Source organism: Pseudopipra pipra, chromosome Z, assembly GCF_036250125.1.
Source record: "Pseudopipra pipra isolate bDixPip1 chromosome Z, bDixPip1.hap1, whole genome shotgun sequence".
In the NCBI taxonomy this organism is placed as follows: Eukaryota; Metazoa; Chordata; class Aves; order Passeriformes; family Pipridae; genus Pseudopipra; species Pseudopipra pipra.
The window spans coordinates 66,772,865-66,917,043 of record NC_087581.1 but is presented as its reverse complement, the minus strand read 5'-3'; the positions used below and the strand labels follow the sequence as shown (position 1 = coordinate 66,917,043).

General features: G+C 41.3%; 3 protein-coding genes across 5 annotated transcripts in view; 1 reads left to right on the top strand and 2 right to left on the bottom strand.

Moving 5' to 3' along the window:
- NANS (N-acetylneuraminate synthase) overlaps positions 1-4,138 on the top strand; it is a 9,808-nt gene extending 5,670 nt beyond the window's left edge. The window contains exons 4-6 of the mRNA XM_064642748.1: positions 1-53; positions 1,085-1,351; positions 2,414-4,138. The exon at positions 1-53 is cut by the window's left edge and continues 102 nt beyond it. Of these exons, the coding sequence (XP_064498818.1) occupies positions 1-53; positions 1,085-1,351; positions 2,414-2,623 (530 nt within the window). The 3' untranslated portion in view covers positions 2,624-4,138. The remainder of the gene's footprint in view (positions 54-1,084; positions 1,352-2,413) is intronic.
- A 1,023-nt stretch (positions 4,139-5,161) lies between these two features.
- Positions 5,162-14,492, bottom strand: TRIM14 (tripartite motif containing 14). The gene is made up of 6 exons (XM_064642749.1): positions 14,172-14,492; positions 9,850-9,945; positions 8,744-8,977; positions 8,004-8,166; positions 6,941-7,033; positions 5,162-5,782 (listed from the first exon to the last, which is right to left on the bottom strand). Exons 1-6 carry the CDS (start codon positions 14,352-14,354, stop codon positions 5,247-5,249), a joined length of 1,305 nt encoding a protein of 434 aa, XP_064498819.1. The 5' UTR covers positions 14,355-14,492; the 3' UTR covers positions 5,162-5,246.
- A 15,501-nt stretch (positions 14,493-29,993) lies between these two features.
- On the bottom strand, positions 29,994-135,856 carry RNF38 (ring finger protein 38). Of its 3 annotated transcripts, none has more exons than XM_064642130.1 (13): positions 135,170-135,272; positions 120,895-120,979; positions 81,486-81,556; positions 60,096-60,289; positions 54,921-55,134; positions 51,854-52,021; positions 47,448-47,618; positions 45,652-45,813; positions 42,711-42,817; positions 41,077-41,161; positions 39,473-39,594; positions 38,483-38,582; positions 29,994-33,428 (listed from the first exon to the last, which is right to left on the bottom strand). In XM_064642130.1, exons 2-13 carry the CDS (start codon positions 120,941-120,943, stop codon positions 33,366-33,368), a joined length of 1,506 nt encoding a protein of 501 aa, XP_064498200.1. In that variant the 5' UTR covers positions 120,944-120,979; positions 135,170-135,272; the 3' UTR covers positions 29,994-33,365. The 3 variants fall into 3 exon arrangements, with proteins under 3 accessions (XP_064498200.1, XP_064498199.1, XP_064498198.1); XM_064642129.1 differs by lacking the exon at positions 135,170-135,272 and adding an exon at positions 122,632-122,705; XM_064642128.1 differs by lacking the exon at positions 120,895-120,979 and having other exon boundaries at positions 135,170-135,856.
- Positions 135,857-144,179: the final 8,323 nt, after the last annotated feature.

Below are 144,179 nucleotides of genomic sequence, written 5' to 3'. Positions count from 1 at the left end.
GCACCAGTGCTTACCCACTTCAGCCAGAGGATGTCAATCTCCGTGTTATATCGGTCAGTGAGTAACCCATGCGTAGGGTAGCAGAGAAGGGCCGTGCACTTCTGCTGAGATACATTTCCAGATCTTTGGCATGCTGGAATTTGCTTCTGAGAAGTCAGAAGATGTATCGTGTTCCTCTATTTCATGCAAGTGCTGAACTAAAAACACCCAAAAGATCCTTTTTTTAGCAAAACTCGTCTTTGAGGAATATGATAAAGGGTATTACTGGAGTATTCACAGCTCAAGAGAGGAAAATACGACATTTGGTTAACAGGTTAACCCTGTGCTTTATAATGCAAAGAAAAATTATGTACCGTTAAGAAAGTGCATGGAAGTGAGAACGTAACTCTACATAGGGAGCTAGACCAGCAACTTTTGGTCAAAAAGCTTCATGTGAGTATCAGAGTAGAGAAGAAAATCGATTAGACCCTGGTATAGTTCCCTTCACTGGAAATATTACTTGGATATACCTAATAATGGTATAAGGAAGTTTTCCCAAATTGGCCAGTGTTCAAGCACCAGCTTAGATTTATGCACATGTAGTATGTTATTTTTAGCAGAATGCGACATGGCTGCATTTCATTGCCTTTAGGATTGGGTGACTGTCCCCTGTGTATGGATTAAAATATTGCTTCAGAATTGAAATACAGAGTTGAAGAAATCTGGATGTAGGTTAAGTTTTACCAGTCCACTGGGTTCTTGTGTGAAGACAGAATGCTACTCTATCACTGTTACTTACAGTGATGTAGGCTTTGAAGACCTGGAATAGTAGAACTGAATTAAAAGGAAAAACATTAAGTGGTAGAAAAGAACATACCTGCTTTCTCTTGTTAGTATTGATAATGTTAGTGAAATTGGGAACGTGGCAATTGGTAATGCAGTGTGACTTGCTGAATGTAAAAAAATGCATTCTCAGAATAACCAACTGCTTGTTTTGTGCCACAATAATTGCCCTTGGGTTTTTATTGCAGTTATCACTGTTAAGTTTGCTTTGTCTTTGAAATTGCTGCCTTGGTAATTAAGACCAACTCTGTCGTGATTCAAGGCGTATCAGTCAGCTTTTCCTGATATCCCCATTGGCTATTCGGGACATGAAACTGGCATAGCCATTTCAGTGGCAGCTGTTGCTATGGGTGCTAAAGTAGTGGAACGCCACGTGACCCTTGACAAAACATGGAAAGGAAGCGACCACCAGGCATCTCTGGAGCCAGACGAACTGGCGGAGCTGGTGAAAGCCATCCGTACTGTGGAAAAAGCAATGGGTTCTCCAGTCAAACAACTCTTGCCCTGTGAAATGGCTTGCAATGAAAAGGTAACTTTTGCTTTTGATTCATGTAAACCTGCAGCTCATTTAGACCTACAGCTGATAATCTGTATTCAGAAAAATAGCTTGCTGTTTGTTTATTGCAGTAGCGTTCCTGCCTCTGCACTCAAAAAATTTCTCACTGCATTACGTTGGCAGTTTTGAGTATAATGGAGTTCTATGTTTATCATCCAGTAGTTAAATAAGTTGAGTAGAAAAATGGAATGATTTAGGTTGGAAAAGACAGTTAAGATCATCGAGTCCAACTGCTAACCTAACGCTGCCAAATCCACCACTAAACCATGGTTCCTGAGTGCCACATATGTTTTAAATAACTCCAGGGATGTTGACTCAACCACTTCCCTGTTTCAGCACTTGATAACCCTTTTGGTGAAGGAATTTTTCTTAATATCCAATCTAAACTTCCCCTGGCATAGCTTGAGGCCATTTCCTCTTGTCCTGTCTCTAATTGCCTCGTAGAAGAGACTGACCCCCACCTGGCTACAACCTGCCCTTCAGGCAGTTGTAGAGAGCAGGAAGGTCCCCCTGAGCCTCCTTTTCTCCAGACTGAACAACCCCAGCTCCCTCAGCTGCTCTTCATAAATCTTTAGATGCTTCACCAGCTTCGTTGCCCTTTTGTGGACTCAACTCCAACACCTCAATGTTTCTCTTGTAGTGAGGGGCCCAAAACTGGACACAGTATTCAAGTGCGGCCTCACGTGTGCCAAGTACTCAGTAACAGTAATGGGAATAATATGTCTCTATGATTGTATATGAGCTGCTTTTACATTAAGCTAAAATACCAGTCCTTCTAATCAGATTCCCTCCATTGTGATTTTGGAACATTCCACTAAGCCACCATCCAGTTTCAGAAAGGATCTGGATGTTCCCGGCAGCCCGGTTACAGCGAAGATTTCCATGGCTAACTCAGCCTTCATTTGGAATAAGCAATGCAGAGGGCACAACCTGTTCCCAAATAACTGCAGAATATTTTTTATCCTTTTTTTCGTATACTAAGCCTAGCAATGTGTTTGACTTAAAAAACTTTTTTTCCCCACCCCTCTCCTGTAGCTGGGGAAGTCTGTTGTGGCGAAAGTGGCAATTCCTGAAGGTGCCGTCCTGACACTTGACATGCTGACCGTGAAGGTGGGAGAGCCGAAGGGATTTCCCCCGGAATCCATCTTCGATCTGGTGGGCCAGAAGGTTAAAAAAAGTATCGAAGAAGATGAAACCATCACTGAGCAAGTAGTGGAAAATCATGTAAAAAAAGTGAAGTGCTAAACCAAAGCACTCCACTCCGTGTTTCACGCTGTACTACTGCACAGCATATTTAAGAGTAGCAAAGAAAGGGGCATAATTATGGGGATCCAAGCAGGCTAGCATTTTCAGGTTCTCATTAGTAGGAAGTTTCTGAAGCAAGGGGATATAAATTACGAAGAGCATTTTATTAGAAACTGTATAGCATTGTGCCTAGGAAATACCATGCCTCCTCCCTTCTCCATTCCACTTAACCTAGATTAATTTGGAGTTTTGCCAAATCTGAGACCACAGTCTGTGCTTTCTGGCTTCCTTTTTCTGTTAAGAATACAGTAAATCATAAGAATTTTTCCTACTAGAAAACTTTCTACTAGAACAACTTTTGAGTTGTTCTACCCCCTTATCTTTTGATGTTCCTTTCTTTTCTGCCATTTGCCTCACCCCCGTAATAGCAGGACTCTAGCTGGAGTTGAAGGCAGCTAAGTGAGAGTTCACATACCCTGAACAGAAAACTACACATGCAACCTGATGAATTTTTCTCGAGATGAAAGCCTTAAGATGAAAAGTCTTCTGATAAAACAGTGGGTTGCAGGAATCTGCACTCTGTGGGAAAATGGGCTTCTTGAGAAATGTAGGTTTTCAAGAGACAGTACCAAGAAAGGAAGCATACTGCATATGTAGAAAGGTCCCATTTAAGGGGCAAGGGAACATTTTTGTGAACTGAAAGGCAGGAGGGCAAGCCAGACAGATTAAGCAGGTGAGAAAAGTAGCTCTGAGATGAATCAGTGGAAATAAACTTAACCTATGCTGTAAAATTTGTCAGAAGCATCTGTTGTGAGCTGAGTGAAGACTAGATCTTAAATCAATTCTGCAGAGCATTTGGATACCTCTGTTTGGACCTGGGGGGGTGTAACTTCTCGGGTAGGAAGCCAAGTGCTGGTGAAGATTGAACAGCCCTTTTCCTGTACTAACAAGCAAATACATTATGATAGGGTTTTTCCCTCAACACTGGAGTTTGAGATGGCCAAGGCTGACTGCCTGACTACATCACATCATTACATGATGGTCAGTGCACCTCTTGTGTGCTCTACTCTTGCGTCCCAGCCTCTCACTTTCCAAGTAAGAAATGCAGTCCCACTGCTGTGAGCCTGCTGCTTTTCCCTGTGACCAGGAAGGAGCCATATGGAAGCAGCTGCAAACTGGGCATTCCCCAGTTACCTCTCTGAGCACAGAACTGCTTCAGTGTAATTCATCGGGTTTTTTTTTTCTGTGGTGGAATCATTTACTAGTGATGGTTACTTGGAACTTGCTACTTTTATTTTCATCACGAGGTGGTGAAGTACCTAGAATTTGGTGATGGGTGTTTCTGTACCTGTGAGCTGTTCACTTTCAAAATGTTTACTCTTCTCCAATTCTGAGGAAACTGTACTCATATCTTCAAATGGGGAAGCAGAGATTGAGTCATGTGCTTGAACATACATGAGCTGTGACTGATACAGCATGCTTGCCTTACATTAAAAAACTACTCAATTGTTAAAAGATTTTTTTTTTATTTCAAATTTGAAAAATAGATTTAGCTTATAAAACAAGCTCTTGTTTCTCCATTTCAGCCTATGGTCAGACCTTGCCTTTGCTAGCACTGTTGATGGCTCCAGGGCCTTTAGGATTTGAAAACTGTAAGATTACCTGACCTGCTTTAAATAGCAGTGGTTCTTGAGTCTAGCAGGGCTGTTCCTAGAGACTGCTGTAAACATAGGCTCCAAAAATTTCCAAGACTTTAATTAATGTATTGGGAGAAAAAATATCCATATACAGAAAATTGCGAGCTGTGTCTCCTAGTTTTATGTGAACAGATGTTTATCCAGCTGCAGTTAAAGAGCCTTTGCAAAGTGGACAGAAAAATAAGATGAGCATAAATGCCCTGCTGACCTGGTGTTTTTATTGCCCCTGTGGGCCTTCCAGGCATTTCCGACTCTGCTGCAGGTTGTACACGGCTGTTTCTCACGTTTCCACTTAATAGGGAAGAATAGAGCCATCCAGAAGCCCAACTCAAAGTCCCTGTCACATGTAAGACCAGTTAGTGGCTATTAAATGTGGCCTCAAAAGCTCCTACTTCAGAAGGGACCTTTCCAAAAGTCCGTGCCAGTCTTTGATTTTTCCAAGATGACATGTAAGTATAAGGTAATTCACTTAGTGCATTTATTATCCAAATCTGACCTTGTCAGCTATAACAATATACAATATATAAACTTGAGCTTGAACCAAACTAAACCCATTACCCTACACAACTGCAGCCTCTCCAGACAGATGAGGGGAGGAAGTTCATAAAAAAATATGTCAATATCCCCGTTCCACTCTGAGCTGTAATATGCTTCTTTCAACTAGACTTTTTCCATTTTGCAAGTTGAAAAACATACAAAAATATTACATATGGCACTTCGGGTGGTACATCAACACCATTTATAAGAGCCAGATCGCCTTCCCCCATTGACAGAGGCATTAAAAATTACAGTTGGTTTTCTTGAACTTACTGTTACCTTCTAAAAGCATCATAGTTACAACTTTCATACAGAGATTAATTCATGCTAAAGTGGTTTTCACAGAAAAAGCATAAAATAGTAGGCTTTTTTTTTTTTGGCTTCATTCCTTATGGTAATTTGCATGTTCTAATGGACCCTTCCCAGAGTCTCAAGGCTGGATATACTGGTTCTGTGAACTTGCAGTGGAAGGTGTGCAAATGAGCCATTCCATCACTAACATTGTAGAATGAAAGGATTCCTGCTTCATAATCCAGAAAAATGCCAATGCGGTCAGGATCATCCTCTACCAAGATGGGGATTCTCTCCCCCTTGTGAAATGCCCAGTATTCCAATTCAAACTTCTTAAGGCACCAAGATGCTCTGTTCCAGCCCAGCCGGCAGGTTTCAGAGTCTCCTTTCCTGCCAATGGAAGGGTAGGCTGCACCAATCCACCAGCCGGCTCCAGCATGAAGCAGGTCAACTTCCCAGTAATGGCTCCCAGAGAGGAATGCATCTTTGCTTAGCACTTGCCATAATTTATCGAATCTCTGGGGACCACAGGGGTAAAATATCCTCCTCCAGTTGCAGCTTACTTCAAGACGGTCATCAGACAATTTCAGTCTTGGGTGAATGCTGTCGTATTCCCAGGTTGGTGATCTTGCATCTGCAGCCAAAGCCATAAACATACTTACTATGTTTATCATGACCCTTGGAAGAACTCCAAGTTAAAAAATGCCTGTAAAGAAGCCCACAGCCGGCAGTGTCTCAGGACAGAGACAGAGCCAGAAATCCCGCTGTCCCAGGGGCACTGGGGCTGGAAAAGGCATGCCAGAGGGATCACAGCCCGGCACCAATATTGCTGCCTCCATGCCTGTGTAATCTGGGCTATTCACAGTGATGGGGACCTCAGGCACAGCACCAACACTTCATTACAGGGTTATGGCTCAGAGAATCAGGAAGCCTACAAGTCCAAGGACACTGGGTCTGGAAAGGGCGTTCCAGTCTAAATAAGGCAGGGTGCCAACATTGCTGACTCCACACTTTTCACATCTGGGCCACCCCTTGTGATGGGGACATCAGCTGTAGCACCAAGATTCTCTTAGGGATAGAGTTCAGCGAGTTACAGAGCCTACATGCTCCGAGGATGCTGGGGCTGGAAAATTTATGCCAAGCATATCATGGCAGTGCACCAACATTGCTGCCTCCACACCTTTCTAATCTGGGCCACCAGGGTGATGGGGACCTCAGCCGCAGCACCAACCTGCCGTTAGGGTTAAGGTTAGGCTTCAGAGAGCCATGGAACCTACAGCTCCAGAGACAATGGGGCTGGAAAAGGCATGCCAAGGGAATCACGGCAGGGCACCAACACTGATGCCTCCATAGTTTTCTGGTCTGGGTCACTCAGGGTGATGGGATGAAGGGAAGCTGTACGCAGAGTGGCTACAGTCACTCAGCTTGTTCAGCTCGGAGAGGAGACTGAGGGGAGACCTCACTGCAGTCTACAGCTTCCTCATGAGGGGAAGCAGAGAGGTAGGCACTGATCTCCTTTCTGGAGACCAGTGACAGGACCTGAAGGAGTGGTACGAAGCTGTGCCACGTGAGGTTTAGGAAAAGGTTCTTCACCCAGAGGGTGGTTGGGCACTGGAACAGGCTCCCCAGGAACTCATCATAGCCCCAAGGCTGACAAAGTTCAAGAAGCGTTTGGACAATGATCTCAGGCACATGATGTGATTCCTGGGGTTGTCTGTGCAAGGCCAGGACCTCAGTGATCTTTGTGGGTTCCTTCCAACTTGAGATCTGAGGATTCTGTGACCATACTTACGTTTTAAGAAAAGCAACCGATCAACAGGAGTCATGGTTTTCAACACTGTTCCAGGTTCCTTCTTTGCAGTGGCGTTAAGGCTACTGAAAACATCTGGACAGAAATGAAAAGGGATAGTTCAGGGAGTCTGCCAGTTCTTCAACTTCCATTTTCCAACTTCATGGACAAACTCTGTTACTTTTTCTGGGGAAGGGCTACTCACTCTGTAGGCTTTCAATCTTATGCTCTTTGGATAGCACAGAGATGCTGGACTCCTGTGTTGCCAAAGAACTACACAACTGAGCACAACACCAAGCAATCACATCTGATTCCTTAAAAAGCAGCCCCTATCAGACGAGAGCAGTCAGGCAGCTGAAGACAGCTGCAGATGCTAACTACAGAGCACCTCCATGATGCTGTCTAGCAATCCTACACACAATCTGCAGTGGCCTTTCAGATCTGCTCTGACCATTTGCCCCAGCACCCTGCTATTTTGTTCTTGGCAATTCTCAGAAAAGGGATTATTAAAAGGTAGCTGGGTGGAATGTGATGGCCAGTGTTGCTCACTCAATGGGCAGCAGGGTTTTCCCATGGTTATGTGGCTTTGTGGTTCTGTGTCCCATTAGGAAACTCCTCCCTTAATCATGACAAAGGTCACTTAAGGATGAAATACTAGCTCAAAGACAAAAGTAATTCTAAATAGAACACGTTAGCTCACCTTTAGAGTACCAAAAAGCACAGAACTTTTTCTGACTGAGGCAGAAAGATCACTGGGTACATCAATTAGAAAAAGCTTTCAAATTTTACAGGTAGCCAATGTTCAGTGCCAGAGCACTCAGACCCAACAGTAACTGAAAGGAGAGAATACACATATTGTGCAGTTATGACAGTCTGCAAAGAAGTAAACTGTACTGAAATAACTGCACAGAACTGGAGGAAAAAAGCATCAGACAAACAAAAGACTGACTGAAGCATTGCTGTTTTCTCCAGCTGATTTGGTAAAAGTCCTGTTCTTACTTGCAAACCACACTTTATTTACAAAGAGAGCAGATGAAAGCAAAACTCAGAGCACTCTCCCAGATACCTTCTTTAAGCCGGGCTTCTAGTGGTTTCTGTAGAATGGACTGAAGAACTCTGAAGAAGTGCTTATAATGGTTAAGTATGTGTTCAAATGAGAGAGGTACTGGATGCCACTGTTCTCTCAGGTGCCTGGATTCCTTCATTTCCTTCTCAATTTCTACGTACTTCTGAGGGCAGAGAGCCAAATTCTCCAATTAGTAGAGACAGTGACATGAAAGGACTCTTCCCTCCCAGCTCCCACACAAGGCAGAGCAAGGACAGCCATCACTAGGTAAACCTATGGGCCATAACAGGCAAGCTTTGTTGTGTTCAGACTGCCTATTAGCTCATTAGCCTGCCCATCTCCTGCCAGTGGAGCCAGGGGCCACCCCAGAGATGGAGAACCCAGCAGTCATGGTTTAAAACAGCTCCCAATAGGGCTGCCTTTCCTCAGATCTTCATATGACACTGGACAAGGAAAGACCTGATACAGCATTTGTCTTCAAGATCAAGAGACACATCTCTCTATTCCATGTGTGCTTAAAATTAACATGGATTTCGTACAGATCTGAAATCAATGCCATAGCAGGAACACCTAACAAAAATCAGGTAACAAACTGGTTCACCAAAACACCAACACAAAGAAAATTAAGAAGCAGTTAGAAAGATGCTGCTTACACACAGAAGGATCTACAGAAGAGATCACTAGAGCAGTTTATCAAGGACTGTGAGGGTAAGAGGCAGAACGAGACCATACAATACCACCTCCAGCAACTGAATAGGATCACTGTCCTGTTGTATTTGTCTGATCCGACACGAGAAGGTCTCTAGGGCTGCAAGCTGTTCTTGACAGGACTCCAACTGCTGAGCATGTGCTCCTAGGGCTTGCTGAGTCTTTTCATCAATGAAGTTATTTGCCAGACTCTCTTCTTCCCGAAGAAGTAACTGGAGCTCGGTCACTTTTTCTGACAGCTGCCGTTTGATCATATTGGCATGTGCCTATAGATGAAGCAGAAGAGTGTCTCCCCATACTCACCAGACCATAAACATTTCGGATATTTCTCTCAGGCTTTCAACGTTGCCTTTTGATTCAATTTTACTGACTTTTCTGCATCTCTTCGTTAGCATGTGTCTACCCCTTAAGGGAGGGCAGACAGGATTTACCTGCTGATGTCTGGATGGAAAAGCTTGAGGGACGATTTTAAGATGCCTATTTATGCAGAGAGTGCTGTTTTCAGCTGGAATTTACAGGGTCAGGTACTAAGTGCAACAAGAGGCAGACCTGGTCCTTCAGTACCAAGACTCTGACCTCTTTCAAAGCAAGCTAGAGACAAGGAGCTGCTAAAAAGAGAAAGCCTCCAAAACAAACTGACATCAAACCTCTAGAGCTCCCTCCAGATCTTACTGATACTTCTGTGATAGAGCTGCTTAGAGATGCTTATTAGGGCAAAAGCCATTTCATGGTCTATAAACGAGGTGCAGTTTAGCATACATTCCCATTCTTAAGACAGAATCAATAGAGCTGTTCTTGTGTTTACTCAAACTCTCAGTAATGTAGCTCAGTGCAATGTAACATACATCAGTGAACCCAGAATAACATAGGCAGCTCGGGCTATCTGCTATTCCTCTGCACAAAAATTTCAACATTGTTCTTCCAGAGATGTTCAGCTGATCAGGGAATGAGGACCAGGTCTTTAGAGACTCTTTCCCTCTTCTCTCCCTTTGATAGTGTAATATATTGTGATGCACACAGGGAATACACTCTTTTCCTGAGAAGCAGTAGGTGTCTGGGTCTTTAGATAAGTACAGAGAAAACAAAATGTCTCTCCCTGGAATATGATCATCCAGTGGGGAAGGAAACCACACTTTACCTTCACATCATTCACAGCCTGCTCTACGCTCCTTCTGTTACCAGCTTCTTGCTCTTTCCTCTCTTCTAGATCCTTCAAGCACAATGCCATGAGTTCCTACAAAGCAATGAAACAAAATAAAACACTGCTTCACAACAAGATCTATAAAAATCAGAAATCAGTATCCAGCTTGTTTTCCATATAGGGGAGTATATCACCAAAATACTGAGTTTATGAGGCTTATTGGGGCCAGTACAGTGATGAACCATAAGGATTTCAACATTTCACCTGGTGGTTATACAGGTAAAATTTGGAGAGGTCTCCAAATTAGTACCACCTTCCTAAGGAACAGGGAAACCTATGGTGAAAAATACATTTTCATCTTTAAATCTATGGTGCTGTGCATTTCAAGACTACATGCTAATGCACTTAGCAGCTGAAGGGCAGCTAACCAAGTACTTTTATTCAGTGGATCAGTGGAAGGCTCCATCTAGAGTCAAACTCCAGTGAAATTTCAGGATGCTTCCCAAAAAGACCAGTCAGATATACCCCACTATCACTTCAGTGATGCTGTAGTCTGAATGCCTACAACAGCAAATATTATCACTTGGCTGGTGATCACACCATCTGTGATACTTGTGGTGTGCCCAGCACAGCACTGTTCATGTTCTGCTACATCCAGCCCCACAGTTTCTCACTCACAGCCCTCTGAAAATGGCTGTCCTCTGTCCAGCAGTCTTGGTGCACCTGCTGATTCATTTTTGTCATCAGTACCATAAAAGATCCAGGCAATGCTGCCCCGTGCTCTCACTGCACTAGTGTTAAAACAGAGCCTCTCAGTAAATACCAGACAATGTAGCTCCAGCTGTACCTGTTATCAGTGTCCTGTTCTGCAGCTGGGACCCACTCAAGAGCATCTGCCTGCCCATGTACCAGCTCACTGCAACATCTCCAGGGCAGCACAGCATTTAAACTCTGAAGGGTTGACAAACTGAGCTTCATGAAGTGTAGCTTCATCATCAACACGTTGCATTTCTGACATGTGCCTCCTCAGAAAACACATGCAGTTTGTCATTTGATTACAACAGAGTCAGAAGAAGATGGGCTCCCAGCAAAAGTCAGAAACTCTGCATCTAGAAGGCCCTTGGCACAGATACATCCATGCAAGCAGATAAATGTTTTTGCACAGAGCAAGACACTTCAGTTATGCTATCCATTCCAGCCACAGTTTTCCAGTCTTGTTTCTGAAGAACCAGAAGAATTCTGCATCACTTGAAGATTCTACTCGGTATCCACCTGCTTTAGTTTATTTTGCAGCCTAGACCTCATTCCCTTCACCAAAGACTGACAAAGACCACAGAGCAAAACCCAATCTTCCTTCTCTGCAATTAAAACACAGGGCACTCACTCCCTCACAAAAGTGACCATATGCAAACACTTATGCCAACCCCAAGCATTTCTGGTTAAGCATTACTTTCTTTACAGAGGTAAATGAAAGAGCTGCTTTTTAGCAATTGACACACTGCCAGGCAACCCATGTCATTCACCCTAAGGATTCAACTCCAAAAACATTCCTTTACGGATTGTCTGGATGCCTTAAGTCATTCAAGTGAAAACACTGTAAAAGCAAGGATTTCTGAGAGATGAGACTCCTAGCTCCAGTCAGGCTCACAGGACACATACCAAGTGCAAAGAATGCTGATCCTATATCCTGCACTCAGGAGGACGGGGAGAGTCCTTCCAGATGATTTTACACAGCCTTAGATCCAGGGATGAAGCAGCTGATGGACCTCACACAATGGTTCTCATCTCTTCTTAGCACTCACAGCTAGGATTTGATAAAAGCACGGTGGAACATTCTCTATGGAAGAAGGGCTGCCTGGCTGATGTCGTATCACAAGGGCTGTATAGAGTAACTGCTCCCAGCAAACAAAATCACTAGCCAAAATACCATCTCTTAGGCTACAACTACTGATAGTTTTTGCCTGAAATCTCTGCAGCCCTAAGCCAGTAGATATCAGCAGATTCTTCCTAGGGGCAGAGTGTTTCCACGGGGAACACAAGTTTACACACTGCTCAATTCCTAATTTGGCACACTCTTTATCAACAGCACGTGCTCCCCTGTGTCCATCAGGGAACCAGCACAACTTGTAGCTTCGTACACTTTACCCTGGCTTGAGTCAGGCTGCCACAGTACAACACCTGCATCCACACACTGCCCGGGTGTCATGAAGGGAATGCAAACACTGTAGTGAGTTCCCAGCTTCAAAAGGGATACTTTGGATGAAAGCACACCAGCAGGCAGGAAGAGTGCTCTGCATTGCTCAGACATCTTCAATGGTTTTACCCCCGTGCTGCTGTTTACTTGCACCTTAGTGCACTGCCCTCTACCCTTGTAATGCTGTCTAACATTAGGTGCAGTAAAAAGCCAGAGGAGTTTAGCATGACCTGTGTATCTGCTCAAATCTGCATGAACTTCCAAGCAGGAAGTTCTGCAGAAGCTGTTTTTTCCTACTGTTTTCTGTAGGAAACCTCTTAGTAACATTGCTCCAAAATATCACAGAAGGAGAGGGAAGGAGTTCTCTGAAATTATAGACAAAACAAACAAACAAAAAAGGGCAAAAAAATCACTCACGTACCTCAAACCTCTGTGTTACAACTTTTTAAGCCTCCCAAGCTTAGCATCACAGCATGCAGGCCTCAGCAAGCCCCCTGGTAGGCTCTCCAGAATAAAACAAAGCACAAGCAAGAAGTATTGGGCAAGCCTGAAAAGCCTCCTGGGGATATTCAATGGACTGCTACAGTGGGGTAGAGAAAAAAAGGCTTAGGGAAGAACTGCCAGTCTGATTGTTAATTTTCCTCACAGGAGCTCGTATGGTGCTGTGTTTCAGATGTGACTATACTGTGAGTGCACAAAAGGCTGCGAGGGGATGCAAGCAGGCAGATGACCCGTACTAACCAAAGAGATGTTCCATTCCATATAGTGACATGCTCAGAAATAAAACTGGAAGGGAGGGGTGGTTAGGTGGGTTAGCCATCTTTTGGTAGGGAAGCGTCTAGGTATTGATCTACACACGGGAGGTGGTGAGCGACCACCTTTGCATCTCTTTTCTTCTGTTCTCTTTTCCTCCACTTCTCCTTCACATATTTAACTATTTTTATGTCATGAATTTTCTTGGTTTTAGACTTCATTTCCTCTTCCTCTGTCTCTCTTGCTCCCACTGGGCAAGGGAGGGGAATAAGCAGGCAGCTGTGTTGTGCTTAGCTGCTACTGGTTAACCCACAACCACCCCTGCTCCCCATCCCCCAGGATTATCAGAGAACAGGTACTGTGCGTGGGTAGTAACTGTGGTCTAGCAAGCTACAGTGGTGGGGGGAAATGATAAACAGAAATGGCCTTTCCCCTTCCCCTGTGGCATCTATGTTTCTGTCAAAGGTGCTTCCAGCCTAGCAATAAAAACAAGTTCCCCAGGGCACCCAAGTTCCACGTATTCCACACATAAGGTCTGCAAAGAAAATGCTCAGACACCAAGCCAAAGTCAGAGGATAAAATGGTGCTGCATGTGACCTAACAGTCAATCTCACTTCCTCGTTCCTTGATTTATACACCTGTTACGTGGGTGCTTGGGTGCGACTGGTTAACTCTTTCCCTCCCGTGCATGTCCCTGTGCAGTGGCAGCAGCCTGACTCCTCTCCAGAAGGGATTTACAAAGCACTTGTCGAAGTAAGGGAAGTACAGAAACTTTGTTATGCTAGCCAGCACAGCCTACAAAACCGATGTGACAACAAACCCTGAGCTCCACAAGCTGTTCATAAGGCAAGCAAAGAAAGCCTAAAAGCTTGACCTACTGCTGTTGCACTGCGCTGATACTCACAGCTGCCACCACCTCAACCTCGGCAAAAGAAATCCCAGCTGCACAAGCATCAGAAACGAAGGGCAAAACGGCACGACATACAACCAAATCGGGAAGGTCCCTGCTCCCGCTGCCGGCTGATACCTCCGTCCACCCGCCCCGCAGGCGCTGGCCGCGCTGCAACCCTGCCCGCTGCAACCCTGCCCTCCGCAAACCTCCCCGCTGCAACCCTGCCCTCCGCAAACCTGTCCGCTTCAAACCTCCCCGCTGCAACCCTGCCCTCCGCAAACCTCCCCGCTGCAACCCTGCTCGCTGCAACACTGCCCGCTGCAACCCTGCCTTCCGCAAACCTGTCCGCTTCAAACCTCCCCGCTGCAACCCCCCGCTGCAACCCTGCCCTCCGCAACCCTGCCCTCCGCAAACCTGTCCGCTTCAAACCCCCCCGCTGCACCCCTGCCCTCCCACCCCCCGCTGCAGCCCCGCACTCACCCGCGTGCGGCGGACGGCCTGGGGCAGGAGGCAGGCGCGGTGCCCGCGGTGCGCTCCCAGCGCCGGGCACAGGGCGCACACGCAGCGCCCGCAGTCCTCGCAGAACAGCTCCAGCGGCCGCCCCGCGTGGGCACCGCACACCCGCGCCCCCGGGGCCGCGGCCCACGGGCCCCCCTGAGCCATCGCGGGCGGGTGCGGGGCCCGGGGGAGCGGCGGGAGGGTGGAGGGTGCGGAGCGGCCGCCGCTGTCCCGCCGCGCCTCTCGCCCTCCGAAGGGGGCCGGCCCGCGTCCCTCCCCGCCGGGGGATCGAGCCGCGATGCGGCCGCGGGCGCCGAGCAGTCAGTGCCCGCAGGAGCTGCCCCTGGGAGCGGCAGAGGCGGTGCCGCGGGACCTGCCTCCGTCCGGTGCCCGCGTTGGAAAGTCGACTGTTCCGTGGGGTTTCGAGGGGGGGATGGGAGTCAGTGTTACAGCCGAGCAAAAAACACTTATCCGATACAAAAATAGAAAACAAATAGTCACCAGGGCTTCCCCCCATCCCCCCCCCCCCCGTTTTCTATTTCTCAATTACAATTGTGTGCTCCGTAATGTCTCATTTATAGAAATCGAACCGAAGTGCTCACGCTCTTACGGAGTTTGCATACTTACTTTCGTTGGCCAAAACTCTCAGACACACGTTCAACCAAATGCATACGGGTTTTTCAATCTGCTGTCTTCTTTCTGGGAATAAAAGCGGTAGAGGATATTGACCCGCACACAGGAAAAAAAAAAGATGTGAAAAAATAGGAAGAGATTTTAAAAATAAGCATTTTGGTGAAATATTTGGCGCATTAATATATATGTATTAATACATGAGAATGTGGAGCATTGAGAAGCAAGGCAGTCCTCCTGAAAGCAGGCAGAATCCCTTGCCTGTGAAAGTGCTGATATAATCAAGGATTCAGAAAGTGCTTTGTAAGAAAGTCAGGGATTTTCTCCAAAAGTGCTTCATAAGGCCCCCATGCTAGAGTTACAGAAGAATTGTTGGGGATATCTGGAGATCGTTCAGTCTCATCCCACACAAAAAAAGAAAAATTAGTAAAGATGAGAATTTCACAGCCTATTTGGGACCCTGTTCTGGTGTTTGACCATCCTCACAGAGCAAACCTTTCACAGTATCAATCAACATTTTTCTCATTATGACATGTAGTTTCACTGTGCCTTTCCAAGGAGATCTTCAGCCTCATGTTCCCAATCTACTCCCATAAGGGAGCTGTAGACAGCACTGAGTTCTCCGATGGAGGCTGAACAAAGTCCAGTTCCTTCCATGTCTTTTTGGAAATGTTAAGCTTCAGCTCCATTGCTGTCTTGGTGCCTTCTGGAGGAGGGTTTGCTTAATGGACTCAACGTGAGTCTTGACTGGGGGAGTGTGTGTTAAGTAAATTTTCCTGTCTGACCATTCAGGAGCACTCAGGCAGTCACACTCCCACCACCAGAGACTGTCACTGCTGGAACCAAAGTCCCTTCACAGTGGGTGACTCCCTACACATACCACTATCACACTATCCTGTAAGGTTTCCTTACAGGATCAATCCTGGATTTCCCACTGCAGAGGCTCAGATCTCTAGATCCCTAAAGCGACTTATTCCTGGTGCAGTAACACAGTAAGAGCTCGAGTCTTGGAGGAGGGACTCTGAACAAATATCTGGGGGTTTATACCCTCACAGTCTGAGTGTGCAACAGTCTGGGATCTTCCTGCTGAGTCCTCAGCTCCTGCTGTGTCTGAGTGTCTGGTCACCTTGCTGGCACCACAGGTCCCTGTGCCATTTGTTGTGCAAAGGGTCAGTGCCAGTTCCTGGACTCTTGCCTGGGGCCTCCACCCAGAGCTCAACCTGCAGCTCCCACTGCAGCTGCACACTGAGCTACCTGCACCGAATGCATTCCACAGAAGTCCTCCCTTTGTTTTGATTGACCACACTTGCTAATATGTTAGAAGGGAAAAAGAAAGCTTTCACAACATTTTTCCACTTCCCTTACATACAGCATTACTACAAACAACAGAATTAAGGCTAACAAGATTGTCATAGGGCAGAAATTGTTATCAAGACAACATCACGAAAGATTGTCGAAAGCCTGTTATTGACAAATTGGTTAATCATTCACTACATGCTTAATATGAGACTGGTGGATTCGGTTTCCCTAACACAAAATTTTAACAGCAGAATAAGAACACAGTAAGGCAGTATATGCTCCCTCCCATTTAGGTTCATATTGGGATTTTTGTGAGAACATCTTGATTAACACTTCATGCCCATGTACTTGTATATCAGACCGGGCTGGGCTAATGCACATAACAGGAACAGAGAGTGAACTACTTCATATGGTGTCTTGTGCATTCTCCAGAGACACGTTTTGTCTGTGTACCAATTGCCTCACAAAGAAATTGTAGGAGATGGGCTGTTCACCTTGAAGACCTGCTGTGGATATGGGCACAGCCCAGTGCAGAATGACACCCCCTCCCCCACGTGGCCATGGGCTGGTGAGAGCTCGTGGGGTGCTGTCAGAGCTCTCCTCAGGGCTCCTGATGGCTTCTCTGCGATGGGTTATGTCACTGCACCAGGCGCCCCACGGCACCCATCTCTGCCACTCTGGATTCAGGAGCCCAGCTCCTGACTCTGGAATGGCACTTGCCTGTCTCTTTATAACCTACTGACCCATGTCCAGCTGCTGCTGGGCAGGAATTACATCATGTCCAACTGCTGCACTGGGCAGGAATTACATCATGTCTGCACCTGCTGTGAGCCTTTGCCGCACTTCATTCCCCTTAAGCAGCCCCTGGTTTGCAGCAATTCCAAGTCTGCTGCTGGATGTTGGCTGAGGTTGGGTACCGGCCCAGTCCTGTGGAACCTCACCAAGGCCAGCCGTGGCTGCTCCTGTCACAGGAGCCCTCCGGACTCCAGTGCTGGATGCAGACCAAAAGGGCAGGGAGCAGAGTGGGGAGGGTGGTGGTGAGCAGCAACAGTGCCTGACGCAGGCTGGGGCGACCCATGGGGATGGCCCAGTGTGTTCAGAATCACTGCCTGGCCCAGCTTCATGCCCCAGCCCTTAGAGCCAGTCCTTATCCCCAGGTCATGGGTAGAGGCAGTCCTTATCCCCAGGTCCCATCAGCTATTCCAAGGTGCAAGTATTTACAGTTCAGTTTCTCCCAGTTTTGCACAACCTCAGCCAAGGGCATCTCCTTTTCCATGCCGGGTTCGTTTTCCATCATTTCAAATGCTAAGAGGGGCTCCAAATCCCCTGTGTCACAGGAGAGACTTGAGCTTTCATCACCACATTGCATCTTACAAGGGACTCTATATCTCCCCTATCTGGTCCTTACACTGGTCAGGCTGCACACCCGTACTCAATCCCCCGCCAGTAGTTTCACCATATCTGTGCAAAATGCTGCACCAACAGCAACAGGGAGACACAAATCCGCCCTTATGATTTATACAGAATCTGCTCAGGGAATTTTAACATTCACCCTTTGGCTCTTTTCTGCGCCAGTGATCCCAGGTGAACTCACCCAAGTGTCCGCAGTTGGATGTTTGGGGAAGGGGGGCTTCAAAGGTGGTGGCCTGGGGTTCCATCTGGGTTACCAAACTGTTAGGGAAGCTTCCCTGTCTGACCATTCCAGGAGCACTCTGGCAGTCACAGGCCAACCACAAGAGACTGGGACTGAAGCCTCTTCACAGCAGGTGGCTCCAGTGAGCCCTTGGCTGACCCAGATTGACCCCAGGTTTCCCATAGCACCATCCCAGACCTCTGGTTGCTTTAAGTAATTTAGTCATTGTGCAGCAATAAAATAACAGCTACAGCTTGAGCTGGTTGTCTGAGGAGGGTTCCAGAACAAAGGATTACCAGGCTTTTATACACTCATAGTCTATGTGCACCAAAGTCTGGAGTCTTCCTACCTCCTGTGGTCTCTCACACTGGCTGGGCCACAGGTCCCTGTGCCCTTTGTTGTGTAAAGGGTCAGCACCAGTTCCTGGCCTCTTGCCTTGGGCTCCCACCCAGAGCTCAACCTTCAGATCCCACTGCAGCTACACACCAAGTTTCCTGCACTAAATATATTCCTCAACATGTAGCTGGTCTTTGCCACCACGAAACCACACAACACCGATGGAAGATAATAAGACCAGGGCTCTGGTTCCTCTTCTGCCAAAGTTATTCCCCAGCCTGTTGGTGCCCAGCCTTAATTGTTGCAGAGTTACTTCACGGGTTGGATAAGCCCAGAGGCCTGTCTTGATCTCTGTGAAGTTCATGCTGTTGCATTTCTGCAGCACATCACAGTGAGTGATCAGAAGAGTGACCCTGCCTGCCACTCGATCTGTCCTCAACCCCTGCTCTGCCCGCTCCTTCTTTGTAATCATACCAAATTTGCTGAGGGCATATTCCATGTTATTGCACTGGTTGTTGATAGGAACATCAGGGTGCATTGGGCTCAACATCAATCCCTGAGGAGTGGCACTAGTAACCAGCTGCCACTTGGACTTTGTACATCTAATGACAGCACTCAGTGTCTGGCAGTTCAGGTGTTCTTCTCCACTTTTGCAAACAACATCGTCAGTTTGTCTGTGAGGACATTATCAGGGCCCACGACTTGCAGGGTTAAAATTTGCGGGTTATTAGTACCTAGGACATTTTCCATTACAAATGAACTTATTGAGCTAGATTATCCGTGCTTTTTAGTGTTTTAAATTGTTTGGTATGGAGGACAGAGTTGCAATAAAGCTAAATAATGTTTGTGTAAACACTACTGGATGATCAGGTGCTGCTGTAATGCACTAAAACAAGATGTACTTTTGCCCCAGTACTTTATTGTCTACCACTGGGGGAAAATGCTGCTGCACTGTGTCTATGTGAGGTCTGAAGAGCAAGACACACCCTGCTCTTTGCATTCCACATTCATCTTTCTGGAGGGAACAATGCTAAACTCTCAAAACAGAGTTTAAATGCTTCAGAGCATGTCTCAGGCTGTTTTTGCCCAGAAGAATCATCCTCCAGCACAGGCAGTGGAGAGGAGTAAGAGTTAAATCAAGAAGAAAACAGGAAGTTATAACGTTTTCCTGGTTCAGCACCATCTCATTGTGAAAGCCAGCTGGGGAAGAAGGGTGGGTCGGGCTGATGGGGTCAGAATGCCTTTGAGTCTTCATCTGTTAGTTTTGAGGTGAAATGACACTTTCCTTCTCCGGACTTTGGGTCTCATAAGCCTTCTGCAAGCTAGGGGTGCATTTCTGCAAAGTTTGTGTGTGAAGCTGGCAGTGTGCAACACACAAAGACCTGACTTTGATTTAGCCATAGAATTCTCTATTTCTTTGCATAAAAAAATTCCTAATGCAAGCTCTGACTCCACCTTCATACTTGAGTGTAGAGGTGAAGGGAAGGAGTGAAGTCTGTTTTAGTGTACAATTTACTGGTTCTGGTCCAGATCTGGACTTTTTTTGCAGCCATTTACAAAACAAAACAAAACAAAACAAAACAAAACAAAACAAAACAAAACAAAACAAAACAAAACAAAACAGAGGAAAATTACAAACCCAAATGGAATCACCACTTCAGCAAAGACACTGAGGACTGTAATTTGAATGGCACTAACAGACCATCTGCACGCATTGAACAGCCTCAAGTCCCTTCTGCACAAGGGCTGAATGTTAAATAAGGCTGAAGTGAAGAAGCCTGTATTAAAACGGGGTGTTTTCAATAGAAATCACCCTTCCCTATGGCTTGAGAAGAGAAATGATTTTTACTGCAGAAATCAGAGTCTATCTTTTTTGGTTTGCCTCAGGGTTACCCGTTTCTGGAGGGATTATGCAGGGAAGACCTATCTTATTCTGAGTCAAGTGAACCTTCTGGAAACTCACGGATACGTGTGTATATTTTAAATGATCTAATTCTACAATTAGAAAAATGTCTTAGCAGTGCTACATGAATTAAATTTTCAAGTCTTTTCTCCTGAAAAACAAATAAAATTTTGAAGCTCCTACCTTTACTGGCACTGAATGTTCATTGTGCTTTAACATTTCATTAACAAAGTAAACGAAAGCAGGAATTATTTTGTGGCTAAGTTGCCCACTACTTAACCTAAAAAGATAGAAAATCATTCTAGGCTATCAGAAAAAATATTGATGTATAAATTTCTTGCTAATTTTAGCAAAATATACTCTCAAACACATGCTTTTCAAAATATACTTTCTGCATCATTGTGGAAAGATAGCATGCTCTAAAGAAGTGTCAAAATTGCTTCAAACTTACATGAAAATTTTTTCTTTCCTTATAGTGTCACTGAGTTGGCTGGGTAGTGGCCAACCCTTTCAACACACACATTTTAAAGCACCAAGTAACCCAGACAAATAAGGATGAAGAAAAAGTGAAGGCATTCAGAGCTTTTTATGCCTCAGTTTTTAATACTGACAATAACCCTTGTGCTGCCTGGTCCTCTGAGCTGCAAGGACCATGACTGTGGGAACAGTGACTTTCCATCTGGGGACACTGAAATTGTCAGGGACCAGTTGTACCAGTTGACTGTTCATAACTCCACGGGGCCAGGTGGGTTTTATCCCAGAGTACTGAGGGAGCTGATGGATGTTACAGCAGGACCTTTCTGAATCATGCACCAAGGTCTTGGGAGCGTGGGGAGGTCCATGCTGAGTGACAGCTAGTCAGTGTTATTCCAGATCACAAGAAGGCCATGAAGGATGACTCAGGGAACTACAGACCTTTTATTCTAACCTCAGTACCTGGAAAAATTTGGGGAAAAATCATACTGGGTGCTATTGAAAGACATTTAAAAGACAATGAAACCAATTTTCTTCACAGTAACTAGTATGGGACTGTGTTTTGGATTTGTGCTGAACACAGTGTTGATGACATAGTGATGGTTTTGTTAGTATTGAGCAGGGCTTACACAGAGCCCTCTCATACTGCTTTTCATGCTGCCACACTGGGGAGGAAGTTGGGGGTAGAGGGGAGGTTGGGAGAGGACACAGTAGGGACAGGTGACCCAAACTAACCAAACACATATTCCAGGCCATATGGCACCATGCTCAATGAGGGGAAGAAGGATGAAGGGGGAGGCATTTGCAGTGATGGTGTTTGTCTTCCCAAGACAAAATGTGATGGGGCCCTGCTCTCCTGGACCTAGCTGAACACCTGCCTGCATGTGGGAAGCAGTGAATTAATTCTTTGTTTTGCTTTGCTTGTGTGTGTGGCCCTGTTAAACTGTCTTTATCTCAACCCATGAGTTTTCTGCCTTCTACTCTTCCGATCCTCTGGTGGGGGGAGTGAGCAAGCAGCTATGAGGGGCTTGGCTGCTGGCTGGGGTTAAACCAGGACACAGGGTAAGGTGACCCCTAAGACAAGCCAAAGTGGGCACAAAACACACCAATGCAGTTACAGGCCAGAAGATGTTCTCCCTGAGAACCACAGCCTCTAATGCTGCACCATGAAACGATGCTAATTGAACTGCCATCCGCCCCCAGAGTTCCTCACTAAACCTGATTCTGCCACTGTCACAGGGGCACAGTGTTCAACTCACATGGCTTGAAACCACCCAGGATCAAAGCAGTTTACTGGTTTCTCAACTACATGCAATTAGCTGTCAATGAGCTTGCACTTTAGTCTCCTGAGGGGTCTTGGGCTGCACGTGGGGAGGGCAGTTGGGCAGGGCCTACCTTAATTCAGATCCCAGAGTTCTCCCAGAGGGGATCAGTGCTCAAAGCAGAGCAGAACAGGAAAAGGCAGCTGTAATTGTTCCCTGTGGCAGGAAGAGAACAGCCTTGTCACCATCCTGACCCAACTTCAGGTACCCCAGAGCCACTGTGTGAGAGAAAAACATAGCCCTGGAGTATTATTTCCCTACCAGCTTAAGGGCCACACTGTGAGACTGGAAACATGGGTGGAGACTTGAAAACATTGCCTTTGAACCCCCAAGCCATGATCTCCCAGCCGGTGGGGGACAAAGGGCAGGAGAGATGTGGGTCTTCCTTCAAGGATGGTATTTCTCTAGAACAGCTTCCTGGGAGGGAATAGGCCTGCCTGCAACTGCCATCAGCCACCCTGTCTGGGCAAGGCTTCCCCAGACTCAGTCTGACACACCAGAACTCCACACTCATTCTGGGTTGGTGAGGGCTGGGAGCCCCTCTCCGTCAGCAGGCTGTCACCTGGACAGGTACTCCTAGTTGTTCCTTATCAACTTTTCCCAAAACTGCTATGGCCAGAGGCATGCATGATACAGCCCAATAAGCCCTTCTCAGTCCTGACAACTGTTGCTGGCAGCACAGGGACCTCAGACAGAGGAGGGAAAATTAAAGATAGAAGAGGGGGGTGCAGGGGCCTGGCAATGGCCCCTATATCCTTTGGAAGTGAGCACATGCACAGGGAACGGGGCACAGCCTCAGCTGCAATCCTGTTCTCTTTCCCTGTTGTGGTGTCTGAGTAGAAAGAGTGTCCCTGACAAAACTGAGAGGGACATGTGTGCTTCAGAAAGGCTCCTCTCCCCGCAGAGTAGGGCAAGGAGTCACCTCTTCACTCAGCCACGAAGAGTCCTTGGCAACACAGTGCCATTAAAAGCAATATGTTTCAAAGCATTCCTCCAAGCAAAAGTCTCCAACTGCAGTTCAGACTCTTACTCAGACAGCAGCTTGGTATGGCCACAAGCAGCCCCTCCAGAGAGTTTGCCCACAGCTTTTTGCAAGCAAACAGATGCCAGGAAAGGATAAATATGCATCCCCAGCTGCTCTCCAAAACAGTACTGTAAGTAAAACAAGAAAGAAGGGGTGAAGGAACCTGTCCACCTTTCACTGCAGCAATCCTATTCCCCTTGAGAGAGAGTTCTTAGTTACACCATCAAGCCAGATTTTGCTCATGTCCTGCCATGGGCATCCACAGAGCTGCTCTATCCTGGGCTACCTGTTCCTGCAGGAGTCATATTAGCATTCCAGTACCCCTTTGTGTCCCCAGCCACACACTAACTGTGGCCTGTAGCTCTTGGAAGAGCAGCTCTTTGCAAACCTGCTGCTCCTTCTCTCCCTTCCTACACCTCCCTACAGCATAAGATACCTCTGTGGTGACCATGGTGAGGTGAACAACATTTCCTCTTGCACCTGTGCCCCAGTATAAGCTATGGACTTGGCCTTACCAGCATCTGTTAAGATTAAGAGTTTATCCTTAGCTTGTGCTCTGAAAGCCAATGCCTCCAGAGCAGGAGGAGCACAGTCCCACAGCCTCTGTGAAAGAAGGCACTCAATATTTGCATAATGAGATTGTTTTACTTGAGATTATGTGCTGCAAGCAAAACAGTTTTATTATACAGGCTCTCTGATCTCCCAGTGATGTTTCAAAGCAAGATGCTGCAACTGAAAACTAGCTGACAGGAGAAAATTAAAGTCATAACTTGCTCCTTTCCTTCCTCTACAGTCACATGCTCTTGCTTTCCACACACCACTCCCCCAGTGCCCTTGCAGACTTCCTGCTCATTTGCCTCCTGAAGACAGGCAGGAGTTTCAGATCCAGGAGACCTGCTCCTGCCCCAGTGCAAGGCATGTGCCACGTCAGCAAGATGTTACCAACAACACCTGCAGCACCAAGTGCCCCTTTTGGGCAACCACGTACTGGGGCACATGACACCACATCACTCCTCACTGACTGATGTGAGCTGAGCGCTGAGGAAGATGAGATTCTGCTATGGACAACTCCCAGGTTCAAGGCAGACAACTCCCAGTGAAGCCCTAGTGATGCTCAGGGGTTCCTGCTTTCACGGGGAGGAGAGAGATTCTCTAGTGTGTGGTACTCTCAGTCCCAGGCAGGATCTAGGCTGCATATCCAGCATGGAGATGCTCAGATCAAGCAAGACTGATATCATGTGGTTTGACTGGAAGAAGACAGCTAGGAAGATGCAGCAGGTTCTAATGTAAGCACGTAGTCTGGATATGTGGCTGGGAGAGGGCTTGCCCCTTAGGGCTTGGAAATGTGGAATTTTCATTTGGCACTGTTATCTGTGCATTTCACTTGTACTGACTTAATTTTGTTTTCTTGTTTTTCTCTTACTGCCATTGCGCTTCAGCCACAGATTCTTTCTGTGGCATGTTCTGTTTGCTATAGACAACCCTGTAAATAGCAGTAAGGAAAAGTTTTTTTCTGTATTATCATTTCCCACCTACCTCTTTTTATGGCAACATTCTGATTTCATTTTCTATTTTTCTGCTTTGCTCGTCCACAAGGTTACTGATGAACTGCTGCATCAACAGCGCTGTCCTAGGACAGCCCAGCAAAGGTAGCACTGAAATCCACCTTCATTCTACAGGAACCAAGATTTTCTGAAAATAGGTGTTCTCTGTACCCTCTGCCCTTTCAGTTCTTTGTAATACTTGCTCAAACGCTGCCAATTGCAGAAGGGGCACTTCTTGTCTGAGTAACAGATAGTTGTCATTCAGGAGCCAAAGTACAGCAGTTGGAGTTCCTACTCAAAAGGCACATTTTACATCTCCCCACAAAATTTCCGGGGAAACGAAAACTGCCCCACTAAGCTGTGGTAGATAAAAACCTGCAGAGCAGATTTTTGGAAAAAGAGTCCAGAAATATTAGCAGGTATGTAGGCACCATCTACCGACCATCTTAGATGTAAGATGTGAACTACTATGAAATAAGGGTGGTCACAGCTGCCTGTACATACTTAGGCTGGCCCTGCCTTACTTGTCTGCAAACACAAACCACTACATCTCAATCTGCCATAATTTAGATGCCCTGACAGTGAAATAATGCCATTCACTTGGCAACTCACATGGAAACTGCCCTTTCAAATGAAATAATCCTCTTAAAAACCACTTTCCTTTTCCCAGAGTCTGGCTTTCAGGCTTTCATATAAAATATTGTTACCTACAGGGCAAAAGGGATGCCAAGCAAAACACTCTCCCTGTTTGAGCACTGTGCCTTACACACATGTTACACAGTCCATGTGCTGTCAATTTGCAGTCCATATTTGCCACAGTGACACTGTCCCTCTGCACAGCCCCATCTAAGGAGAAAAGCACTCCCAGTCTTGTTCACTTAATAGCAATGCCAGTTAATATCTCTGAGGATATTACCTGATGTTATGGCTGTACCACAGAGCTTCAGCAGGACCACAAAAGATTTAACACTTCCTGCAACATTAACAGCATCCATGATAGCATCTAAGAAACAGCTTAGAGATGGCATCTCAGGAGGTTTCCCCGAGCAGTACCATTGTGGCAGCAAGGCTGACCTGTCCACACAGCTCACAGGCAGCACTGTCACACTGGCAGCAGTGTTGTCCTTAGCTGTGTCTGTTCTGCGCTGTCACTGCCACAACTGTCAGGAAATTGGCTCGGTTTGGCAATAACCCATGATCCCTCCCACCCCTGAAGGGGAGACACACCGTGTTGGGAGGTGGGGGAAGACAAAAGGGAGGAGGAGGAATGGGAGTATGTAGAACTTGCACAGTGATTGAAGGTTTTATGCTATAAAACTGCAGCTATGAGACACAGCCAGATGCACAGGGGGGTGGAGGGAATGCTCTCTCCATCTCCCCAGAAAGCATCAGTTGTTGAATTACTGCCATCTGCAGTTCCTAGGGAAGCTAGAACCCTTCTGCTGGTTGATGCATTTTGCCTTATCCAGTGGGCAGAACTCAGCAGAGGCTTGCTGTGTCTGTATACAGTCTTCTGAGCTATCTTTTGTCTCATTTCTTCCTCCAGGTCCTAAAACAAGATAGAAATGAAAGTGTATCTTTCCATTTCCACTTACCTACAGAGCAATCTACCGAATCGTTCATGAACTGAGGGCAGAAATTCCAGCAATGAAGCTGTCCTGTATCAACAACAAACTCAGCTGTGTTTCTAAAGCCCAGGGATGCTGTGATCTACAACATGCTTGATGCTGAGATTTCCCTTCGCATCAGATCCTGCAAAATCCACCATAAGCAAAATTATGGGCTCCCATTGGAGAGATCAAGTGTGAAGTACCCACTTCTAAGACAATCCCTGGAAAGGCCAGCAGCCCAGGAGTGCTTGGTACAAATGGATGTTCCTAAGAACAGTCTCCTTAATCAGCATAAGCAAATCTTGTCTGTGTTCCAAATTCCTGATACCCTGAGATTTACCAAAGCAGATCATTGGTTCTTTCTCTTAATGGATTAGGACAGACTACACCTTTCACTTCTGATAGGGAGTTCTGTCCAAACAGCACTTCTGCCTGCTACCTTAGGGTCAGTTTAAGAGTTAACCTTTCCACAAGGCCTTTGGTTAACCTGAAGGCTTCTGCTTCTGGCTCTTGTCCCTGTCCCCTGCCCCGGGGTAAACTGAAGTCACACAACAGTTCTCTATTTGTTTTGCTCTTCTATTAGTAAATTGACGAAACTTGACTTCTCGAGGACATCACACAAAAATGAGGGCATGCAGAATTGGATGACCTACAAATACATTACTGGAACAACTATTTGTGTTGCGTTCTCTGTGACTTCCTCAGCACGTGATATTGATATTAGTCAGTAAATGTCAAACCCTACAGAAGTTGTACGATTTCCTGTCCTTTCATATACAGTTAATGATTGTGCATTGTGGAAGCACATTCTTTTGCTGAATGAGACACCCCATTAATAACAGACAGACAGTATGGTGATAGAATTAATTTTAGTATGTGAGTGAGCCATCATCCAAGACCAAAAATGATATCTTTATTTTCTGATGCTGTATCATTTGTAATAACTCAACTGCATTTACTCCTTTTGTTGCCAACTGATCAGCATCCATGTTGAAGTCTTAAAAATGAAGTGCAATCACCTCTTTTCATCCTCTGCAACCTCCTTTCCCTGCTGTGTTTCCTTAAATCTGGTGATGCTACCTCAAGCTGCAACAGAATAGAGAGTAAGACAAAGAGAAGCTCGTAGTAAATATTTTTTTTTAATTTGGCCTTGCTCTTCAGAAGGAAAATAACATAGCAAAATGTTATAAGGCCAGGCAAAACACAATCATACAGGTCCAAAGTGCTCCTGTATGGAGGTCCAATCATACAGGTCCAGTGTTGGACTCGATTTAGAGGGGAAGCATATGTTGCAATGGAGTAGTGATAACCCTCTGTACACAGAAGGGATATGGTCTGTGATTAACAGCAGGTCAGTAAAATGCAGAGCAAGAGCAAGTTGTAAGAGAACCAATACTTCAGATATTGCAAAAGCGGGTGTTCTAACAGCACCTCTTTCAATTAGCATCATTATTTTATTAATTTTTATAGAAATAATTTCTAATTACTATGCAAAACTATCGCAGCTAACTGTTAAGGGTCCTTTTTTTAAGATGGTAGGCCATATAAATATTATGCTCTATGTCTCTTATTTCATTACTAGTCTGTTGCACACATAAAAAAGATTTCCATTCCTTGTTTTGAGTACAGTTCCTTCTTGTTTCACTTGTTGAGCTCACCAGTTTATCTTCAGTTACTGAGTAAGACTTTATGATGGCCCAGGTTCCTAGTACTCAAAAAGCTCTGAACTGCTTCTTAAATTCTGTCCCCATATTCCTTCTATAACTGCCTCTCAAAAGAAACCAAACATCCTTCAAACCCTAGCAAACATGGTTTGGTCAACATGATTCTCCTGGACACACAAATCTATGGGGAGAAATAGTGAGCTAGAAGGACCTTCATGGAGTATCTCCCAGGATATTTGTCACGGAAGACTGTGTTGCTTGGGCATCTGCACAGCAGTTAACTTGGACTCTTCTAGGGGTGACAAGATGGTGCTTCACCTATCACAGACGTCCATTTCAAAATGAAAATCTGCTCAATTTTGTTTTAGGAGCCTGGTGGTACATGAGTTCTTTCAGAGCAGGAAACGGCACTGTGAGACACAGTAGGGTACAAGTGGCGCAGTGCAATCCACTGCAAAAGCCAGCACATAAGACTGTGTTAGGCAGAATATATATTTTAGAACCGATGACTCCCATTTTATTTGCACATTTGAAAAAGCACTGAGTTTTATGGACGCAGTAATTCAAAGAATCATAGAATATGCTGAGTTGGAAGAGACCCATCAGGATTACCAAGTTCAACTCCCGCTCCAGCACAGGACCATCCTCAAGAATCAAACCATATGCCTGAGAGCATTGTCCAAATGCTTCTTGAACTGAGACAGGCTTGGTGCCGTAACCACTTCGCTGGGGAGCCTGTACCAGTGCCCAACCATCCTCTTGGTGAAAAAACTTTTCCTGATACCCAACCTAAGCCTCCTCTGACTCAGTTTCATGCAGTTTCCTCAGGTCCTGTCACTGGTCACCACAGAGATCAGTGCCTGCCCCTCCTTTTCGCCTCCCAAGGAAGTTGTAACTGCAATGAGCTCTCCCCTCAGTCTCCTCTTCTCCAGCTGAACACACCAAGTGCCCTCAGCCGCTCCTCACACGGTTTCCCCTCAAGGCTCTTCACCATCTTCACTGCCCTCTTTTGGACACTAACACCTTCTTATCTTTCTTACATTGTGGTGCCCAAACTGCACACAATATTCAAGGTGAGGCTGCCCCAGGTCAGAGCAGAGCAGGACAATCCCCTCCCTCCCCCCGGCTGATGCCCCCAGGACAGGGTTGGCCCTCCTGGCTGCCAGGGCACTGCTGACTCACATTCAACTTGCTGTCAACCAGGGCCTCCAAGGTCCCTTTCCTGGCACTACTTCCCAGCATCTTATGCCCCAGTCTGTACAAACATCTGGCATTGCTCCATCCCAGGTGCAGGATTTGGCACTTCCCCTCATTGAACTTCCTATAGTTGGTGATTGCCCAGTCCTTCAATCTGTTGAGGTCTCTCTGCAGGGCCTTTCTGCCCTCAAGGGACTCAACAGCTCTTCCCAATTTAGTGTTATAAGCAAACTTAGTATCTCTTCCTGCCTCAAAGTCATTTATGAAGATGTTGAAGAGCACAGGGCCTAAGATGGAGCCCTGTGGAACCCCACCAGTGACAGGTCACCAGTCTGATGTCACCCCATTCACTGTTACCCTCTGTGCTCCACCCATGAGCCAATTGCTCACCCAGAACATGATGTGTTTATCCAGCTGTGGGCTGGACAGTTTGTCTAGAAGGACACTGTGAGAGACAGGATTGAAGGTTTTACTGAAATCCAAAAAGACTACAATAACTGGCTTCCCTTGATCAGCTAGGGGGGTTACTTTGTCATAAAAGGAAATCAGGGTGGAGAAGCAGGAATTTGCTCTCATGAAGCTGTGCTGGCTGTGACCAATGACTGTGCTGTCTTTCAGGTGTTTTCCAACACCCTCCACAATAATCTTCTCCATAACTTTACCAGGCACTGAATTGAGACTGACAGGCCTGTGGTTTCCAGAGTCCTCCTTCTTGCCCTTCTTGAAAGTCGGGACAACATTTGCCAGCTTCCAGTCAGCTGGGACCTCTCTGGATTCCCAAGACCGCTCAAAAATCATCAAGAGAGGTTTTGCAATGACATCAGCCAGCTCTTTGAGGATTCTGGGATGAACCCCATCAGGCCCAATAGATTTGTAGGGATCCAGCTAGAGCAGCAGATAACACCCTTAGAAAGCTGACCTTTTAGGCAAGGCTTTGAGTCCTATGAATTTTCACACTTTTAAAAATATGACACAGGATTCCATACCAGCTCCTTATGCTCTCTCAGATTAAAAAAAAATGTTGCTAAATGTTCCTACAGTCAGGGAGGCAAAGCTTTCCCCTACAACACAAGTGGCTGCTGCCAATATTTCCAGTTGTGTGATCGTGCACAGAAATACACACAGTAACAGAAGACAATACACCTCTAAGAGAAAGAGCAGGACGAAATTGTGTAAGTGTACATCATACATTTATTACTGAACAACTCTCTCAACTCCAAAATTGGGCACAGGGATTAAAAATAAAAATTCATTGCACTACCTAGTAAAGCATTACTAGTAACTCTCATAAAAAATGTACAAATTTTGTTAAAAATTTATCAAGCCTTCAAATGATTTGGTTACAGATATTTATAATACATTTAAAACTACATGTTAAATGATACAATAGCATATGATTTAAAGAAAACACTTAACAAAATATGATTCCAACAAAACCCATAAGCTTTCATAATAATTAGCAAATCTGAAAGACAAGTAACAAAATGAGGTAACAATGTACCAAAGGAAAAAACCACAGCTTTTACAAAGGCCCAAAGATAACTCAGTCAAAAATGTTTTCTACAATTAAAACAGTTGGTAAATCTCATCCCAAGTATTATGCAATATATTAAGGACTGTGAACTCACATTCAAGAGCCTGTACAAAATGACATACAACACATGGCCTTACTTCTTTTTGTAAAGAAGGCCACAAAATGAGACACTGGAATTATCTGTAGGCCTTGATATCCACTAAAATGTCAAATTAAATTGACAGTTTATGCAAAAAAAACACAGCAGTGCCAATATGATAAAGCAAACATATTAGAGGTTGGGTTGTATTTTTTTGTTTGTTTTTTTTTTTGGAGAAGAAAGAGTCAGTGGATAGCAGAAAGGCAATGAACACAAAAAAGTGTTGCTGAATTCAGGTGCTGTCAGGCACCATGGCAGGCTGTGCATAACATATGGCAGTTCACAGCTGAACATGAATCCCCTCCCTTGACAGCCACCACAGCGAGGATGTGGTTGTGGCTTGTCTGAGCTGATTCAGAACGTAAGCATGTGTGCTGTTTGTACACTGACCACGGGAAGCAAGTCCACATTCATCTGCAAGAGTCCCATGCAAACCAAAGAACCATTCCAGAAGAGATGAGCCATAACAGTGCAACAATTAATTTCAGCATTTTACCAACTCAGTCCCTCCATCTCCTAGATCTCCCACCGCCTCAGACAATTTTAGTGGGGGGGGGAAGGGACATTTCTTCGGTTCCAGAAAGAGAACTACTTCCCCTTGGCTTCAGAAGAATGTGTCTTGTTTACTTGAATCAAGTTTAGAAAAAGTACCCTCTTTCCATGCTTCGAACTGAATATTAAGCACAGTAGTGTTAGTCATGTTTAAATCTGTACACACAGAATTTTTTCTTTTGCAGTTATATAAAAGAGCCTAAGTTTTGTAAGACATGCGTGGCATATGCTTTCTAAACAACATGATTTTTTTTGTTAAAAAAATAAACTTCATTACATGTAATTTAACCTGCTAGGTGCTATTGTGAAAAGCCTATTCTTTAACTCCACAGAAGAGAGGAGAAATTCTATTATTCTGAAGTTGATGTAACAGCATTTTTATTTATTTAGTGTTCCTAAGTATGGATAGGTATAGAAAGCTTGACTGTTTTTGAGAACTACCTGCATAACTAAACAGAGGGAAAAGCATCTGAAATAGGGCAAAATTGTGCTTTTATTTAGCTGCACCAAGAGCTGTGACTGGTCTGCAGAATCTTCAAAGAGGAAAACCAGCATGGAGAACATCTAACACTGTTAGAAATTATAACTGATACTAAAGCATAGCAGCATACAAAAGCATAAGACATGATAAAGAATAACTTAAAGCTGAGACTGGCAGCAAGTTGTAGCAATACTGGTAATTGTGCCACTTGTGCTGCTGCAACCAAAGTAATGACACTGAACTTACGAAAAGAATTTAATTGCAAAAAGTGCATCCTTTTAATAACTGTGGTGTATGCAGACCTAAATATTTTGCTAAAGCGTATCAGAGATGTTAACAGTGTGAACATTACATAGAAAGCTAATATTATTCCGAGCACTTGAACAGAGATTATCCCCTTCTATTTCACAGCACTGTTCTGGAAGGTGTTCCATTTCTTCCTATAGCGGAGTGCTCTGGAAACTTGATTGCAAAAATGGAGGGAATTCCTTCTTCCATTTACACTCGCCATTAAATAAGGAAGGGCAAGAAGCAGCATCAGGGCAACTGAATTCTGCAGTTAATGACCAAAACCTACCTTCTCTTTTGATACAATGAAAAAAATATAAAATTTTACTTCTCTGAGAAAATGCTAAAAATTGTATTTTATTCATGAAGTTGCAGGAATAAAATTGTAACCTTTTACAAGTTATTTTAGTTACATACAAACTCCCTTGTAGGTGACAAAGAATGTATGTATATAAGCTAAAAGTTGATGACCTTATCAAGTACAATGGCCAAAAGTTAAGAGCTGTTCCACAAGAGCCTCAGTGTCCTTTCTGATTCCTTTCATGGAAGAAACACATAACTGGCAAACCCAGCTAGAAAAATTTAAAGGGAAAACAGAAGAACATTGATATTCATATTAGCAATTGAAAATGTTAATATTGCTAAATGTGATATTGCAACTCTACAATTGATAAAATAACTTGTAAATCAGCCATTTAAAAATCCAGACTTTGTAACATATGATAAAAACCCCCAAGGTTACTCATGTATGAACAATCAATGCATTCTTTAGTGGTACACACTTAAAGCCTCCAATGAAGGGGAAGCATAACAGCTTTGAATAGTAGGTAGAAAGGTCTTTACACCTGTAAGTACATTGGGGAGGAAATACTAAATGTCTGTAATTGCTGCACCCATCGCATTCAGTGTGCAACTGCAAACACAAGGAAAGGAACCAGTGTACAGTACTAGTACTGTTTAAATAACACACAAGATTATACATTGCAGCATAATTATTACTACACACATACGTTCTCAGTACATGCTGGTATATAGGTTCTCAAACACACGGGCACACTCAGTCACAGGCACACTTCACACATCCTCTCACAGGCAAACACACACTCACACCATTCACTCCCACTCACAGTATCTGAAGGCTCTATATAAGGTAGATTGCTATATTGTTTGGAGCTACCACTTTTTTTTTTTTCTCCTTTTTCTTTCCTATAAAAGCACATGCTAAAAGATCACATCCACAGTAATCTCGCAGCAATACTCGGAATGATCACACAGAACCCAGGGAATGTTAGTGCACACACAAAATTAAGCTAAAAAAAAAAAAAAAAAATCTTTGGAGTTCCAATCACACTGTTAGTATAACAATCCCGTAACTGTGAAGACTAGTTATAAGCTTTATAATTGATTAAGTCACACAGTGCAAAGTAAGGTCCATTGACCCTTTTGTGTAAAGGGTAGGCTGGAAGCCACATGGGTAAGTTCCATAGAGAGTTCATATATACATGTGACCAGAAACACCCAAACCAGATTTGTGCTCCTAGGCTGGTCATTCTGAATCACGATGCACTTCCGAAGCATCAGCTCTACAAATCGGGCAGGTACGATTCGCCTGTAAAACCAGAAAAACAGGAGGGGTCACTGGACTGACAAATACCTTGCTAAAGTAACGTGACACTCAACATCTGTGACTGGTGAAGAGCAGTTCAAGAGTACCCTAAACGAGAGAAGACAAAATGTGCTTACGCCTTTTTTTAGTTTGTTTTGTTATGTTAGGAGTGGTGTGGTGAGTCTGCCGATTCAAAACCGTTCACAAGAAAAAAATAAATTGTGTCTAAGTGATGGTGGTTTTAATAATGCAGACTCACAGCTATGGTACATTGCCATCAGATGGATGCAGCTAAGAAGCAGTACTGTGTGCTGCAGCAAAACCCAATGAAACAAGATGAGCCACCTTGGGCTGCAAATAAACATCTTGTGGGAGGGTGTCATGTTGTCACAAGCCCTACTGATCAGGAATGACATCAAGCTTTGTTTATTCAGTTACTGTGACAGAAAAACATCATATAGATTTGGTCAAAGCTGAAAGCAAACCAGGGAAAAAGGGAAGGGGTTTTAGTAAAGGGAAAGGGGAATTAAAACAAGAAAGTTAAACAAAGAGAAGATGACCTGACTAAACAGGTATTCAAGTAACGCACCAGCAGGTCTAGATTTGGCTCTTCAGTAAAGCACACACTGAAAACATGTCCTGTGACTCATTTACTTTTATAGCTTCCTTAAAAAATAAGACAGATGAGAAGTAACATGCCTTAAGCTACTGGGAAAGTATTTCTGCCTTCTCATTCCCCTTTTCAAATAATGGCTAATTTCATTTTAACCAATGATGAGAAAAAGCCCCAAACAAAAACACAACATCTATGATTAAACATTTCCTTTGCAAAGGGCAGAGTGAAGGGAACCCTTCCCTGCCCCAGATTCTGTATCTCATAGTTACGAAAACTGCAGGACCAACCACTGTCAATTCCAAGTCTTTCTAAGGAAACCAAACTTTTCAATGAAAATACAAGTGACAAGCATCAAAAAAATGTGGCTCTATAGGCCAGAATTTAGAACTCACTGTCACAAATCTCAAATCCAAACAGTAACTAAATCCAGTGAAAGTAACAAGTTTTTACTGAAAAACATTATTTAGTAATGCAAGTTAAAATGAGGGTATATTTTTCTGTCAATTACTACTGTTATCACTGGTTTTGTAAAGCATGGATTGGAGAAACAAAAATTTATTTCTCTATAACTAGCAGTTTTGAAATATACTTGAGGACAACATCATTATTTGGTCACTTCATTTTATGTGCATGATTCTAGATACAATCTGGCTAATATAATTTTTAAAATAAAAAGGCATGTCCTTCAAAATGCAATGGATTAATGAATCAAGAGCTATTCACTTAGGTCAACAATGAGGTAGGAACCATCTGTACCACAGAACAGCATTCAGTGGGAGCAATTTCCTGATAGGAATTAAAGAAATAAACTTACTGTGCCAGGATAAGATGAATACTCATGGACACCACACCACTACTCCTCTAGCAACTTTTCAAGATCTCACACAAACAGCTGTTTTAAATTTAGTTGCATTTTTGTGCCTTTCAATAAATAATTCCCCCTTCCCGGCATTTAAAATGACTTCTATGGTGTCAAAAGAGGAGTAAGGTAATATTGACCTTTTAACTTGCCACTCTTTCAGGTAGATTTACTTTTTGTACTGTAATGAGAGAGTGCTGCACAACAAACCCATCTACTTTTTTTTTTTTTATTTTATAGAAATTTATAGTTAAAGAGAACTGCATTTAAAATAGTAAAACTATAGAGCTACTGAAATACTCTAAAAACCACTGCACTACTTTGGTGTTAGTCCATCAGAAATAAGCCAAAGTATAGTTACAGTTCGTCTTTTCTCATATATAATACAGCATTTCCTACCAGACCATTAAATAAAAAGGTTCTTTTAAGCTGGATCTAAACCCCCTAGGTGAAAACAGGTCAGTGTCAAGTTTTCCTTTGGGATGATAACTGTTACTTCATAGAAGAACAGATTTCCCATGTATTCATATTTGACTAAAGGATCTAGGATAATAAATAAACAAATACTGTGAAATATGAGAATTGACAATACCATGAAAAGCTAAAGAATAACTTTCCTCTTGTTTCCTCCATTGTATTAGATCTTCTCTCATAAGTCTTTAAACCTGCTTGACCAGGGAACTATTAATTAAAGTGGGCAGCCTAACAGACTGTTATAGGACATTTTCTCTCACTTGTTCATGTTACCTAAAAAAGTAGTACTGAATATAGCATTATAGAAGCTAGGCAGATCATATATTTCATGCACACAAGCCACAAAACTTTGTTAGACAGCTTTTTTTCCCCTCTATCACTACCAACAGGCAGCAGAATCAGATTTTTTTTTTTAAATAATCAGATTGGATCACTAACCTTTTATTTAAATCTTTCACTAAGATGACACATGATGAAACTTAAAAAAGAATCAACTCGACTCCACAGTTCTAGAAATATTCCTAAATAGCAAATACTTTCTTCAAAGATACAAGATCAAATCAGTAAAACACAGTGACAAACTGGTAACTTTTTTCTTTTTTTACCTTATTGAAAAACGTTACAAGTACTGAAAGCTATGATTTCTACTTTCCCTTGCAGAGTTTATCAACATGATGTTGGCTGGATGACATGAATTAAGTGGATCTGGACATAATTATACAATCAACACATTAAAAAAGTTGTCAAATTCATAAAGGAATGGAATGAAACAAAACTAAAGCTCAAAGTATCTTTCAGTTATCCTAACTTCCAGATGTTGGCTGCTTAACTGTAAACAAGGTTAGACAGAGGCTGTAACTAAAATAGACTGGTATTACAGGTAATTTGTTACAGCTTGCAGAGTAAAATAATCTTATATATACCATCTTTCTACTGCTGTAACTGAACCCAAATAGTGTAAAAGTACTGTCTTAGCAACCCTACTTGGTGATGGTTTAACCTTGTCTCGCTTATTGTGCACTCAGCTCTGGAACACATGATGTCAGTGCAAGCAGTTTCAGTAGGTTTAACTGCAGCCCTTTAGGGTTTGATTGCATACCTTACACCTCATTCTAAAGACAGCCTTTAGAAAATACCATGTGATGATCTGTTAGAAAATGCAGTTTCTAAAACAGGACAGGAACATCAGCAAAGCTATTTCACCACTACTATAGTACATCTATGATTATGAAAACAGACTAAACTAAATCCACTTTTTTCACTTTATAGTTCCAAATTCTATTCCCAGTTCATTACCACTTGAAAGGACTAACTCTAACTTTAAAAGTACCACATGGAGTCCCAAAAAAGCTTAACTCAACATACTTGTCTGATTCCTGAGTCCAATGTCAGGTACAAAAGAGCACTAAGAACAAGACAAGCATGCATGATACTTCCCTGACATGTTCCTCTAACTTCCAGAAATCTGCAGATCAGGGATTCTATGAATCAGAGGTATGTTTTCTTGCATTAATAGCCTGGAAAGAGCTGGTTTTAAAAAAGTTTAGATAATCAACTTAACCTGTATAGACTATAGTGTCCACTATCTCAAAGGCTGTGTCAAATGATCTTAGTTTTTTTTTCGTAAAATGGAGTGAATGCTATCCCCCTGGATACTTAATGTCCACACCACAACTGACTTATGAAGTTTCATGCAGTGAGAATACTGACACACGTAGTATGAACACTGCTCAAGAAGAGTAGGGGGACACTGAAGAACACTACTTCAACATATATATATGTATATGATCTACTCTTAATTTGTAGTTAGTGAATAAAACAGCATACATCTAGCATAGATATATTGATAATATTATGTGGAGTGGGTGCGTGTACATGGCTTTTTAATCTGACAGTAAAACAACCAGATGTTTAGATTCCTCTTGCTGATTCTCAAGCATGTATGTGGATTCAGATACTGAAGGACACCTGTTCTAATGAAAGTTATGACCACTGTTGTAGAAACATTTACTGACCCTAGATTTAGTAGGAGCCTTAGACCTAGCCTACCAAAGGTAGCTCAAGGGCAATTTCATATCCTACTTTTTAAAGCCCCTCTCATTATTCTTGGTATCTTGTTAGCCAAAAGAATGCTGGCAATATTAACTTGATTTTTTCTTTCTCTGAATATTTTAGTGTATGCCTAAGATATGTATTTTCCCAGTTTTATGATGTCATAAAGGCATTTAATTTCTTCTTCCAAAACAACTGACATCATCTGTAATTCTCTAGGGACCATATCAACATGCAGTTCCCAATGTTCTACGCAACAAACTACACACAGATCAAAGCTGAATAGAATAAAATACTGAAAAAAGCTGAGGCAAGATGGGAATCAATTCCTCATTGACAGTAGATCTGGCTAAATGTAGCCCTGTAGAAATGTCTATCATCATCTACTTACTTGTATTTCTTGTTCTTCACATCTTCTGCATTGCTGCTATTTAATCTGTGCTCTTACTGGGCTGTCCCCATTCCAGAGCCTTTCTTTTTTGCTCAAATTCTCTTGGATGGGTATGTAATACTGTAAAACTATAATTTCTATTTGCATATATTACATTTCTGTACATACGCATACACATATACGTACACGCATCAACACATTTTATTTGCCTCAGAAACTAATATTAATAGCAAAATGTGGAAGAAAAGGTATTGGTACTCATTCTTGCTAGGCAAGCTGCGTAGAACAGTTAAAGCCACCATCATCATGAAACTCTACATCACACTTTCTGTATTATTTACATTTTTTCCAAGTCTTCAATATCACATTTTACTCAAATTCACTGTCATTGTTCTAAAGAAATGGAAGACATAGTAAGATCTGTCAATGAAAATAATTCTCTTCGTATTCATTTTCCCTTGTGCCAAAGATTATACAGAAGCAACCTTCACCCATTACTAGAAAAATACCCTATTTAGGCAGTGCTTCCACTCTACTGGCAATTCTAGCCTACGTATCGGAAACATAAAACAAGATGAAATGTAAGTGGAACAGCAAAATACCTCCACTCTCTCCCCCAAAACTAACTAATGAATTTCATATAAGATAGGATTATTTTTTCTTACCTTCAGCCATTTATCAACACACTTGGCATGGAACTCATGGTTACAGGGTAAGACTCTAAGTAGCTGCCTTGACTCAAAATCACACATGCACACCACACATCTGAAAAAGACAACAAAGTTCAAGTGTACCTGCTACGTAAGAACAACAAACACGTAATTCCATGCAAAACCTTACAGGTATGACTGTGACACGGTAACTATTTTACTTCTTCAGTAGCTATAGTGATCTGTATCTAACAATGTAAACTGAAAATTGACTCTGTGGGGTTTTGTGGGTGGGGTTTCTTTTTTGTTACTGTGCTTTCAAATCACAAAGCAAGTGCTCCAGCTCACGGGAGCTCACAGATGCAACCAATACAACAGAACAGACATTTTACCAAAATCTAAAATAGCAGAAATAATAACCTGCAAAGATCTCTCCCTACTGATGCTTTTAAGTCACGCCAAAGGTCACGGATCAGAGAAAAATCCTTATGCTGAAGTTCAAACATTAGATAGTATTTGGTACTAAGTCACTTAAACTACCTTCATATTGATACTGCCCTTTCCACCTGATTGTGCAGATCCTACAAACCCAGTAAGTTAAGGGGTTTTAAAAATAAGAAGATGCACTCCTAAACCACTGACCAAGCTCTACCAAGAGAACTTCAAACTTCCAACACTTGAAGCTATTTTAACAGAAGCTAAAGTCCAAGTTGATAATGTCACTTTAATGTTTAGTTGCTGAACCTAGAACACCTCACTTCCATTTAATTTTTTTAAATGCTGAGGAACTAAATGAAACATAGCTAAATTATGCAAGACTAGATAAGAAGTTTTAAAGCAAGAATAAACAGTATTGGAAAGCACACCAAGAAAAAAAGAAAATTTAAAAAGCTTACTGGCATGACTGCTGTTAAAGCCCTTCTGACCTAGCTGAGGCTGCAAGTTGAAGAAATAAAAATCAAGCCACTTAAATTATGGACCTTTGAAAGAGACCAATACACTTACAGTGTCTGCTCTGATTGGTGATTGTTTGGATTGAATCTGTAGGATGGAAGCTGTTCAATGTCTGCTTTTGTCAATCCCCGTGGTTTGGCTTCTCCCAGACGTTCTGCCAAATTCAGCAGTGCCTGCAAAACATGGAAACTGGACATTTAAAAATTCACTGGCTCTGGTTTCACTAGATTTGGGGCTACCATCACACCTCACTACCCCAGCTAGTAGCACAAAACACCCTTCTATCGAGAAATGTTTAGAACCTTAGTTTTCTGACACAATACAAGCTCCATGGAAAGTCTTTCAAAACTTAACCATTTTTGTAATTATGTAAAGTATTATCTTTGGGATTTCAGAGCGTCCAGAACCCAACTTCCAATTAGTCCTATGGCTGCATGCACAGCTCAGTAAATAATTTGCTTCTGAGGGATCCCCTCGCCCTGCTATGAAATTAACAGCGCTGGTAACCAGAAATTGTCAACTAATTTCCTCCCTAAGAATATGTGAGTCTCCTCTTGTGAGAGAAAATCAACAATTTAATGGGGGACAGTTTCTGATTTCCACTCCATGTCTTGGGCTAGCTGAATTAAAATATGGAGATTTTATCCTCAATCTGGACAACAAATATATACCACCAAATTTTAAGTGCTTTTTTTGTGCCAAATTTTTAATTTTCTGTAAACCAAGCATTGCAGGTAAAATCCTCTCATGCACATAATTGGCAGTGTGTCATATATGTAACTCACACTCCTTCACAAGGGACCTAGGCAAAACATCACAATAAATGTGACAGAAAACCAAAGCACAGAAAAGTTAAAAGATCCTGTGAAAGCTGCAAATGGTACTGATCACAGAGAGTTTTTATACTGTTGAACCTAGGGCTCAAATTCTCAGATGATGTTGCTTCTTCTGAACCACCACAGAAGTTATTACAGAAGTGCTCATTGTTAAAGTAAAAATGTCCAACTACACAGAAATCTTAACACAGGGAACACAGGCAGAGAGATGCAAAAGTCAGGGCTGGGTTGATGACTGACTGAAGAGAAATCAAATGGAATCAATCAGCAAAGACACAACAGTTGGAACTGCCCCATAATTATCAAGGATATTTAAGAGGGTTCTACATCTCTAGATGTGAATTACCACACCCTCCTGAGGGCCAAGAAGAACAGGAAGCAAGGCAGTTTTATAAACATTACACTTAGATTAATCCTATGAGATTAAAACTATTCTGTATTAACACTATTCTGAAAGTTACACACACAAACCCAGTGACTTACCCTGTTCTTTTGAAAGTGCTTCACTTCTGTTAGGTATTTAAAATCAATTAAAATTTGAAAGGAGAATAGTAGCATGTAGAGCATAAAAGCTGAACAATTTAATGATTACTAGCCTGGAAAGGTGGATTTTGGGAAACCATAATAGACAAGAAAGAAAGCTAAGCACTTCTAATATCCAGTATTACAAAAAAATCTGAAAGTATGGTTTTTGATTCCATCTTCACAGTCATTATATTTATTTGAAAGGCAAAACCAGGATTAAAAGTAAAAGATAATAAAATTTTATCTATTGCTTGAGCTAATATATTTAAAAGCAATTGTAGTTCACACACCAACCTCATAGTTTTCTACCTCTCCATCTTCCACATCCAACTCAAAGCTGAAAGCTGGTCCAACTGCAGGTGGCACTGGGAGCATTGATCTACCACGAGAGCAAACAAGGATAAGGTTCAGCATCTTGCTGAAGTAAAGCACAGAAATATCTGGCAGAGGTAAAGCTATGTTATTGATGTCTCTTAAATCAACATGTTACCAAAACTGGTAAAAATGTTATGTTTGAAGTCAAGAGCAGACATTTGAAGTGAAAGAGTCACAGGAAAAAGCTAATTCTGCCACTTTTTGTTACTGGGAGTGCTGACTTTTCAATTGCATGCATGTCTCCCTTGGTACTTTCAACCAAGCTCAGCTTTATTACAAAAATTAATCTCTTAATTATCATAGACTGTGGAGAGTTAAAACTAAAAAGAAATTGACATTTTTGTTTTAAATATGTTTTATTTCTTTAAGTGGATAAAATACCATCAAAGAAAAAGAACCCTAAGTTCACTTAGCTCTCCAATACAAAAGTCTTGCAACTTTTGTAAGCCTAAAACACACAATGAAGATAGACAGGATCTGCTACTGGACCAACTTCCATACTGAAGTCAAGCACAAATTCACATACTGTGATGTTGGTTAAAGCAGAATCCCTTCAGATAGGTATGAGATGTTTTTCTAGTTGTATATTCAATAAGTGTTTTTACCCCACAAGATATACTATGGTCAAAACTTAAGGCACACACAGAAATCAAAAATTCAAAGCACTAAAATATACTAAAATCCCACTGAAGTCATCAGGAATTCCTGTGCCACACTGTGTCTTCTACAGACAGGCAAGAAGCTATGACATTACTCTCAGACTGGAAGATGCAAACTTGAACAACTTTGCTGGAACAGATTTCTGGTGCCATTTTCATGCCACATCTGACATTCTGCACAGAGAAGCTACAGATCTGATGTCAATATTTGATTATTTCCTTGTCAATGTCAAGTTTGCCACCAGAAACTTAATCTTCATTTTCCAAACATTTCATACTTACAGAACATAGAGACTAATAAATTTCATGTCATAGACCCAAACTGCCTCACACAAAGTCTGCCATAACACACTAAAGCTAATTTCTGAACGTTAACTGTCACACATCTTTTACAAAACAGCTAAAGAGGCAGAACAGAAATTTAACAGCCGTAACAGAGTAGCAGTTCAGCCTATAAAGGCTGAACACATCACAGAAAGCTCTCACTCTTCTGTTTCATAATTAAGAACCAAACCAAATTAATTTATTCTCTAAGTGAAGACTCCTATGACTTGATCCTACAGTGTAAGCACGCCTCTGTAAGAGCATCACATATCCAAGATTTAAAATTTGGTCAAGATTTTAGGAAGAGTTCAGAAACAGAAGCTGTCATGCCTCAAAATACCTAAAAAACTACATTGAACAAAAATTGTTCACTTATATTTTTCCTTGCTCAAGGGTGTATGCTATTCAAAACAGGCTGAAAAATTTACACAGAAATGAAAGTTTTCCTCTGAGACAGGTGAACTGTGCCTGGTCTCTGGCAGAGAGACCAACCATAAAAAGTGCCAAGATGCCTGTTGAAAGTCACATGACTTAATAGCCTATATGGAAGCAAATGTACTTTACACTTACAGCACATAAGGTAATAGGCTGGGATGGTAAGGGTGTGGTGGTATTGGCTGCTGTGATCGGTATCTGCTGCGCCCTGTGAGTCTTCGAGGCATAAAAGGTGGGTAAGGCTGCAAGAAAGAAGAAAATAAGCTTCAAATGGAACTTGTGGAACTGGAACTTGTGTCCAGTTCTGGGCTCCCCACCACAAGACAGACAGGGACATACTGGAGAGAGTCCAACAAAGGGTCACTAGGAGGGGACTGAAGCATCTCACACGTGAGAAAAGGCTGAGAGAGCTGGGATTGTTCAGCCTGAAGAAGACAAAGCTCAGAGGGATCTTATCAACGTATACAAATACCTGAAGGGAGGGTGCAAAGAAGACGGAGCCAGGCTCTTTTCAGTGGTGCCCAGTGGCAGGACCAGAGACATTGGGCACAGACTGAAACACAGGAGGCTCCGTCTGAACATCAGGAAACACTTCTTTATCATGAGGGTGACTGGGAACCGGCACGGGTTGCCCAGGGAGGTGGTGGAGTCTCCTTTCTTGGAGATACTCAAAAGCAGGCTGGACATAGTCCTGAGCAGTCAGCTCAATCCTGCTTGAGCAGGGGGGTTGGACCAGATGACCTCCCTTCCAACCTCATCCAGTATGTGAGCCTGTGATTCAACACTTTCTTTTCTTAAAATCTCCTCTCTCAGTACTGAAATTCACTTTTAATAAAGTATTATTTTAAAAAACCAGTCTCTGCTCAAATCCAAAAGAACCTCGGCCTCAATTTGAAATTATTCCTATCTATAATGTACAGTCATACCATTCCATGTGAAAAAGTGGTAATATACAAAAGAAATCCTTGCAAGTTCTGGTGTTTTTAGTCTATATGCAGGATAGTTTCGGAAACAGGACATGAAGTGCTGACTCTCTTGTAAATATAAAAGCCCAGGTGCTATTATGTGGGCCTGTGCAAAAATGGTTGAGTAAAGAAGCCCTTAGAAAAGTCTTCAAATAGTAAATTTTATTTTTTTTTTTTAGAAAGCCCATCTTTTAAGTAGTAGTATATATTTACATTTACGTTACAGTTGTTGCAGCCTTTCAAGTGTACATGGAAAGTTTAATCAGTACAGTTTCTGCAGCTGGACCACATCTGAAGAGACATTCAAAGCCTAAAGCTTCAATGGTTTCTTTCCAGGGATAAATCAGGGCTTTTTTTGTCATCCTTGTTTTGTTAAAATTTTTTAGTATTTTCTACAACTGAAAATCATGTACTCCTATTGAATTCACATTTCAAGGCCTTGAAGCTTTTTTTTTTGAAACAAAGAACACTCAAAGTCTTAAGTAAGATGTTTTTCTTCTTTCATGTTTGAAATCTGAAAGGACAAAAGGCCACCACCAACAATGACTAACCTAAAATCCTCTTATTTCACAATGGAAACTTTTTTAATAGGTAGCCATGGTCAAACATAAAATTAACATATGCATACAAACACAATGCAAAAGAGCCAAGGTATTTTTGCTTGGAAGTTTCAGACTAGACATATCCAACATGAGTTTTTCTGCTTTGTCAATTCTGCAATCCAAAAATGTAATTGGAAACTGTCGTGTTCACTGAATGAAAGAGAATCAGAAATGCAGCCATACCATTATAATGTTAATATAAATAAAGCTTTAGGATTGCTGTATAAAACACCCCATGATCACTTGTAATATATATTTATTCTACTCCTCAGTACTGAAGCATCAGAGAGGACAAATGCTACAATCTGCAAAAAATTTTACATTCCTTATCTACTTTAACAACTGAACTTGGAAATCAAGAAAGCCTCACTCCAACCAAAATGTTTGTGATTAGACTAATTCATCCAACAAGAATACTGAATAAAACACAGAAGCTTTTAAGTGTCTTCGTCTCCAGAGCAACTCATGGTGACTGAAAACTTAATTGAAAATCTGTACACCTTCAGATTAATTAAAAAACTGAAGAGTTTTTTAAATGCTGGAAACTTATTTGAACCTTTATAAAGATCACAGCAAGCATTTGACTAGATTCTGTGATCAAGGAGACTAAGACAAGCTATCTGTATATTCTGCAGTTGCAGGGCCTGAAATTTCATTCTCATTTAAATTTTAAATAACCATAAACCTCTAAGCCTTTAAAACCTCTGTCAACTTGATGCACAAGTCAAACGTTAAAAAATTTCAGCACCTTTACCTGACTTCTAGTTATTTCTTTGAACATCACACAGGCAGGAAAGGTTTTTATTTTTAAAAAAAGCAACCCACACAAACAACAACAACCCCACCCATCTCAAGACTAACATAATTGCAGGCTGAAGTACAACACAAAGATCCTGGAGGTAGCACCACAGGAAACACCACAGAAGCACACAATTCAACAAAAATTCAACACGGACTTTATCCTGCATCAGGTTTAACAGTTTTTGTGCTGCTGCAGATGAACTGCCTGTAGGTGCCCAGGAAGCTGGCTCAAAGCAAGCTTTGTGACATAGCTACCTTTAAAACATAGCGTGGTCTAAATTATGGAAGCTCTCTGTACAACTGCTTGCAGAGAAGAACTGTTTTTAAAGCATTCTAGCCTTCCTGGTTTGTGGAAACTCAACATATGACTTATGATGAAGGATTAGCTGAAGGTCACAACAGCTTTTATAAACTGTACTAATCAGTTTCTGCTGTAGAAGTCCTGGACTGTGTGACAACATGGAATGTTTTCTAAGTAAATGCTGCTACACTCTGCAGATAATGTTATCGAAAATAATTTGCTGGTGGTTGTCAAATTACCCTTAACTTGATAAACACAAACTTAAGAAAATACCACAGTATGCAGCTACACCAATAATGGAACACGTCCGCATAAAGTGCCACTTTTCAACAAAAGGTACTACAGAATAAAGATCCAGAATGTTATTGCAGTATGAATGAGAATGTAGCATAGAAAAGAATACTTACTACACCAAATGACACCTCCTGGTGTAATGGATCGTGCGTTAAGAATTGAAGAGGAGCTGAGGGAGGCAACGTTGGTGGATGGGCTGAGGGAGGGTATGTAAAACCTCCTACAGGAAGGTGTTCTCCAAGCAATTCTACGTCATTTTCTATTCTTTGAAGTGGCTAAAAAAAAAACCAGAGATGGCCTTTGTTGCAATAATAGAGATGTAATTTTTCCCCAGTAAAGAACTGCAGTCCAGCTACGTATATTCTGTGCTGCTGTGATCAGTTTTTTAATAACCCTGTGAACAATTCCTAGGTCATTAACACTACCCAAAAAGCAATGACAACACTACACATTTGATATAAATTCACCTTTTCCAGCTAGCCATGCTTATAGACCAGGAATTTATGCGATCTAGCAAATACAGGAGTGGCTGTAATTTCCTGTGTCTTGCATTTTTCAGGACAAATATTTGCTCTCCCTCTTGCCAGGCTGCTCTCACTGTACAACTATGCAAGAGAAAAAAATAAACAACCATAGACGAGAACTGAAATTGTGCCAGAAAAACTTAAAAGTGGAAAAATGGCAGCTCCAGTTGATTAAACAGCTAATGATATCCAGTAACCAAGCAGATGCTTTCCTAGGGGGGGATCATGCAAGCAGTCTTACCAAGACAAGCAGTCCAGAGGCTTCAGAAGCATGAGATTCCAGATTGTAACTAGTCAAGTCTAGTACATCAGTCAGGTTCAAAAGCACCCAAGAAACAACCAGGAACCATCAGTTTCATAAATACACCTCTCTGAATGACACTGAGATCTACCATTTCAAGAAATTCAGCTAAGAAAGCCACCTTGTGGAGGCAAAGGAATATTCTGTTTTCCTGTTATGCAGAGCAAACTTTAAACACAAGGTATTCTTAAACCACTGCAATGCAAGCTTTTTTCATCAGAGCTGAAAGTTAACAGGCAACCCTAGTCAATAACTTAAGTAAGCAACTCAAGCTAAAACCCAAGTCCATACATTTTCTAAAGGTCTTACAAAGATAGCTACCACTGGAAACCACTTTGTTATGATGATGGTAGTTCTTCTCCCACCATTGTAACAAAGTGATTACAACCCTGTCCACACCTGAGACATGGCATGAAGAAGTCTCAGCATTGTTTGTAACATTGAAACTATTTCCTATTTCTGCATTTCTGAAATATCTGCATCTTCTAGTCAGAGGGGCAAACAAAGGGACACAGTACTCAGGTAACCATACAGTAAGAGTCATAAACCAGAAAGGTAATCCTAATTTCCCCCTAAATCCAAAACAGGATCACATTTCCCCATGTTTGCATAGTCCCTATCGCTAAGCCACATCTGCTTAAGCAGATGGCATCAGTAACTTTTGTAAGTGTGAAAAAAATGTTCTAGGAAAAGCACCAATAATTTTAAAAATTGAACAAGATGTAATACAAAAGAAGCATGTAATGAAAGTAACATTCTGTGCTTTCTCCTTTCTCTGCTAAGCTCTTCTCTGAGACATGTACTGTGCTACACAACCTCCAATGGATTCTATTCTGCTTCCTGGGAAAGAAATACCAGATGGTGAAGCAAACACCCATCTTTCTGACAGAAGTAAAAGCCTATGGAGAAACAGCACAGACAACGATGAAATCTGAAGTGCAACACAACTTCAAAAGTACTTTTTCATCTTTATACCAAGCAGTTACAGGCTTAAAACAAAATCCTTCTGTTCCTCAGTCAGGTATCAATCAGTAACAAGCACCCCACCAGTCCTACAGAGAGTGGGGTAAGAGGCATTACTTACCGACCGTGACTGCTGTGCTTGGAAAGGAACGAATTGTCCTGGAGGAGGCAAGTGAGGAGGGTGGTGTGTAGATATATGAGGAGGATGCAAAAGGAATGGGTCACTAGAAATGAGGGGTGGAAATGCTGCATATGGTACAGGTAGGTGCTGGACTGAGCACGCCTGAAGCATCTGAAATAAAGTGAAAACAATATGTTTTTGTCTCTAGCACAAACATTCCCTACACAACATTCTACATTCTATGCATTTATTATGGAAAGATATCATTAAACAGTTTTTTTACCTCCTTGGAAAAGCCTTCAAAATATACATAAATAATAACTCATTCAAATACACAAGGAACAGTGATTAGCTTCTAGAAACAGGCTCTAGAAGCACCATAGTTGACATCTGCTAGGTGCTTGTAAGGTCACTGGGAGCTAGGATTTTCAATACTCCAGGATTAGACAGCCTCCTAAGTGACGAGCAGATACATTTATCCTAGTTCATTTTATTTTTGCCAAATATTACCATCAAAACAACATGCCAAAGCAATGGCATCACAACCATTTTAAGCTCTAGATGCAGCAGAGGGACTCTCAGCTGCCAGACTGTGCCTAAAAACCTCTGTTGCTTCATATATTATGAATAATTCTTATGGTCTGCTCAGTTCTGCACTTTGAGGTGAGTCCTATGCTGTAAAGGCAGCTCCCTCAGTGACAACTACTGTGCGAAACAGCCCTTTTCCTCTCCTCCTTTAAATTCCTGACAAAAAGGAATTGTCAAAATTGACAAAAAGGAATTTGTGCCCAAAAGCAGCTTTGGGCACAAAAGTTTGAACACTACAGTGGTGAAGGCACTGAAGGGCAAGAGGAATGTACTTTGTGAAAGTGTTCAGTTTTACTTCCACCTTCAGATATGAAGAAGCAAGAAACCTGCATTCTCTTTTTTCTCGCTTTTGATCTATCATCCGAATGTCAGGCATTTCTGTTACATTTCTGGCAATTAAAAGAGCAATTAATGAAGATATTTGTTATCAAATCTTACAAAGAAAGTTGATCCAGCTCTGATCTCTCACTTTTTTTCCTTATTAGTCATGTCACATAGCATATATTGTGCCGATTGACTATAAGGGCATAAAATGGTAAAAGGAACTAGTTTAAAATCTGATTAACAGTAGTGAAGGTGGAACTATCACCTCAATTTACTGTGATCATGACCAAACATAAATCTTCACATGTACTGAAATAGTAGCAGATTAATTTGATCTGACTCCTATTTTTCTTTAAGTGCTGACTATTCTTTACCTTCAGTTACTACCTCATTTTTCTAAAATAGGAATACGACAGACAAGTGTTTCCATTGTTATAATAAATTTTTACTGTATTTTACTAAATTAAAAGCTGTCTTCTGAAACAGCTGGAGATTAATTTGCATGTAGAACATCACAGACTGTTGTTTAAAACAGGAGGTTCTTTGGGAAACATCACAATAGGTTTAATCCCAAAATTCTGTATGGTAAAGATTACCATAGTTCCTATATATGTTTGGAATGATCTATGCTATGTCCATGTCACTTTTTAAAGTTAGAGCAAATGAGGCCATACTAACTCTGAAGTAGGAAGAAATAAAAATTACCTGTTTATTCATTAAGGCTTTTGAAAAACTTCTGCTGTTTGAACATATCACAGAAAGGCCTGAGTCGGACAGGATATTAAAGCTCATCTCATTCCAACTTCCCTGCCACAAGCAGGGACAACTTTTACTACACCAAGTTGCTCAGAGCCCTGTCCAACCTGGCCTTGAACATTTCCAGGGATGGGGCACCCGTGACTTCTCTGGGCAACCTGTGCCAGTGCCTCACCACCCTCATAGTTAAGAATTTCTTCCTAATATCTCATCTAAAGCTACTCTCTTTCAGTTTGAAGCCTTCTCTTTTCCAGGCTGAACAATCCCAATCCTCTCAGCATTTCCTCACAGGAGAGGTGCTCCAGCCCTTGTGATCAACTTACTGGCCCTTTTCTGGACACACTCCAACAGGTCCATGTCCTTCCTGTGCTGAGGACCCCAGAGCTGGATGCAGTGTTCTAGGTGGGATCTCACCAGAGTAGAGGGACAGAATCCCCTCCCTTTCCCTGCTGGCCATGCTGCTTTGGATGCAGCCCAGGATACAACTGGCTTTCTGGGTTGCAAGTGCCCATTGTTGGGTCATGTCCAGCCTCTCATCCACCAGCACCCCAAGTCCTTTTCGCCTGGGCTGCTCTCAATCTCTTCATTCCCAGCCTGTGCTGACATTGGGGGTTGTCTAAAGTGCAGCACCCCGAACCTGGTCTTGTTAAGCAACATAGGATTCCCACGGGCCCACTTCTCGAGCTTGTCCAGATCCTTCTGGATGCCATCCTGTCCCTTTGAAGAACTTCTAAAATTGATAAAGGTATTTACTAGCTGACAATTTTTTATTTTATAGCTACATATGCAGTGTGAGAGACAAATATTGTGAAAATAGCAAAAGGAAGTTCACAGATGAAGCTGGTGAGCAAGCTCACATTCTGGAGGGCACGGGCTACCTTTCAGATGTAGAGTTACAGGCTGGAGAAACTGGCTGACAGGAACTATGTGAAGTGCAAAGGCAAATGGGAAGTCTGGCACTGGGAAAGAATAACTCCACGGAGCAAGAACTCTTTGAGACTAACTGATTGCAGTCAGATTTGCAGAAAAAAAAGTGGGGTTCTGGTCACATCAATTAGGAGTAGACAATACCCACAATGTTCTCCTGCAGTCAAAAAGGCCTACGGGTATGCTGGGCTGCATTGGTAAAAATGCAACTGGTGAAACGAGTGAAGTGATTCTGCTCCTCCATTCAGAACTTGAGACACTAATCTCAAGTCCTGTGTCCAGTTTTGGGTGCCTCAGTGACAAAAAAAACAATAACAACATGATGACCAGGAGCTTGGAGCACACTGCATAAAAGAAAAGGTGGTAGAACTGGACTTGTTCTGCTTTAAAAAGCAAAAACTAAGCAAAACCCTGTCTGCAACTGCTTCATAAGAGTGGACAGAAAGCACCTGAGTTCTCCTCAAGGCGAAAAAGGAAAGGACAAGGATCAATGAGACCAAGATGCAACAAAGAAAATTCAGAAAGAAAATTCAATCACATATACAGAAGAAATTCTTCACCATGAGGACAGTCAAACACTGGAGTGGAAGTTTAGAGGGGTTATGAAATCTCCATACTTGGAAACAAATACTGCTTTTAGCAGGTGACCACCAGATGACCTCCACAGACCCTCCTAACTTAAACTATTCCTTAGTTTTGTGACCTAAGAGAAGAAAGCATAAAGTCTGCCTGCTGATGATACAGAAACTCGACCTTAATTTTTTTATCGTCACTTGTACTGGATCCATTCGCTCAACGCACTTGACCAACTGTTGTACGTTCACTCCAAACAAATGGCACCTGGACACGATAAATGCACTCATCAATGAGCACCATCAAGAAACAGGTGGTCACACCAAGGGCTTTTTTTCAGTGTCACATAGGCTCGTTCATGTCCTCAGGTCACAGAATGCACAACAGGAAAAGCTAAGTTACACACTGCTGGCAAATGCATAGCTGGCAGAGACCAACATTATAACACCATTATAAATGTTCACTGGACACTCTATATAGTATTTATGTATGATATTACAGATTTATACCAGAAAAAATGAGGGGAAACAGGCTCTGGTGCCTGTTAACATTTAATGGTGAAATTTCCATCAGAGTGCTATGATCTGGAAAGTGGTAACTCTGAGCTGACACATAAAAGTTTGTGAGAAAACAGTTCAAATTCTTTCAAATTCAAAGTTGGTAAATTGGCCAGTCAAGGTACTTAATTTTACTCCCAACAAGGCACAGGCAGACATCCTTACTGATGAGTATTTTTATTACTATAATGAGAGTATTTTCAGACTAAAGAGCCCTTTTCAACTTCTAGTGATCTTTCAGGATTTTACTACTTCTCAGAAGAAAACTAACCTTGGAATATCAGACCTTTTTGCACATAACCATCCCATAACAAGATCTCCACTGAGTAAGATTTTTTCCTAGGTGACCTGCCAGACTAAGGCCTTAGAAGCTTTCTTCTTACTACAGGAAAGTAGGTATAATAGCTGCTGATGTAAGTCAGTTCATAAACCAGCTTTAGGTTTGAATTAAAACCCATCAGGACTCTACTACTATAAATAGTCATACTCTATACAGACAGTAGGTAACTACCATATGCTTATCAGGTCTAAAGCCCACACTACTATCCCACTTCAATTTAGCACAGGAAAAAACAAAAAAAAGGTTATTTCCAACAGAATTAAAGCCACACAGACACTAAAGCTCCAAGGTGCCATTTCTACGACAGATTGAAGCTGGTGTAGTTACAGAGACCCACTTACTGGGGGAGGCACACTGCAAACTGGAAGGTGCTGGCCACTGAAAACCACTGAGCACCCTGGGACCTGCTGAGCGCTGCAGGCTGGAATGTGCTGGCCTGTGCAAAGTGGTATCCCATGTGGAGCCACAGTTGTCACCGTGTATGAAACAGGAACTGTGCCCTGATGGATCTGCAGCAAAAGGGAAAAAAAAAAAAAGAATTTAATAACTTACTACAAAGTCTCAACAGTGTTGTACAGCACAGGGAGTAAGATAACAAGCTTTTACAAATGTATGTGAAAAATAATATATTCACAATGAAAGTGTAAAAGGAGGCACATGGTTGTAACTTCTGTTCATTAAAATATTTTTATCAATGGAATGTTATTTACTGATCACAAGTTTCTGGGCAAAACTAAGAGGAATCTCTCAGCTTAAAATGTTAAAACTTCAAAGGCACCTTAGTCACTCAGAAGCACCTCAGACTATTAGGTCTCCCTGCTCTCCCCCAGGTTAATTGTTATGAAATAAGGCAGTAACTCCCACATAAAAGCTAATCTACAAGTAGCTCAAGAATTTTCTCATTTTTGAAGGGAGTGATTCAATGTTAACTCAGAGACTTGCGTTAAAAAAACAATTTTGCAGATTTTCTTTCTTTTAAAGAGACCATTTCTTGATTCACTCTCAGGCCAATATTTAAGCTGAACTCCCAAGCTAAGTGTAACAGAACAGCTAACTGGACAGCTGAAAAGGAAAAGTTAACATGACTATGAGGCAGCAAACCCTAACTATCCAAATTTATATTAGGAAACAGACCCATGTAACCCAATTTTCTAGCTAGTCACATGCCCTAAAATTTAATCATCAAACTAAGATCCAAAGGTATTCTGCACCTACAAGCCATGTGGGTTGTTTTCTGTGTTGTTTTTTTTTTTTCTACTTGTTCTATTTTGTTGTTGGTTTTGTGGGGTTTTTTTAACTAAACAAGAAATCTCTCATAGTCTAATAACATTGAAAAGGCTTAAGCCTTAGGAAGCACAGATTAACTGAAATTATTTCGAAGCTCTCTCTTCCTTCATGATCTGCTAAAAGGAAACCTACTGGTTTAAACAAGAACAGCTCATTAGGAAGGTGAGAATGAGTAAAGAGAGCTAAACTATTAAACTGGTAGTGTACAGTCAGGCACACAGACCAAATCAGAACACAGATCACTGAACTGAGCTTAAAATCTCAACCTGTATATCACTTATGACAGAAACCAGTCTCAGGAGAGACACTGACTTTTACCCAGTTCTGCCCCTGCTACAAAAGTTGGGCATACAAAAGTTGGGCATACAAAAGTTGGGCATACAAAAGTTGGGCATACAAAAGTTGGGCATACAAAAGTTGGGCATACAAAAGTTGGGCATACAAAAGTTGGGCATACAAAAGTTGGGCATACAAAAGTTGGGCATACAAAAGTTGGGCATACAAAAGTTGGGCATACAAAAGTTGGGCATACAAAAGTTGGGCATACAGTGCAATGCTGGGTGTGATCATGAAATGTTTATTAGTCACAAAAATAATATTAAAAAATGATGTCTCATCATTTTTATGTTCCTCAAGCGGAAAGCATCATTGAATCTTTGAGATGCTGCAGAAGTAGAATTGCTCAGAATGTAAGTTTGTTAGGTGGCTAGACTGGCACTGCCTCCCATCCTTGCACTTGGTCCCAAAAGCAAATACTTTGCTGCTGAGAACCTGCACACATAATATGACACACCAGTGGTATGCGCTGCACTGAAAACAAACCAGTTCTTCAGCAGGGATGTGACAGCTGCATTTCACACACAATGCAGTTTGAGAAGTGGACATCCAGGTCTATTTCTCACTTCACGACTATGTAGTAACTAATTTACTTGTGCTGCAGCCTGTTAATTTAACAAAAACCAGCACAAGTTACCTCAACAGAATCACAGAATCATTTAGGCCAGAAAAGACCCTTAAGATCAAGTCCAACTATTAACCCAGCACTGCCAAGTCCATCCCTAAATCATCTTCCTAAGTGCCACATCTATGTGTCTTTTAAATTACCTCTAAGCATGGTGATTGCACCACTTCCCTAGGCAGTGTGTTCCAATGCTTGACAACCCTTTCAGTGAAGAAATTTTTCCTAATATCCAATCTAAACCACCCCAGTGCAACCTGCTGCAATTTTGCCTGGTCGTGTCACTTGCTGCTTGGGACATCAACTCCCACCTAGCTACAACCTCCTTTCAGGTAGTTTTAGAGATTGGTAAGGTCCTCCCAGGGCCTCATTTTCTCCAGGCTAACCACCCCCAGCTCCCTCAGCTGCTCCTCATATAACCTGTGCTCCAGACCCTTCACCAGCTCTGTTGCTCTTATTTGGACATGCTCCATCATCTCATGTCCTTCTTGTAGTGAGGGGCCCAAAACCACTTTTACAGGTCCTCAGTTACAGGATTCTATACAAACTGCTGTCGCAAAAAGGAATTACTTACTTCCTGGACCAATCACATATATAATTGTTTCATGAAATTTAAGGAGGAGTTGATTAGGTTTGGATGACTAATTCAGTTACGCAACAATACTATCGTGAGTTCCGCTGTTACGTGGGCAACCAATTACAGGCATTGCAAATTCTACTTCTAAATGATATATTTTAACTATTTAATTACTCCTATGCTAAGGCAAGGTATTTCATGTGAAATGGAATATATTATTAATAAGTATCATATCACATCTTTATCACAACAAATTAACTACAGAAGCAAAACAAAACTGCATTTCAAAGGTTCGAGACAAAAACCTACAGAAATAGGCCAATAAGCACACTGACAAATTGTTAAATATCAATCTTTACTGAATGTGTGAACCTCCTTTCTGTTTGTTTTCCACTGCCTACTGCAATGCTTCATACACAAAAGAAAAAAACACTCCGTAAGAAGGCAAATAGAATTTAGTGCTCTGTGACTTTCATCGGCAACTGATTTGGGGAGTTGAGGGATCTTGAAGATTTTGGGGAAAAAAACCCACAAAACCAAACCCCACATCTCCAACAGCCTTCTGTTAGTACTCTAAAAATTTTACCTGATCATGAATGTCAACCATCACTGCATTCTGCTGTGGTGGGTGAGCAGCTGGGTGCAACATACGAGGAGATACATTCGGTGGGCGAAAGGCTCGGGGCTCTTCTATTGCTTGCTGCTGTCCATAGGAGAGATGGTGATAGTTTTCATCCTGGCTAACAGAATTGTGTCTAGACAAACGATCTCTCCTTGTTCTCTGACGTCGAACAGGAGGACTGGAAATGCATTAAAAAAATTAGAGATTATACAAATGACACAAATCCTTCTCTGTAACTAAAACCACAAGACAAGTAAATATCAAGAAATTCTTTACACTGGAAAATTTTACTAGAACAGGTTTATTAGATTGGAATAAAATTTCTTACTGACAGAACTGCTACAAGCCTTACAGATGACACCTTTTTCAGTAAGCAAATGTTTAATAGAGCATAGGTTAATGCTGTTAAGGAAACCAAGAGAAGAACTCTTAAGTAAATATTAACTTGTTAAAAAGATGACACTTGGATTGCCATAAAAGTGCTCAAAAGTCAAGATTGCAATCTTCACGATATTTTCTTGTGTTTATTCTATCTAGGTAAAAATCCTGCATTAAATGATCACGGATTTCCCCAGGGTCTTTGTTTCAACCATGTCACAGAACGGTTGCTCACTTAGCGACAGCAGACAAACAACAGACTTCTCTGTGGAAAAGAACTAATTTTTCAGCTCTCACATGTTTACAACATAACTGAGTGCCTTCTAGAATTCTCTGAAGAAGATCCCAGGAAACTGTGATTGCAGTATTCTTTCTTTTTAGGAGTGGAGAATTTGTGTAGATTAATTTAGACCTGAGCATCCACTTCTTTTGAGCAACTGATCTAGAGGCAGGATTTGATTACACATTCTTATATAATTGCATGTATATTCTGAGCAGAGCTGCTACTACCTTGAGCCGAGACTTCTGTAAATCAGAGACCAGTGGCTCAGGTTCAGCACTCAGAAAATGATGCACACACAAGTCACAAACTCACTATTAGAAGTTTTGAGCGAGCCTCTTCTCGTTTGTTTGGAAGGGGAAAGAACTGAAAGCACAAAATGATCTTGCAGTACTTTCAGTATATGCTTCCCAACCTCCACAACATGTAAGTTAGAGGTCCCAGAAGCAACAGCAAATTAAAGCCACATGGGGTGAAATGGTTTCCCATTTAGGAAACAGACTGAAGGAACCACACCACAGAGAAGAGACAAAAAGGATCTGTAACCATTAGAACATGTCCTCTATAAGAGTACATGGAAAAGAACTTTTGCTACTACCAAATAAAAATCAAATAAACCTGCAACTTGTTGGGAAATCCCAGATACTTCTCAGGTTCAGTCCAACTTCTGTGCTGCGTAAAACAGACATACTCTGGGGAAGGGGGAGCACACTACCAGCTATCCAGATGCTACTGGGAGTATATGATAAAATGTCTCAAGTCACTATTTTTCTGCCCTAGTTCACAGGGATTTTATGCCATTATAACTTATCTTAGAACTGAAACAAATGGTAATTCATGACAGGTCAGACAGAAGGCATAACACCAGATTGTAACACAGCATTCTTAAAGAAAAGAAAAACTGAAACAAATCAAAAATGCATAGCCTTCGTTGTTACAAGCTACCATGTCACAACATACAAGCTGTGTTTTCTTCTAAGCACTGAGTACCTAAATTTACAGTCTTAGTAATTTATGTCTTAATTCCAGCTTCTTTCCTCGAAGATTTTGCTGCACTCTCCATTGCTTCATTACTAACATGATACAACTGCTACATTCTCATTAGACAAAACCGTCATATATAATTTCTAACCACAGAACTACTAATGCAAAAGATGTTCTACTGTTTGGAGTACCAAGGTTGGTTTAAATTTGCTATTTCCTGCTATGAAGCAGAAATGCTCTGAATATTTTAACACAAAAATGGTTGTGCAAGGATTTTTCTTCGGAAAAGCTGCAGGAACAGAGGAAAGTTACAAGGGGCAGCTCCAGCGCTTCAGAAATTCTCTAACTGCCACCAGTGCTTAAACAAGGTGGCTTCTCAGACAAGGCAGATTCTCATAAAACTAGTCATATCTCTGTCTTTGTTAAAAGGCTTTACTTTTCTATGAACCCAGAATTATGAGAAAGTACAGCCAACAAAAGCTGGCAAAGCTTCTGGAATGTCTTTTTAAACCAATGAAGTATCATTCCCTGATAAAAAGCAAAACTGGATTTTTTCCTATGCAGACTTATAAAGAAACTATACTTTCATTCAGCAAAATTCAGAGCACCTTGATACACAGCTTTATTCGCTTCCTGAATGAATGGAAATTACTTCAGAACAATTGTCAAGACATAGGTCTAAACTATCATGAAACATCAGGAACGAACTTGTGCTTAAAGTCTTTAAAAAAAGGCCACAAAAAAATCTTCTTTCTACATGCACAGTATAAACATGGTAAATGCCAGGTTAAAGCAAAGAAACAGGATGGAATTGGTGAAAAAAATCGCAGGACTTCCTACCCTTAGGTAAGAACAGCCATCAAAAGGTATCCATAACTGCAGAGTTAGTGTGTGCAGATCTTAGTATTTCTAACAAGGGTGATTTCTTTGCAGTAACACATTCTTGAATCCCGTTAGTTCAGAATTACATTGAAGACAAGGAGGAAAAGAAGCAGAGATGAAAGGTAAGGCATAGCACTGGTACAGAACCCTCCATTTCACAATGACTGATAAAGATAAATTGGAATGGCCTTCCCTGTTTCACATAGGCATGCATCACGCTTTTACATTCACGGTTTATCTGTCCTATATATAAGTAACTGGACAAAAATAATCTTCCTGCAAATTCACACCAGAAGGCTATCTTTCTAAATGCAGTATTTATTTGCTTATGATGAATCGGAATAAAAAACCACAACCAATTAGGGCACTGTTGTGCTAGGCACAGTACAAAACCACTGATACCAAGAGGTAAGGTCTAAATAAGCCAGGAAATGAAAAAAAAAAATCCACATAATAAAAGAGCCCAACACAGACTGTTCTGACCAACAGGAGTGAACTGGTAGGACAAAAGAGCTAATGCTGATGCTGCTGGGTCAGAGTGATGTCCACATACAAACACTGGAGAGGTTTTGCCTGCACTTGTCCCAGCCTGCTTCCTTGAACTGAATAACCATTTGCAACTGGAGTGCATCTTTCATCTTATCTTAACCTGAAAACCTCATTAACTCTGAGACTACTCTGCCATGGGAAGAGAAAACAAAGCAGGGAGAACAGGAAAGTGGCTTCAAAAGCACATGCATAACCTCACCTAAAGCATTAGTAACAGATGCACTCACAATAATCTTAACGAATAAAGCTTTTGATCCATGAGAGTGGTTATTAGTTCTGATATGACTCCAGAGCACTCTAAGATTCAAAAAGACTCCTGGAAAACAAGAAACATGTATGTGTTGTTCTCCCTAACCATCCTGTTCTAGGAGAGGAAATTGGATGCAACGCTATTCTGGAACTCCCCTAGAGCTAGCTCAAATGCAACAGTGCACTGAAGCTAAAAAATGCAAGTGCAGGGAAACAAAGCACTGACACATTCAAGTGTCTCTGATTAGAGCAAAGCTTGTGTTATCACCCAAGAGCAGGCGAGCTGGCACTAGAAAGAATCATGCTTCATGTCCACGATGCTGCAGCCAACCTAATTGCTCCTGTCAGACTGAAGGTGGCTTTCCAATGAGGTGTCTTCCTGTTGGCAGAATGCCTTACTTGCAAAAGCCACAGGTAACACCCGACTGCATCGGAATGTCAGACACTTGTCCATGCACATCTATCTCTTACACATTCCATTCTTCTTCATCCCACAGTACATCCAAACTGTCTAGATTCAGCTGCCTAGCTTGTTAAGCACTCTGCTTAACTCTGCAGGAGAGTTTAATGAACACCACAAGGAAATCTGTGTAGGCTGCCTGGACACCAAACAAAAATGGCCAAATGCTGCATATTCCAGGCATCTCAGTTCAAACTATTTCGAGGTAAAGATTATGTTGTGGACCAAATGCCCCTGCAGAGCATCCCTGTACCAAACCATATAAAAAGGTCTAATCTTCTGTCTTCACAACAATCCTTCAAGTTCACAATTGAACCTCTTTCTTAAAAGTCTGACAGGCTGCATTGAGAGCTGAGTATTTTACATGCCACTGACTGAAAGCTTTCAAATTCATGGACTTGAACCAAGATACAAAACTAGCATGCTTTAAAAAAATTTCTTGCCTAAAGACTACTCTTGGCTGATCATTGTTGCCAAATTTGATTTGTGGCATCTGAAGAAAACTAGCTAAATATATCTTAAGCCTAATATTTTATATTAATGAGAAAGCACAGACACTTTTTTTTAAAGTACAAACCAAGCCACAATATTTCTTAGAAGCAGAGAGACAATGTGTTTTAACTTGCATAAAGTAACTCAGTATTTTTGACACAGAACGCTTCTGCTTTGGATAATTTGTTTGGCAATTATCTTTAGCAAAAAAGTCTGTGGTTTTATGGTTTCCTAGACTGCCATCCCTCCAGGCATCAGTTCAACCTAGTCATCCCAATCTCTCTCTTCCATGTCCATTGGAACTTCTTCCAAAACCTCTGCTTCGAGAAGTTAATGGGCCACAAGCTAAAACCAACATGAAAATCTAACTCCCATTACATGTGAATCAGCCACCTCAGCAAACATTTGACACTGTGCTAACATCCCCATCTCCCCAGCTAGTAACTCTCATCTTTATTTAGATTGTTTTTAAGTATGAAAATAATTGTGACTGCAATGAAAACTACAGTACTACATCAGTAACTCTTAATACCATTAAAAGCACCCCAATGAGAAAGATCTTTCCTTGTATTTTTCCACATGCTTTTTGCCTCAGTGCAGAGTGATAGAGAGAGAATCAGGCTCATAATCAAATATATTTTGAGCACTCCTTTCCTTGATCTGACTATTCACATGCATTGAGATGATGCACAAACGTGAATTACCTCCAATAACTTTTCAGTCACGACTTTAATACAGTCAGCTTAAAGGAAACATTAACACGTTTACCATGTGTAATCTAGCCAGTGCTGACCAAAACACACCTCCCTTGAGCTAAAATTAGGAAGAATAAGAACTTGTTTCCCAAGCTACACAGCTTGCTTACCTCCTCCTGTTTCGTGCAGGTGTGTTGCATCGTTCCCCTGAGAAGTGGTGTTGGTTGGGTCGGGCCAAAGGAGGCTGCCTATTTGATGTCATCTCCCATGGTCGCATTGGTGGTGATGGGGCTGGTGATGCTGCTGTATAGTCAAAGACTGAATGGGAAAGGCGTTGTCGCTTGGGACTAGGACTGTCTTCGCTCTACGCCAGTGCAAAGAAAACCAAAACAAAACAAAAAACAAAACCCACCTCCGGATGAGTGAATTACAATCCATACTTCAGTATTGCTTTGCAGCTAGCATTAGGAGTGACTTATTGCAGACTGCACTAAAACACCAGGAAATTGAGAACCTGCAACTAGTTGCCTACTTATTACCTTTATAAACAGAGATTTCTGATGGCTCCCTACCCCCTGGAAGAATTAGTACTAAATTACACTTTAGCAGCATTAAAATATAAAACTTCTAATATCCATGCAAAACCAAAAATACAACAGAAAAGAGAGAAACATGAAGAAAGTAAGGAACAACCTATTTCACATTCCTCTGTCCTTAGCACTTACAGGCTACAGAAGCATGAAAAGATGTACAAGCACAGACTTCACAACAATGGAATCTGTACTAGTCAGTAAGCAGATACCACACAGAGCTTGCACTCCGCACTGCATCCCTTCCCTATCAGGTCTGCACTTACACAGCTAATCAGACACTTGCTCTGTGCTGCAGGCTATTTTGATTCTGCTAGCTCAACACGGAGATGCTTCGTCCTTCTAGTTACTCAGGTAATAATGATCGTTTATAGATATAACCTGAAAAAAATGAATCATCAATCTCTGGTTAAGTCTGTGTACTTCGCTAGAATTCCACAGGGACTACACAGTGTTCAACATTTTCAGTCCTAGTGATATGAAGGTCCTTCACCTCCAGATGATGTTCTCCCAATTAGTTATGAACACAACTACCTCTCCTCTTCTCTGTGTGTCCATGCTACTGAACCATTTAATAGAGCTGTCATACTTCTCAGAAATTTCCACCAACGCCAGTAGCAAACTATTCTGTCAAAATTGTAACACATCATGCTGTTAACAAGCATGACAATTGAAAACAGAGAAAAATACATGTCATACTTCAGAGCTCACCAACTGAGCACACAAAAACTGAAACCACATGAACTACCACACTGAAACCACCATTTAGTCCAAACACCACATGGACTTCTCCGACAGAACTCCTGGTGCAAACTGTACTGTTTTGCTGCTCTCCAGCTCGTTCACTCACCCCACCCCATCTCAGCCCACCACAGCACTTTTTAAATTAAAATTGCATGTAATTGGAGATAGCTGGAGCAGAGAAAACAACTTGTCTGCCACGGCTCTGTGGCCCTCCCACAGTCTCGTAATCCGCAGGTTGCTAGAGGTCTTATTTCAGATTTAGTTATAGACTGGACGATGGACATCTTCTGGCTCTTAGCTTCACAGGGACCTGTTACTTTCTGAACACTATTAAGTTGCTTCTTGGTAGGTTTCCACTGACATATAGTTTTACTCCACTGTTCTTTCTGAGAGCACACAGTCTTTAACAACCAAAAGTTTTGTCCAGGTGTTTAAGAGAAAAAAGGTATTTTTTCCTCTCTTTTGACTTGTGGCCATTTTTACAAAATTTTAGAGCTTTTCAGGTTCTTGCTTTCAAATACCTTAACATGAACTGTGGTTTTCCCCTACTCTATCTTACCTAAAGCCATTGGCCTCCTTGGCAGCCAGCCTGATGATGCATGCATCCATCTGTTGCTCAATCTCTTCTGAACTCTTTAACCAATGACACTTTAATTTTTCAGAGAAAAATAGGTCGAAAGACAGGTATGCAGCTGAAGGTTCATGAAAGTAGATGTCCAGGTAAATGCTGACTCTTCCAGAAGGCTGCTCGCCCTCAGAAGCTCAACACCAAAAAATTGGAAGAGATATTCCATAAGTGCCTTGACAGCAAAGCTTCTGTGAAAATACCTGTTTTGTTAGATTTCAGAGAACACTGTCAAAGGACAAATCTTAAAGGAACTAGGCTACAAGAGTCAGAGATGGATGACCTGTGGCCCAATTTTCTACACCATGATGACTAAGCCTACTCAAAGAGAAACACAGGCTAGTAAATTATGTATGCTGGGATTTTGAGAGTGCAAAAGAAGATGTCAAATGGAGGAAAGAAAAAACTGGATTTAGTGAAGCTGGCAGAAAACAGAACCCTAAAATAATAAAATAACCACTGCTGTCCTGATACATCCTGTACATGCCTTTGGCTGGGAATCTCTCACTGCTAATGCCCTAATTTAAATCTGGCACCTTTCCAGATCATTAACATTAATATACCCTGCGCTGTAGAAAGCAGTATGGAAAAACAGTTCTTTAATTATTGTTTTTCTTTTGTTCGTGAAGTGCACCAGTTCAGAGACAGTGGAGATGCAAACTGCTAAGCAGTTAGCCTTCATCATCACTCTAAATTACTTAACACAGGTATTTCAAACTCCATAAGTGCTAATTGCCCTCTGCAGTAAGCAACAGTACTTTTAGCCAAAACTGTTTCTCATTAGAAAGAAAATAAAGCTAAAATCATTCTTGGAACTACATGTACAGAGAGATTTAAAATGTAATTGTGGGTTTATTTCTGTACTTTAAAAGAAGTAACCTAAAGCTAAACCAAACTTCTTCACAAACTTTTTATGAAAGTTTGTAAACACAAACTCAATGAAGACAGGGTGTTTTGTCTTAGTTTTTATTAAGAAACCAATTCCCATCTGATGATTGTAGAAAGATAATACTAGTAGGCAGGAAAGTACAAAGAGTTAATGACAGATACGTATCTTGTATAATTTAATATTTATTTTCATGTCGTTTTTAACAAGCTTGTGGAATAACCAGATATTGACAGTATGTTTTTTCAGTCTATGCTATCACTGGATATAAAGTTCAGTAGTTTATTTGTGGAACGTGATACTTTCAGCAATGACAGTAGCTCTCCAAATCACTCTAGTTGTAATATTCAAAATATTCCCTGGGACTACCTGCTATCTTTTACAGCCATTATGTTATGTATTTTTCTCATGTCCAAAAGGCGATGAGAACAGAGTGGCTGAGAGCTATCAAGAACATTGTATCTACCTCTCAACTAACAAGCTAAAAGCACTACTTTCTTTAAATATACATTCAGCAAAAAGAGTATGATGAACAGGAACACAGATCACTTCATATTTAAAAGAAACAAGATCAGGACAAAGTCATCAGATCGTTACTAGTAAAACTGTTTGTTATACTTCTTATCCGTTTCTTGCATTTAATGCTGTTCCACTTCATTTGGGAAAAAATGGATATTTTCACCAAGACAACATCCTTTGAGATGTTTCTTTTTATTGTGCTTTGCTTTTCCAGTCAAATCATAAATACTGCACCCACACACACGTTATCAACCATCACAGAGGGAATTATTATCAAAGCAATTGCTGCCGATATATGAAAATCACTTTCCTCTCCAACTCCCTTCATATTCTCACTTAACAGTCCTGGGAAGCACAAGAAACTACTCCATATCCTCCATTTCAAATTCAGGTAATAAACTACATCTATGCAGTAGCCCCCAAAAGACCAGTACTTTTAAAGTAAACTAATACTTCAGGAGTATTTTCAAGCATAGCCTTTTCCCACAGAGGGCTTTATGCAGGGACAGTATGACAGGTATACCCCCTAAATGACCCTGCCAGGCTGACCAGAAATCTGCACCTACATGCTTCCCCTTCATGACTGCATACTGAAAAAGAAATTATTTTTCCCATGATGCAAATTGGTAAACTTCAACATTTATAAGCATTTTCAAATTTAACAGTAGGCATCTAATGGGCTAGTAAACTGAATATTTTGCATGGTAGGATATATACTCCAACAACTGTGATTTGATTTACATCCCAATATTTCTATTACTCTGATCATATCTACAGTAACAGTAAATTCCTGGGCTGAATAGACAGTTATGTCAAAATGTAGCAGCTTATTCATAGGCCAGGACTAACCTAATTTTAAGTATAGTTTATGGCTTAGGCCTAGTAGCTCTGAAAGAGCTGTGCCCCACAACCCTAGAACCAAGACAAGGGAAGTCACCTATGTGACTGGAATGAGTCATTGTGGCCCAGAGTGTCTTGTAAGCATTACTGTCTTCTTCCATCTCTCCTCCAGAAACCACCAGAGGCAGAAGTTTAACTTAGCTGTGGCATTACAAGGTAGAGTTTCCAAGCTCACACCAGTCCCACAGCAGCTGGCACTATAGATACAAAGCCCGTAGGAAACCAACAAAATAATTCAGATAGCTACAGCCCCTCCAGCTCCCGACACCAAGAGCAGCACTCACCTACACTGTGGGGACCAGAAACCTGGCGGTAGCTACACCTCCAGTGAGGCTCCAGTTGCTGGCCTAGTTTCTACTCAAGCTGGTCTCACTTAGCCCTCCAGCACTCACATACATGGGATAGAGAGTGATAGCACACGGAGAGGTAGTTTAGAAAAGATCTAATAAAATAGGAGAGACTGCTGTGATCATGCGCAGAGCTCAGCTAGACAAGTGTAAAGACCAGGCACATCATCTCCTTGGCTGGCACAGTCCCACTGACCTGCTCCAACACCCCAGACCCTCAGCTTCGAGTGACTGACCAGGTTTTTGTTTCTTGTCTTTGTCTCCATTAAGTTTGTTCGGCAGGTCTGTGTCTCTCTACATTTTATTTATGTCTTCCCCCTTTCCTTCAGAATGCCATTTGACAAGTCTTCGATCAAATCATCTCACTGAAATAAACATTCCCACATTCCACATACCCTCTCTTCAAGCAGTGACTGCTCAGGTTTGGTCCTTTTATCTGTCTTCCTTACTTTTTTGTTCAACAGATTTGTGCCTCAGAATGTTCCTATTTATTCCTCCTTTTCTTATTACACTCTTAAGACACTGAAAAGTTCCTTGACCAGACACTATTACACAAGCTGATGCTTTCTCCTTCCATACACCTTTACAGAAATCACACAACTCTTCCACTAAGAATACACAGAAAAATTGTACAGACAGTGTTAGATACTATAATCCAGGAAGAGTGAGATGAAGACTACCTCTAAACAGTAAAAACTATGGACAATATGGAAAAAACCAAGAGCCCCTCACCCCTTGCCCTAAACAAGAATATTTAACAAAAATTGAAAGGGGTTGGTGTAGGGAATGAGAAGAAGCCGTTGTGGTAAACCAGCAGTTTGAAGTCCCAAGCACACTTAATCTCACTGTCATGATAACCCAGGATGGTTCACACACCCCTATCTGCACGTACTTTTACACATGTGATGGAGGCCAGCTGTGGATCTGGGAACTTGGACAGCAGCACCTGCACTACGTCAGCCAATTCCATAGTGAGCAAAACAGGACACTGCATACACATCATATGTGAACCAGCACAAGTTTTATCATCCACTCCTGCTGTGCCTTCCCGAGTTTCACTCCCCACCAGCTCCTCATTTGATTAGCACTGTTGTCCCAGGGCTTGCACTGTGGTGACATTCAGCTTTCATGAAAGCCAAAGCTGCCACTTGCTCAGTGTCCTGCCTCATCCCTGAGGGATCTGCTCCTACATTCTGTATAACACCAGGGAGAAAGAGAAACGGGATGAAAAAAGTGGGATCATATTAACTTGTAAGCTGACAGATGAAAAGCTCTTGGGGTACATAAAGCTTGACATTTCCTTCAAATATGCTCTTCAAATTCTAGCTTTAAATAAATCTAGAAAGCAGTTACTAAAAAGAAACAACTATGTGCAACAAATTAAAAATCCTGTGCCGCAAATGGCAAAAAACTAACAGATTTTATGAAAAAAATGGACCACTTCCAACCTAATTGCTGTGCTTTTTCCAAGACAATATAAACAAAGATTATCCAGTTGGACTGAGGGCTGCATGACAAAGGACTTGTCTATGTATAAAGATTTGCCAGCAGAACCATACTGCAATGACACACATCTTTTACCGGCAGAAGTTCTTTAGAGGAACTTTATCTGACAAAATGAACATCAGAAATAAGAATCTTTCTCAAGTATAACTGGATTTGCCCAAAGAATTTTGCTGGCTTATTAGCCCTGGCTAACATTTTTTATCCTGCTAACTGTGTGGCTGTCCAACTCGAGCATAAAACACTGCTTATTCAAATTCTGAAATGCTAAGCAGGATTCAGAACCTTTGCTCCAACTCACCACCATTCACATCATTGTTCTATCTGTTCTCATGAGTAAGAGAACATCTGGAACAGACACAATGACTCCCCTGGAAAGAGCTGCAAAACACTATGGCTGTTGACAACGAGCACACTCTTGGTACAACGAAGTGGCAAAGTGGAGATAAATGGGTACATGATAGGAAAATAAAAATTCTAATATTGATGTCTACACCCTGCATCCTCAGGCACTAAATAAAAATCCTAGAAGGTAAACATCCAAGACAACTGCTTTAAACAATGCTTCATTTTTTTTTAAAGTACCATTCCAATTTTACCAAAAAACATCACTAACATTAATATTCGGAGCCACTTTTTTCTAGACAAGCTTTAATTTCAGAGTTGTGACCAAGACGCAGTTTGGAAACATGGCTGGTTGGGTGCATACTAGACAACTTCCTGATGAGGGAACACTAAGAGAAATCTGAATTCAGTCTAATAAAAAATTGGCAAAGAAATAGAGACATTCCCAAATCTGCAAACAGTCTCAAACAAAGCAGGTGATCAAAAACAAGGCTAAAATGAGCCAATTCTTGCAAAAGTCCTCAGAGATAGCACCTGGAGTACTGTGTACTGCTCTGGGCTCTCCAGCACAGGAGAAATATGGACATACTGTAAAGAATCCAATATACGGTCACAAAGATGATTAAGCACCTACAGCATCTCTCATGTGAAGAAAGGCTGAGACAGTGTGGGACTGTTCAGCCTGAAAAAAGAAGGCTCAGGGGTATCTCATCAGTGAGACACAGAAGGCTCCATTTGAACATGAGTAACAACACTTTACTCTGAAGGGTGACTGAACACTGGCACAAGTTTCACAGAAAGGCCGTGGAGTCTCTTTTACTGGATGTCTGAAAAGCCACAGTGCTGGGCACTTGGCTCTAACTAGCCCTGTTTCAGCAAGGGGTTGGATCAGGTGACCTCCAGAAGTCCCTTGCAACTTCATCCATTCTGTGATTCTGCAACTGACTTTCATTCAAACCTAAACACCAGGTGTTTTGAAGCGTTTTCCTTTGAAAAAAGCAAAGTGCAACTCAAATAGTACCTTGGGGTAGGGTTTCAAGATGTACCCTTGAGTCACAAAGTATCCCTGTGAGTATCTACCATTTCCCAGTGAACACCTGACACACCTGAGCATTCAAAATGGAATATCATTTCCCTCTGCACTTCAGAGCCTTTTCCTTTTTTTTTTTCATGTCGTAAGAAGAAAACCAGTAACTCCATCTTAAAATGGAAACCAACACACAGTAACAAGGTTGCTAGTACAAAATTTGCTGTAGCAGCTTTCTATGTATCAGGTTTCTCAGTAATTTACGTGAATTAAAGAGCCCTTCTGATAGTGCAACAGGCACTACTTTCCACGGTACTTAGTAAAAAGAACATAATTTGTAAAGTATGAGCAACACTATGAAAACATGGTAAAAAGAAGATGCAAGTTCATTTCTCTTTTTTAATCTTTCAAAGCTATGACAGTATATATCAATTAGGCTGCTACTGTATCTAACTGTACCAAGAACACTCATCATTAATATTTCTAGGCCATCTGGAATTCACTCACAGTTAACAGGATTAATTCATTATTTACTGATAGTGGACATAAAGGCTAATTTACTCTTCATCAACCAGAAATGACAATAAGTCCTCCATGTGAGGCATTTCTGTAACAATCTGCATTATCCAATAGCAAATTGCACACAGACAGTGCAAAACAGATTCCAACAAATATTTTCATTTTACTTATGATCAAAACACATTGTTAAATTTGTTGCTTATTCTACATCAGACTGACATTTATTTCCAGTGTTTTTTCTGTATCAGTTCCTTCTCTGAAATGCATTTCCCATTTAACTGGATGTTTAGGATATAGAAAAAACATTAAGAGACAGCTAAGTCTAAACTGCTTAAGTTTCACACAGTAAGTATTTGAAACAGTCCTAAGAATTTGATCATTAGATGTCAATTTCTCACCCCAGAAACTGGAATATTACTTGTCTGCATGCAAATTAAAATGCATAAGAACTTTAGAAAAATGTAAAATTATTACCATTGTATGTAGCACTGCAGTACTCCATAGCAAGAAGAAAAGAAGGAAAATTTATTTAGTAAGACTACACTATTCTTATTTTCAAGCTATACTGCTCATACAAAAAGGACAATGCAAACCATGCATCATAGCTGAAGCACCTCCTTTTCTAACACTGAAGTAGGTTTAAGAACCAAGGAAGCTCACAGCCATCTCCAAATTCTTCAAATTGATTTTTTTTTTAGTATTTGCTATTGCTTGCAGTACTTGCTGCATGCAAACAAGAATCCTTTGAAACATGAGAAGATTTTACAATCATTTCTTGGCGAAAGGAATCAAAGCAATTTAAATGCTGCTAAACTCACAAGGACGTTATCAAGTATTTATTTTTGTATCACATCATGGTGTTTTTTTCTGAATGGGGATATTTAACTCTCAATCCAAAACACCAGCCAAACTTCAATAAGAGAAAAAACCTCAGCTATACCTCCCTCTCCATTAAAAAAGTTGTTGTAAAAATACTAATTTCACTTTAATTTATGGTCTCAACTTTTAACTCAGCTTTTTCAATGGTCCTTTTATCTGGATAATACAAAATGGAAAACAGTTTGTGCTAATTCTGCAGAAGTTTCTTGCAGTTAATATGCACTACGGTAGTAAGCATTTCAGGCCTTCTTAAAACTGGAAACTTAAAAAGTTATGCAACAAATAGTACTAGCATACAATTAGATTTTTTAAAAATATTTTCCAATGGTTATTTCTTACCAGTCCACCCTCAAACTGCCTACCACCTGAGGTAAAGTGTCCATATTTTGACACCAACACCACCTTACATCACCTTACAGAAATGTGCTAAAAACATCCTCTGGGCCTCCACAAAGTCCTGATCTTCTATTTGAATGTAAACAGAAAGTAAGTTTTTAATTAAAATCACAGAACAACAGATAGAGAAACAGGGCTTTGCATGTGTAACAACAAAAGATATCAATTACTGTAAAAAAATTACCTTAAATGTCATAAAATGTATTGAAATTTATACACTTAAAACGATGCCAGGGTGAGAGCAAAGTGGTGAAATCAAGACAAGGTGTTTAGGTATAGTCACATTTCAAAAAGGTCACAGTTTTCAATTTTAACAATAATTACGCTCTTTCAGCTAATGGGGCAAGGAGTCTGAAGAGAAGTCTGGTCCAGACTACTTCACAGCAAAGTCTTCTCTACATATAGTTTGTATATACTGTGTGTATTCACTACTGACTTTGCCATTTAGGCACTTGAATCTAACAATACAGGCACATCAACGTTATGCTGACCATACGTGTTGACAAAGCATCAAAAGAATATCCAGGCATTCACACCAATAAAAACATTACTCACACTATTGTAACTGATGTCTTCAGTGGGCACAAGGGCAAGTCAGCATTCAAAATTTGTTTCTAGTAAAAGGACCACTGGCATAATATCTCAAATCTATTGCAGAAAAGCATATTCACCTTTCGCTGCCTTCCCTGTCATTGCCTGTAATTTCTGCTAAGTTAACCTAAAAGAGGAATATATGAGAAAACATTGCAAGTCCTTAGCTTCAAGACACAGCTTGTATTTGGGTAGATCTTTTCATTTACTTTAGGAAACAAGATTATTGTCATGTAAAGTCAAAGGAAGGTTTATTAATAAAAAACAAACCACATGATACACATCACATGATACGTGAAGGAAAAGAAGCCTCACTCCCCTGAACACACTCAAATAAGCATGGTTTGCTGACTCACTTTTTAAACCTCATCCTACACTTTTACTAAGGAGAAAAACAAGGCATTAAGAACTTAAGGCATGTAAGAAACTTAGAGAGATGTGTCCTTTCTTAAAATAGCCTCAAGCTGTGCCCAATGCTGATCAAGGTCACCATCATGGCTATGAACTGCTAAATCACATTTCAACAACAGATCCATGTAAACATTCACATATTGAAAGCAGAACCAAAGAATACAAACACTATACTATGTCTCCGTATTTGAATTTGAGGAAGAATGCTCTGAGTGTTCTCTGATACAGTAAGGAAACTGTAAATAAAGAGGAAGAAAGCTTCACATACAATCTCTAACCTATGCTCAGTAAAGCTTCACACACAAAGTGACCAAATGCATATTGGCCTTCCCAGGCCCTTTGTGTTCACATCTGAACATTTTTCTCAAATCCATAGTCATCCACTTGGAACTTTTTATTCATCTTCACGAGTTCCTTCCACAGCACTATTTTAAATTAATATCTGTTTCTAGTCTTTCATGTCTGCAATCTCTTCATTTCCCCTCTTCCTTTGTATTCAGTTGCAATATCTTCCCAAGAGACAAACAGAGAGAATACCAGATCAAAAATGCCCTCCCTCAGCACTTACCAACAAAATAGTTTAAATGTCTTTGCAAGGGACTGACTTCCAAGAATCGCATCTTGAAAATGCAGCTCATCATCACAACACAGCTTTTTTAAGGAACAATCCCAAGACATATCGTCTAAAGAAATAACCTTAATATTTGCCTAGAGAGAAAGCCATCTCCTAAAGCTTTCATGAAGACTGCCAGACAGAGCATCTGCTCAGCAGCACCATAAATTGTGCCCTGAATGTTCTCATCCCTTCTCACACAATTTACTGATACTGAAATGTGGGGAAAAATAAAAAAAAAGTTGGCCACTACTGTCAGAAGTGAACAAAGCTGGCAAAGACAGACCACAAGGCTGAGATAAGAGGCTCTGTAGAGAGAATGATGACTTAAGACAATTTCTGAGTTTCTGTAGGACAGAAGTATTCCCAGGTGTGATGGTTTCACTCTAGGCCTTCCTGGAGACCAGCTTGTAACCAGGAAGGAACTAGGAAGGTGACCACGGAAGTATACCATGCTATTCCTTTACGTAACTTGAGGTATAAATAAAGCCAGCAGGAGGGACCTCGCTCTCTTCCTCTCCGGCGAGGTTCGAGAACGGTGGGTCCCTGTCTCGGTCTGGCTTATCTGGAGCTGAGGCCCACAGTGACTGCTGTTATCTGCCACGCGTGAGGGGAGAGCGCTGGGCCGCGTCCAGCCGTCCTGCTTCTCTCAAGGGAAGTGGTGAGATTTTGCCAGTTCTTCAGTTTGCTGCTTACCGGGTTTTTAGATTGTGTAGACCCGTTTTGGTTTTGTCCCTTTTCGTCCTATTTTGTCCTTTTTTCCCTTCTCCCTTCCCCTCTTCCCTTTAGGAAGCTATTTAGGGTTTCTGGGGTTATAGGTATATAATATTCTCACTGTATATATCTGTTTCGTATGTAAAATATATATTTTTGCAATAGCTTTGGCTGCTTGGTTTTTTTCTTCCCTCTCTGGGAAGCAGACCCCGTAGTCAAGTTTCGGAGACTTGGCAGGAAGCCAGCTTGAAACTTGCACACCAGGTTTTGGGACGGGAACAAAACTGCAAGATTGATAAGATGAAAGGGCTACTTACACAGAAAGTAAGCAAAGCACAGCACACATAGAGGCACGCACAGGAAGCACTGTGTGTTTTTGTAGTATCTGAGGTTGTAGGAGGAAATTAAAAAAAAAAAAAAAGAAAGTTATTGCACATGAACAAGGAGATAAAAAAATTCTGTGACAGCAAACCTGAAATGTACTCGCCGAGAACCAGGAAATGTAGACATTAAAGAGAGACTGTCTCTATTTTTCTGAGAGGCGAAGATCAAAGGCATAGGTCTTTTTACTGCTGCAATGCCAACAGAAGACACTGGCTGAGTCTGATGTATGCTGCTTACCTATTTTTCTACCAGCTGAGGTACAGTTCCAGTGCAATCCAGACAAACTGGTTGGAAGGCAAACAGCAAAATACGCTTCCTTTCCCTCTTTCCCCTTCCTACTGTTTTTAAAGAGCCTCTGTTGTTACCATTTTACTGCCTTTCAAGATCAAAACCAGCTCTAGCTTTCTGTGTTCTGACAAACAGACAACAGTAGAGGGCACCAAAAAGCAAAGCAGGTTTCCTTGATCCTTCAAGAGCTTAGTAAAAAAGGAACCTACCCACTACCACGTGAAGCTGAAGAGTAAAAAAAAAGAAAACCATCCTATTAAATCATAAACCTAGGCAATTTTTGCCCACAGCAGAACTTAAGTACTCCGTGTTAGATTATTTAACTTGATACAGATACATACACAGAAAACCGTAAGTTTTATTTCTGTATGAACGGATTAAGTCAAGCCTGCATCTTCCAGAAGTTTCAAGAATCACTCCTCCACAGTCAAAGCAACTCTCTGACTCAAAACAGGAAAAAAAGAAATTTCACATCTTTCCTATTCTTGCCTTTCAAATCCTTCTGGAGCGGGGAAGTGGAGGTGGTGGAGCTACACACAAAGATTAAGTGAGAGGACCTTTTTAAGTCCAAGACTTGCTCTGTACAATCTAATTCTCATTAGATTCACTAGCAATTCAGTCCATGTAGTTTCCATGAACAAATGTGTATGACAGCTCTGATGTGCAACAAGAGTACAATTTCATAGTACAAGATTATAACTCCATATCAGGTGTGAAGAAGTAACTTCTCTTCCCAACCACATCATTTTTATACTCGAGTAAGAGCTGGCACAGCTGCAACTCTTAAAGACTTTCTCAGCAAATAATTAAAAAAGTAACAGTATCAACAATATAACTTAAAATAATATAAATTATCTTCCTATTATAACATCAATAATATTTTTTTCAATACATATTGAAAAAATGTATTCCAACAAGCTGATGCATAAACTTAAAAAACCACCACAGTACTGATGCCACTAATACCAGCTTCTGAGCCAAAACCATATCTTTCAGAAAAAGAAAAGACAATTATTCACTGTGAATACCACACCACTGCAAGTACAAAGCAAGGACTGATCAAATTGCAGCTTCAACTTTGTATTTGTGTACTTTTGTTAATTAACAAGATCTGCAAAGTGAACCAGATGAGCAACAACTAAAGTTTAACCTGCTCTCTAAGTCTGGAAGATGACAAAGATTCACAAAGGAGACTCATGAGATCTCTCATTTTTAGGTGGTTTACATACCACTTCTCACAATTACCACTTCTCACACGTAATTCTCCTACTAACAGTTCTCTGAAAAGCTTCTTCACATCGTTATTTTATGTTTGCATAGGTTTTGTTTTTAACTAGAGATGTGGTGATTAAGGAAGATCAAAAACATTATCAACTTTCATTAGCCATTAAATCCGCCAGTAAATCTATCTGCTCTTCTGTCTCATACTTAATTTTCTAATGACTGCACCCTCCTTTCTCTTACTGCACATGACAGTATCCAAATGGACTTTTTTCCTCTCTCTCAGAACAATGAGTCCCTGATACCATGGCTGCAATATCCCCTTGAAAGTAAGAAAGGTAATGTAACACAATGCTGTGAATTAAGGAATCTGTTGGGCCAGCAGACTCCCTGTGGATAAATACCATAAATTTGGCAACTGAAACCAAAGTAGTTGCCTCAGTGAATGACATTTAGGAACAAGAAGATCAGCAGCAACCTAATCAAGCAGTCAGCAACACTTCAGTAAGGCAGACTAGTAGTTGTGTTCATATTACCACTCCAGTTGCCCCACTGTAACTATACATGTGAACTTATGAGAAAATACTAATCTGCTTCAAGTATTACCTTCAAAAATTTGCTTCGAAATGCAAATGCTACACGTTCATAAACATTTTCACGACTTACAGTTCAATGAACTTCTGCATAAGTAATGACTAGAGTACTTGCTCTAAACAATTACAACTTAAAACGGATGTTATAAGTAAACATCTCAATGCACAGTCACTTTAAAAACAAAATTCTTGAGAAAACAAGAGGCATCCTTCTGGTCTAAGCAACGAAAAAAAAATCTCCTTTGTGTTATATAGGAATTAACTCATATCTACTGAGAAATACGGAATGCCGTAACACATATGCTTGCCAACACCAATGCTGCCAACATCAAACAGTTCTTTTGATCGATTTAAGGGGATTAAAGACACCTGCAGGCTTCATTTGACTGTGTGGAAGGGAGGACGTTTAGCGCTTCAGAGACACGCCGAACCTGCGTGTCCTGAGGGCAGCACACAGCGATCGAGTCCTGGAAAACCAGTTCATTTCTGGGTTCCAGTTCTACCTTTCACCAAAGCAGATGGAGCACCTTTAACAAGACCGATAACCGCGTCCCTCCCCTGCTCCTGTCCCCCGTTCCCGGGCCGCCTCACGGGGGCCGCTCGGGCCCCTTCCCCTCCCGCCCCACGAGCACCGGGCGGCGCCGCCGAGGCCCCGCCCCGCGCGAGCCCGCACTGCCCGCCGCCCCTCCGCGCGGCCCCCGCGCCGGTACCTGCGACCCCCCGCCGGCTCGTTCGCGGGCGCCGAGGCCGCCGCGGGGGCTCCCCGGGCTCCCCCGGCCCCGCCGCCGCCGCCGGGGCCGCCCCGGGCCGGGCCCGACCCTGCCCCTGGCGCTTCCGGGAGCGCGCCCCGCGCGCGGGGCTGACGTCACCGCGCGGCACGCGCGGCGCGCCCTTTGTCTGCGCCGGGACGGCTGCGCGGCCAACGCGCCTGCGCGGCGGCCCCGCCCCCGCCCCCGCCCCCCCCCCCGCCCCCCCGGTCCGGTCCGGTCCGCGCTCGCCCCCTTCTAGTTTCGGTTTGACGGAAACACCGACCCGGGCAGCGACCTCGGGGGGCACCGCCCTGTCGGCCACAACAGCACGGACTGCCGCCTCCAGGGACGGCGACTCCGCCGCCTCCCTGGGCAGCCCGTTCCAATGTTTAACCACCCCTTCTGTGAAGAAACTCCTCCCAGTGTCCAACCTAAGCCTCCCCTGGCTCAGTTTAACGCTGTGTCCTCTCGTCCCGTCGAGAGAAAAGCCCGGCCCCCGCCTGGCTACGAATCCCTTCAGGAGTCGCCAGAGGAACAGGATCGGCATCTCCAGCGCTGCTCAGCAAAGGGAGCAAACGGCGCCTGGCAGAACTGGTTTACTCAAGCTATTCCCCTTAAATAAAATATCATCACCCCATTATTTACCTTTCAAACCTCCCTCCGCTCTCTGCCTCAGCCTAACTAAAGATTTCCCCAAACCTGATCCAGGAAAACAAACCATCTGCTGTAGATATAAAGAATTAATGTCCTAAAGTAGATGATTCACTAGGCATGAAAGTGGTTTAAAATCAGTTAAGTGACATCCTTGCAGCTGCCAGATGCGAAATGAAAAAGGCATAAAGCTGCTCAGCAAACATATGCAGAATGGACTAAGGGGGGGTGAGGGTGTGTGTGTCTGACAACAACACACACCATGAGGAATGAATTTGAGCTGTTCTAATTGGACAGGACGAATACTTTCCAGTTTTGAAATGGAGGGAATAAAAGAAATTCCTTCTAATATTCCCATTTTTCTATGTATTGTCCCTCACACATTCACCACAAGAGGTGCATACAGTCTTATACACATATGAATAAATGTGATGGGTCCTTTGAATGTCTGAGTTTCTGAATCATTTTTGTTCAGCTATGGATGACTCTCATGCCTACACTGCAACATCCAAAGTGGAAAACAAAGTGGATCATGCTTTTATTGGATCAGAACCTGTGAAATATTTCCTTTCTTGTGAAAACATCATCTAATGAGTCGACAGCCCTCTGTATTACAGACTGAGGACTTGATGTCCATCAAGACAGGCAAATGAGAGTAATTTCACAGAACAAAAGAATTTTTTGGGTTGGAGGGGAACTCTGGAGATAATCCAGTCCAATCCCTCTGCCAATGCAGGGTCACCCAGAGCAGGTTACACAGGAATGTGTCCAGGTGGGATTTTAATGTCTCCAGAGAGGGAGACTCCACAACTTCCCTGGGCAGCCTGTTCCAGTGCTCTGCCACCTCCAGTGTTAAGAAGTTCTTCCTCACGTTGAGGTGAAACTTCTTTTGGTTTAGTTTATGGCCTTTGCTCCTCGTCCTGTCACTGGGCACCACTGAAAAGTTCAGGAACAAGAAATTAGTAGTAAAGAAATAGAAGATGTACTGAGTATAACTGGGAAATGTAAAGGTTAGAAATAATAAAATAAATAATGCAGCTATGTATTTTGGCCATAAGTACCAAGCAAAAGTCAATTCCTTACATGCTATAAGAAAACAAATCTAACAGTAATAGTAATACTATGAAAATAAAATAAGTGAAAATAAGTGAAAAGGGAGAAAAGCAAAGTAAATATTTGGAAATAATAATTCCCAGCCCCTTAGTGGTAGTGAAAAAATTCCACTGGATTGACCCCAGAGTGCTTTGTGTTTTTCATTACTACTAGGTGGTCAATTTGGTCAACTGCATGAGAACCAAGGAATAGATAACTTAATGAGATCTCTAAAAAGAGATGTCACAAGAGTATGTCACAAGAGATATGTCACAAGAGTAGTTAAGAGTTGCATCTTTGGAGTTTCTTTTCAAAATGAGAAAGCATCCTTTAATGGAAGCACACCACTGGCAAAACAGCCACCCAAAGGACAAAAACATATTTTTAAAACTAAATAAACTGAGTATGATTGAAAGGCTCTGCAGGAGCAATTAATCTCTCTGTTAAACACTAGTAGGAATGAGCATTAAAGCAAAGTAACATACCAAGGAATAACAGTTCCTTCTTATAAGTACCTTTCCCTAAATGCTGTGCTCCATAAAAAAAATTTATTCAGTTTTGTCATTTAATATTTATACTTCTAAGAAAAATCAAAGAAATTACAAGTGTGAAAAAGGGTTCCCTCAAGCTATGCACTGAGGTTTAAAAGCTCCCATCTCCAAAGCAACAATTATTTTTAAATAAATCTCAATAGAAATCACTTTGCAACACCAAGTAAAATGTGAAATGTCCTCTGTAGCTAAGCTATATTAGCTTTCTTTGTAAGACAAGAGGAACTGCTTTTGGTGCTATGAAATTAAACAGGTTCTTAGTACTGCCATAATGCTCTCAACAATGACACATCCGTCTTGATTCAGTGAGTCCACACACGAAAAATCTTAGACTTCGTTTCCTGCTGATGTCACTGAACATGAATTCAAGATTCTCATGTGCCAAGTCAACAAAATCAAGTAATTGGGGTGGAAGCCTGGGAATTGTTTTCATTAAGATTGCAACATTCCTTTAGCATGTGTGGTGTAGAACTTTTCTCATCTGTTGTCTGGAAAATGAAGACTGGGCTTTTGGAGAAACTACTGTAAAATATATGCAGATTGCCAGTCAAACACTAAACTTTACATTTCTCCTGAAATGCAAAAGCTGGTTACTTATAGTCAGGCAATTATATTGACTAATCAAAGATATGTCAAAGTATTCTGAAGGTATGCTTTTCATAAAGTTTCTAGAATTAATACAAAAAGGCCCAACACTTAATAAATTTGTAGATAAATACATCAGTTAAATCCTGCGTTTTATCTTCAAATGATATTCACAGAAGTTCACAGAATATTCTGAATTAGAAGGGACCCAAAAGGATCATCTAGTCCAACTCTTAAGTGAATGGCCCACACAGGGATCAAACCTACAACCTTGGCTTTATTAGCACCATGCTTTAACCAGCTGAATTAATCTCAGGGTTATTCCTACCAAAACGAACAGGTGCTATCTCTCAATAATGGCAGAATAAATCAGCACTCTGATTTTCGAAGTAATTTACAGTGGAAGCTAATAACAACTTCAATAACTGACACAAGAAGATAGGCATATGTGAATACAAGCAGCAGAGAATTGCAATTGTACCCAAGTACTGCAACCAGCTGCTTTTAGGAAGCACTACTTATGATGGAGAGTTTTTACAAGAGCATGTAGTGACAGGACAAGGGGGAATGGCTTCAAACTGAAAGAGAGTAGCTTTAGATTAGATATTAAGAAGAAATTCTTTACTGTGAGGGTGGTGAGGCACTGGAACAGGTTGCCCAGAGAAGCTGTGGCTGCCCCATCCTTGGAAGTGTTCAAGGCCAGGATGGATGGGGTTTGAGCAACCTGCCCTAGTGGAAGGTGTCCCTGCCCATGGCTGGGGGGTTGGAACCAGATGATCTCTGAGGTCCCTTCCAACCCAGGCCATTCTATGATTCCATCATCCAGTTGGTCTGTACCTGCCAATGACACCAAGTGCTAGTACTCTAACTTCTGTCTTAAAACAAGAGCACAGAGTTCAGTGACACATCTGAGAAGAGTACAGACAGTCTCTGAGGACTGTTTACTGTATTGTCAAATAAGTGGTTATTTTAATCAAGGGATCAACTAGAATTTCCTATAAAATGAAAGGCAAACAGCTTCATGTATTCTCACAGAAAAATCAAAACTCTTACCAAATAAAACTGACATCTGCAGAAAAACACGTGTTTGAAATACACCCAAACCAACATTCTTTCTGCTTTTTATACTAGTTCTATTTCAGTAAACTTTTACAGTTGGGAGTTCTCATTTGGTGCAGAATCAATCCCAGTGATGAAGATTGTTTTCTTCCACCGTTTCTAAATATGCAAAAAAGTAACATTTGATCCAGTTCCTCTATTAATATGGAGGCAGACTGTGTGCCAAACAACTACTCTTCTGAAATTTACACGGGGTAAGCTGCCACATCCCTTCGTACTCCCTCCCCTCAGACCAGTGAAGCACCTAAAAGACTGAATTTCCAATAAGACTTAAACCAGTTTTAATTACCCTGTGTAGTGGGTTTCTGTGGCTGGGTTTTGGTAGCAGGAGGACTACAGGGTGGCTTGTCAGAAGCTGCCAGAAGCTTCCCCTGTCCCATGGAGCCAATGCCAGTCGGCTCCAGGATGGGCTTCCTGCTGCTGGCCAAGGCCGAGCCAAGGAGGAGCCTATATTATCAAGCCTATGTGATAATATATTTAAGAACAGAAAGTTGTTCCACAGAAAGAATTCCAGCCAGGGAAGAGCAGAGAGAGAAGATGGGAACAACAAGGTAGACACCAAGGTCAGTGCAGAAGGAGGGGCAGGAGGTGCTCCAGGTGCCAGAGCTGAGGCCCTGCAGCCCCTGGTGCAGAGCAGGGTGGGGCAGAGGTGCCCCTGCAGCCCATGGAGGAGCCCGTGCTGGAGCAGGTGGATATCTGAAGGAGGCAGTGACCCCGTGGGAGGCCCAAGAGGGAGCAGGGTCCTTCCAGACCTGCAGCCCCTGGAGAGGGAAGCCCACGCTGGAGCAGATTTTTCCTGGGTGGCACTCGTGGCCCCTGTGGGGGACCCACGTCAGTACAGCTCATTGGTGAAGGACTGACCCCATGGAGGAGTGACCCATGGACAGCAGTTTGAGAAGAACTGCTGCCCGAGGGATGGACTCACACCGGAGAGGTCCATCAAGGGCTATCTCCTGTGGAGGGACCCCACAGGAGCAGGGGAAGGACTCCTCTCTCTGAGCAGTGGCAGAAACAACAACTGACTGTAACCCCCATTCCCATCCCCCTGCACCATTGGGGGGGAGGAGGGAAAACAGGGAAGGAAGGAGGGGTGGTGGGAAGGTGTTTTTTAAGATTATTTTATTTCTCAGTCTTTTGCTCTTATCCTGTTAGTAATAAATTTAAGTAATATCCTCACTCTGAGTCTGTTTTGTCCGTGATGGTGATCAGTCAGTGACCTTTCCCAGCTGTTACCTCAACCCATGAATCCTTTGCTGTTTTTTTTTCTCTCCTCTGTCCAGTTGCAGAGGGAGAGTGAGAGAATGGCTTTAGTGTATACCTGGCATCCAGCCAGGGTCAACCCACTACACCTTGATATGAAATAAAACTAAGGGAAGACAATTAGTGTAACACAGAGGTGATTGTCCACGTAATAACAGAAAAGCAAGAATAGTTACACTGGTGCATGAGGATGGCAACAGAGTGCACAAGACCCAAAAAACAGAGCAGTGAATACTGTTAAAAATAGTTAAGCAATTAATCAAGTGGAAACTTAAAATAACGTTGGCCATGTTCTGGATAGCATGTTTGACCAATATCTGTAGATTGAACCAGTCCCCAAATCTAGGGTGGTACCTAAAAAATAAAATTAAACTAAAAAACCAAACCAAACCAACAAAAAAATTCTCAGGAAAACACAAACAAGCAAATACACACACACACACATACATATACACACACAAAACTGGAGGAAAGTAAGAGTGAAAGGGTAAAAAAGAAAAAAGGCAGTAGAGCAGTAAAAGAATCTTTCTCTGAAAAGAAATCTAGCTCTAGGATAAGCTGGAACAACTATAATATTAACTTACTCCAGAATTTCCAAACACAAGGATTTGTGCACTTGGTCTATGCAGTTCGCATTTCACTTCCTAAGAAAGATTATTTAGAATTTGACCAATACATGCCCCTTTCCAGGCATGTCAAGCCAAAAAGTTAGTTTTCTATGAAGTGTCATTGCACACAATGTAACACACATTACATGTTAAGCTAATCTTAATCAATCTGCATTATTTACAAAAAGTAAAGCTTATGGTAAAACCACCAACAGTAATAGAAACATGAAAGCCAGTCAGTCTCATGAGCAGTTCAGTGTTAAAACTTTTTCCTTCTGCATGCCACACTTACACTACTGATGCAAGTATCATTTAACATTTAATATCCAGCACTCTACTGACCCAAAGCAAGGTAATCTGGGAATGTGTTAAAAAAAAGTTAAGAAAATGCTTACACATGACTAGACAGGTTGGTACTTTAAGGCTGCAACCCTGAACAGAAGATTCATATCTGTAAAAGCTTAAATTCCCAAGTCCAAAACAGGAAAATACAGCTACTGTAAAAAAAACCAAAACAACCCTTTGAACACTTAGCTAGGCTCTAACCTCTGAAGCCAGAAACCAGTGCTGTTCTTCATTAACCGAGGGTGTCAATATGGCAAATCACAAATGTTTAGAAAAGCAAAGGAATACAACCAAATATAAACATACAATACTAAAAACAAATTTCTCATTAACTGGCTAAAAGATTGTTCCAAGTAAAACATACATCTTGTTATGCTAGAGACAGTTTAAAGAATAACTCTGAAAACGACTGCTATACCTGCACAATACATCTTTGTGAAGTAAAACCAATACATAAAAACCCCATAATGCATATGACCTCGTGAATGAAACATTTATGTCTCACCTTGTCACTGTCATCATTACAAATGTGATCTTGATGGATTGAATGGCATTGAAACGATGTACCAATACTACCTAGAAAAGAAACAAGGGAAAAAAATAATTAACATGATGACCCAATTGCTGTGAACACTAAAAATAAATTTAGCAAACTTTCTTTTCTCCCCACACAGAAGACAGATTTACTTCCAAATAGCTATGTCTGATAACTGAATAAGCATCAGAGAGACATTTTACAAGTGTGCCAACAATGCCTTCACATATATTTTTTTAAAATATTTAAGCAGAATAAAATTACAGCTATTTCATCAATCTAAAACAAGCAAATGCAGTGAAGTCCACATGCACATATACAAATAAGGACAAGCTACCAATTCACATTTAGGCAATGTCCTGCCCTACAACCTGTACTACAGAAAATTTTCAGCACCCTGGGTAACCACAAAACAGTCTCACGCCAGCAATACATTAAGAATAAGAGCGGAAAATTCCAAGGTCAAAATTTTAATCATGTCCAGTTTGCTTGTAGCAGAATTTCTGCCTGTTTAAGGTCTTTCCACAAGATTCTTTATGCCTAGAAATAAAAGGGACAGTACTCCCCTTCAAAGGCTTTACCCCAGTCCTGAGACTTCTCTTCAAGGAGGGAGACAAACCAAAATTTGATTGTACCTAAAGAGAGTGTCAACCAGATTTACAGAACTCTTACACAGTCAGAAATTTTTTAAAGATGGTGTTAATGTGCTCAGAAAGCACAGGAGTGGGCTAACATCTATTGTTGAATTTACGCTTTCCTAAAATGACTCCTCCTGGCAACTACTGAGCAACACGATCATTAAAAAGCAGGGAGAAAAAAAACAAATCTAATTTCTAGAGCCACCACATTTCATTTTCCTTACAGAAGATCTACCTAAAACTTTTCTCCACAAATTTCTTGTGGTCTTTTTTTTTACAAGTTCGAAAATTTATTATTCTGTAACATTTACAAAAATACCACACAGTAAAGTTTGTCAGAAAGCTTTGTAGTCCACATGTTGTTTTGGTCCTGGACAAAATGGATCGATGAAGATAATCATTTAAGCAGGCAGCCAGCCATAAGCCATTGTTTAATTTTTTTTTTTTAATTAAAAATTTTTTTTTTATTATTTTTACAGCATATTGTGATGCAGCAAAACTCTGGCTTCTGAGAATTCATCTGCCCTTCTGCACTAGCCTGCGCGTCTGAGAAGGCAGTGTTACCTTAAAGTCACCAAGAAAGTTTAAGAAATAATGCACTAAGAAGAGGAAGCAGCAATAAACTGAATCATAGAAAAGAAAAATCATCAACTGTCAGCCTGAGGGCCTCTTCTGATTGTAACACAACCAACAAGTCACAAAAAACCATGAAACTGATTTAGTTCTTAGGCAAACATGAAAATTGATTTAGTTCTTCGAATGGGGGGGGTGTGTGCAGTGGTGGAAATCACTTAACCTCAAACTGATAATTTTGGACAAAACACTACTTCCACTCTGCAAAGACACAAACAAGACTTCTGCCATCAAATCACATAAGAAATGTCAATTAGGTTCCTTGGTGAAACTTTTTAGCAATGAAGGTGTGAACACTGACTAAGACACGTTAAAGACATGAGTCCCTGAGCTCACTGTGAGTTAGCTGGCCTCTTCAGACAGAATTTAGGGAGGGGAGCAAGCTGATTTTTGGACAATTATTCTTTTGAAAATAGTTTATTTTTCCCCAAGCACAAAGCTTCTTTCTGACTTGCCATTTCAGAAAAAAATGTTATTTTGCCATAGACATCATTGTGTTGGCTTGAACAGCAGCAGAGGACAATTTACTGTGCTCTGTGATTTTTGCAGGAAGAGAAGGCAAAGAAGAAATCACTATACAGTTTAAGTTTCAAGGTGAAAAGAGAAAAAAGGACCAGTTGTAAGCTGTTCAAAATATGCAATGTTCCCCTCCCACTTGATTTAGACATGCAAAATACAAGTGTTTCACTACAAACACTCCACATCCCTTCTTGAAATCGGAATGAATTCCAGCTCAAAGGCAACCTAAAAACCCCAAGAGAACACAGTATTAAGGATAAGGCTTGATGGCTTTCTGCCCATTACCTCAGAGGCAAAACCGAAGTAAAATATAACCTCTTGAATTGGTCTAAAATAAGAAGATAGGCGAAAAATAATGAAAATAGTTATGTCCTGCCAAATTATAACAAACACATAAAAACAGCACCTATGCTTGTGGATAATCAAAGAAACTTCCAGAGGTAGTGCAGTGCCTACATCTAACCCCAATATGATCTAAAACTTGTTCCCTAACAAATTCAGACTCATAAATGTGGACTTTGCATTACAAGCTACTTTATATGCTTTACAGATAAGCTCTTCAAGAACAACGATCACATACACAGTCTCAGTGATGAGCTGACTTTGTTCTAGCTACAATGGATACCAGCAGCAGCAACACAGCTCCAATAGCAGAGTTTCCAGTTAGTAAACGTAACACAGGACACCTGGGCAGCTCATCAGGTTTCATGATGCCACAGCTTTAATTTTTAACAATATCCACGTTACCAAGGAAAAAGCTAGCTTGGGTTTTATCTACATGCCTCAGTCATACTCAGCTGTTCTACAGACAAACAAAGGCAATTAGCAGAGGATATGGCAGTGCTTTCTTTTATTTTTTTTTCTTAAAAGGATCTTTCATGGTCTTCACACCATATTTGTTTCATTTTCAGTCAATTAATACCCTACAGTACAATAGCAAGATGTAAGACATGAACCCTTAACTGTGAAAAGTAAAGGCTTTACAGACATCCTGGCTGCTTTGCACCAGTGAGCTGGCTCACCAACAACCTCACTAAAAGCAGCCTTCAGAAAAGGGTTTATTTCAAAGACAGCATTGATAATGCAGTCCCTTGAATGGGGCCAACAGAGGTAACAGATCTGAGGACACTGACACAGAGGACTACCAACTAAAGGCTCTGCTTCACAACAATGCAATCTATAATACTGAGTTACACAGCCAGGAAAACCTGCAGGATTTTTCTGATTTTTTTTATATTTTATTTTTTATATACACACACACACACACATATATATTATATATATAAAAATATGAAAATAATATAATAAAACATATTTATTATATGTAATATATAAATATATATTAAAAGCAGTTTTTAATACTCGAGTTATTATGTTTTTAAAGCATTTTCTTTCTGATAGATTGCACTGAGACAAACCTGAAGAAAGGTTAATCACCCTTCACCCACCTGCAAGGAAGATGAGAGCCAGAATCTCAAAAGATGGCCTCAGCAGCTTTCCATGAGCATCACCAAAGAGTTTTCAAATATTGTTTAACATGTTAACAATGCTAGAGGACTGAAAGGAACTGTAAGTCAATTTACACTGCCTTGTCTGCAGAGAGTAGATAGAAACTCAGTTAAACTACCTTCACATCCCCAAATTTTCAGGGAATTTCAGACCAGTTCAAGACTAATTGTGCCTCACAGTTAGCAGATCCTAGGGCTACTACAATCAAAGTTTTAATTCTGGCTGAAGCACTGTCTCTGCTACAAAGAGAAGGTAGGGAAAGTGCTGTAAAGACTCCTACACAAGTGAAAGAATGTGGCACATGGGCCAGTGCCCACAGCACCTTCCCAAACACACTTCCTTGCTGCTCTGTTCAGGAGATGCAACTGTGAGGTCTAATGCCCATCATTTTCTCAAGCAACATCCCAGCTTGAAGTCTCTCTCTCCTGCAATCCAAAGTAGTCTCCATGCTGTGCGAGTAGCGGGGCACTTTGTCACAGTCAGCTTGTTTTCTCAGGCTCACAGCGTCTAATACCTAGGTGACAAAACTGTGGCCTCAATTTATGCTGAGACACTGCCAAAAGACAACAGGCATCCATGAAACATCAGATCAGCCTCCCCTTCATCATTACCGGTATCAGGAGAGGGTAGAGAGTAACGCCCTTCAACTGATGCACACGTAACATGTGCTTGTGTACATATCTATACATACGTGTGTGCATGTGTGTATTTATATATGTAACACACAGACACACAGAGTCCCAAAGGCTTGAGGAGAAACTTGTTTGACTTTTACCCCTTTAAACACAAATACTTTTGCCCTTTCTTTTTCAAATCAAAGTGAGATACCCAGGTCAACAGGATGACTTGAACTCTGGGAAAAACATCGGTTCTTTTGTAAAAAGCGAGAAAGGGGGACTGCTGCACTCCCCAGCTACAGGAAAGGGGTTGTTTTCCCTCTAAACCCACACATTAAACTGAACAGCAAAAAAAAAATCTTCAGATTCTTTTTCGGATTTCATGGGTTCTACCTAACTTGCACATTGTAATAAGAAGAGAATATATATCAGGTTTGAATGGCTTGCTTCATGCTTGCCAATCTTAAACCATCCAAACACACACAATGCTAGTCCAAGGGAAAAAGAGGTGTGAGTTCAAACCTTTTAATTCAGTCATTTCAGAGCTACTGGAAGTATCTCATCGCTTAAATGAATTACACTTGATTAGTACACTCACTAACAGTCCTCTCCAGCACCAGTCTGATTAGGAAAATATTCGTGTATGACACCTGTACTATTAAACATACTTCATCTAGAGTGATGCTGTGTTTTCCAAAATAGCAAAGGCATGGAAACAAAGTCTGAACTGGATCAAGTTTAGACTCTTAATCAACTGCTCTCTTTAAAAAAATCAGTGAATTGAGTGGAGTGTATGTATCTTCTGGTGAGATAAAGCTATGCATGGCTAGTGTGCTTGAAATGATACAAGGAAGAGATGTTAAATTTTCCATGATCTAGGAGGCTCAACTTGCAAAAAAATCATGCAACCCACTCATGCAGATTTCTAACACGTGCTAGTCAACAATGCTCCTCTATCTGTGACACATTATTTAGATTTTCCTTCTAATTCAAGAGCCTTTCAAACTGCAGTAAAGAAGTTACTTAAGAGGTAAACAGTATACTTTGATGTTACAACAAAAACATCTAGATGAGTTCAATAAATGATTCATCTACTCAAACTGGTCATTTAAGAGATGGCTGCAAATTAACTATATTATAACACTTAACAATTTTTTTTCAAATGCATGCAAATCTGACCACGAAGAAGAAACATGTTACATCTTGCCTGGGGGTTGCAGCTATGCTAGATGCATCCAATGCATACTGCCTCTTTTCTTCCACTCTTTGTTCTTTTTTTAAGAACTCTGACAAATTGAAATTCCACTGGTTTCTGAGAGATTTGCATTGACTTTAATTTCTGTTGTGGAAAGAATTTATTACGCACTAGGAAGAGCTAATATTTTTCAGTTGTGTGGTATGGCACACCACTGATAACTTTTAAGCAACTCCTGAGCATGGAGTACACCTATCTAAGATGCTGTGATAAAACTCTGGAAGACATTCTAGCCAGGAAGAGGCCTTAAGTCACTACAGAATTAAAAAACCGTAAAATGCCTCCTGAACTTCTCTCCTTCCTTTCCTCCTGCTTCCTCTACTTGTCAAGAAATCCATGCTCTTGTCAAACTGCAAACAACATGGGTTTGCTGGTGTCTCCTCACTTGTGGTATCCCCTTCCACTCCCTGGCCCCAGTCAGACTCACTGGTAAACCTTTTCCCCACCTCAATGCTCAGCTGAGGAATGCTGTCCTCAATTCCACATAACCCAGTGAAAACTTCTATCTTGTAAGCATCAGAAACCACTATAACAGTCTGCAAGAAAAGTTCCCTCAGCTTTTCCTTTTTCTGCAGCTATCAGAGAAATACACAACTTGATTAATAACTAGCAAGAGATCGGATGAAAATGACACAGCTGAGAGTTCACACTTCTGACTAAATGACACCTCTCAGACATTTTAGGAGAAAAGGAGAGTAACCTAAAGGACAGACTTTGTATTTTAAAACCTTGAAGTCTGATACATTTTAATGATGACAGTTTTAAAAAGGAATGCACAAAGTTTCTTTAATACAGCAAAAAGTCTGAATATTGAGGCATGCCTCAGCTTCAAAAGGAGAGCTCATCTATAAATCAGTACTGAAGAAAGATCTTTTCACTGGAGGTTTTTGCTGAGTCTCTACAATCTGTGTAAATACTTCTACTTCAGGGAACATCTAATTTAAATGCACAAATTTCAAAATGGCCCTCACAGTACCAGTCTGAATACACATCATATGAATATACATCTACATACTCTTTACCTATGTGTTGAAAATTTTATGTTACTTAAAAGTAGACACTAACTAGAATTGTTAGGATGCAAGATGAACTTCTTCTGAACTACAAGGCTATGTTGTGTAAGTTAAAGATGGATTGTAAACGTGGAGTTAACAATCCGAACATTAATAACACTTAGCACAGACAAACCTAGCAACTTAAATATTACTTAAAAATAAATAGCTAGAATAGACCACACAGCAATCACCTGGTAATGAACAGTGAAATGATGAAGAGCAAGACGACCCCAGACCCTAACGTTGCTGTTGGTCCAGACTGTCACGTGAGGGATGGGGAATTTGGATTGCAAGTGTGTAACTGCCCAGGGATTTCTTTGTTCAGGGTCCCTCTTTTTGAGGTACCTGGATCGAGCCACCAGATATCACAACTGATCTGTGTCAATAAACCTAACTAATGGAGATAAGAGCCTAGTGTCAAAAGCTTGCAAATAAACTTATAATAATGGCCCCCTCACCTAACAGAGGAAATTACTGTGGCCTAGCGGTTGCCTTCTTCCTTCTGCATTAACTTTACAGCTCCATGTTTTCTAGTGAAGAACAGGAACAACCACACTTCAGATTAGACTTGAATCCTTCCCGTGATGAAACATCTACAACTTCTCCACAACATCCACATGATGGCAACCATCTCCAGTGTTTCTCCACCCTCACTGTTAAAACTTTCTTCTTTATATCCTCTTTATACTCCTAAGTCTACCCTCTTCCCATTTAAAACTATGGGGACCCCAGAGCTGGACACAGTACTACAGGTGAGGTCTCAGCAGAGCAGAGTAGAAGGGGCAGAATCACCTCCTGCTGGCCACGCTTCTTTTTAGACAGCTGAGGACATGGTTGTGAACTGTAAATACACACTTCTGGCTCATATGAATTTTCACCCACCAGTACAGCCAAAGTCCTTCTTTGCAGGGCTGCTTTCAACCAATTCATTTGCCAGTCTACACTGAAATTGAGGATGACACTGACCCAGGGGCAGGACCTTGCACTTGGCCTTGTGGAATCTCATGAAGTTCACAAGGGTCCATTCAATGCCATCTAGAGATGGCTAAAATCCCTTCCATCAAGCCTATCAACTACACCATTAAGCATGGTGTCATCATTAAGATATCAAAATATACTGGTCCCAGTACAGACCCCTAAGGGACACCATTCATTACTGGTTTTCAGATGGACACTGAACCAATGACTGTAACTGTCTGGACATGGCCACCCAGCCAATGCCTTATCCATTAAACAGTGCACTCATCAAATCCTTCTCTCCAATTCAGCAACAAGAACGCTGTGTGGGACTGTGTCAAAGGCTTTACAGAAGTCCAGGGAGGTATCTGTAGCTCTTCCCTTGTCCACTGATGCAGTCACTCCATCATAAAAGACCACCAAAATGGTGATCAGTCAGGCATGAATTGCCCTTGGTGAAGCCACGTTTGCTGTCTCTAATCACTTCCATGCCTTCTCTATGATTTGACATAGCTATCAGGAGGATCTGTTTTATGATCTTACCAGGCACAGAGGTGAGGCTGGCTGGTCAGTAATTCCCAGGGTCCTCTTTTTAACCCTTTTCAAAATGGTATTTCCAAAAGAAAGCCAAAAGTGCCTGTGGGATTATCGATTAAAGATACATGAATCTGAACCATCTCAACTACTCTACAGAAATAACAACTAACACATATTCCAACTTCTGTGTGAGGAAGGGAACAATTTTCCAAAAACTGTCTTATTCCCACAACCAGTTCATGCTTCTTAAGGGGTGATCTACCTATACATTCCGCAGAAAATTTCTGTGCTGCTGCAGACAACATGTATGGATTCAGAAGAGATTACTCCCATTGGACCTGCCAGTTAGGTACTTGAACCAGGTCAACACAATCATCAGTTCCTCCAGTCTCAGCAGTCATTCTTAGATCTTTTCTCATAACAGAATCCTTCAGGGGTGATTTTCCGAAGAACTGACTTAAATTGCAGCTTGAAACATACTCCCTCTGCTGCTCAAGCACAAAAACGTGCTTCCTCTTACCTGCTGTATTACACGACTCTTACAAGACCTACCTACAAAGAATACTTGAGACACAAAGGTTGATGCTTTAAGATAAGCAATGTTTTATTTTCCATTCTATTCTCCTCTGCAGCACAGCTAAGATTCGCTGCTCCTACACTGGAGTTATCTCTGATCTGCAACAAAAAAATTCAGAGTTCATTAACAAGCTAAAAGGAAACTCCTTTTCTGCATTAAAATGCTGCAAGAGATTGACACTATTGCCAGCAAGCTCTGAACAGCATCTCCAGTTTATGGTGCCTGGCCAACAGTTTCTTTGCTGTTCCCTGGAGGCTGTTTCATCAGGTTTGCTTCTCCACAAGTAGAGTCTAGTAAAGGATGCTCACACCCTGCATATGCACATTTGATGCCATTCCAGAGTGAAGCACAGCATTCATCTATACAGACACATAGTGGGGTGACACCCACCACAGAAAATACTACTCAAGAGCCAAAACACAGCAGTGCCTTTTCATAAAGAGCCTCTCCTCCAGTAAGTTCAGTATCTACTTAGAAAGAAGGAAACTTTTTTCCTATTCTTGTCATGTTTCAAAAGGAGGCTAACAGCAGTACTGTAAGCCCCAAAAGTATCCAAACACAGTTACTTTAAAGTATATGCAAACACCTAGAGAAGGGGAGAAAACAAGTATTTCAATAACTCAAGGCTGACTTTTGCTGGAAGTAAATCAATCCTAAAAGCAAAAAATAAAACTGGCAATCCACAAAGCATTTAAAAAATATCTTTTAATCTTGTCTTGGAATTCAGTTTTCATCATCTGCTGTGTGGGAGCTGAAGCAAGAGATGCAAATACCAAGCACAACTACATTAAAAGCCAGGTATGAGCAGATAAGGTCACACAGATACCCTCAACACTGCTCTATTTCCATCCTTATAGGAATTTATATTAATGGCTTTGAAGATTTGAAGTTGTCTTGAATTTCTGAGCCTCTTGAATGTAAGTTATTTTTCAAGCTACCTGAAAATTCAAGCCATTTGTTCTCGTCCATTTGTAACTAGACTATTAAACTGATTTTCTTGAAATTCATCTTTTCTTGAGAATCTTATTTAGTCCCTGAAAAAAATCAAAGACCACGTATGCAAACTGTCTATCAACCTTCTGGATGCAATGACTAAAGTACTTTCTAAGGATTAAATTTATTGTCACCAGCATAAACCTGCTATCATTACAACAAAACCAAAACCAAAGGCAAAACCCCAAACAAAACCAACAAACAAATCAAAAACCAATCAACCAAAAAAAAGAAAAAAAACCCCAACAAGCGTAGAAGCACAACTTTAAACCTGAGCTTGTTGCCTCCCTCCTATTTCTTTATGGCATCACTCATCAAACGCAGCATTAATCTGCAAAAGGGCTGAGGTTTTTCGTTTGTTTGGGATTTTGGTTGGTTGGTTGGTTGGTTGGCTGGTTGGGTTTGGGTTTTTTTGAGGGGCAATGGGTTTTGGTTTTTTGTTTGTTTGTTTGTTTGTTTTTAATAAAAGCCTTAAAGTTCCCATACAGCCTAGCCTGGAGAAGAGAAAACCTTCTACATTTGGTAAAAATGTTGTTGGTGCTGTCTGACTTCTGCAGTCCTTGGCACAGATAGAAAACAGCAATCTAGAGTATGAATTTATGATCAACTTTTTCCAGTTTCCTGCTTCTATTAAGAAACAACGTCAGTGAAATCCCAGAACTAAAATTTTAAATGTACCTCAATTATTTATTCTTTTATTTTTTTATTTTCACTGCATGTTCAATCCAACCATAAAGCAGTGGCTAGTGATGAGGCACTGCCTACCTAGGAACTGACCTCGCAAATTCTGAAAGCATGGTTATAGGTGCATGTTCAAGCCATCTCTAGGAAATTATTTCAATTTTCTCAAAGGAGAGAGAGCTCAAGCTCTCTCTATAGACAACTTATTTGGTAAAATGGGAAAACCTGAACACAATCAAAATTGGCCTCAGAGAGAGGCCAGAGAAGCTAGAGTTAAGTAGTGCTCTGTTACTGTGCATGAGTTCTCCACAGCCCTCACCTTCCTGCAGCAGATTAAGTGCTTACAATTGCAGCTTACTTTAATAATCAGTAGGAGTGACTTGCCCAGACAAAATGAAAAAGTTAATTTATATTTGACAGGTCATGAAATAACTTTCTCTCTTCCTGTCTTTGTTGGTCTCGTTCCAGTTAGTATGCATTTGTCCCAGTCTTGTTTCAAAGAAAATCACGTTAACTATCAACATTTTATATGTCTTTTTCTCACAAATGCAGAGTATAAGGCCAGTAGCAGCCAGAGACACCACACCAACTTTTTGAAAAATCATAGAAAAAATTTAGTAATATTTCTGTCCCCTGAACAAATCAAGGTATGATGAAAACACAGAAGTTACTTGGGAAGAAAAGAAGAAAAGATTGACAGCACACCTCTTTTATCCCAGTGCTGCATGTTGTAGATGATAATAGAGATTTCAATTCCACAATATCACAGTTTTCTTCCCTTTCTGGATATAACATGTCTCAGGCTGACAAGGTTTTCACAAAAAGAGAACCTCCTCAAGGAATCTAAAACTTGGTTTATCGCAAGCAGCAGTATCACTGTAATCAATAAGGCAAAGATTCTGAGAAAATAAGAAGTAAATTTGACAGCTGAACGTTTCTCTGGAAAAACAGCTTTTACTTATTTTGAGTACCATTCAGTAAGTAAATTACGTCAAGCTTTACAGAACGACAATTCTGTGCTCATTTGTTATGCCTTTCATGGGGAATTCCTTACAATTCCTTTTTTCTATTCCAGCCTTCAAAAGCAAGATGCACTCCCACATAGTTCAAGGGATCTTGGTATTCCTTTCCCAGGATGCCTAGGCATCTCCACAGCTCCCAGACCCTATCATCACCTATATCCCACTTAACGCTTGTCCACACTATGCTCATTTGCAAATACAAAACCTTTTTCTTCTGCACTATCTATTCTGAGGAAGGACATCAACTCGCATATATAAGTGCTCAGTTTTAGTTATTACAGGCTAATAGTTAAAACTACAAGTAAATCAGCCAGCAAGCAGATACCCAGAAAACATCAGGTTTGTTGCTTTCAATTTCCAGCATTTTTGGAATCTGATTTTTTTTTTTGATGATTTTGAGTTTTAAAGACTCTTCTTTACTCTAATTTAAATGGACAACCATGAGGGTGGTAAATCAGAATAATGGCACAAAAGTCCAAGCCTCTGCCAACTTTCAAATCCGAAGAGCACATTACATAACTAGAATTTTTCTAACGAAGAAGTACTCCAAGAAACTTACATTTAAAACCTTTGCTCCCTGTTCTGTCACTGCAGAAGCCTTGATAAAAAGCTCTGTCTGACTGTCTTTTAAGCCCCCTTTAAGTATTGAAAGGTCACAAGAAGGTCTTCTCCAGACTGAACAACCCTAACTCTCTCAGCCCGTCCTCATAGGAGAGGTGCTTCTGGCCATGCTTCTCTTTAGGCAGCCCAGGACACTGTTAATTTTCTGAGACAAAATGCATTTCAGTCTGTCCTGGACCTTGGAGATTGCAGAACACATCTTCTGAAGTCTTCTCAATTGTAACACTGGAAAAATCCTATCTAAAGTGTCACATTTTTGGAAAAAAGCTATGAAAAACTGAATGCTCTCTTTTTTTTTCCAGGGAACTACTGCACTCTTACCAGGCCAGATATCAGGGAATTTGTCACATACTTCATCTATAAAAAGAACTCCTTTTTCAAGTAAACACCTTCTCTGATTTTTTAGACCTTCAACTTCTAGTTCAATTTCAAAATTTTAAAAGAAATCAGACAGATTACATTAATTTTTTCCCATCAATCCTCCCTGTATCTGTGTGAAAAGGCAGCCAGTCAACATTCAAGGCACATTACACCAAACACCATGTTCCTGTTGGTCAAAACCATTCACCTCACCAGACCATTTCTTCAACTGTTTTCAGACCAGATAATTCACTTTACATTCTCCAGCAATAACAACAGACAGAAACAGCCTTCTGAATACATGGTATAGAAACAACCATATGACTCATGATGGAGGTGAAAAGCTTCCAGAGTTAAACACGCTTCTTTTTCAGTGCAGGCAAAATGCCCATGCTGTCCTATTGAGTACTGCAATTAGCCAACTACGTATTTTTATCATTATTTCTGCACAATGTTGCCTTTTCCCTTTTAAAAACGCAGAAATTGTTTGGCCTACCCACATTTCAAAGGCTACCAAGTCTTAGCAAGTTCATTAAAAGTTAACAGAAGCACTCTTTTGATACATATCCAACACTGAGATTAGAAACCTGTCAGCCACGGAACAGGTTAATTTTGTAAATGAGAGCAAATGGAGAAACTAAATAAAAATTTGATCTTCACATTTATTTTGCCTTTGTTAGACACTAATAACTCTAGTAAGGGAACTCTGGAAGCTTTGCCATCTGGGAACAAATAGACAATCTTGTCCCAGTGCTAGTCAATAGCAATTCTGTCTGAAGTGATCGCAGAAGACAGCACTTAATTTCTCCTTTTGGCACTGCCTGTCAGCTCACAAGAACCAACAGTTCTGGCTCTCCTGATGTGCAGGCTGCATATGGATGGTGTCAGCTATGAACAGCGACGGATCCATCCCTCATAAATTTGTCCAACCGTTCTCAGTTCTCTGTTTTTCGTAACAAATTTGAACTTCATTCAAATTCGCCTTTCTAAGAATCCTTGCATTTTCCAAAACTCACCTAGGGTTCTCAACAGAAAAGAACCTTTATTTTTGGAAAGAGCACATTAACAAAACTAGTTCTGTCTAGCATTTTATTCTGAAATCACTGCAGTTAATATCCATCAGAAAGGTAATTTACCTTTCTGCCAGGTACCTATTCAAGCAATGCAAGCTGGGTTGCACCCATCTATCTATGTTAAAAATTTGGAACCAAATCATTGCCAAGATCAGAACTAGGAGGATGGATACTACCAAGGCTACAAGTTAGGTCCCTTTTGCTTCTGTAAAATATGCAGTACACAGGCAGTTTCTCATTAATTCACAGCATACAGAAAGATTCTTTCATCTAGAGGTCTCCTGAGACTCAAGCAGGCATACCTTTTGGACTGTGCATTCAACTTAGCAGTATGTTAAAAGATGAGATTACTTGGAAGTTCTCAGGAGAGCATCTCCATTCCAAACCCTTTCATAACAAAGGATGAAAAATGCAGAACAATGAAATGCCACAGTAATACATTGTCCAAGAAAAATCACGATGGATCAATATAAAGATTGTGTACACAACCTTGCTTACAATCCCCAATTGAAGAGTCTTTGAACACAAGAGACTTGCATGTAAAAATACATAAATTTAAATTAAGATACTGAATTTAAATTTAATCAAAGTTATTTTCAAATGTACTTGAAATTGAAACCTAAGTTGTCTAGAATGGAGAAAAAAAAAAAAGTATTTTAGTATTTCAAAGGGTGTATGTTAGTCTTGAAGTTTTAGGATCAGTCAAGCCTCTGAAGGAAGCTCTTGGCCAACCAAATGAAGTCAGAAATGTTTGGGGTGTTCTTTCAAAAGCTGATGCCTTTTTTCCCTCGTTCTGCTAAAAGGAGCTTGCTAGCTTACTCATTCAAAGTTAGGAAATTTATGACAAATTTTAGGAGAAAACAGTCTAATTTTTACATATTGGAAAAAGGAGGCAAAGTGCAAGTGAATATTAAATCACTAGTTCTGCAAATAATACATGCCAAGAAAAAAATTGTTACATTTGCATCTCCTCCAAATAACTTAGTTTACATTTTCCTGATTTTCTAAAGCTGCTTTATTCTCAGCATACTGACATGTTAACACATCTGCCTTTTAAAACTGTTTTAACAAGCTTGTTGTCTAATTTCATTATGCTTCTATTCAAGAGGAGCAAAATATCAATTAAGAAATAAAAACTAATTTTCTCAGGGAAAACAAAATAAACCACGCAATTTCCCAAAAGACTAAAACACAGAACATAAGAAGCCAATAGAATGTGCAGCAACATAAATTGCTTAAATGCGCCTGTAAGTCACCTCCTTTCCTCAAAAAATTTTGCAAACAAGATTCAGGTTTTCTTTAGATGAATGCTTCAAAGTTAAACTGAAAAACATACATCAAAAAGGTATCCTATTTGGCAATTTGAATTAATTTAAACCAACCTAACCCAGTTTCCATGTGAAGACATTTTTGTCGTAGCCTATGGGTTTTGCTTGAGGCTTTTTACCCCCACCTTAAAGGTGGACAGAAAGCATGCACAACTTTTATTAATTCAAAAGAAGCAAGACACAAGGCACACTGGCATAAACACCAGCTAAGTAAAATCAGCAACAAAGTAAGGGACATGGTATTTTGACTTCCAGCAGCTTTTTTTCTTTTCAAGGTGCCAAGTTGCAAAACCCGAGTGGATTGTTTCTCCGAAATGCAAAGCAACTTGCTGATTTGTTACTGGGGTGGGTGGATTCTGGAAGCACCACCGGATAAACAAAGGACTTTTGAATGGAGCAATTACCGGGCCACAATATAACTACTTTTAAGTGACTACAAGTTGAGTATTAAAAATGGTCGTATTAAAATATTTAAACTGTTAAATGGGTCAAATATTTAACCTGTAGATGACTGGCACTTGGGAACTTTTCCAGTTACCAGCCTCCTCTCAGTTACACTTTTGTCTGTGCAACAGTGCATATATACAGAGGTGCTGAGCCTCTCTCTGCCACCTCCTAACTCCTCCTACAGCCATCAGCACAAGCAGCCTCAGTTGTTTAGAATGACGAGGGTGATCTATGATTAAGAATTAGCACAGAAAGACCGGGATATTGCAGATACCTTCCTTCATCAGTCTCCAACAGACCTGCTTGATGACTCCTCACACAAAAGTAGAAATACCTCTCTCCATGCATCCACAGTCTTTTCAGACATTGTTTAACTCCATGCTCAGCAGTCACCAACTCACTAGAAGGAACACCACCCGAAAAGCTGGCTTAATGTTACTAAGCTCAACTGTAAATTGTCTCATTGGGAGCAACTTTGACCAAAGTTGCCACGGTACAACTCTCTGGTAGAGTTGTATCCCCCTGCCTCCCCCCACCTACTATAACAGAGGAGTAGCATGAGAAGAATAACTTAAACAACTGCTTTTTCTTTTTTTAAGCATCAAAAATATGATTGATATAAGGAAAAATTTTATCTCTGGTCGAAAGACTGCATCTACTTTAAGTCTGTAACCCAGAGGAATTGACTAACACAGGTTTCCCAATGGAGAATTGTCCTTTGATGTAATCAGAACAGTCTTGGCACTTCACTGTTCTTAGGAAAAATAAAGGGACAGAAAATCAACCAGCCACAAGTACTTCATCCACAAAACATGCATTGCACAGTTCCCCTGTGAACATTGCCCAGTGCTGTTACACTTTGTATGGCAAGGAAAGAAAACACATAGTAAAACTGGGAGTGTTATAGTCTTTGTACTGGACAGGTTTACCAGATGTTAGGCAGAAAGCAAAGTGCCTTCGGCTACAAAACAAGTAAACTAAAATCCTAAATGGGCTACAGAGAGCTCACTTTTTGATCTCATGAAATATGTGTGTGTGTGTAACTATACCCTCCTGTTGGATAGTTTGTGCAACTTGGGAGTTGCCTGAACACAGTGCAGAGGGGGACACAAATTGTAACTTTATTACTTTACCATCAGCTTTAAAAGGCCAAGGCAACACACAAACATGAACATAAATTAAAAATAAATCATATACACTATTTTTACATTTGAGACTGAGGCAGTTTTTACTGGCAGAATATGCTTTTGCCAATATAAACTCCCTCAGTGCTGTAAACTTGGTTTCCCAGTCATACCGGTGAACTCATTTTAGCTAAATTCTTGTCACACAACACCCCGAGGACTCACTACAAAACAAAGTATTGTTGATAGTCCTACTCCAGCTTTCTCTCCACAATCTAGACTCTAAAGGCCACTTAAGACTACAAAAGGTTCACCTGCACTTTTCCAAAACTGTAGAGGCTAGCAAACAAAACCATAGCTTCATGCAGAACTACCTACAACTATACAGTAAGCATCTGCTGAATAGGCTTCTCTCAAAAACACCCTCTTGCAAAGTAATTCAGAAATAAAAATTCCCTTTAATCAGCTGCCCAAATCACTGGGTCACTGCACAGTGTCTGCAGCAAGGACTGAACAGAATGAAAAATAACGAGAAATGTGCACACGTTCACGTGGCAGGAGATCCAGCCCAGGAGGGCTAAGCTGTGCTATCAGTCTCGCTGAAATCAGTTGAGAGCAGGTGCAGGCAAAGGGAAGATGCCAAAGTCACAGCTCCGTTTTTCCAGCTACAACAAACTGCGTGTGTGCACAGTCTGTTCCTGTGTTTGTGTGTTTCTAGGGAAGCATTAATATGTACTCAAATGTGTATAAAATAAATCCCAATACGTTCCCTTGACATAAGCTTTACTGTTAGTTAAAAACATTCAAGTAAAATTTTAACACTGTGTACACAGAATGGAAACAAATTAGATCACATTACTGAGTTAATTACCCAGCAATTTGTATATAAACAAAATACAGCTCCAGGACATACAAACGCTTAGCCAAATCCACAAAACCTCTACTACTTGAGGTCTTTCAAATAAAAATTAAATCAGTTTTTAAATTAAAAAAAAAAATGCAATGCAACCAAACAGTAGCACTTCCTTGGGCTCTGGCCAGGAATGCCAAGTTCTACTGCCTGCAGTATGTTTTCACTGCAAAGTAATAAATTCTGCCATGGATAAGGTTACAGTGTGAGCAGCAACTTCTAACTACAGCACTGGTATGGGGACAGATTTTAACATGTTTCATGCAACTGTTAATTCTATTTTAAGATTTGAAATTATTAACCAAACTTTCTTCCTTTTTTTCTCCTCCCTTTCTTGAAAAGTCTTTAAAAAAAGCAAAAACAAAACCAACAAACAACCCAAAAAACCCAAAGGGGGGTACCAGTGATTGCAAAGGGCAGAAGACAGATGGTGTAAATGGTTAAATTACATGATGCTTTCCACTTATTTCATTGTATGGCAGCATTAGTCAAGGCAATACATCCATCTTTCTTTCAGTTAAATTACTCTTAAACTCACATCATCTCCAACTGGAAAGGGAGCCTTTGTTCTACAGATAAGTGAAGAATTGGGGAACAGCAATAGAAAGAGTAAAGGACCCTGAGTGACAAGAAAAAGAGGCACTTCAGGAGCAACAGTACAGACTGAAGAGGCCCCTGTCTGAACTGTATATGCAGAAACACATGCAGTCTGAGAACACACAGGAGGAGAAACAAGAGCTCTGCATCCAGTCACCACACAACGTGACTGGAATAACTGAGATGTGGCAGGAATGACTGAGTTGTGAAGGACAAACAGATGCTCTTCAGGAAATGCAGACAGGGAAGATGAAGGTGAAGGATGTCTTTATGCGAAAGACCAGTTTGGATATATGGAGCTCTTTCAGGGGACAGCTGCTGGGTGAGAGCTTGTGGGTTCACATTGGAAAAGATGTCAGGAAGAGTGGCATCATGACAGGAAAGGCTTTCTTACAGACCTCCCATGTAGATGAAGCACCCTAAACAACTTGAGAATTGCTCTTGAGCACAACCTTGTTTGTTGTGAATTATTTTAATCTCCTTGAGAAACAACAGAGCAGGTGGAGACACACACTGGCAAGGAGATTTCTAGAAAGAATCACCATCATGGCTGGGCTTTGCAAACAAAGATTTGGGAAGGGCTCTACCCACGTTTGTTGCAAGTGCATTGGTGGCTAAAAAGGCCAATATGAGACAGGCATGACCAGTTGCAAAAGGCACAGCAGAAAGACTCCTTAGATGGTATATTCTGCAAGACACGGTTCTTTCTGCGTTGTCTTTTCTCCTCAAGGGTGATCCTGCGTGCTTTCTCAAAGGCATCAGCAGCGTTATAGATGGTGTGTCTCCAGGCCTCCCGATTGGAGGCCAGAGTAGACCAGTTATGTTGAAAGAAATCAAGGAAACAACCTATAGAGGGATGAGAGAGGAGGATGAATGGGATTCAAAAGCACACAGCTCTAATTGTAAATCTCCAATTAAGAGCTGGCTGTGGAAGTATAAATCCAGTTTCTAAAGCTCACATTCACTTTGAACACCTTTTTTAAGCTAACTTATAAAACAACAAGAAAATAAGATAAATATCCAGGAAAGACTATTTTTAGAGATACAAGTTTATTGCAAGTTTTAAAGTAAGAACAACAGAAAGAACTCTATTAGAAGCTCATACAAATTTAAAGTAGTTAGAAAATGCTCTTTTAATTGTCAAACTGTCAGTATTATTGCAAGCCAATCTATTTGCAACTGAAATCCACCAACATACAAACAACAACACATCTTCTGAAACAGTAAATATTTGCAGATGTTCGTGAAAATTATTGTTGAAGCGTTCTCTGGCAGCTGTAGGTACCTCTGAGGAACATGCTGGAATCGAGAGGCCCTCAGCATCACCATCCTCCCTAGTCTCAAAGTATGACATGACAGTTCTCCTTGGGTTCTGACAAAGATCTGCCCTCAGAAGGAAGAGGCTTGCATTCTACAAATGTCAGCTGCTCCCTCGTTACAATATTATTGTCCAGAAACATCTACTAAAAGCTTCTGAGCAATTTGCAGTTCCATACAAGTCCTCTCTTCTTCCACCTCTACATCTACCTGCTTGTGTATCATACTGGCTTAAAATTACTTACTGAAAATCCATGCTCATATCACTGAGAATTGGTGGTACAACATCCCTTCTAAAATCCCTCCCCCACTCCTACCTAAGTCTGTTATATTTAAACACCTCCCTAAAACCAAAATTTTCCCAAACTATGAAGCATTCTTTTACTACAGTTTCAGAAGGCTGATTCCAGGGGTGCTTTTATTTGACTTGTTTACTAAAGCTTAACTTAGCCCCTGAATACTGCTGTATTCAAGGCTTCACAAGAGTTCCTAGCTGCAGCCAGTAACGACTGGCATCTTGGATACACTGGATACTGCTTTAGGGAGCTCCCAGAGCCGAGGTTATGACAAGCATCTCAGAGTCGGGCCTGAACAGAATTATATTTTCAGTGTGTTGGCCACAGAGAGGGCCACAAACAACGCCAGTGTAAGTTTTGTCACACACATCAAGAGAAACCAAGTTAGGAGACACAAAACATAAGGCAGCTTAGATCCAACACAGGTTTTTTCTCTCATGAGAATCTACCATGTGCCTTTGAAGCCACAAGAGGTTTGGGAGGCCTAAAGAACTGATGCTACAAACAACATCTGCTGGCAAACACAACCTGCCAGGGCAAAAGCTGAGTCTGGAGGTCACATCTACATGATATCTTTCCACCAGCACGGCTACATCAATCAGTTTGAAGAAGAGATGATCCTCATCTGAGGTGAATGTACCAAAACCAGCAGATGGAATGTATGCTGAGATACTACCAAAACTGGTTTACCATCTGACATTTTTTTGCACACACAAGCTTTGTCATTACTACCACATTTCTCCAAGAAGCACTTTGCCATATCAATAGACTACAGCAGTCACTTCTCTACACACTCCCGGCAAGTTAGACATGAAGGTCACTGAGCAGATGCACAAATCAGCTGGACAAGGACTGGCATAAGCAATAGGTCAGGAAAAACAGGGTATCAGACTGGACACTGAAGTCTGGACCCCATTGTCTGACACTCAAATGAGTAAGGCTGAGAAAGCATCCACATAATAGTTCCCCTGCAACACACACATTGTGCAGAGGATTCCACAACAACCACCTTGTTAATGCCCCAAAAAATCAGTAGGTGACACTATTCTACTCACAGAAAGGAAAGCAACTGAACACGACTGCAGTAAGAGGGTGCACAGTGTATCACTGCAGAGTTTCACACATTTTGCCCTAGGAGAATGCAGTAACTCAAGAAGCCCATTTGTACGGGCCTCCTCTGATCAGATTCTCAGGCTACACATTCCAAGTTACAAAAGTAAGTTCTTGTTATGAAGGACAGTGTCACTATCAAAGCACACCAGTGAGTCTGAACCCACTTCTGAGAGTGAATATGTTATTTACTATCCTTCCATCTTTTTAAATTTTTAAGGAGAGGAATGGATTGGTGCTCTGTATGAGGACAGCATGAAAGCTAGTCTTAAAAAAAGCCAATATGTGATCTGGCAAGTTGGAGAGCAGAAAAAAAAAAAAGAAAATATCTAAGCCTTGCACTTTAATCATTTCACTACTAACTGGAGGAGTGGCAGTGTGGGAAAAACAAACCCACTCACCAACCTTCATCAAATAGCAAAGCTGCAGTGAAGTTTGAGAATCACCTGCATATGAGCCAGAATATTTTGGACTGCCTCCTCTTTGAGGCTTGACTTTGGAAATGAAAAACAGAATTAATGCAAACAGCTCTCTCTTCTCAAAAATACCCATGAGGACATGGTTGCTTACTTTTCATTTGTTCGGTTTTTTGCCCCCACTGTCCAAATGGTGAACATAAATATGAGAGGCGAAGAAACAAAGAAGACCAGAAGAAGCGTAGAGGCTATGTAGTAAAAATAAAGTTTGGCATTTTGTCTCTCTTACACAGACTGCGTGGGATAATGAAGCACACAAAGGTGATTTTTCTAGTAAGTGTGGTATGTTAAGAGATCTCCTGGTATACTTGAGACCTAGCAAAAAAGCCCTGTTACCCTATGTAGGGCATGAGAAGACTTCGCTATGTTAACCCAGGATAGTTCACCTCCCCTGACCAAGTATGCAGAGCTGAGAGCGCATCTTACATTGATGCTACAGTAGCCTAGGACAGTTCACCTCCCCCCGTCTCCAATCTGAGTATACAGAGTCTCAAACCTGTTTATTTCCTCACAGTAACCCAGTATGGTTCACCCACCCTATCTGCATGTGCTTTTGTACCGGCACACACAAAGGAGGCCAACTGCAGACCTCGGAATCCAGACAACAGCATCTGCACATCTGGCATCAAGCCCCTCAAGATTTGAATCAAACTTAGCAATTTTTTTGTTGTTGCTAATCATTAGCCATAGCTAGACAGTTATGATTAAGCAGTTGCATTGTCAATGTTGTATGCTTGGCTTCTCTTTTGTTTTAAGGAAAAGGGGAGACAATCCCAAGATGAATGGGCTGTCTGGATAAGAGCCACCAGGAATGAAGTCAGCAGGACTGAGCTGTAACTGGGGGAAAGGCAAATCTGGCAGTGGGAGATCACGACCACCCACTCAATGACCACCTACTCAAAACAAACCCCAGAATCAAACAGAGGGAAGAACTGTGCCTGTGGATTAATTGGCATGAGAAGTGAGAGATCTAACGAGTAAATTGGGGTTTGACTACTAATTAATGAAAAAGTTATGTAATCTGTAACAAATGAATGCTGCTGCCCTTGATAAAATGTATAAATAGTGTAAAGTTTTGATGGTTGGGGACCCAGACTTTTGTGGGTTACCTCCCAGCTCCCTGTTTGTGCAAACCAGAATGAAAAACGGGAACATCCTATGCACTTGTAAGGAGCCCACATTCAGGAAAACAGTTTCTGGGGACCCAGGTGGGACAGCTGCAGTGCCCTGCCCAGACTTACTGGCCACTTCAAGCAAAGGGGCTTGGTCAGATGAATTCCAGTGCGCACCGAAGTGTGATCAGGGACTTCAGATGATCAGCCCTGAGGCCAGGACAACCCACACAACACTTCTTACAGGTACTTCACTGGTAAAGAGAGGTGATGGGGAACTGATAAAGAAGCAGGAGGATTTTGGTTTGGGGCTCTGCATAAGATGCAGGAGCAAATGTTTTGTTTCTGCGCTCTGGTGACGCACGCCTCGGATTTTTGGTATTTCGCACACATTTTCACACTCAGAGTTCGTAGTGTGAAAATTGGGGTTTAAACTGTGTGCATTTGGATAGTGGAATTTCACTGGGAATTTCAGTACTGAAATGGATTCCTCTGCTTCTATAGAAATTCCCCTTTGCTCTCCCCCTGGACACATCCTAAGAATTGGAGTAAATCTGGAGGTGACTTTATGACTCAAGAGAAATTGAAAAGGTATTGTAATCAGTGATGGCCTCAATATGAACTAGACTATGGTGAAATATGGCTAGAAAATGGGCCTTTGAAATATAATATGATTTCACAGCTGACGTTACTTTGTAGGAGGCAAAACAGATGTGAAGTCTATTCTGTAGATTTGTTTTTTCCTTTAGGAAATAATTGAGATGTAAGAAAAACAGATCCATGCCTGCTTTTCATGCCCAACACGCTGCTATGAGCTTCATCAGGCTGCTAAATTTTCTTAGATTTACACCTTATCCTCTTCAACCATGTGCATATAATCCTTTCATCACTATAAAGGCAGGAAAAGAGGCCTGAAATGGAAGAGTTTTCCCTCATGTTATCATACATAGCACCAAAGAAAAAAACTAGAAGCACAGTAGGTCCTGGCAAAGGTGTATTAATCAAAGCAACAAACTGTAAGTCAAAACACAAAACTAAACCTCTGCGTATTCCAGCTGCAGTAGGTTAGTTACATTCTTACCATCCTGGCTTACTCAGGAAACCTGAATGAAACTCAACTAACATTCAAACCTTAAAATGACACCACTCCCACACACCCCAAATGTTAAACCAAACAGAAAAGGAATGACAGAATTATATGCTGGTAAAAATAGAAAGGTCTTTCCCAGCAATGAACAGAACTTCTCCTAGGCCTTGATTACTACAGTGTACAAACCACATTTTTCAGTGATTAACTGTATGCCAGGAAACCACACACACACACAAAAATATTATTTGCTACATGCAGGACATGCTGTCCCTCAAGCAGTATAATTTCTGATTCTGTCTGATATACAATCACAATATCACAAACTGAGAGCTGCAGGACATTTTACTAGGGAAATCTAACAATTAACACAACTGTCAGTTAATAAAAACCACCCTATCAGGAAGCTAAACTACATTTCCAAATGAAATTAATTATTTGGGAAGGCAGAGAATCACAAAAATTAGCTAACATGGTGAATGACACCAGTATCTATAACATTGAAGAACACTTTGGATAGTCCTTGGCTGTTCAGTGTTTAGACAAGGTAATGGGTTTAGCCAGGAGTTTCACAATTTGAATGCTACCAGCACTCAAACTTGTTATTCAGTGACTAGTTGGTCTAAAAATAATTTTTCCAACCCCAACTATTTTGTGATGGGTATACACTGATAGAGATTACTCTAGGCTTAGTCTATGTTAACTGGAGAAGCCACCTACTCCAGAACAGGCTACATTATCCCAAACAAACATGGGGCGTTGCCACATCCCTTTAACGGCAACACCAGAAGAAAAGCCACTATTAAAAATAATAATAAATTATTCAAAAATAGTATGAAAAGCTATTAATAAAAATAGTTTAAAGTATTCAACATATTATTCAACATTATTCAATTAATCATCACTCTCTCTTATTCTCCTGATGTATCTGTATTTTAGGTAACTTCTTTACAGATATGGGCAGACTACTACTATATATCTATGCTCCTTAGTTGCTTTTATTCCGTGCCATATAAGCCCCAGTCCTTCAGCCTCTCCTCAGTCAAGTCAGCACTCCAGATTCTGTGGTTTTTCATAGTTCCCTACTGAGCTCAGTCTGCTTTTTCACCATTTTTTCTCATATTAAGGCATCAAAAATGGCTTCCAAGAGACTTTATTTCACTTAGACTAATGTAGTCTACTTCTTTCAAAAACTGAGACTACTGTGCAGTAGTTTCTTTTCGTCACTAATTAAAGATCTTTATCAAAGGGAGAGAAGGTACTCCTTCTCCAGCCAAGGTGAGGAGAAGGCTGTAAGTGTTTTACAAGACTTCCATGATCACATAAGTAAATTTGTAATGCAATAATAATAGTAATAATAATAATAATAATAATAATAATAATAATAAAATTTGCTAAGGAGACTCTCCAACACTGCATTATACCTTCTAAGTCAGTTCCTCGCACAGTTTCACAGAATCTGTATTTATTGGTATTCCAAGGTTTGTGTCTTCTCTTGGCGTAACATGCAGAGCTTTAACATGACCTTGCTGTGCTTTAGTCTTCAATCTGCATTTTGGCCAGGACTGGACAACAGGGTTCAGTCATTCAATCCTCTTTGGCACTGAACACATCTAGAGTATATACCTGAAGTAACACAAGTTGCTTTACAGAGCACTTTGGGAATATTTAAAACTGTCAAAGTGTGAGAGCTTACCACCAGATCTGCAATCCTGGGTAGGCTGCTTACTTAACTGCTCTGTAATGAGTTAGAACTTCCTGTGCAAGCAAAAATTGCTACAATAAACACCCACTTGACCTCTCCTAGGTTTTGGTTTGCATGGTCTCCAAAGAAAAATCAACAGCATTTTGATTTACACAGCTACTCCTGTCAAGTATATTTAACTTCTAGACAGTATTGAAAAAAAATATAAAACTCTGCTTATTCAAACTTGCATGGATTTTTCTTTTAAATGTGTTTTTCCTCATAAAGCAACCAGTCAATAAAAAGCAAGACTTCTAATTAATAAGAACAATATATAAACTTGTGCCACTCCAGTACTCAAAGTAACATATAAACCCATGGCATAGCTACCAGCTTCAGGAGATTCATTCAGCTAAGATTTGAGTGACAACTAAAAATATTTTTCCTGTTTTCTGCCAAACAGGAAACACTAGGCTTGACAAAGGACTTCAAAAAGAAATCCAAAGGCTTTGAGAGTTGAAAACTACTGTACCTGACATAGAAAGAAGGGCCCCATATATTATTTGAGGGACAATGGAAGTCAGGTACTGAAGTCAGCCATTTGGGCTGACAGAAAGTAGAAGGACATTAAAGACAAAAAAACACAAAGCATATCTTGAGGGTCAGAAGAAGAGCAGATTAGGAAAAAACCAGCATTATTTGAACTGGAATCTGCCAGTTAGTCAAAATCGTTTAGTGTTTCAGTGACTACCATTGGTCTCTCACCTTAGCAATCCCCTGTGACCTATTGGACTGCCAGCCAGGTTCTCCAGGAGCCTGGACCACCAGGCTGTGTCTCTGGGGCCACCTACAGGACTTGCCCGAGACTCCTGCCTATCCACAAACGCCACAGTAATCAAATCCTCCATAAACCCCTAACCTTCCCCTCCCCAGCGCCTCCAGTGCCCTGATTAGGGATCAAGTAACTACTACCTAAGCATGCTCCTACTGTCATCCCTGCTTTTGCATGCCTGGGAAATCATAGCAAAAGCAAGGAAATGGGGGAAAAAGAATGCATACGTAAAATTCCAAAATGTGGTAATACAAACATATATAAACTAGATGGGAAATTCTGATATCAGAAAAACTATCTGACCAGTTAAAGAGTGAGGATGTCTGGGAATGGGAAGGTAGGTCAAAGAAAAAGAAAAGTTTCTAACTGATTTTTGAGAAAGACAAGTTGTTTTTGTAATGAGACAGGGAAATTTTTTATGGAAGGTAATGCACTTTTAACTCCTACCCTTAACTACTTCCCCCTCTTAAGAAAAAATTAAAAAATTCATATAAACATTCAAATGGCAGAAGTACATTTTACCTTTGGGGAAACACCAAGAATTTCTGTGCTTGTGTCCTAAAGCTAAATTGGCATCCCCCTAAGTTGTTTGGAGAGTCTCTTTCACTTTGGCAAAGATTTAGAGCGTTAGAAAAGGCTTTTCCCTGACACAGACCAGCACCAGAAATACCTCTTCAGTAATGCAGCCCTGGTGGTTTTAACATTCACCAACATTTCATAAGTGTTTTAGATATTAGAATAACATTTCCTGTTAAAATACACACACTCTGCCATTGAAAGAAGTGGAGGCTATGTTGGTAAAGAGAAATAAAATGCCGTACAAAAATCTGATCTGATTTTAAATCCTTTTAAATATAAAAGGACACCCACAGCACTTCATCTGCAGCACTTTTAAAAGCTGCTACACCATGGCAGTAGTCAGTCACGGCACAGTAGCTGCAGTGTACAAGCCTGCTGAAGGCTGCTGGCAATTCCATGGCTTGGTAAATCTGCCATTGGAGGTACCATGCAAAGGAGGATAATGACCATTAGGAACAAACTGCTACATGCAAATCAAATAATCATGTATGTGACAGGCCTGTGGGCAAGAAAACCCCAGGGAGCAGTCTTGAAGCAAACTCAGTCAAGCCTCTGTCACTGCACTCCTGGTCAGCTGAAATGCCAGTTTATCCAAAAGGCAACTCAGTATTCCTCAACTGCTGATGCAGAATTTTGGTAGCACACTGTTAAGAGTGAGAGCTCAAAGTAAATGCCGGCACAACAGAATTATGAACCCTTTTGGTTTGCTCAATTTCTACTACAGGATGTGAGCACTTTGATATAAACCTTCAAAGCTGTTGCAAAACATGAACATTTGGTTTCTAAAAAGAAGAAAGTGTTCTAGATTACTTCTAACAAAAACTCTACCCTCACCAATGTTCCCAACATCTGATTACATAAGCCAAACAATATAAAAAAGTGTATCACAAAGAAGCAAAAGTCCAACAACCACACACACACACAAACCCCCGCTTTGTTTTCCTTATGTCTTCTGAAAAACTTCCAGAGTCAGAGTAGCTGCAAAGGACAGTTACCAAATAAAGAACCTCCAGCTAATACTTTTGTTGGCAGCAATCCACAAACAGCCAGGTCGGAAGTGACCAGTGGACTTCCACAGCACACGAAGGGTGTGTCCACCTTATTCACTAACACCCTCTCAGCTAACCAAGGTGAAATTGTTATGATCTCTAAGACTGAAGACCCTGTAGGTGTTGCAAGGTCTGGGTTGGTTAATTCTTCTGAAGAGCTTCACTTTTGTTTACGTACTCTTTGCCAGTGTTCCAGGCTAGCTCTGCAAAAATGTCCAGAGTTCATTTCCTTATGAAAGCCCTGGTGAACAGGCTGCCTATGCCATCTCAGGATAGCATCTTCACAGCCAGCCTGCCCCCCTTCACCCCCCCAATATTTGCTGCTAAAACCTGGAATTCATATACACCGTATTTCACAAAAGTTCTGTGGAGAAGTGACAGTAAGTAAAAACGGCCAAACCAGATTTTTTTGTCTTGTACATTTCTCCAAAATGACATGGGCTTTTTTTTCCTAGCAGCTCTTCTTTCATAGTGAAGGTAGAAAGTTTTTGCAAGGTAAAGTGCTACCTCAGCACTGAATTAAAGAACACATGAACAGGATTTCCTCAATGATCAGCAATTTACACTGCTGACGCATCTGAATGTGTGCCTTGGCTGGACCACCTCATCTATTTAGCACTTCAGAGGCAGAATATGCAATTTCACTTCAAAGATTCATCAGAAATACATAATTTTTCAAATAATTTCTTTATTTTTTCTCTTTTTCTTTTGTCCACCCATAAAACTAAAGAGCTTTAAAACCTTACCATCTCAATCGGAAAGCAAACATATGACCTTGCCTTCATAAAGACTGTCATAACAAAACAAGATGCTCCTTCAATAAAACCAGCTCGTTTGTTTTGCACATTTTTGGGGTTTTTTGAGCCTGCTAAATGCTTAGAAGGTTTCTGTTGTACCCAAAGCAATTCTCAGTCTCACTGTAGGAAATTTTCTGTCACTTCTTTTCTCTTCACGGAGTAGGAATTTTTCCAGTGGGTAAAAAGTTACACTATGCTTGCTTACTGACAAAGCTTTTAGGGGCTTATGCTTCTCAGCAACAGAAAAAACTTATGAACAGGATGACAAATTCAAATCAAAGCCATTCAATCAAACCATACCTCTCACCTTCCTTCATAAAATTCTTCTGTTACAAAAGACAGCCAGGAAACAGTATTTATGATCTGTGAAAAGCTGTCAATTCTTATTTAAATTCCAAGTTAGAGCAGTAGTTGACATTATAAAAAAAAAATTAAAGTTTAAATTTGCCAAATATATTACAAAAGTACAAATGCTTTAACAGAAATGTGTATTTGCTTCAGCCTTCTCTTTCCTCCAAAGAGCTTATTATGGAAGATGACTTCTATAAAGCAGAAGTTAGGTTGCTCTACCTAAACTGACCTTCATCTACAGCCTTCAACAGAAACTTATCATATTAGATTTTTGATTTTCACCCTCTGAAGTTAGTTTAAATCAATTTCTGGTCAACTGTTTTTCTTTGAAATGCCTTCCAAGTATCAGAAAAGAAAGCACTTTTGGAAGAAAGAGAACATTTTTTGGAGGTAGCAACTTCCCATTTCATGCTTCAGAGAAAAATGTTGACAGCTTTTTTAATGTGGAAGAAATAATTTACCATCATTGCTGATTACTATGGAAACAAGTCTGCTGTGTAAAAAGACTGAAGAATCACAGAATAGCTGAGGCTGGAAAAGGAAGTGACCTCTGCAGGTCATCTCATCCAACCCCCTTGCTCAAGCCTCAATACCTAGAGCAGGTTGCCCAGCACGAAATCCAGATGGGCTTCTGAGTATCTCCAAGGTGGGAGACTCCACAATATCCCTGGGCAACCTGTGCCAAAGTGCAGTCCCTCCCACAAATGTTCAGAAGGAAGCTGCTGTGTTGCAGTTTGTGCTCACTGCCTCTAATCCTCAGTCCCACTACCAGAGTTGTCTCAACTCGATAGCAATACAACTATTACTTTTCTCTCCAAACTTTAGTTGTTTCGGCCACTTCTCCAGACACCATGCAACCCACAAATGAGGATGCAAGAACATAATATACTGTCCACCTGCTTTAGGGTGAGAATATATTGAGGCAGCAGAAAATGAAATTATTCCAAAATCATACTGCTATCTGCCTATTTGGAGAACAAGGAAGAAAACCCCACAGTTTGTTTTTTGGGGGATTTTTTGTTTGTTTGGTTTGGGTTTTTTTAATGTGCATTTGGAACCTTCTCCCTTGCAACAACAAAATATGAAAAGTCATTTTTATCTTCAGTAAGAGGCAAGTATACCAGATTAAAGGAAATGGTATAGTAAAAGAACAGTTTCCCAACTACACACATTCAATCAAAAGCCATGAATTTAGAAAGACTGTTTCTAATGTCTGCTCAATTTAACAGTTAATTTAGAAAAGTTCAATGCAAGAACTAGAAATAACTGTGCCCTAATTCTTCCTTCTAAAAAAGGCATAATTTGGGCTTACTGGGTTGTAGCAAAAGTTCTGAATCCACAATTTTAAGAATGCACAATCAATTAATTCTGGTATGTGTGTGACAAGAAATAGGAAGGCTACGATCCTTGAGCAACAACTGTTCATTAGAACCTGGAAATCTTATAAAAGCCTTCCACAAAACATTTCCTCTTTTTCAGCTTGCCGATTTCTGCTAAGTTTTAACTAAGAGCGCCACAGCTACCAAGTAGAGGACCCTATATAAATGACTGCAAAGTAAAATGAGATCTAATGCCAAAGACATAATCATTGTAAACATGGAATTTACACACATATTCAGATGCTCTTCCTGCAGAGTCATAAAGCCCATGATACAATTTATTTGCATTAAGGGAATTCATTACAACACTGCTCAGTATCTCTGCTCTTGCCTGAAAAAGGTGTAATTCAGTACAGTGATCCAGTACAAGGACTAACTATTGGAAAGAAGCAAATTAAGTTTTTTGGATTAAGAATGGTTCTCTTCAAAAAAAATGCTATATATATTGGTGGGCTCTTGCATCAAAGATTGTGTTTTTCATGAGCTTAAAATTCCAATTAATTCCAAACAGAAAACCTGAAGATACCACGCTCTAAGAGAAGTCAAAAGATTAAGTTTCAGCACTGCTCAAAGGAGGGAGTTTAGTGCTATTTATTGCACATACTGATTGCTAGTTCAGACTGTGAAACTTTGTTGTGAGGTCACACAAGTGAGAGAGACCTTAAACTGGCCTTCACTATTTATTACTAGGAAAAATGAAGGAGGGATTCAAAGTACAGTATTTTGAGTACAGTGTGACATTTGCTTGCAGTTGGGTAAGTCTTCATCCCCTCCAAATGACTATATTTGACACAGAAACAAAGAAACACAGAGAACTCAACAATACAATCTTTCCAGAATTTATATGTTTTCTGAATCACTCTCTACATGAAAAAAAACCTGTACAATTAAGGCGGTTAATTATCAAGGTATTGGGATAAGCACGTGCACACATAACAGGATACTCAGTTGGGTTCAATGCAGCACACCCATGGGACTCAGGCCTACCACCTGAGGCTAGGCTGAGGGTAACATAGCTTACCATATTCACTAGGAGGCTACAAAGAGGATGCCAGAACAAGGCTTAAAAGGTTAGGAGTGAGTAAGTTGGTAGCAACAACACATTCACGAGGTACTTCAGGTTACACATTAATATACTTCTCTCCTTTCAGTGACTGAGGTGTGAAGATTACAAGAGAGCTGGATTTGCCAGGGAGGCACACACAGAGCTGCAAGAGTCAAAGGCATACACACCAGGTTGTGCTCAAACCTGGCACACAGCACAGCAACTTGCAGCAAGAATGATTAGGATATGAAGGGATCATAAAATGACCAGCACGTTTTAACTTAGAGAAGAGGTAACTATGAGGACTACACTTATGCCTGAAAACACTGAGCCACAGGTTTAGACAACAGTATGAAAGTCAGTGATCGAACAGGGAATAATGTCTCTGAACACTACAGGAAAGACACATCAGAAGAGAAAGCAAAAGGTCAAGGTGCATAATGTAAGTTAAGGAGGGCACAACTTTGCAAAAGTTCTAAAAAAAATTACCTGGAAGGAGCTTTCACACAACAGGAACCGGAAAAAGCACTAAGTGTATCTGGCATGAATTAAAGATTAAAACAACTATATTGTTTGATAATAGTACATAAAAAATATTCTAACAATTTCTGGGATAATCGCACATCACAATATTTAACCTGCAGTTTCCTAAATTACAGAAGATGTTTTAAAACTTAAGACTTCACAGGGACATGAAGCTCCTACTCACAGGAGAAAAATAGCAGTGGAAAAAGTTTACATAACTGCCTGAACATTAAGGAGTTGAACCGTGTTCATTAAAAAGTCTTTTCCAACTCAGAACCAAGAAACAGAATAGTTACCCTATGTTTGCATTGCTATAGAAAAAAAACTAAACTACAGCACAGAAGTTTCCTGAGCGCTCTTGGAAGCTCACCCTTTAGGCACGCAGTGGTTCAGTATCACACATCTTGCTTTCATTGTTCATTTTTCTTTCTCTCTCGGCCTCAAACGGGCCACAATTCTTTGCTACGATGACTAGACCTGCTATACACTTGTACACAAATATCAAAATGTCCATTTCTCTCACTGCAGCACTTTTCAAAATTTATGTCATTCATCCTTCTTTCTACCTGAGGCATATTACCAAATAACACAGGACTGATGACGTGATGTTAAACACCTAGCCAGTAGACTAGGTCCACGGGCATGCTAATGATAATCTGCACCTCACCAAAGACTTCTTTTTAATAGGAAGTATTAATGCTATCCCAGACAGGATGCTTCAGCTTCCCCATCTATCAGAAGAGTCAAATATCCATTCATTTCTTAAGTTGGACAGTAAGCAGATGTTATGTATCAGGAAGCTTAACATTCCAGTGAAAGCTTATTTGGAAAACACGAAGGACGTGGCTGCCACATTGAGTACAGCAACTCCCCCGGGTGAATCCTTTTGCCTTTTCTCTTCCCACTAGCTCAACTGCAGATGCAAGATAGGAATCCTGCCTCCAGCACTTACACTACTGCAAGAGCCCATAAGGGCACAGTCCATCCTTTTTTTGTGATACTCACTCAATGAGATGTCAGTATATTCACAATAACATTGTCAGAATATAGTTTACTTTGCCTCTGAAGAACAAAGTTCTTAGAGAAGGGAGATTGTCCTATGTGTACCACTATCACATCCAGGAGACTTCTCCTCAATGGTATTGTTTAAATCCTACTAAAAAAATTTACGCTGTTATTTCCAGTTATTTACCCTGAGGGGTAATTACTGCATGGAAAGGATTCTTTTGTTCTCTCTTTAAAAGACAAACAAAGCAAACATGAGACATATTTTTTGGTATTGCTAATTTCTAGGAAGCAGCAAGTGGATTCAACTAGTGGACAGAACCCAAGCTTCTCAAGTAGGTGCAAAAACACAGTCTAAAATTGGAATACAGATAACAGCTGGAAGCACTTTTCAGAGGAAACCACTAGATTTGTGCAGACTTTTTAAGATCTTCCAATCTCCATCCAACTCTAGTGAAATTACAGCTTTGTACACTCTGGCTTGAAGCAACATTTTCTATTAGGATATTCCTTAAGAATGACATGGAAAAGAGGCAATCCCAGCAGTGGAATGTGGAGTGGACACATTCCCAGAAAGCAGGGGAAGGCGGGATCAGTAGATTCGTAAGTCATCTTGAAGAAGCAGTGATGGGTTACTATAAAAGCTCTTAATTATTCACAGCAATTAAAATCAAGGCTATTGACCCCGTTACTTATCATTTGAAACAGGAAAAATCATTTAAGTAACTTCAAAGTAAAAGCAGAGAAAGGCCAACATATACCTTCCAGGAGATAAAAAGAGAAGCAGCAAGACAGAATCATGAGTGAAATCAGCAGGAGCTACCTCTGTTGCAACCTTTCTCCCCATTGCCAGGGCACTGCCTCCACATTTCCAGAATATCCTCAGGACATGCTCTATTCAGGAGCAGGGAGGGCAGCACTGTGTCAGTAAAGCACATGCAGCCTGCATGACCCAGCCAGTTCCAAAAACTTGCACTTGCAAATGTGCTTGATTAAGTGTGGGCAGAACTGTTCAACTAAGGAGCGTTTATCCTCATCTGTCTAGCATGATTCTGCAATTAATGGACAAGGCCTTAAAAGTTTCAAAGCAATCCTCATTTTCTAGTCTATAAAAAATCACTAACAGACATGACCTGGGGTCAATTGGAACACAAATACAACAGAATTATGACAAGATTTAACAGTAGCAAGTAAGGGGCAAATAAAGTGACTGATGAAATTCAGTGCCAGTAACTACAAAAGAATCCACACAACAAAAAAAAATAATCCCAGCTACACTTGTGGACCAAAAACTTCCTTTTCCTTCCTGCCCTTAAATGGAAATGTTCTATTAGTTCATCTGTTAATTCCATCGGAAGTTCTGCACTGAGAATTTTATCAAAAAAAGACTAAAGAACAAGACTGAAAATGGGAGACACTCAGAGTTTTCCAGTGTCTTAAAAAGTACATTCTAAAGAGCCTGTAATTTAGAGTCACAGAACACTGACAAGGTAGATGGGTGTGGGGAGGGGCAGAAAGACCACATACAGACCTGGACTCTACAGCTCTTGTATCAGATGATTGAGTGAATATCATGAGTTCCAATAAGACTGTTGATCAAGAAAAGCTACTTGCTGTTCCTTGAAAAAGTCCAGTCCACTGAACACAATGTGCCTGACGGGACTTCCAACTCAACACCCCCGACCGGGACTTCCTGAAGCTTGGTAGTATGATGGGACAGGTACAATCTAGACTGTTTTAGGACTAGCCTGTATCTGACAAAACAAGAACGACATGCTCCAAAAATCATTGTTCTCCTTCTATAAACATCTCTCCGGATTTTTAAGCCAGTTGCAGACAGGTTCCAGGTTTTGGAAGGTACTTCAGTACTTTCGTGTGGTCTCAGTAAAGCTGCAAGACAGACCATGCCATCAACAGTGGGACTGACAGCAGTCCTTCTTGGCAGAAGACACCCATTAACAGACTTTGTGTGGCTTACTAACCACAACCAGTTTTCCACAGGCTTAGGAGTCTGATCAGACTGACAAGTGCCTGAACAGGTCAATCTCCCAATCCCAAATCAGATAGAATCTTTATGACACTGTCTCCCCACTCCGAAAGTAGTCTGCTTGACTACCAGTTTTTCTTTTTTGCACCACTTTGCAAAATACGGCCTCTCCAAGCACAACAGCAATGTAAGTAAAAGGACTGTCATGAAGAAAAAAGCATGGCATGTTATTTCCTGGTTCAGAAGCCTGGTATCAACCCTGTGATTTTCCTGAAACATGACCATGGGCCAGATGTTGATTTCTAGCAGGATACAAGGACTGAGAGAAGTCTGAACATTGCTTAGCACCTGGTACATGACAGATCCTTCTGGGCTCAGATGCCTGCAAACTGAAACCAGAGGAGAGAATTCCAGATAACATTAGGGCTGCAGAAGTCAAGAGAGAAGAAAGCATTTCCAGAGGAACTGATGTCTTTGTTTATCTTCTTCCTGAAGACACCCAGAAGTGATGGATTGTAAGACAAGTTGGAATGTAGGAGTACGTTATTAGGAGTTAGGATCTGAGTATCAAGGAAATAAACAAGGGTATGCATGACCAAAACTAAACAGTGGAAAAAAAGGAACTGGAGAGAACACTTCCCAGACACAAGCTAACCTGTCTCATACTAAAAGATTTCCACTTCTGACAATAGTGGGATGTTATAATGAGTTCAAAGTATCCTTTCAAGAGAGCACAACACAGAGCAGCAACTAAAATAAGTGCTCTCAATACAAGCAGTCTCTCAGAAGACATCAGAAAGACTGTAAGTCTTGCTTAATGCTCCTGATAGTCCTAGGTACAGATCTTCTTTCAAGACCTACTTTGAGAAAGAAAAGCACAATTCAGATTTTATAACTCAAGTACTATCAGCAGCTTGCTTCAATAACCATTTAATTTTATTTCTCCTAGAATCAAATGACTAAGTTATGCTCTGAATTTCTAGACACAGATCCTCACTTGTCTAACTGCCAATGTGTCTACATTATTTTCATAACAGAAGCCACATCTTATGATGGGAAACTTGCTTAGTTTTTACAGGAAATTCTCTGTTTCTCTCCAATAATGTCAACCACACTAAAAAGCTTATGAGAATGAAGACTAAGTTGAAAATAACTGCGATGTTAAAATGTTTTTAATAAACAGTTCAGCTGGGGGAAAAAAAACCAGTGCAGTCAGATAGTTAGTTCTGTATGATAGGGTTATTATACTTCTGTGAAATTATAACACGCTTTTGGGTGATAAGAGCAATTCAGGTTTTCTGGCTTTTACTTGATATGAAAGAAATAATATTCATTACATGCTTTGAACATGGTTTACATCATACTTGCCTGTGCATATCAAGCACTAGGCAAAAAGCACCAAGCTTGTACTAGTACTGTACAGAAGGAAAGCACTGGGGCTACATGAACAAATCATACAGCAGAGTCCAGTAAAAATTACACTCAGCAGCTGAGATTAGCATTTACCAGCCTGCAAGCTTACATTTTGCAGTATTATTTGGGGTTAGGTAGGAAGGACCAGCACTTCAAAATGAGAGGTCTTCAGCTTCAGTCCCTTGAACTGTGAGGATTACTCAAAACTCCAGTTACAGAGTAAAAACCAATCAGTTCTCTTGATTCATGAACAATTTGAATCACATAAATGAAGGTTAAGGTCAAAGAAATACCCACACATTGAGGCCACAATGTCTGTGAAACTTTTCATTCCCTTCACATTACTGGAGAGCTCCATCCAACAGAAAATAAAAACTCTTCCTGAAAAAAACAAGTTTATTCCCTTTTTCTCTCGCCCCCAAGTTCCCAAGTGTATGTTCCTTCAGCACTGATGCTATCTCTATCATTATTTCCACATAAATATAAAAAAAATAAACAAATCAATGCCATCACTATTTATGTAATTTTACAAAGCACTTGTTTATTGTGTTTACTGTGTATATCCTAGTAGCCCCCTAAAGACCATCAAAATAGATCATAATAGGTACAACGGATGAACAATGGAGGAAACAAATATCACCCAGAAGTTACCACACAGACTGAAAAGAAGTGGTTGCAATCTCTTTCCTTTCATTTCTTGATCCCAGGTTACAGCAGCACTACCAATGAGAGAAACAATTCCAGCCTTCCAACACATTGTAGGTATGTATCTGTAAGGACACCCTGTGACCCTGGACAGGTGATTTACCTCAGTTTACACCTGCTGCTACTGTTAAATTGCAGAAGTTCATTCATATATTTTAGGAGTAAGGGGGTCAGAAGCCAGGTGACAATGTGCAGCTCTGCTACTCCAGCTGAAGATTAGAAGTACATGAAGTTATGACCCTAGAAACACACTTTTAAGGACCTTCCTTACACTGTTTCTATATAGCTAATAAAGGGGTGGATGCCTGATTCAGAGCCTCATGACATGAATTAGAGAAAACACACACATACAAGCCAAAAGCTGTCCTTATCTGCCTTTAAGCAACCAAAGCCAGTCAAACACTTAACAAAAACTTCACAAACCAAACAAGCTCTTGCAGCATGTCTTGATTTCACCTTCCTCCTCTGTTTTGCCACAAAGGTCCCACACTACCACACTCAATACAAAGAAAGAGACTGCACAGTATTGCAACACTTCTAGCAATGGATGCAGACAGTGTTCTTTAGAATAAAGAGTCTGTGCATCATCACGGTGAAAGCTTCATAAAGAGACCATTTACCTAGGAGTTCATGAAAAGGTTCCACACCCACTCATTCCACCAAAAAACTGATCCTTCAAACACAGTGCATAAAATCTTCTAAAAACAATAAAGATGTCTTTGATAAGCCACAGCATTTTGGAAAGGCTCAAAATGGGCCAATTTTCACCTACACCCACAAGATGGGTCACCCACAGCAACACAAACTGTTCCTTACAAATACTAAAGTTTATCCTTGGCAGGCAAACCAAGTGCTACTCGGAAAGGAGAACTTCCTTATAAGCACGAAGCTGTTTCCCCTTCCTCCTTACTAAAAAACCCCTGCACTATTCCACAGACATGGTTTCAGTGTTGTTTATTACTCTCCAGTCCTGTCGACAACATTGCTGACCTCCGTCCTTACATGAAAATATGTTATCAAAGCTCCTTCTGTCCTTGTGATGGATGTGACTGCCTTCTGAAGTTTACTCTGAACATCACAGCCATTGACATTTGGCCACAAGACGGGCATTAGATAGACAAAATCCACTTAAAAGATTCTTGCAAAAACACACACAAGAATCTAGGTACTGCGTTTACAAAGACAACAGACAAAGTGCAGCAATTTCAATCAAAAGACAGAGCAGCAGGTCAGTCTTAAGAAGATTTTACTGAAAATCACAGATTAGTCTGAACACTACTCTTTATATTCCACTTATATAGCTGGATTATTTCTACATCTTTGTTAGTCTTGCAGTTGCTTTGTCTTTGATGTGTGAGGAGAAAAAACAAAAAACCACAAAAAGTCTTAAACAAACACCACCACCACAAAACCCCCACAACTTTCTGGAAGCCTTCAGGGTAAAGTTAAAAATCTGAAATCCCCCAAAAGCTAAGCAAAAGACACAATGTACCAATCTCTCTCTACATCAAAAGGTTTTGGTTTAGCATTTCATTTTGAATTTGATTATTTTATTTTATTTACAATTCCAGACTTTTCCCCCCTGCCAAACTTTTAACTATATACAGTATCTTAAGATTTCTCACAAGTGAGTAATCTAGAGAACATAAGCAGGATTCATAGCCTTTATCTAGATCCTTCTGTATATACACATTTCTTTATTCAATATAATGGCTGCAATGCAGTTCATTTTCAATTTTAGATGCAAGCTGCTTTTGGGTTCAACTACATTGCCCTTTTTCAGCTGTAGATCTTTTCTAGGCAGCAAAGTGTTTATGTCATAAGCAATCACACACAAAACAATACAACATGCTGAATTTACTCTACTTCCCTACTTCAGCTTTTTCACCCACCCCTTCACACACCTCATCTTGCTCCAGGACACCTTATGGAAAGCCATTTCCTTCTTCAAGCAACTGTCTTGGAGTTGTGACAAAATCATGACAGCAAAAATAACACATACATACAGGCAATGTCTGTCTCCATTGGTTACCTATGCGAATAATTCCAGATTTTTTCCAGGCCATCTTGTATGGCAAGGTTTTGGTACAGGGCTAATTTCTGTCAGAAGAAGTCAGAAGGTTCCCCTATGTACAAAAGAGACAGTGCCAGCCAGCTCCAAAACTGAACTGCCACTGGCCATGCCCAAGCCCACTGGTGACGGTGATTGCATCTCTGAGATAACATACTTAAATAGGGGGGAAAAGTGCTGCACAACAGCAGCCAAGCAGACCTCAGGGTCAGTGAAGAAGGAGGGAGAGGAGATGCTCCAGGCACTGGAGCAGAAATTCTCCTGCAGCCTGTGGTGGAGACTATGGTGAGGCAGCCTGTCCTACTGCAGCTCACAGCAGACCCCACACGTGAGCAGGTGGATGTGCCTGAAGGAGGCTGTAACCACACTGGAAGCCCACACTGGAGCAGCTCATGAAGAACTGTGGCCCATGAGAAGGACTCATGCTGGAGAAGTTGGCAGAGGACTGTCTCCTGTGGGAGGGACCTCACGCTGGAGCTGGGGAAGAACATGAGGAGGGAGGAGCAGCAGAGACCAAGTGCTATAAACTGACCACAGCCCCCATTCCCCATTTTCCTGAGCCACTCAGGCAGAAGAGGCAGAGAAGTCTGGAGTTGAAGCTGAACCTGGGAAGAAGGGAGAGGTGGGGGAAAGGTGTTTTAAGGTTTGTTTTCATTCTTCACTATCCTTCTCGGCCTTTTGATTGGCAATTAATTAAATTAGTTTCCCCAAACCAAGTCTGTTTTGCCAATGACTGTATTTACTGACCCTTTTGTCATACTTTCTCTTCCCTGTCCAGATGAGGAGGGTGAGTGACAAAGTGGCTTTGGTGGGCACCTGGTGTTCAGTCAAAGTTATCCCACTATAATATAACCTTCTTCCTCCACTGGATTTTGTTTTAGTTTCCAAAGTTTTTCATTTTTTATGTTTTGCACAAATGAACTGCATTCTGGAATTTTCTTCATGTCTCCTAATTCAGTAACAGGCTACAGAAAATTTTCAGCTCATGATACCTTTTTTTTTTAACTTAGTAAGGTATTTCATTGCCTGATGATCTTGCCTGGCTAGTTAACACCCATTCTCAATCTGTTCCATCAGGAATTCCCACAATCCCATCACACTCTTACCTTTCTCAAGTAAACAAGACCCAGCTCTCCCAAACACTCCTACTACCATAGCTCCTTGTGCTCCAACTGATACTCATGGTAACATCTGAAAGCAAAAGCAGCAACACAGATGCACGTCAGCCAATACCTGTGACATATCCACATACCTCAGCAGTTTTCAGCTGTTTATCTAGCAGCTTAGCATCAAAAATACCCCTTTGACATGAAAACTTTGAGAAAGAGGACAAATTACTGCAGTTATAAACAGGCTACATTTTAAGTGACTAACTTCTTCTGATGGGGACTGCTATTACCAGTATCTTTACACGACTGAACAAACTACCACTGTTGCTTTTAATGAAGGCATAGCTCTCTCCAGTCCAGAACACAGGGCTCTCAGATTTATGCATTGAGTATATACACAGATTTAAAAAAAGTCTAGTTTTCTTTTAGGCATATTTCAGTTGAAGCCAAGATCTCATGAAGTAGTGTACAGAACTAGAAGTGTCAGAGTAGCCAGGTCAGCCAGTCCCAAAGGCAAGCCATTAGCTATACAACAGCACAAAAAGAACCCTCTAAGTTTACGATGCATTCAACACACATAATTCTAGGAATTCATAGAGCCAGTTTCAGCAAACCACTTTTATACTTTAAATAATGGACTGAGGCAATCAGAAGTGAAGGAATGTAGCCATTGCCGAACAGCAGATCTTTTTAAGAGATACAGAGGTGACTGTTCTATATATGAAGTATCTAAGTCTGTGTGTCTGCCTGTGAGCATTCCCACATGCAGGTGTTGCTTGTCTCTAGCAGCAAACAAACTGAACACATACGTGCCAAAAAAAAGAAAAAAAAAAAGAGAAGAGTTAGAACTTCAGACACAGGATTTACCACCAGTCAACTTGTTTTGAACTCTCAAACCTTCTTTACGATCATCAGTATGTTAATAACAATAACAGCAAGTGGAAAAAAAGGGAAATTTCAACAGAGACGTAAATGCATATGGAAAGGAGAGTTTGAACAAAAATAACCTTGTGACTGGTGAGCTACCCACCTCTGTTTCAACACACTACCCTTTTCAACAGCCACTCTGTCATCTTCAAAGCAAAACAAAGCCTTCTAGTAGCCTCTCTATAGTAATGAAGTTCAACTGGACTTCCAGAATTCTAGAGAACGTCTCTTGCCTTCACAGATTTCACAGTACAAGAGCACATTTGCCTCTCTAAACACAGCCATAAACACTGAAATCAACAAACAGACCACATATTAATTCTGTTTTCATGATACTTGATTTGCAAAGTTGAAGCATGACTGCTTGTGGTTGATGATGAGAATTATGTCTACACTTCAGAAGACAGTAGAGCAAATCTACTCCTCAAAATCTGCCTCCATCTGCTCTGTTTCACAATGCTTTCCAGAAAGTAACATCTGCAGTGCTTGGGTGAGTAAATTTAGAATTCAAGCTCTCACTACTCAGGTTTTTCCAACACAAAATATGCCGTAGTCAGAGCAAAAATCCACGAGTTCAGACTTAACCAGAGATCAAAGTGCCACATTTCTTTTTTGTGTATACACCAACCAAAATCCACTTCTCCTTCTTTTATAAGTAATAAATTCATAACAATAGCAGTTTGCTTCACGTGAAAAACCTTTCTTGTTATCACCATAAAAACCAAGTTCTACGCCCAGTTTTGCAGTGTTCATACACAATCCTCACAGGGGGTCCATGCAGTTGGAGCAAGACTGCATTTTATTTACCAGTGCTGAGAATCACTTTCACATCCCAGAAATATGTCTCCCAAAGGTCTTTCTTCAACCTCAGCCCGCTGTGTTCTCCATTGAGACCTTTGGACAGCCCTGGAGAACAGGTAACTACACGTCCCAGTGTTCCCCTCTCCTGAGGCTATGAGATTGCTCTCCCATTTTGATGTCACAGCTCCAATGAGGACATAAAAAGCTTCAGTAGTCACAAGAATGCTGAGCATAACAATCTGCAAGGCGTGCAATTCAGCCCACTAAAGGATTTTTACTGCACTTTGAAATTTAGTCCTTCACCAATAGTCCTGAAAAGGACAACCTTAACTGTCCTGGGAGGTAGCAAAAGCAAGGAAAAAGCTTGGAAAGCCATGAGATCAATCCAGGAGGTTCCAGCATGACTCCTTAAATGAGCTGAGAGGAGTACCAAATTTTTAAACACAAGTAGCAGCAAACCCAAGGCAGCAAGAGTTAGGCAAAGCAAGATGAAGGCATAAAACACAAATGTTTTATATGAAATCATCTCTTAATTTCATCACAGTGACCGACTGCATGGAGAAGGGGCTGACACACAAACTCCACAAAGGCACCACATGGGCCCCCATGTGACTGGAAATTTCTTTTCAGTACCACACATAACGGGAAGGAACTTCAACTTTCAAGCATCTCTGAGCTGGTGGTCTACATAAGAGAACAGGCAAGTGCATCTGTAAGCCACAATTCTCCAGGTGCACCATGTCAATAACCCAAGAACAGTGGGGTTATGGGACCAAAATGTTCATATCGGTGACTTATCCTGTTTCTCAAAATAGGACAAACTCTCCCAGAATGAATGATTCAAAGTCACTTTCATGTCTGAGAAGACCATTCTTGCCCCTTTAGCTATACTGATTAAGTTAACATAGCATAGCTTTGTAGCATAGACAACCCTAAACAGTAACTCCAAAGACACTGCATAATAAATATCAAAGCATGTCAGTACACAGATATTCAGCAGGTCATAACAACAGTACTGAACAGCATTAAAAGTATTTTCAGTTATTGCTGTCTACAGAGATCATAAAATCCTTAGCAGTTATCCTAGAACTTCGTCTTAGAGCTGTAATAAATCTTAGACAACATTTCTTCTCCAAAACTGTGTAAATTCAAGATCTTTAGAAGATCGAACTTAAAAATAGTCCAGTCCTTTTGGTATCTCTTTGCTGGCCAATTCACCTTATTCTGAAAATCCATAGAAACATAACAGGCCTCCAAAACTAGACATGGTGCCTTGAAAACAAAGCTCTCTTACAGCCTTATACAGTGGTAGAGTGATTTCCTATGTCTTGCCTTCCAATGCAAACAATCTGACTGCTTCGTTACTCCTCTCTTTGTCACTATTAAACTTGAGAGGAAAAAACACCCCAAAAGGCTAAAACAGCAGCAAAGGGAGAAATATAAAGGTAAGGAAGAAATGTTTCTCTCTCTGGGACATCGGTGGCAAACAGAAAATGCAGCATCCAAAAAACAGGAAACAAAAACGTGACCCAACACAGAAATGTTAGAAACGTTACAGAATAATAAATGAAAGAAATGGCACAACTCCTTGTTTTAAAATGCTTTATGACCCCAGCCTAACTGAAGACTCAGTAACTCCAGAAAACTCTGGTATCCTCATTTGGCTTCACTACCCACCTTACCCACAGCCACCATGCAGCTGGTTAACGAGATACAGACAACACCTCAGTTAATTCACATTAAACAAGTCCAAAACAATATGGCCAACTCGCTCACTTTGGAAATTCCCTTATATGACTCAGATGTTTTATGACTGATCCTCAAAAGAAATCAGTCATTACATGAACAGGAGAAATGATGAAAATCGGTGTTCATGGATTTATGTTCTGTATTTTTATGTTCTCTCCCTGCAATAACCCAGTTCGCCTCCAAATCCTTTCACTCACCATTGCCTGCAATTCCTTTGGTTTTCCTAGTCCTTGATATCCTCCATTCTTTCCTGTGCCCCTGTAAGAGAGACCATACACTGCAGCTATTTGGAAGAAAAACACTGTCCAGCTGCCCAGCAACTACCTATGTCCACGGGTCAATAAGGCAAACAAAACAGCATCAGCTCTCTTCAGAGTGTTTGCTTCAGGGAGCAGAATAATTTATCTGCTACTTAACTACTGATTTCTTAAAAGTCTTTTTAAGAAACTAAAAAGCCTCCCTCAAGAAGCTATTTAGAGAGAAAAAGGACTCAGAGAACAAGTATGACAGCTTTACATAAAATGCTAATTTCACTTTTACACGGGAAGGCAACCTGAAGAGGTTATATACCAGTTTTTCACTCTTTGCTTACTTCCTGCTATGCTCATATTTTATGTTATTGACTGAATTCTTGTTTGTAACATTCTCCCGTAAAAATACTACAGAAAATTTATGTTCTAGTAGAGTCATCACATCAAAAACACTGGTTCACTACCAACTAACAAAAAAAGATAAAAACATATCAGTGAATATATTTTTATATTTTTTGTTTTATTTGCTCATATTTTACATACCCTACAAGCTTGAAAAACACACCTCCCATTACTGAACAACACATCTCTCAATTCCTTTATCTGGCACTTTCTGAGAAAGTGTACCAAGTATGACAGGAAAGAGACAAGATTCAACATACCCTACACCTCTAGGACTGAAAAATAACAAAAACTGAAGTGCATACAGATTGCTCGTACATAAACCAGTAAGTAAATAAGTTAGGAAGAAGGGCTGAGAGGCAGAAATGTAGCTCTGCTTTAAATACAAATTGCTACTGATGCTTTACCCAGAAGCATTTGTACACAAAACACCCATCACAAAAGGTGTGTGTGGAGGAAGCACGTTAAGATGGCCATGGTGAAAAAATCAAACTGCTGCTCCTTCTCTATTTACAGTGCCTGAAGCAAGCACCCCCGAGCCAAGGGTAACATGCCCACTACACAGTCATACAAACTTTCACAGGCTGAGAGAAGATTGCTGAACATCACCTAATCCAATTCCCCAAGACCAGGTCACTTTAGAACAGGCTACCCAGCACCTTGTCTGGCTAAGATCTGAATATCCCCAAAGTTGTAAATTCCATCATGTCTCCAGTTCTCTGCTCTAGGGGGAAAAAACATTCATCCTTACAATATCTGCTAGAAATTTACGTATTCCAGTCAGAGTCCTATTCCCAGCCTCTTGCCCCACCAGCATACAAAAGCCTGGTTCTATCTTTTCTTCATCCTCCCATAAGAGGAGGGTATAGGGCCTCTCCTCAGAGGTCACATGCCCTAGACCCTACATCGGCTCGGTGCCCTCAGTGAGTATCTGCCTTTTCCACAGAGCTGCTATGCACCCATTCAAACCCTTGTGGCACACAGCTGTGCTGTCCCAGTGCAGGACACCTTTGTTGAATACCAGGTCCCCAATTCTCCAGGCTGCCAAGGTCCCTCTGACTAGCACACCCAAGCCCCAATTTACTGACTGGTCCTCTCCATAGAGCATGAACTAATCCATGAACTAGCTGGAGGACCCCTATTCCACCAGAGAGATACACTGCTCAATAATAGTGGGTTTTTTCCAAGTTTGTAAGGTGACAATCCTTGTCGCTGTTGTACCATTTTTACAGCGTTTACCACTTTTATAGCTCTACCGTAATCCTTCCTGTTCAGAATGCCATTACCAAATAAAAAGCTGCCAAAATGCAACAAATCCTTTAAGTTATTTTTTCTCAGTGTTCAAATTCTTCGTTATTAATATTTCTTTGTATCTCATTGCATATCCCTATGGGCACAAGACACTGACAGTGTTTTAAAGAAACAATTAAGTTTCAATGAAGAATATTTTTCTGACTGTCTCACTTACTTTTTTCAACTCCACAGGCATTTATGAAGAACAACAAATACAGCTTGACTCCCACTTTCTTGAAATATGTCCCTGCACCATGTACCACTGTTTGCTACTTTACTTCTTTACAAGCATAATCACAGATTTCTTAAGTTTGAAGACACTTATCACACCAGTGCCTAAAAGCCTTCATTCCCAAGCTCCCAAAAATCATTACAAATTTCTGAAACCACTCAGAAGACTAACCTGTACCCAATCTCCAAAATAATCTGCAAAATCAATTTACAGATCATATAATAAATACTTCTTGTAAACTTCCTCAAAAACACACACAAACCACAAGGATCACAGACTCACAGGGTTCCTGTGCCTTCCAAAAGCTACTGCTTACTCCTGCTTGGCTTTGTGCCATATCAACTTACAAACAGGAAAAAAGTGATGCTGTGGAAAAGATCTATACAGTAAGCTGCACACACTTAAAAAATGTAGATAAACACATTTTTAAGGGAATTTTAAAAAATCACTTTAAAATGTCAACCTGTAGGCAGGGAGGAAAAAACGCACCACAATTCAGATCCTGCAAACATTTGCACAGGCTCTTCCTGAGAATAGATGTATCCATGTGCCTAAAATTGAAATTTCACTGAGCAGGAATCCGAGCAGATAGTTAACATAAATCTATAATATTTTCACTGTGGAACTTGAATGTACATCAGGTGCAAAGCAGCAAAAGATAAAGAGGGGAAAATTTCCAGCTGTGCTGAAAAAGCAGGCAGCAAATGTTTTCAAACTGTGTGTTGCAGTTCTGTGGTGCAGAGTCAATCATACAGCATAGGAGCTGTTCATGTATTCCCTGGCAGACCCAACTGTTCCATATACACAGCTAACGTTACCAGCCATACTTTGTGGTTTAATAACCATTTCGCAGGCTCTCATACCAGAACCTATGCAAACAAATACAGTGTATGGCTTGTAGCAATATTTAAATTATTCGAGGGTAGCATTCCTAACAGGGAATTTTCCAGGCGTGCGGATTATGAAATACTTTAATAAGATTCACAGAATTCATACTTTACTCCTCCACAGACTGGCAGAAAATATGTAACATAACAACCTTCCTCATGCCCTCCTTCCAAAAAAATACGCACAAATCACATTTTTTTGGAAGCACAGATCAGTAGTATCATAGTAAAAAGTACAATTCCACTATTCATAAAGAATATCAAAACCAATCATAAGCACCCTTTAACAGTTTAAGTTATGTTCTTAACTGATACTGGCTAGACATCTTTGTGCTACAGTTGTGTACACTACAAAAAAAGAACAGAAAAATACCTGAAAGACTTAAGTAAGTTTTTCAGGGTTTTGTTTTGTTGGAGTTTTTTTTGGTTGCTGGTTTTGGGGGGTTTTTTTGTTTGTTTGTTTGTGTTTTGGTTTGGGTTTTTTTTGTAATTGAAATGATGGAGTACGTTTCCTTTTTGGGATTATCCTGGAAACTGGAAAGCTAGGCCAAATGCTTAAGAGATGTGAGCTCTGAAATACTACAATGTTTCATTGAAGGCTGGTTATTATGACAGCCCGTGTTCAAGGAAACCACACCAGCTGTCAAACAATGAAAGAAGCAACATAGATTATTTGTGTGGATGCAGAACCCTGGTCATTACAAAAGAAATTAGAGAAACATCTTGACACACTTTCCCACCAACAGACTGATAACAGATGTTACTTTTTCACACATCATGCCTGCAAAGGGCTTGCACGAGAGGCAGGATGCAGAGGCTCAACCTAAACACGATGCCAGGGATAACGGGAACAGCTGCTGAGTTGCCAGACTGAGGATGCAGACTCTTTACTGAGAAAGATCTAGAGAAGAGTGTTTTAAGAATGAACATTTGGAGCACGTGTGTGCATTTGAGAAGCTCAGAACACTATACTGTGCTTGCTTAAAGCAGTTCCGAAAATACCTACGACTTTATTTCAAAAACCACTTCCTGCATCTTTCCTTAAATGAAGTATGCATTCTTTGCCCCACATTACACATCAAGCCACTTCCTGAAGGAAGCTTTATTTTAAGTCATCAAAGCACAAGAACAACAGTATTTTTCCCATCAAGAACGAAGAATCTTTTCCTTTTTCAGGGAATTCTAACGACCAAACATTTGCTGTACTTCACATATACAAACAAGAAAAATAATAGCTTAGAAACAGCATAGAAGAATTAAACAGAACGTGTTAAAAAAAAACAAAACAAAAACAACAAAAACTAACAAGAAACCACAACATAACAACACAAAACCCAGTAAAACAAAGGTGGGAGAAAGCAACACCATCATATTAGGATATTCCTGTAAATGGAGCTTCTTGTGTGTCGTGGTTTAACCCCGACTAAGTACCAGCAGCCCTTATTCACTCTCCCCCTTCCCCAGTGTGGTTCGGAGGAGAAGTGGGAAAAGGTAAAACTCGTGGATTGAGATAAGAACAGTTTAGTAACTGAAATAAAGTAAAATACTACAACAGCAATAATGACATAGTATTATAATTATAATTAAAAGGGAGATAAGTGAGATAAGAGGAGTTGGGGGAGGGGGAATAAAACCCAAGAGAAACAAGTGATGCACAGTACCATTGCTCACCACCCACAGACTGATGCCCAGCCCAGCATGCCTGCAAGGAAGAAAATTAACTCTATCCCAGCCAAAACCAGGACACTGCAAACTTCATAAACTGCTCCTTCATTTTGGTGTTCTACCTTCTTGTTGTCCCAGCCACGTGTTGCATCACATTAACATTGACAACTCCCGGGTTTAGATGATACATCTCCATCTGAACTTCTAATATGAAGCAGATGCCACACAAGACCATTTAAAATAGCTGAGGTGCAAGACCTAAGAAAAAAAAGTTGCAATGCTATTGGTTGAAAAAGTTTGAAAGCCTATCTTTCTCAGGGGAAAAAAAAACAAAAACCAAACCACGAATCAAAAAGATTCTGTGTGCACATGGATTTCATTTTGCTAAGATAATTTGAGGGTGAAAAAAAGAGCTTTATAAGAGCAAAACTAAATATAAAAAGGCAGGGAAAAGAAAAAAACCCACTATTTTAATAGAATTCTTTTAGAAGTAGAATGGCTTTTCCAAGAATTTACAACATTCTCAATCATGCTTATTAACATTTTTTAATGAAGTTTCTCATTTTAACCTTTCTGCGACAAGGTAAACATGCTTCTCAAACTACGTTGAGAAGAGTGTTGACTTTTCCATATCTACACCCATCTTAAAGCACTGGTGAAGCAGCGGGAGTCTGAAGCACAGGGAGCACAAAATCCACTCTGCTGCCTAACTTTTTTTTTTCTATAGTAATTTCATCTTGGAAAGATGTAGAGCAAGGCTCAAATAGCACATGTAATGCACCTTCAATGCCAACTTCAGACGGACATGAAAAAGCAGACGGTGTAGCACTGTCATCAAATACAGAAGAATCATTCAGACTTAAGAGGTAACTGATAGGACATGAACAAAGCTATTACACACACATGCATATATAAATATACCTGTAATTTTTCGTGGCATTCCTTTTCTTTGAACTGAGACTGTACTGCACACTGAGTGATCGATTATCCATTATTAGTTACCATATGTGAGAGGAGACCATCATTTTCAAAACCAGACAAACTCTAACCAAAAACTGTACAAAACATCACACCTAAATTGCTTTTCATCTGGCAAATCCATGCCATCTTCACCAATGCCTGTGGAGTGAGACCAGTAGGAAAATCAACACACACATTGCCCTTGCTCTAGGCAACTAATAACATTTAGCCAAGGGAGTAGCTAACAAGAGACATGTGAGTTTACAAACCAAATCAATTGCCAGTATATTACAGTTCTGTATTATGTTTTTTTTCTGTGGAGTCCCCAAAATTCACAGTCCTTCTGACAACTGAAGGATCAGTTTCAATAGGTCATCCAGTTTGAATCAAAAGATATTGACAATAATCAGTATCTTGATGGCTTAGACCAAAAGGATAATTTAGATTATTTCATAAGCAGATGTTGCAAAGCAGAGCATGCATTTCAAAATTAAAGGCTTATCTCTGGTCTTTTTTTCTATTACTAAACTGAAATTTGTACTTCAGAGACAATTTGGAATTTTTCATTCCCATGATTCTGACTATTTTACGTCTAGATTAAACAAGGATAAAGTTGTTCATACTGCATGAACTGCAATTAAAAAATTTCCATATCAATTTTATATTATTAACTTTCCTTAAAATAGATTTATCTCAGTTTTACACTATCTTTAAATACTTTTTTTCAGGTCAGGGTGGGGGAGAATATCAACATTTGCTAATATTCATTTGAGCTGGCTAGTGCTTGTAGCTAAAAGGCATACTTCTAAAGAACAATTTCAGCCTATAAAATTATAATTTCTAGTTCATATAAGCAGTACATATTAATTTATCAAAGAAAGTCAAAGTGAAGTAAAAAATAAAAGTGATAGAGTAGTCACAGAAAATAGCTTAAAATAAATGCACATTATCTGAAAATAATTGTTAAAGGAGTATATTTGCATTAATTTCCCAAATTAATACTATAAAGATGCAACTCATATCTCTTATAACCAACGTCCTGAATAAACATTTTTTGTATGTCTGCTAACATTAATTCCATAATTACTAGACTCTAAGTACATCTACGTTATGTAAAAAATAAAGCCTTCTATCTTCCTTTATAATTCAAAATTAGCAAAACTAATATACCAACATTATAATGAGTAATTCTGACATGCTAAAGGTAATTCTCATCTGGTATCCGAGACAGATTAGTTCTACCCATCAAACACGCAGAGTAACAGATTTACAATATTATGGTAATTCTAACCAAGAAGTACCATCAAGCTATTTCTTTACATCGCATTTGGACCAGCTTAAAATAGAGGTGCTGCAATGCTAGTTTCCAGCTTTGGTGGGTTTTTTGTTTGCTTTTTTGTTTGCTTTTTTAATTTTTTTCTTTAATCTATCAAAATCAAACTCTTGAAAAGCATCCACACATTGAATGTGCTTCACTAGTTTTTACCACGAAGTTATCTTTCCATCTCAATTTATGTTATACGGTCATAAAGCTGCGAAGGCATCACCGTGTCATAAATAAAAAAACTAGCATCTATCTCCAGGCATGCCAGAATTAAATATAACTCCCACTGTAAAGCCACAGTAACTACTTTCCAGTTTGAGAACGAAACCACAAATACCACACAAAGATGGTATAACTATGCACAACTGCTAAAGGCACAAAAGTTTACATGCATTGAAATGAACATACAACTCTATTACAAGTGTTTAGCATATACAGCATGAGGCAGAACCGCTATGAATTCAGCTTTCTACTTAACTGACACACCAGTACTATCTGTACGAGGAAGTCCAACTCCCCACATTTCACAATCATGCATATGTTTAAAAACTGGCACTGATCCCTTCAGCAGAAATTTCAGCTTCTCCAACCTGAAAGACTTAGCAGATGCCTAGCTATCTGCCAAAATAAGCACCTTCCCTTATGCCTCTTAATTTCCTCTGGTAGGACTTAGAGACTCGTGTGCACCTTAAACAACTACTAAACCAACTAAAGACTTAGAAACGTAAGGAGGGCAAACAATATTAATTAAATTTAGCAAAGTTCATCAGATGACATCCAAAAAGCTGATAGGCATAACAGAGATGTTCAAGAGAAAAACTGCTTTCACCAGTTATGGACATCGCACCATATCTTAAGTACAGCACAAATTTCAAAAGCCATCTTTCCTTTCCAGATGTTGGAAAACCTGAAAATGTTAATATAGACCTTAAAAAAAAAAAAAAAAAAGAAAATATTCAGATACCCCAGTGGAGGCAAAATACTTTATGGAAGGTGAAGTGCCTTTTAAGATGAGGATCAATTTTCTGAATGAAACAAAGAATCAGCTCCTCATTGCAGCATTTCTGGCCCAATATCCTTTCACTAATTTGACAGCAATGAATAGAGACTTTCCATTCTGTTGACACACACTGGGTGAAAAACACAAAAGAAACAAGAGCAAAAAAGACCCACCCATCACTGAACGTTGTTCTGCTGGGGGAAAAGACAGAGTAAACATTCTTTTAACCTGGCACTTAAACTACAGTAATTTCACTACCCCCTAATGTCTGAAGACCAGATCACAATACAGTTTTTTATCAAAAGTTAATATATTAGGAGCACTAATAGGTGACTGCTCCATCAAAAGTACAACTAAGAGGATGCTCAGCAAAACCATCCAAGTTCAACCCTGATGCCTGAGTTTGGTGCATCATTTTTCCCTCTGATGACAAATATCTGAATGAAAAAGGCAGACCTTCACAAAGAGTAACAGTCTTTCCCTCTGGAGGAAAAAAAAACCTAACACAACCCCCCCAACATTTCTCATCCCAAATCTAGAAATTCCCTGTATTTGTCTGTAAATTATGACACTATATCAAAATTCGAATTTGAATCACAGATCATACTATCTGAAAACGTGTTATGTATTTATGAGACAACAACTAACAACAAGCTACTACTAACTAACAAGCAACTACTAACAACAATCCGCTGCTGTGACTTAAGTATACTGTAAAACTTAACCATGCAACCTGGGTATCTGCAAGAGTTCTTCTGAGCAAACTGGTTTGGGCTATTCCAAACACCGTTAAGCACGGGACTTTTAAACACAGGATCTGGGCTAGTGAATAACAAAACTCCAAGGCAAACCCAAAAAAGCCCCTTCCCTTTCTGAAGAACAAAAGCTCAGCATTCCCTAATCCAAGAGTAAGGTCTTTCTACACTAGGCTTGTGATGGATTCACTATATGATAAGGGTTACAGTACTTTCCTCCACCATGATTTTCCAAATCATGGAATATACAAAAGCTTTTATCTCCCAGCAGTAGTATACTAGGTCAATTTGTCTATCGGATTGTTAAGAGCTTAAGAAGATTAGGAGTGGTTTTGAGATTAGGCTTTAAGATAAGGTTATCATCTACATCAGGAATGTCCCATGCAATTTTAAAACAAAAAGTTGAAATCGAGCTTCATCAGGTAAAACATCCATTTCCAGATAACCTACACTGGAAGAGTATTTTTCTCCTATATATGTTATTAGGAAGGCCCGGGAGAGACTAATCTGCCCCCTGTGTTGTGTGCTCTCAGGACACAGCAAAAGCAATTTCTGAGCTATATAATACAACTCAAAGGTCAAAATTCAAGTTCTCCCTCAACTTTCTGCATTGTAATCCTTTAATATGTTGTCAATCACGAATTTCAAGAGGAGCTTGTCTGTAAAACCTACTTCATTTCAGAGCAAGATTTCTATCAGTGTAAACACTCACACTGCAGACTCCTGTAAATCGCCCAAGTGCCCAAGACATAAGCACCACTAAAAATACATGCTAAGAAAAGACTAATTAGACAGCTCATTTCTTTAGCCTCCAGGCCCAAACAACGATGTCTTGTTTTCTGACCTTCTCCCATACCACTTCCTAATTACTAACTTCATATAGGCATAAACAGCTTCATGCTGGCTGCCATTCACAAAGAACAGCTTAGGAAAACATCTAAGGCCCTGGTCCCGAAACCACACAGACACGCGTTTAAATATAAGCATGTGGGAAACTCCAGCGCAGCCTTGGAAGCAGCTCTTGTGTTTGACTGTAAACAAGCACATCAACCCATATGCTGGGACCACAGTCCTGGAAACGTCGAAGCTCCAGGACGAATGAACCACATGTCCACAACCAGCTCCTCAGAGAGACCCTGCCGCGGGGTTGTTTCTAAGAGGAAATCCAAGAACACATCTATGGGGCTGCGGATGAGGGCCCGGAAGATACTTAACAGGGGTGTCTCACAAGGCATCAGCCTGACTTGCAAACAGCGTTTTGGAGCTCCGCGCAGGAACCCGAGGTAACCTGTCACTGTGCCCCGGGAATTCCCGCAGTTACCGACGGCCCGCTGCGAGGGGCGGAGCCTGGCTCCGGGCACGGACACGGGCACGGGCACATCGCCCCATCACACACACACGCACACACACGAATCCTTCCAGGCGCGGGGCGCAGCGGGCAGGCTGCTGCAGGCCGGCGGCCGCTGCGCAGAGGAGGGGGGGCGGCAGCACCGGTGAGGCCCCGGCGCTGCCCAGGGCACATTAAAGTGCGATGAGACAGAGGAGGCGCGCACACGGCCGGCGAGAGGGCGAGGGAGCGCGATGCCCTGCGTAGCGCAAGCCCTGCGGCTGCACGGGCGGGCAGGGGCGCAGGGCTGGGGCGCGCTGGCAGCAGCGCGGCAGCCGGAGGCGACCGCCCGAGCGCCAGCACTGCGGGCCGCCCGCGCTCCGCACCGCCGCATCCCGACCGGCCGTCGGGGAAAGAGCCACCGCCGCGCCGGCCACCGGCGCAAAGGCGGCCCCGGGTGCCCCGCGGCCGGCAGGGCGACACACGGCCTGCCGGCAGCGCCGCCGCGACCCGCCCCGCCGCGCTGAGAACGGCGCGACTTTCTCCGCCGTCCCGTCCCGCCCGTGCCTCCCACCCGGGAACGGACCCCGGGCGCTGCGGAGGGCAACTCCGCGGCCCTGCGCGCCGGCCTCGCTGCCAGCCGGGGCAGCCGGACGCCCAGCCCCGCTCCCCGTCCCCCGGGGCCCCTCTCCCCCTCACCTGGTGGCGGAGCTCTGCCGCCCGGGGCGCCGCGGGGCGCGCCGTGCCCGGCGGGGCTGCCCCGGCCCTGGCTCCGCGCTCCTGCCTCCGGCAAGCTCGGCCCGTGGAGGGGCGGCGGCGGGCAGAGGGCGGCGGGCGGCGGCAGGCGACCGGAACCGCCGCTCATGGCGAGTCCCGGGAAGCCGAAGCGGGAGCGGGTCCGCGGGAGTGCCGGGAGAAGGCAGGCAGCCGAGGGGGAGGTGGAGGCGGCGACGGCGGCCCCGACAGCGGGGGAGGAGGCAGTGGAGGAGGCGGGGGGCGGCGGAGAGGAGGAGGAGAAGGCAGGCAGGAAGGGGGCGGCGGAAGAAGCCACCCATCTGCCGCGCCGGCCCGCCTCGCCGGCCTGCCGGAGGTGCCGCTCGCCGCCGCTCTCCTGGCCGGGCGGAGCGGCACCGCGGTCCCGCCGGCGGGCAGGGGCGAGGAGCCCGGCGTCGGGCTGCGCCCCGGGGGATGCCGAGCGGGCGGCCACCGGCATAGCCGCCCGCTCCGGCCGGCGGCGACCGCCGCCCCGGGAGCAGCCCCAGCGCGGGGGCGGCGGAGCGGTCAGAGCCAGCGGGGGCGCCTGGGTGGCACGGGCGGCGTGGGGAGCCTCCAGCCGGGGCGCAGCCCACCGCCGGGCACGGAGGGCCGGTGCCGAGCCGTGCCAGCTGCTCTAGGGGAGAAGCCGCTGCTGCCGCCGAGGAGGAGGAAGAAGCCTCCCCGCCTGCTTCCTCCCTCCCTGCCTCCTTCCCTCCCTGCCTCCAGCCCCAGCGGTCCGGCGGGCGGGCGCGCTCGGCGCCTCCCCAAGGCCTCTCTCCGCTGGCAGCAGCTGCCGCAGGGCGTGACGGCCCGCGGGGCGCGCACAGGCGCGGCCGCCCCGCACTGCGGCGGAGCCCCCGCGGGACAGCGGCACCGGGGGCCGCGCCGGGACCCCCGGCGGGTCTCAGCCCGCCCCGGCCGGACCCTGCGCGCAGAGCCCGCATTCATCCTCGCCCAGGCCCGCCGCCGTGGGCCCTTCGCCTTCGCTGTGCGGCTCCGCACACCGAGGCGGCACAGCGCGCCGGGGAGGGGGGCGACGGGCAAGGGGCAAAGGTCGCGATCGATCGGGCGAGCCGGCCCCCACGGGCACGTGTGGGGAGCAGGGACCGCCCCATCCAGCCGTCAGCTTGGGAGGCGTCAGCGGGAGGCGGTGGGTACCGGTCCCTCACAGGGACACACCGCCCCTGCCGGAGTGTGCAGAAAAGGCAGGGATGTCCGTGAACTCCTTTCCACGGTGACGCCAGATAAACAACATTTGTCGTTGCCAGATAAAACAGCATTCTGGCAAATCCGCTGGCATGGGAAGACGCCAGGAACACAACTAAGGGTTTCTCCGAAAGGAGGGGTGGGGGGTGGGGGGAAATGCCTCTTGGCGTGCATCCGTGCGGCGCTGCGGTGCGGGGAAACAGCTGCCTGTGCGGAGCTCAGCCAGCGGGTTTGGTTCTCAGGAAGAGTAAAATAATGGGAGAACTGACACATACATAAACAAAGAAAAATCACATGGAAATTTACTACCTAGAGCGGTGCACGTGCTGTCGTCAGTGGAACAACAGCAATTCTGTGAGATTGAAATGTGCAGACGGAGAATTCATTTCGTTTTCCTCATCACAGCAGTGCCACTTTCTCCTGTGCAATGCTGCGAGTGGGAAAGATTTCCATAAATCCTGCTTTTGCCAGCATTACCCCACTGTGACACCCTTTTCTGTCACGCATTTGGTTGAGATTTTCACCCAGTCTGGGAACAGGTGACCCTGACTCCCCAGACGATTAACACCTCTGTAACTTGTAGCAGACTATTGACATGATTCTTGTGTCCCAGCAATTATATGAAGCCATTCAAAGCCTTTCTTGATTTGTTTGCTTAAGCTTCATGGAGTGTTAGGTTTCCAGCCCTGAAACAGGAAACAACTTCAACAGCTCCTGTCTGCTGATTCTGTGAAACGTGAGAGTGTCAAGTCCTCTCCTGTCACATCTTCCACTTCACCTTTCTGAGTTGTCTGCACCACTTTCAGGTTGCTGCTACAGGGCAAGCCCATGCAGCCTTCGTGAAACTCCTGGCAGTTCACAGCTGGCAGAAAGAGATGAACAGAGCTTTGCAAAAGCCACTATTGCTTTATGATGATTCATTTTTCACTCACTTCCTGGGGGAAATTGCTTCAAAACTACTCTCACGCTAAAGGTAATGTCTAAGAGTGCATTTTGGCACAGACTTCCTTTTTGGTGAGCCCTCCAAAACCTGCAGATTTAAATACTGGAGAATGTTATGCTACAGGAAAAGATGTCAAAATAGCATCAGTCCTTCAACTAAAACAATCTTTCTAACCTTTTTGCATCTAGATTGTGTTCCAAAAATAACCTAAGAAAGTATCTTTCTGCCATATGAAACTATTTCAACTATCAATCTAACATGCACTCCAGACTACAGGCTATCTGGGAGTTCAGGAAGACTGTTTCTGTTTCTTGCAGACACACAACCTGACAGTTGTGGAGCATTGCACTTTGTTTACTTCTGGAGCTGAGGAGTTCCATTTTCCTATTCGCTGTAAATTTAAATAAAGCCTTTTCAAAATAATATTATTGCAAGAGCTAGATCCAGATTTTTTTTCTAAATGTTGTTTTACTCATGTAGGACAATAAGAGCTACCACTTTTAGTCTAATACCTTGTTGGGGCAAGTACCACATTTGGAAAACTGGCAAGCTTTTGGCAGTGTACAGAAAACCTTCTTCAGACTGCTTAAGGTCTTCAGGTACTTAAAGAAAAGGCTTTATCTGAGGTTTGAAACAACTGTTACCTCCTTTTTCTGAACAGAAACGCAGAGATGACTGTCCAGCGTTACCACTCTGGATAATTTATGTCAAACAGATCCAGGGAATAGTTATAAAAAGCTTTTTGTTTCTTTTCTTAGTTTGTTGTGACTTTTGTTTTGAAGTTTGCAAACTTGAAATACTGCAATGATCAGAGAGCTATTGCACTGAGTATTTTAGGCTTCTTTCCCCTTCAGGTGAATTCAGAACCTCACTGGTTTGAGTCAGAACAATCATTACAAGAAATCTGACACTGATGAAAGCTCTTTTGCAGAACAACAGTGCTTTTTTCCCAACCTCACAACTAATTCTGCCTAAAAAACAACACAAAATTGGAGTCTAGATTTCTGTATCTCCTAATGGTCTGGCAGATTCAGTCATATGGTATGATTCTCATCTTACTGTGACACAATGTTGAAGGCAGTGATATTAAGTATATTATTTCATTAAAAATTTAAAAAGTTAAACATCCACTGTGCCCAAGGCATCTCTTAAAAGCTGATAGCAGCTGAAGTGGTGTTTAAAATTTTGCATACGCCAGATTTTGCAGTGGGATGATTTTTACCCTGAATCCTTCATTATCTCTGTTTCATCTCTCCTGGTGCTGCTGAAGTGCCTGATTATGAGAGAGACAGAGAAAAAAAAAATCTACTGCAAGTAAGACTGCAAGAAGACTTCAAGTTAGTTGAAAAAACTGATTAAGAACCTTGAAAACTGACCTATGACATTGAGGAATATTCACCTAAAGAAGTGAAGCAGCCTGTGACCCGGGTGAAGGCCAGCAGATCAAGGGGAGGATGTTAATGAAGCGTTTCTGCTTCAGCTACAGGAAACATCACACTCACGGGCTTTGATCGTGATGCAGGGCTTCAACCAGTCTGACATCTGCTGTAGAAGAAGCATAGCAACTTGTAAGCAGGCCAGGAGACTCCTGGAGTGCATTGAGGTCTTAATCTCGGTGATAGATAGTAGCCCAACCAGAGGAGGAACATTACAAGAATAATAAGAATAGTAAGAAGGGCTTCTGCAGGGATGTGGTCGGAAAAGGAGACCAAAGAAAATGTAAGGCCCTGATGAATAAGACAGGAGAACTGGTCTGACACAGAAAAGGATAAGGTAGTCAACCATTTTTTTTGCCTCAGTTTTCAATGGTAAACTTCCCACATCTCTCAAGACCCTTGTGTCTAATCTAAATCAACTCTTTTTTGGTTTAGAGCAACTCTTCTGCAATAGGTGATGGTTTGAACAGAAAAAAATACGCAGTTCAAATTAGCATATGAGATACAAAACGAGAGAGACACTGCCAGCAGGATACGTGATTTCATCATGCATCTTACTTTATCACCATCAGAATGTGTTTCCTCCTTGCAGCTGCTGCTCTGGATTAAGCCTGATAGTCAGGCTCTATGTAGATTACAATATTTTTGCCCTGTGGTGGCAAAAGCTTCCCACAAGAAAGCTGGGCAGAACAACTTCAGTCATTCTAAATTTCCTATACTCTGGTCTTCAGATTATTAAAGCATTGAAGAGGAATGTCGTGAAGCTCTTCCAAGTTACGATGGAGAACGTAACTCTGTTCGGATTAGATAACACAGCTTTATCCCATACTCTAAAACACCATGCATGTGTCCCACTGCTTCTGACCAAGTAGTAGCAGAAATATGGCCCAGCTTTTTCAAATGACGATTGGAAATGATGGCTGATGTTTAAACTCCATATAAGGGTGCATGATTGTCATAGCTACTGAGCAATGGTAGCAGAATGCAGCCAAACTGAGCAAACACCAAACCGAAGAAAAGTAGACCCATTATTGCAGTGTTGGAATGCAGATTTAAAAGCTAACTTTTAGACAGTTAGACCCCTGGACTAACTTCTCACTCAGCTTCTGCTCAGATATTGGCTAACATGTCATGTGGGACAGTGGTGGATGGACTCATGGGGAAAATGGGAAAAGGGACACCACACCCTTTGGCCAGCCCACAGTTTACCTCATGCAAATGCATCCCTGACTGTCAATCTGTTGCAAACAGCTGCTCCTTTACCCCATAGCAAGGTAGTTAATACTCCTCAATACAAGTTACCTTCTGATGCTATTTGTCCTGTTACTGAATTGATAAAAGAACTAGAGGAACTGGGAATCATTATCAAGTCTCATTCTTCCTGTGTGCCTGCCAGTACAGAAATCTAATGACAAAAGGTGACTTACAGTAGATTACAGAGCCTTGAACAGTGTCCCTGAAACACTCACTGCAGCTATTCCTAATAAAAGTGATATAGTTAATATTCTTACTGAATAATCCTATGTAGTGAACCAAGTCCAGCAGGAAGCTTTGAATACCTTGGTGTGGTATCCAGGAAATCAGGTGAGAATTCAACACCTATCACTTAGAAAACATTGAATCACTTTGCAGAACTTTCAAGCGAAAGGAATAAGGGAAACTGTGGATACTGTGGGAGTGAAACTAATCATTACTGAGGCTTGGATACAACTTAAGACCTAGGTCTTCTTTCTCCACTCCTAGGAACTGAAGTAAAAGCTGTAATTCAACCTGCATACTACAGAAAATATCCATCTAGAAAGCATACTGAGTATTCCTTGGAATTTTATTAATGCAATGATGAAACGTTATCACTGGAGACAACACTGACAACATCTAAAAAGATAGGAAGCTTCATGTATCAGACAGCATTAACACTTGCATTGAGCAATCTGGCACTCTATCACATAAACCCACAGAAGCTGATAACCTCTGCAGTAACTTGGACAGTGACATCCATCATATCCAAAATCTCACATCAATGCTGACAGAACTCTGGCCTGCAACCTGGTCTGTGCCCTTATGACCAATATGGGACACAGTATACTCTCAAACTGAAGAAATGGAAACCTTAATAACCAGATAAGAAAAAGCTATTATATAGCAAAACCAAGTGACTATTGCCATCAAACATGATGCCAGCAGGATTTTCAGAATCACCGGAAAAATTGAATAAACTTCTGGACATCACTGGTGTGATATTTTTGTGGGATGTACACCACCTGCAGCTGGCATGTTGAATCTTGTGTCACATCCTATGATCATTATATTATTGTATTCTGTTCTATTAGCTTTTTCATTCTCTTGCTTGTGTATCTATTTATTGCTTGTCTCTCTATGTTGAAAACATGGACCAACAATTGTTAAGTGTTTATCTGCCAGTGAGAATACTCTCTCCTTCCTGATGTTACACACTTGATAGTGTATTATAAATGTATGTATAATCAACAGAAGACCTACAAGGACTCCTCTGAAATCTAGGTTTATATTTACTTATTCTCTGACAAGGCTCCAGAACCTGGTTAAAAGAAATATTCAGTATGCAGGCTTGAACTGTGGTCAATTTTTTTTTTCCCCACTGACTGCCTTTAAATATCATTGTGCATTCCCAGAAGGACAGAAAGGTATAGGAAAGGAGGGAGGAACAAACAGGCATTTGATTAGGAACAGAGGGATTATCAGTCATAGTGACTGAAGTTTATTTACAGAGGGAGAAGAGGACAGACTAGATTGATACACTTTGAGCTAGACCATTGACAGAACATTAGCACTGGTTTTTTTGTTTAGGTAACAGAATTTACTGTCTGCCTTGTTTAATCTTTCACAGGCTTTGTGTGTACATTCCCATTGACTGCACTCTGAAGTAATTTTTCCTATCCTAGGCTGAAGTTTCCTGGAGAAATAAAACCAGAAGTTTAAAAAATGGGCTTGAATGACAGAAACCATCATTAGTGACTGTGTGGGTCTGAGGCATAAAGAGAATTTATAAGATGTCTACATTCAGATTTGACAAGATCTGACTCTCAGTGCCTCTGGAGGCTGCATTTCATTCTTAGGCATACTTAGCAAGTAGTAGAGAAATTACCCAATCATCCACCAAAACCAGAAAACACACCTGCAGAGACACTGATTGCACCGTGACATTTATCTCCTTTATGCTTTCACATGCTGCATCACTTTGGTGAAAAGAAAGGGTTCTGTCAAGAGGGAGTGAGAACATCTGGTTCTGTTGATGGAGAACCTGTACTGAGCTTCCTTCTTTTCTCCAATTAGACCCCAATGCGGGAATTAGCATTTGCATGTGAATGTCCATGTGTACAGAGAAGCAAGTCTAGGATGAGGTGGCAAAGACTGACATAGCTCGTTTTCCCTACCAGTCTTTGAAGGCTTTGTTATTTACAAACGAAAAAATAGTCACTAGCAAAAGCAGATCAAATTCAGGTATTATGTGACATATATATATATATATGTATACATATATGTATGTGTGTGTGTGTGTGTATGTGCACCTTCTAATGTGAGAGCACCATGGCACCCACGAGGTGCACAAACGCTCATGGTGTTTTCAGCTGAACTAAGGCACAGGCAAGCAAAAGGAAGGGGAAGTGCCTGAGCCACAACCTTGCCTAGGATGGGATCTCAGCTATGATTCCCCGTTTTGGAACTTGGATGAAAGTTTAGCATCAGCTTAAGTGGGACCAGCAGCACCAGAATGTTTCATTCCTTGTGTCTGCCACACAACTGAAAGACCTTGCCTGAGTTCAGGGGAGAAGAAGGTCCTAAAAATCCCTCTGACCACAGATATGTGCAAGGATCCTGGCTGGAAGGCAGGGATGATGTGCCCAAAATGGCATAAGAAGTCTGTAGCCAAGCTATGAGGAAAAGCCAAGTCTCCCAAGTCCAATCAAGCATATGCTTGACAACATCCATTCTACAAGCCTCACTGTACTCACTTCATTACTTGTAGGGAAGATACAAATGTCATAAGCTCAATGCTGGAACAAAATCCAGAATGAATGCAGACTGTGCTGCAGGATCAGAAACATTAGGAAATCCTCTGTAGTTGGATTTGATAAGCCACAGTCTGGAACTGCTGCTGTGTTGGCCATGCCTCCTGTAGGCCAAGAGAATATGACACTTCATGTTGGGTTCCCAGCTGTTTCCAGTCACAATCTGCACCCCCACTCTCCCTATCCCTCCTACCATTCAGAAGGATTTCTAACATGAAGGATTACAATGCCTGGGGTACTGTGATACTTAAAAAACATCCTTGCATAGGCAAAATCTCTTTCCTATTTGACCCCAGCAAGTCAATTACATTCTACCAGTGAGTATTTTTCATCTCTGCTCTCACCTCATTTCTGATGCTCTGTGAAGACCTGGTTCCCAGTAAGAGACTCCAGGACCTGTGCAGCTTTACTAAAAGGAACTCTCTGAAGCAACTTACAAATGTACAGAGACTTCCTCTGGGTTGCAGGAAGTACTGGAGAATTCTTTGATTTGCAGCAGAAAAATTGAAGAAGAGCCAGGAGATGTCAAAGCTAAATTACACAAAGAATGAGCCACCACATTTTCAACAGGTGATGGTCAGTTTTTGAACTAGCTTTCAAAAGATCTGGTGGTTTCTTTTGAAGCCTCCAAAATCAGATCACATTGTTTTCCTGAAAATACTGTAAGATAAGCACTAGTCTAAAGGCTCAATATTGACATGTGGAAGCCAAAGAAAGAGACAGAACTGAGGTTTAAAGTGATCACCTCTGGTTTGTAATGTCTTCACTGACTACTTGAGGTTAATTTACTGTGTTGACAAGAAACAGCTGAGGAACAGTCACAGACATTTGCTCCTCTAAAGCTGCTGCTCTGTTCAAACCTGCAGAGTTTTCTGGAGTTATGCACGTGACCATATGGAGTCTGCAGACAGTTGTGGAACTACAGGGGCAGTCTGGCAAGTCACTGGTTCCAGATTTTTCAAGCAAATTCATAGGTGTTTACCTTGGTAAAGACACAGGTCCAGTCTCCAATGTAGCATCTTCTCTTGCTTCTCCGGGTGAACAGTGGCACACACTCCTCACATCTTCTTCATCCAGTCTTATTAGTTCAATTCCTTTACATGTGCAGGGTACCCTGAAATCTAGCCCTTGTGGCACAATGATCTATTAAGCCTTGAGGCTCAGTGTAAGTGTTAAAGAAATAATTCCACAAATAGCCTCATACACCTGGTGGGATTGCCTACTCGGGACTGACTAAGAGGGAGCTTTGTAGGCCTGCCTACCTCTCTGCAAAGTAAAGGATTTAGCTGGAATTGCTTAAATGCCTGCATGACTCAGGC

What these genes read in the sequence shown, in the direction of transcription:
- RNF38 (XM_064642128.1), bottom strand. Translation starts at nt 135,683, where the DNA reads ATGCCGGTGGCCGCCCGCTCGGCATCCCCCGGGGCGCAGCCCGACGCC. An exon ending in AGCCTATTACCTTATGTGCT is followed by an intron (nt 41,162 to 42,710) that starts GTAAGTGTAAAG and finishes CTCTCGTGGTAG; the next exon opens with ATCAATGCTCCCAGTGCCAC. An exon ending in GAGAGGTAGAAAACTATGAG is followed by an intron (nt 39,595 to 41,076) that starts GTTGGTGTGTGA and finishes CATGTTTTGCAG; the next exon opens with GCACTGCTGAATTTGGCAGA.
- TRIM14 (XM_064642749.1), bottom strand. Translation starts at nt 14,354, where the DNA reads ATGGCTCAGGGGGGCCCGTGGGCCGCGGCCCCGGGGGCGCGGGTGTGC. An exon ending in AGAAGCCCGGCTTAAAGAAG is followed by an intron (nt 7,034 to 8,003) that starts GTATCTGGGAGA and finishes ATTTCTGTCCAG; the next exon opens with ATGTTTTCAGTAGCCTTAAC. An exon ending in TCGGTTGCTTTTCTTAAAAC is followed by an intron (nt 5,783 to 6,940) that starts GTAAGTATGGTC and finishes CTTTGGCTGCAG; the next exon opens with ATGCAAGATCACCAACCTGG.